Raw genomic sequence first — 135,291 nt, forward strand, 5'->3', positions numbered from 1 at the left:
TTTCGTTACCTATTGTCAATTTTCCATTTTTAGATGGTGATGTTCCTTTGGCACCATCTTACCGTGTTTATATTTCACAACTTGTTCGCTATGCCCGTGTCTGTTGTGACGTTTTTGATTTTAAAGAACGCAACCTATGTATTACTGGTAAATTATTAAACCAGGGATATCGTTACCATAAATTACTTAAAACCTTAACTAAATTTTTCAATAGATATAAAGATTTGGTTTTGAAGTTTGGTTGTACCTGTAGAAAACTTATTTCAAACGGGATAGCACATCCTCATTTTTACGGAAATGTTGTTTACCGTGCCCGGAAATTTAGAAATGATCCATGTAAACTTGTCGCTCCTTTAAATAAACTTATTCTAAAAGGTTACCTATTCAACACTGTAATTAGATCATTGAATATTGTTTTTATTGGTATAAATATTGATTGTGTTATCAGTAAATTAAAAGCTAACTAAATATTACTAGTATGTTATATGCATATACATATTCATGGATCTACAATCTGTCGATACCTGTAACTTGGCATTGCACAAGGTCATGCATTTCTCTGGCTATCGATGACTTCTTTACACTAAATCCATGGGATGTTGGATGTGTACGGATTGATAGTTTAGTCTTAGTTCCATGATTTTTTTATTAGTTGTTAGTGGCTTTGAACTAGCTGTCAGATATGGGCTTTGCTCATTGTTGAAGGCCGTACGGTGACCTATAGTTGATAATGTCTGTGTCATTTTGGTCTTTTGTGGATAGTTGTCTCATTGGCAATAATATCACATCTTCTTTTTTATATCGTCTCTAGATCTGCAAGTGTCGGGATTAAACACGTGTTACATAATGATCCAATCGCACCTACCGCCCAAAATTGATGACATAAGTTGAATGATTTTCTTCCAGATTTGCTAATTATTTGGACGTGTAATACATGAACCCTTTTTGTTTATAGGATCAATTGTGCATTGGTGAGTTGATAGGGAATTTAACTTTTAATAAGATTTGATTTTTATTTACTTATTTCCTGTCTTATTTTTATTGAAATATACACGTCAGTATCATCATTTCTTTACTCTCAGTATTGTCCAAAATACTATTCATATCCATATATTGAAGAAAAAATTTATTGACCGAATATTTTGCTTCATAAAGGGGCGGTATGTTTTTTTGAGTATATTATAACCTATATACTTCTTAACGCCTTCACCCAAATGTTTTTGTTTAAATTAGCACTATTTACGGTATTCGGAAAATCAGGAATCATGCAAAACATTAATTAGTCCCCTGCTTGACCATAGTAATTTTTTTCTCGTAAAATTTAGGATCATATCTTTTTTAGGAAAAAACCATACCCCCCCCCTTTTTGAAGTTTTTTACTGGAAATGTTTGAAAAAAGATATTGATGCTAACGTAAATAATTTGTTCAATAAAAAGACAGGAAATAAGTCGGTGAACAAAAAAGTTCAAATCTAATTGAAAGTTAAAGTGCCCATGAACTCACTGATCATGCACGAGTGATTCTATTCATAAAAAAAAATCCGTGTAACAACTAAAATTAGAACATACTCATCCCTCCTCGTCCAATGAAAAGTCAGTTTTTTGCCCTCTAATTTTCATAGTACAGGGTTTTCCATGCACTATGAAATGCTATACATGAATGACTTTTCATCGTCAGTTAATTATGAAAGTGAACTCTTAATAGCTGCACTTACGAAGTTCACAATCCCCTAAGGCATTTTCCTTGGGAAAATAGCCTACTGATTAGGGACGAAAGAGAAAAGATTAAAATAAAAACATTTTGAATTTGCCAAATTTCATGCATTTTCTAATGGTACACATATATAGAATACACAAAAAATGGTAAGGATAAATAAAATGATATTTATTTAATTTATTACCATGGTGATACGGTCTGATTAGTCAGAGGCTAAACGTCAGGTTCGGGTAAATCTGTTAACGGTATTTCTGTTATTTCATTGGTTATAAATACTATCTAATGGCTGCTTCGTGGCTGTTTCCGGAATGATTATGGGGGAAATGAAGGTCATTTTAACGTCTGATTGGCTATTAATGAGTGGCATGCATTATATGTTCAACGCGTCCGTAAGTGGGGTCGGATTGAAATCATGATACTAGGTTATAGGTACATATTATGATAAAGTGTTCATTTGCTATAGTGATTAGTTATGATGATAACTCACCACAAACTGTCAATTTGGTACAGATTATATAATCATGTGACAATGTGATGATTTAATCTTGAAATTATGTTGCTATTTTGGTAAGAAACTGTACATTTATGTCTTATTGCTAGTCTCTAAAAATAGAACAGTAATGTGTATAATTTACACTTTAAACTGCGTATTAAAACGGTTAAATGATTGAGATACTTTTGTGTTAGATTTGTTCGTATAAAGCTTAGATTTTAAATACTTAATACACAAAACGTATGCTCTATGTATAAAAATAATAACCATTTATTTTTCATTGCTTGGACATATTGATTAGAAAATATTAAAATCACGGAATTTGCCGAAGATGTAATTTCGTTTCCAGCACTTTCATCGCTTCATTGATTTCTGGTGTATTAAATAAACAAACCCGACGATACTGAGTAGAAGAATACAAAAATTACAAGGTGAGCAATATGGTTTCTTATGTGCAAAGAAGCCTACACCAAGCATCACGGTATTGCTATTGGCAAGGGTTTCAGTGCACTATAGGATACTATAGTGTCAGCTGTTGCAAATTATATAATTTAGCTTTTTACAATGCACAGCTCTATATTTGACAATGACCCCCAAGGAAATTATTTTATACGATCCTTCGAACCCAAAAAAACTTGCAACACAGTGAACTCCCAAAAAGATGTTTGCATGTGGGGTAGACAGTTTGATGATCTTTGATGTTCTCGTACATGATGATTTATTCTTTGGAGTTGTCAGGAGGCTGATTTAGAAGGGGCCCAGGGGGCTTGCCATCCTTTTCTGTGAAATTTTGTGGATTCGCCACTGGTTGTTGGACCATAATAGTCCCAGTATGGACACAGTGGTGATCAGCAGTCATTATAAAAAAGAAGATGTGGTATGATTGCCAATGAGACAACTGTCTACAAGAGACCAAAATGACTCAGACATTAACAACTATAGGTCACCGTACAGCCTTCAACAATGATCAAAGCCTATACAACACAGTCAGCTATAAAAGGCCCTGATATGACATACATGTATAACAATTCAAACCAGAAAACCAAGGCCTTATTTATATACAAAAATGAAGGAAAAACAAATATGTAACACATAAACAAACGACAACCACTGAATTACAGGCTCCTGACTTGGGACAGAAACATACATAAATAATGTGGCGGGGTAAAACATGTTAGCGGGATTCCGATCCCCCCCTAACCTTGGATAGTGGTACATGTATAACAGTACAACATAAGAACAAACTATAAAAATCAGTCAAAAAAGTTTTAACTCATCAGATTGCCCATTGATATATCAAAAGCACTGAAAACTTCATTTGATATGTCTGATTTCAATTTATTCACATCATCAGGTCTTACACTTAATATATTTTTTTTTGTGATGAACATTACTATTTGGTTGATTATGTAGGAAATCACTGAAGCATGACTGGAGAAGTCGCCCCCTCCCCGAGCCCCCCCCCCCCCCTTTATTGTCCCAGCTGACCTGATAATCTGTCCCATTTTAACCATTAACGTCATACAACAATTACTTTTCCATTGTGGCATCATATATTTTGTATTAAAACATCAAAATTTTACATGGAATATATGAGATGTACATGCATGTACAGTTTGTAATGGCAGACATATACATATTGTAGCAATAAGGTGTATCCAAAGCAAAATGATTAATAATAAATCAACTCAATGGATAGAAGCATACTGGTAAGTCAATTTTTTTTTTTTCACACAGCATCTGCATAGAGTGATGAGATATAAATCAGGAGATCAATCACTGGTTTTAGAAGTCAAGAATTTTTATATTTTACTTATTTGGGTAGATACATGTACATGTAACACAACATTTATCTTGTCATAATACCTGTACGCTCAGTGTTCTTCATAAAAACTATCACACTGATTTTAAATCATTATAGGAAAGCACAGTGTATAAGCAAAAATTTCAGGAGGCAAAGAGTCTATTATAGGCTGACTGCAATGGTCTGTATATTATCTGAAAAAGCTTAGTTCTTGTCAACTTTCTTATTATTTCAAACATTTAAATAGATGTCTCCCAAATTTGGTGTATTTCTATTAGCTTTTTTTAAAGTCATTTTCATTTACTTTTCAACCTGGCCCAGAAATATGTTTAATATAGCTGATTTAGAGAAAGGCGACCTGGGTCACCTCTAACAAAGGCTATATTTATTGTCACTGCAAACATTTTACCTGTTCAACACCAAATGCTGTCAAGTTTGGGGCCCCTGGCCATGGCTCTTTTTTTCATAATTCATCTTACATGTACATCTCCTTTGAATTTGTTTGCTTATTTGTTCTATGGTCTATCTATGCATATCTATCTATATACCACATTTTCATGGTCCCACAAAAATGTTTAAAATGTATACATTTGACTTTTTTCTAGCTTCTCTCATGTGATAGCCATACCTTTTTGGTCACCATTTATGTGTTGCGTTTAAATATGAATTGTAACACTTTACAGTGACTGAACAGGTAAAACAAATACTTCTCAAGAAACAGAAAAAAGAAGACTACTTGGAACAGCACCAGACTACATGTATGTACATGTATGAATAAAAACTCAGATCGGAATATCATGGAGTATATGATATGTCCTTGTGAATAAGCAAGGAAAGCTTTTAATAATAGTGCCTATTTTTTAATTTACTAGATTTTTCATTCATTATCTGTGCAAATTTCAACATAATTTGTCATAAATCCTTATCTAACTTTACTCAAACTTTCAGTGGTGGATCCAGAAATTTTCATAAGCGGGAGCCCACTGACTGCCTAAGAAGGGGCCAACTCCAGTCATGCTTCAGTGATTCCCTATAAAAACAACAAAATTTTTCCTAAAAAAGGGGTGGCCTAGGCTCCCCGAAAAACCCTCTAACTCCACCTCTGACTTTAATTTAATATGACAAGTGTTTCATTCACCAAAATACTGGTGCGTTTCTGTGATAAATATCATGCACAATTTTATAAATGAGAGGGGAAAGAAGATCCACATGTGGTGTACCTGCACATGACAATTGCAAACTGCCCCATTTTTCTTATCACAACCAATCAACTGATCATGCTGATACTGACATTACCAGAGAGTACACATCAAATGAAAAATCACAAATAACTGATACATATTATCAGATATTACAGAATTGAATATGTTTTAAATTTATTACAAAAAAATGTGTTCTCAATCTTGTAGATAGATATTACTGGATCTCATATACATGTATTAAGTACCAAAGACAACTGTCTATCCAAGTCACAATTTATAAAAGTAAACTATTAAAGGTTGTAGTTTGGTCTTCAACGCAAAGCTTGGTTCACACCAAACAGCAATTTTATATAGTCCATATCAATCATGACAATGGCGTTTGGGGTTAAACATGAGGGCCCTCATGGGGTTTTTGATTATGTGATTACTTGGCCGTTTTTTTAATGATTATTTGATTATTAAGCCAAATATTTCATGATTATTTGATTACCTAGGACTGTATTTTTAGTTTATGATTATTTGATTACTAAAGATAAGCAAATATTTAATGATTATGTGATTATATTGGCAAAAAAATGGTGATTATGTGATTACTAGGACCCCCCCATGAGGGGCCCCAAACATGTTTTCGTAGGTACATAATATTGCCATGGAACTTTTTTCATGAGAGTGTTATTGTCTATAGAGTATTACTTCCTGTTTGGTGGAATAGTGAAATAGAAGTCAATACGTTCTTGCTCAATCCTATGTCACTTTGAAGGTGTCATGATTGTAATCCTCAGCTTAAGCAATGTGTTACTGTAATTTGAATTTCAAAATGACTGAACGACGTTTTTCGAAGCACTGGTCAACTCCACCATAGCGAATCACATGACTTTGACAATCAGTAAATTCCAGCGAAAAATATCTCTATAAGTTAAGAATTGTCGGATAAAAATTAAATAATAGAGTACACAGGAAATGGCAAAGTTCACATAGTCGCGTATGATTAATCATTTAAAAAAAAAAACGAGCAAAAACACACTTTACGTCCCCCTCTGGATCCGCCACTGCCTTCTGTTGTTGTCCATTTTGTCAAGTAGTAATCCTCAAAAGTATGTGTAGGTTATATGCTATTTTTATCAAGTTGATTATAGACACAGAATACATTTTATTATAATATCATTCCCCATTTCCATTCTCAATTTTATTAAGTCTCCTTCCATTATAACACGGGTCCACCAATAATACAACAAAAATGACAAATTAGTAGAAAAAAAAGCGCTATGTTTTCATATTGCTTGAAGTGCAATATTCCAATAAAAATAAACTACTCACAAATCACTGATCTCAATATAATCAGCTAAAATACGGCAAGCTTTTTAGAAAAGCTATTACTTGTATATCTTACATTTGAGGGAATTATTATCTTTTTCTTTCAAAAAACACAATGCCAGACTGCTGATATATAGCAAAGGATTGTTTTCTGTGAAACACAATACATTTAAATTTATTAATAAAAAGTAAGCATAAAACATTATAATGTTGAATGGTCTGAATTCAAATATTCATACAGAGAGTTTCATATTTATAAAAAAATCAAATTTCAAAAAGGGGATTTATATAACATTGTGTTGCCTTTTAAAATAAAAAAAATCTAAAGATATATAATGATATAAGTATTAAATTTTACCTGAAGCAGAAGAAAAACAATGTATCCTTCACAAACTATGTCAGTGCTATTTCATTATGATCATTACCTATGTGTTATATTTAGTTAATTATAAAAAGTGAACTCTTATTTAGGTTTGAATATTACAATGGGAAAGGATGGTTTTGTAAGGTCACTTTAAAGTGTGAATATGTTCTAAATTGGTCAGACAATACTTGGTCATGTTTTATGAAGATTTAAAATAATTACAAAGAGAGACAACTATAGAACAGGAAGAGAAAATTATTAGCCAAAATATTCAGAAAAACGAGGAAAAAGCTATAGAAAAAAATAGGTCAACAACATAGAGAATAGAAAATAATACGGTGTTATAAAACAAAGAATAGATTCAAAGAAAACAGAAATCAATGACCTTTTGGTATCACTAAAAAAATACAAAAAAGTTGTTAAAGACTTAAATCTTCAAAAAACATGACCAAGTATTGTCTAACCTATAAAGAGTCTGTGTATCATTTAAAAAGGGTCCGTGTAACAGTCGTTAATGTACTGTTTTTCTATAGCTCTGCGGGGGGCAAATTCGTACAAAAACCAATAACCACGACCTGAATATCAGATTAACATTACTCATGCATAAGCAGGTGATAGCGGAAAGTTGATTTTAAAAGGATTTTGTAAGACTTTGCCCCCCGCAGAGCTATAGAAAAACAGTACATTAACGGGTGTTACACGGACTCTTTTTAGACGATACACGGACTCTTTTTAGTTGTTACACGGACTCTTTTTATGAATAGAATCACTCGTGCATGATCAGTGAGTTCATGGGCACTTTAACTTTCAATTAGATTTGAACTTTTTGGTTCACCGACTTATTTCCTGTCTTTTTATTGAACAAAATATTTACTTTTAGCATCAATATCTTTTTTTCAAACATTTCTAGTTAAATACTATTCATATCAGTACACTTAGGGATTAGACATTAAACTTCAATAGTGGGGAAGGGGGGGGGGGGGGTTATGGTTTTCTCCTAAAATAGATATTTTGATCCCAAATTTTAGTGCTCATTGGCGGATCCGGGGGTTGGTACCCCCCTCCCCCCCCTGGTGCTAATTTAAACAAAAACATTTGGGTGATGGCGTTGAAAAGTAAATAGTTAAGGTTCATCATAAGGAATTGAAAAATATGGCCGTGTTTACACCTCCAAAATTACTATGAGTACAGACAAACTGGTACATCCAGGAAAGTTTTAAGGCATGGCAGGAACTAGATATATAAAAGTTATATGAAGTCTACGTTTCAGAAAATTAAAAACTTACCTGGATTTTGATGTTCATTTTTTTCCAGTCTGCAGAAGATAGCAAAATGAACAAACACCTGAGTTTCATTTGATACGGTCCACTCAGTTACACAGTTTAAACCTGTTAAATCACCTATTGTTTACAGGTGTCTATTGTCCATCTATTGTCCATTTAAATCAATACTACTCACAACATTGATTATATGAGGGGAGCTTCTCAATCGTTTTCACTACTTAGTTAATTTTTGCACCTTCTGCAGGAACGAAAAAAAATGGATAGCAAAATCTAGAAAAGTTTATAATTTTCTGAAACATAAAATGCATTTAAAATTTATATATCTAGTTCCTGCCATCCCTTAAAACTGTTGCAGGTGTATAGGTTAGTCTGTACTCAGAGTAAAATTTGGGGTGTAAATACGGCCATTTTAGCCAAAAGGTTATGATGAAATATAAAATAAAATATACTGAAAAAAGAACATACTTCCCCCTTTATGAAGCAAAATATTCGGTCAATAAATGTTTTCTTCAATATATGGACATGAATAGTATTTTGGACAATGCTTAGGCAGCAACCATTTGATTTTCTGGGGGGGGCTATGGTTTTTTTTTCTGTGCAAACTTTTTTTTTCGCCTGTGGCGAAAAACAATCTATTTTTTTCGCGACAAGTCGAAAACAATTTTTTTCTTTCAATTTTAGCATTACATATAGTGGCAGCTGAGGGTGAAACAAACAATTTTTTTTTCTCAGAATCAAAAACAAATTATTTTTTTCTCCAAAAACTGGAAACAAACTTTTTTTTCCAAAAAAAACCATAGCCCCCCCCAGGAAATCAAATGGTTGCTGCCTTAAAGTAAAGAAAGGATGATACTGACGTGCATATTTCAATAAAAATAAGACAGGAAATAAGTAAATAAAAATCAAATCTAATATCAAAAGATAAAATTCCTATCAACTCACCAATGCACGATTGATCCTATAAACAAAAAGTGTTCATGTAATACACGTCCAAATAAGCAGCAAATCTAGAAGAAAATCATTCAACTTATGTCATCAATTTTGGGCGGTAAGCTGCGATTGGATCATATAGTAACACGTGTTTAATCCCGATCAACACTTGCAGATCTAGAGACGAGCATGAATTTATAAAAAAATCAAAGTATATGGCTGAATATAGACAAAATCCATTTTTTCATAAACATTTAATTCACTTTTATCGAATTTATATCAGTGGTGGATCCAGGTCTAAATCCATGACAAAACAGGGGGGGGGGGGGGGGCAACTTTATGTCCCCATTTAAATGCATTGATCGTCAAAAAAGGGTTGTTCCTACCCCCGGGACTCCCACCACTGCATATTAAATTCATGTATTTGGCAACAAACGCGCGATTTCCACGATTTTTTTTTAAGGGGGAATGGGGGGATGGAATGGCACATCCTGCATTTTTTCATCAAAAAAAAAAAGATCACAGCCTGTTTATTTTAAAATGAATTAGCCCCTCTCCCCCCCCCCCCTTTCCGTTTTATTCATAAAAATCAAACGTTATCTTACTTACCACTAAAATATTTCTTTAATATATTACTTTTTTACGAAGTTGCATTTTAAAAGTCTTAAATATGTAAAACATTTATCTTTTACTTGAAATGGTTCTTTTTTTTTTTATCAAATTATTAAATTCCTGGTTTTTTTTAATGAAAAAAAATCTCGGTTGACGGGAAATGAAAAAAAAAATGTGTTTATGTTATAACTTACATTTACTGCTTTATGGCTGTCTACGTTTCTCAAATGTTTAGTCTTGCTAAAAGTATTATTACTTTCTTGAAACGTCGTACAAGTCAGATAAAAAACAAAAGTAACAAAAGAAACAGGCCGGTTACAACCAGCCGAATAGTTTTTCTGCACTTGTAGTCAGGTCAAGGTCCTCGGCTATCGCCTCGGACCTTGACCTGACTACTCGTGCAGAAAAACTATCCGGCAACGGTTGTTACCGGCCTGTTTCTTTGTTACCTTTGTATTTTATCTAATACATGTACTAACAGTTGATACATTTGTTGTGTAGTACATGTACATGTATGTACATGTATGTAAAATTACATACATGTACATGTATGTAAAATTTTCAAATTATTTATTTATCATTGTTATCCTCCGGACTATGTATCAATATGTGAAATTGTGGTAAGTGAATATTCATTGAATATTATAATATATATTGATATAAAACTTAAGAACTGAATTTTGATGATGAAGTTTTCCTTAGAAAGGGTCAATAGAACTTTTGGCAAGCTCGTCAGAAAAACTATCTAAATATCTGATTGAACTTGGAAGTTAATAAACTATTAACAACTTTTTTGCATTTTTTAAGTGATACCAAAAGGTCATTGATTTCTGTTTTCTTTGAATCTATTCTTTGTTTTTATAACACCGTATTATTTTCTATTCTCTATGTTGTTGACCTATTTTTTTCTATTGCTTTTTCCTCGTTTTTCTGTATATTTTGGCTAATAATTTTCTCTTCTTGTTCTATAGTTGTCTCTCTTTGTAGTTATTTTAATTCATAGATACCAAGATTTAAATAATACGGACTTTCTGTTTACCGCTTATACAAAAACATTCATTCAAATTAAACATATATTTTATTACACCAACTGGTATTACATTTTTCATGATAGAAGATACGCTATTGCTTTGAGGTTAAAATATCCAAGATTGGATATCGAGTTCATAGCATGAAAGCTAAAAGTAATAGCTCTCTCATCTTGCAATGAAAAGTAAAATTTCAAAAATACCGAACTCAGAGGAAAATTGATAACGGAAGTCCTTAAGTAAATTTCAAAATCAAACGCTCAAACACATCAAACGAAAGTATAACATTTGTCATACTCCTGATTTGGTACTGGCATTTTCTTATGTAGAAAATGTTGGATTGAACCTGGTTTTAAATCTAGCTTAACTTCTCACTTATATGAAAAGTGCATCAAATTCCATTATATTGACAACGATATGTGAACAAAACAAACAGACACAATAGCTAAACATGATCTTTGGGGTGGTCTCAGGTACTCCGTAAGGGTAAGCAGATCATGCTCCACATGATCATCCGTCGTGTTGGTAATGTTATTACAAAGTCGGTAAATAGTCTAATTCGGTAGATCACATTCGTGAAAAGAGAACGGGATTGTATTTACGACATAAGGTGTCACAACTCGTGCAGGATCTAGGTCAATATGTTTAATGCGCGTCATATAGAGGAATTCAAAAGTTGTGGGTAAACAAAAAATCTCTGTGTAGTGATATTTGACATGTTTCAGTTTTTGACAAGTGACTGTGCTTAACCATTTGTTATTTTGTTTTTAGCCATGGCGTTGTCAGTTTGTTTTAGATTTATGAGTTTGACTGTCACTTTGGTATCTTTCGTCCCTCTTTTGTGTTGATTTGGAAAATTGAAGACTGTAGACTAAATATGTAAAAAAGGTATTTAAAGTATTAAACTTTCGAAGAACTTATTTTGTGAAAAAAGGATATTTACCACGAGGAGCCGCATAACGAAATTATTTTGGGGTATGTTCAATTACGGGAAAACGAATTTGACTTTGTACCCAGAAAATTTAACAACGTATGTGAAAATGTCTCAGCTTCGAAACGACTCATCATACATATCCGAGTTTATTATATGGACTACAAAATAAATTATTACAGTCACCGCCTATGGGAAATCGATTAGGTTTTGTATGCTGTTGTTCATCTTTTTGTCCTTTCGACTTGTAAGCTTGAATATTCCTTATGTATCTTTCGCCTCTCCTGTTCCTTTGATCAACCTTCTTCGTTTCAAATTCCAAATGTCACTGCTGTTAAAGTAGATGCTAATCACCACATTTTTACATGTGAAGAGAGTTTGTGGCTTTAGCTTTTTCTACACGAACAAACCTATAATTGTTCTGTCATAAACCTATCCTCATGAGCTTTTGAGTCAGCCATTTGATAAGGGATTTTCCGTTTTGAATTTTCCTGGGATTTTAATATTTTTGTGATTTTATTTTTGACCTCATCATTAATCTAAAGACCTATTGCCACATTTTAGTATCACCCCAGTAAATTGTTCCTTATATATCGTAAATATGCGTCTTTTGATGAAAGAAAGTCTTGTTTTAATGCAAATAACAAATATGGACTCAAATATCATATTATGCAAAATAAACAGCTAAGTAACACCACACAGACTAGGTTTTATTAAATATGATAAATAAACTGAAAGCACTGAGGCATTCAAAATATTAAGTGACTTACAAATATTAATATATAATTTCCATATGTTCAAGAATCCCTAAAGTAAATAAGAACGTGATGGCGTTGTAGAATCAATACAATAAGAAGTATGTGAACGACCTCTGATGTCTTCAATGACCTTTATGTGTGTTTATTACTTTTTGGTTTTGTATCACCCATGGAGCGAGTTAAACTACTGATGTCGAATGAAAGCTTTACTTCGCCATGAAGAAATAATTGGTTGACTTCAACGACAGTACCACCACGGCTATAATTGTATATGTGGTCCTAGATCTTAGGACACAAGACATGTAGTCTGATCAGTTTCCTTGTCATAACAATTTCTATGAGTCTTTATTCACCAGTTAGGTGATGCATACATGAAATAAATAATATGAAATAATCATCCCATCCAGTCTCGTTTTGTCTGAAGTTCATGTGGTTCAAACAGGGATTTCCTTTGCTTGTTACAGAATGGTAGGGATGCTAAGCAGAAGTTCTGTAAGCTGTTTGATTTGATATAACAGACGAGAGAAGATCTAGTCGGCCCTACGGAGTTTTTGCATTCAAATGTATGGTTGTTTTCACGTTGTTTAAGTAATAAGATTACTATGTTTGGGATATTCTTTAGGTTTCTAGTCATTTACCCAATTCCATGGAGCAATGTTAATATTGCGTGAAGAAGTCTGTTTAGCAGATGTTATATGTAGTTGATGAACAATACTGAATGTCAAGAATGATTGTAATACTAACATGTCCATGTGACTGACATGATCTGAACTTGACCTTAGCGCGTAGATGAATTTCAGTCAATATCGAAGAAAATCATTTATGATTAGATATTTTATATCCATATATATCCGTGTACTCTCAGATCTGTAATTTGTGTCGGGATGAATGATGGATATATCTGTCACGTCCAGACTATTTGATGTTTGTTTTCTGCTTTTTAGCTCACCTGGCCTAAAAGGCCAAGTGAGCTTTTCTCATCACTTAGCGTCCGTCGTCCGTCGTCCGTCGTCGTCGTCGTCGTCAGCGTCGTTAACTTTTACAAAAATCTTCTCCTCTGAAACTACTGGGCCAAATTAAACCAAACTTGGCCACAATCATTATTGGGGTATCTAGTTTAAAAAATGTGTCCGATGACCCGACTTACCAACCAAGATGGCCGCCATGGCTAAAAATAGAACAAAGGGGTAAAATGTAGTTTTTGGCGTATAACTCTGAAACCAAAAGATTTAGAGCAAATGCTGCCCTGGAATTGGCAATTTTAAGGAAATTATACCGTTTTGGGCTATTATCTTGATTATTATAATAGATAGATATAAACTGTAAATAGCAATAATGTTCAGCAAAGAAAGATTTACAAATAAGTCAACATGACCGAAATGGTCAGTTGACCCCTTTAGGAGTTATTGCCCTTTATAGTCAAATTTTAACCATTTTTAATCTTAGTAATCTATTACAAAAATCTTCTCTGAAACTACTGGGTCAAATTAATCCAAACTTGGCCACAATCATACTTGGGGTATCTAGTTTAAAAAATATGTGGCGTGACCCGGCCATCCAACCAAGATGGCTGCCATGGCTAAAAATAGAACATAGGGGTGAAATCTAGATTTTAGCTTATATCTCTGAAACCAAAGCATTTAGAGCAAATCTGACATGGGTTTAAATTGTTTATCAGGTCAAGATCTATCTGCCCTGAAATTTTCAGACAAATCAGACAACCTGTTGTTGGGTGGCTGCCCCTGAATTAGTAATTTTAAGGAAAATTGGCAGATTTTGGTTATTATCTTTAATATTATTATAGATAGAGATAAACTGTAAACAGCAATAATGTTCAGCAAAATAAGATCTACAAATAAGTCAACATGACCAAAATTGTCAATTGATCCCTTAAGGAGTTATTGCCCTTTATAGTCAATTGTTAACAATTTTCATAAATTTTTGTTAATTTTTGTAAATTTTTTGGCAATATTTTCCACTGTAATTACTGGGCCAAGGTCATTATAGATAAAGATAATTGTAGCAACAAGAACGTTCAGTAAAGAAAGATCTACAAACACATTACCACCACCAAAACACCATTTTGTCATGAATTTATCTGTGTCTATTGTTAATATGCACATAGACCAAGGTGAGCGACACAGGCTCTTGAGAGCCTAGTTATCATTCTCATGAGTTAGGCCTGTTTAAACATATTTTATATTTTGTTTTTTATGTTGTGCTACCACATTTCCTTATTTTAAATAGATGTTATTTTTATTCGCATTCGTCAATTCCAATTCGAATTGCAATGCGTGTCAAATCCGCTTTACTGTCATTACTACGGGGTGCCGAATGGGACTCTTGTGGTTTTGTACAAAATTCAATTCTGTCATAACAAAATAATTTTTGTCTTACAAAACTATGTGATACAGACTTGTTTTATGAGAACTTCAATTTTGTGATGACATAATTCATTTTTGTAGATAAAATTCATTTTTGTCATGACACAATTCTTTTTTGTAAACAAAATTCATTTTTGTCGTGAATTCAATTTTGTGACGACAAAATTGACTTTTGTGAGACAAAATTCACTTTTGTGAGACAAAATTCAATGTTGTCAATTTTTATCAATATTGTCTCACAAAAGTCAATTTTGTCTCACAAAAGTCAATTTTGTCAATTTTGTCTCATAAAAGTCAATTTTGTCTCACAAAAGTCGATTTTGTATGCAAATTAGTTCACAGAATAAAAACTAAACTAATTTGCATATAGAATTGACTTTTGTCGCCCAACTTTCAAATTAGGTAACAGAAGTAAAGTCTGTGTTACAAAAATTAATTTTGTCATGACAAAAGTAACTTGTCCACTGAAAGATGATTTTGTATGACAAAATTTTAAATTGTAGTATGCTAAAAATCTTGTTAAACTGAACTCATTTTTGTTGAATTGAATTTCGAGTACAAAATCACAAGAGTTCCATTCGGCGCCCCGTATTTACGACGATTAACTTTTAATTTGTATTAACGAAAACGTATTTCTAATGCGAATTGGATAATTCGAATGAGCGATTCGAATCAATTCGAATTAAAAAAAAGAAGAAGAACGCGATTAGCAAATTCGATTCGCATTCTATTCGAATTCAATTCGAATTAAATGTACGTATGAACAAGGCATTACTCGAAGTGCGTCCAAAGCACTATTTAAGATTTTTTTCATGAAGAATTCTCAAGCTGAAACATGTGTAAACTAAGAATGAAAAAAAAAACACATTGAAACGTTAACGGAGAATTGAATCGAAAAGCACATTTATATGGAAATAATAAACGTATTAATTTTACTTTGCGAAATAGCGATTAAGATGAAACACTATTTTATTCATCTTATTTAGAATGTAATCTTTTAAAGCATTATATTACTGCTTACATATGCGATGAAGTGTGATCATTTTAAGCATATTACAAAATAGTATAACATAATAAAAATTCTAAATCATTAAATACATTTTGATATAATTAAGATTGACACTAAATATAGGTTTTGAATCAGCTATGACTTGATACTGCGTCAATGAGAAGAGTAAAATCTGGTCGCCTCTAATAGTGACCGGGTAAGGTAAAATGTAATCTTAAGAACTGTTGCGTTTGAACAAGCATGTTAAAATCCGGCGTTGGTGTCTATTACAAAGCAATATTCATTTCCATATTACAGTAACACGTTCTTATCCTGGATATGCATTTCATTTGCCACTGAATATGACACAGCCATTCATCGTCGTCATCATCATCCCCAGTAACCATTTCACAAAACTCCTTTCGAGAAAACAAAATAATTCCAAGTCATCAACCTTTCAGTAGAGGAGCTAAACTACAACGTTTAGTTCTTAAAGGTTTTTGGAAGAGGAGGATAGGTGAACAAACGTTTATGATGACTATAATATGTATATTCTAAGTGAACATGGAGAACGCCATATGCTTCGTATTGTAACTGATTACATTATGGATACTATAATCGAATCATTTCAGTCAATTTCACATAGCAGAAAAAAATCCCTTATTTAATAAGTACTAAATATTAAGATGTAACATATTAACTTCCTTGAAATAATTTGTAAGGTTTATATACAACAGTATTTAAATGATTGTGAATTCTCACGGATGCAATATCGTGTTAAATTTATTACAAATAAATGATAATCCAATTAGTATAAATGCCGAGGGACCTTAAATTTCCCAATAATCATGTAACCAAAGTGTTTATACAAATTAATTTGTGTTAAATTCGGTAACAACATGAGAAGCAAACTATTTTCGATTTATACTAATAACTTCTTGAATTTTCGACATTTTACCTACTGTCTTATATACTTTTAATTTAAAACAAGGTGTATTCGGTCAATTCAAATGAGACAAAAATTCAATGTTTATACCATCGTTCAAAGGGATTTCACATTGTTTTATAGCTCCACAGTCTTGGCGGCTTTTTTATTTTACAATCTGTTTATCATGTATACACACATGGAAAAACGTATTGCAAGACCGAATTGAGATGCAATAAAAGCCTGTGTGACATAACCCCATTTCCATTCTTAATTTTATCTATATTGTTTTATAATATGATTTAATAAAATAGAACTAATCAAACATTATCTAAATCTCGCCAGAGTATATTAAATAGTGTCGATAAGTTTGAATCTGCTGGCTAACATCATAAAAAGTAAAATATGCTTTTATCGTCATTGTTTTCAACACTTTACAGTTTATAAAGTTATGTGATGGACACAATGTAACAGGTCCTAATAACTCTCAACTGCGACAAGATTGCTTAATTATTGCATGAGAGAAGCAGGTATGTCACTCCGAATAATTGCACGTTTTGTTGTTCATCACCATTCAACTATAATATGAATGAGAATTAAGCAAGAAATGATGTTAATGAATTTGACTGTAAGTTAGACCTTAAATAGTTGGAGGAAACCTGAAGGGACAAAAATATATAACAGACATTCTCGGGGCAAGTGTAGTGCCTCATTTTGAAAATAAAAAATTGAATCAGATCGAGCAAATATGGAACATTATTAGATTTAAAGTGCGCGAAAGGAAACCCCAGTTTAGGCACCTGACGAATTAAACAATGACCTTCATCAGGAGTTGGTGCGTACCTCAGCTAAACATCGTGTGAATAGAGGCTTTTTAAGTATTGATACTTAAGCATATAAAGTCAACCATGATGTGAACAATCATCTTGATTTGAAATTTCTGACATTCACATATTCTATTACAGTAAAAGTTCTAAAATGCATTTTTTGTGGACAATTACTTCATTTCGTGATTAAAACGTTGGTTTCCAATACATTTTTTAAGCATTTTTTAATTGGTTTTGATGCCATTGTTATCATTAACAATATATATATATATTATTTTACAAATATGTTATCATATTCCATCAGAAAAAGGAGGCTAATTTTCCAAGGCGAAAACCAATAAAGATGTTGCAATACTGTTTCGTTGTGTATATTTATAGAGGTGGTAACGCAATGGCGTACAAAGATTATGTTTTCATTGCATTGGAAACGCTAGTCTAATAATCAAATAGAAAGTAAAATAACAAAAATATTGAACTCCAAGAAAATTTAAAACGTCAAATTCCTTAACAAATAGCGAGATCAAAAGCTCAAACACATCAAACAAATTGATACCACTTAACCTATTCATGAATTTGGTTTTCTGGTTTTCTAGCTACTTAAATATCTTACTTGTATGACTGTCGCATACAACTCCGTTACATGAATCACAATATTTGAGCAGACCAAACAGACGTAATTAGTAAAAATGTCAAAAATTGGGGTACAGCAATCAACATTGAGTTATTACCTTGATCACTTTAGTGACAAACAACTATTACAACAAAAAGAAAAACATAACTATAGACATAGCACATAGACAACAAAATCACTATAGCACAATGACACAAAAGTCAGATGTATAAAAATGAATTCTACCACTGCATCGAGTGTGAAACTATATTTATCAACTCGAGACAGTTAAATTTTCAAATTTAAAACACAATGCTCATCGAGCGTTTTAAATATTTTAAATATTTAAATTTAGTTGTCGAGAGTGGATAGATATTGTATTATCCGAGATTTGGTGGTGGAATCTGTTTCTCGAACGATTTGCAAACAATACGTAAAGTTATTCCTTCTTTTCGAATGATCTGCAAAATGATGTGTTCTTTCTTTGAGCCGCCTTTCTCCATGCCGTCACAATAGGAAATTCAGAGGAAAGCAAGAAAATGTGACGTCATAATCGGATTTTAACCAATGAAGAACCGTGATCAAACGAACCACACGTTGATTTTTTTTATACATTGGGTGCAGAAAGGGATAAATTGACGAAGAATTAGAGAAACAAATAAAACGAACACTTAATCACGTTATTAAGATGATAAAAAGCTTTGGTATCTGGAATTTAGAATTTCTTTGAACTGACTATTACTGTACGTATTGCTATGGGTTTGTTTTTTATACATTGTCTAGAGGTATAGGGGAATATTTGAGATCTCAACTAAACATGTTTAACCACGACGCATATATTGCGCCTGTTCCAAGTCAGGAACAATGGGCTTAGTTAGTCTTGTATTTTATTTTAGTTCATTTATATATTTTGGAGTTTAGTATGACGTTCATTTTTACTACACTAGTACATTTGCATGTTTGTTTAAGGGCAGCTGAAGTCTGTCCCTTGATGCGGGAACTTCTCGCTGTCTTAAAACCCCAATGGTTGTCTTTTGGATGTTTAATGTCTCTTTGACAAATTCCGAATTTCAATTCTCTCATTTTGTTCAAAACAATCATTAATAATATCTGTAGTTGTTACGTTATATCTAACAACAAAGTATTGGTATCTTCTGATAAACTTTTAAAGAAAAAGAACATTCCTTAACACGAATAGTAGCTGAAAATTCTTGAATACCAAACGAGTTGGAGAAATGTATACCCATAAAGATTAAATTTTGAAATCGTCTAATGAAAACTACCCATAGGAAGGAAGACGAGAACGTCGACACAATTGGCCCATATAAACTATAGTGTATCGAACAAAGCGTGAATTTATTTTTGTACTTCACCATGCCAATTATCTTATGATTAGAAAATTACAAAGCGATTCAAACCTTACATCGGTACCACAGTTTTTAAAATCAAAAGTATAATTGATGGTAATATTACTAAACCAAATGTAAATGAACATTTTGTTTCTATATAAGACTTGAATGCTTCTTTTTGTAAATATATTGGGCTGTATAAGCGTTTACCGAAGTACATTCTAAAAGATCGTTCAATATTTATAATTATATTTTTTCGCTATGATCATAAAACACGATTACAATTAAATTTTTCGTTTATTTACCTGTGTACTTTATTGTGGAAGCTCGTGTCATCATAAATGTTAAAATTCATTTCAAAAAGAGGGACGAAAGATACCAGAGGAACAGTCAAACTCATAAATCGTAAAATAAACTGACAATGCCTGGCTAAAAATGAAAGAAGACAAACAGACAAACAATAGAACACATGGCACGACATAGAAAACTAAAGAATAAGCAACACGAACCCCACCAAAAACTAGGTTTAAAAAATTATTCCGATGGCTTTTAGTATCAATTGCATCATTAAAGGGAAATCACACTATTGTTTATAAATACGCATCGCTCTCGGCGCCGCCATAGTGTAGTAACTGTATTATGACGTCGCCGTTTTCGATTCCGCCGTAAAGGTTGCTAATTTATGAAAAAGCGAACGCTCGAAGGGATGTTCCACTAAAGCAGGAGAAATGATAATGGACATGTCATATTTTTTACAACTGATATGTTGTACTAGCGAGTTTCTAGATTGTATTGGGGTTTACCTGCGGAATACAAAATAATGGGCAAATACTGCAGAATAAAAGGCAAAAAAAAGATTGAATGATGAGGTGCTAAAATAAAAAGAATAAAAAATATTGGAAACACAAAATAAACATTAATAAATGAATGACCCACTATCCAGACCATTATGATAAAAAGTGTCTACCAATACAAAACACATAATCATCATGCATAATCAACACTAAGAACGTTGGAATTTCATAGCATATTCAATGTAACTTAGTACCCTCTCCGACCATTTTCTCGATACCGAAGTCGGTGACATATAATTTTTTTTTAATTTTCTGATGTATATGTTCAATATCTAATTGAATTCTAAATTTCCAAAAATATTATGGACTCATCTTGACCTTAAGTGCAAAAATGAAAATGCTACTCGAAATGGACAAAATGTATGGCAAAAAAATAGTCGAAAGTGGTCATGAAATGGCACAACTTTGGCAGCGTATCGCCGCGATGCGGTATGTAGGGTTCAGCGTATTTTTTCGGGGGGGGGGGGGGGTACATATAGACCAAGAGTACCAGCATGTTAGCGTATAGCTATCGGAATCTGTAGTTTTCTGTTCAAAAGAGGGTTGTAAATAAGAACAATGAGTTTCAACTTACAGTTTTCTCATATCACATGCATGCAACGTCATAACTATTATAGTCTTCTTTATTACATGTATAAATAATTCATCAAACATCTCATTTCATATAAGTATTTATCCGGCTCAGCCTGTCGGGTTTTTACAAAGCAGAGTAAAATTCATATGTTCTAGTTCTGAATATGCATTAAACTTGCCACTGGACGTAAATGTGGGAAGTCCTATTTGAAATCGTTATTTATTTCACATGTGACGACAGAAAATGATCTAAGTGTGACTGTCGTCCATCTTTCCCAAATGTTCCTTTGATATCTAACGCCTCTGAACCCTGAACAGTTGGGGCAAGTTTGGATACAATATTAAAGCTTGATACGGTCTAAATTTGGATTGTGATAAAATTTTTGACATAATATAGGTTTCTGACACAAAATAAATGTGGTCAAAGGTAGTAAAAATCTATTGTGCAATACTGTTCAATTGGAAATTTCGTTTTGAGATATTTCGAAAAATTTGCAAAAAAAAAAAAATGAAAGCCACCCCCTCCACTCTTGGAGTAATTACCACAAAACTCAATCCCAGCATTCCCTGTGTGGTATGGAACCTTGTAGTACAATTTTAGATAGATCCATAACACAAGTTATTGTAAAATAGTAATTTTAGTAAAATGCTTGGTTGTGGCCCCTAATTCCTGAACGTTTTGAGCAATTACATGTACCCCTTAAATCAATTTCAGCCTTTCATTTGTGATATGGAACCTTGTGGTACAATTTCAGAAAGATTCATTACTTCTCAATGTCATATTAGAAATTTATGAAAATCAAAAGGGTATTTACATCAACAGATATAAACAATTTATCAAAGTTGTATGAAAATTGATGAAAGCGATATTGAGTTATAATTGTCCCCCTTTTTTAATGGATAACTCGGAAACGTAAAATCAGAATTTATAAAAAAAGAAAGGGAGCTCACGTCAAAAGATATAAACAATTTCTTTAAAGTTTTATGCCAATTGGTTAAAGCGTTAATGTCCGACATGTTGACGACGGACGGACGGACAGATGTATACCATAATATGTCCCGTAACCGGGCGTATAATAATTCAACACGTACTATACATTTGGCTTTACCAGTCTCCAACAAGAGAAATATTTAACACACACACACACACACACATATTTATGTAGAGATATACACATGTCTCACAGAGTACTGCTAAACTGTAACAAACACATTAATGGTCCGTCTGGTGAAAGAATATTCCACTCATATAGACAAATGTTTTGTGCTAATGTTAATGTAATATTTGCCACTGAAAGTTTTGCAAAAATCAAGAAAACAATGGTAAAAAAAATAATAAATAGTAATAAAAGTTCAGATGTAGGTTCGAGTTTAGATCACTCAATGTGATCACTGTCGACAGTGATAAAGGGATATCGTCGGAGACCGTGACTGAAAAAGACATCCAGTTTGTTTACTCTTTATTCTTTGGTTCTTTAAACAAAAATAGCCAACATGATATATCAGAGAGTGCTTAAATATTGGCACACCAATTCAATTATTTATTTTCAAATTAACTATCATTAATGAGGGGGGGGGGGGGGTCAGAGGGTCCTGATCCCGAAATCCCGGTCTTAAAAACTTGAAATCCCGAGGTCCAGAATTTAAAAAAAAAATCCTGACATCCCGAACATCGGAAAAAGAAATCCCGGATCCCGAAAGGGTCAATCCCGAAATCCCGAGCTTAAAAACACTTGATCCCGACGTCCCGAAAAAGGTCCTGCCCCCCTCATTAATCAGTATTGGCAAAAATAGGTGCATTTACCACAATGAAAGATAAATGTGATAAAAGAATATACATTCAAACAAAAAGAGGTGCACCAACAGAAAAAAGAAACCACATTCTTACTCTTAATTTCATCGGATCTCAAAATTTAAACTCTTACCAGAATTTTTACTCTGTCTAACAGTATAACTCAAGAAGTTTCTAAGTGTAACTCGAGCTTAAACTAGAAATCTTACTTGAAAAAATATTCGAAATCAAAATAAAACTGGAACTCGAACTTAATTTGTGTCGATTATGGAGCGTTGTGTAATAACAGAAATGTTAGCCAATTTTAAATTTCTTCTGAAAACGGTGTCATTGAGGGCTTTTTTTTTTAAAGTGCCGAGTTTGTGGCTTTTTAAACACGGCATTTCGGGTTTAATCTTCCCGGTGCAATGGACAAGTTAGTGAATTTATTCTGTTTCTAGTCTAAATGGAACGTGGTCCTTTTCAGCCCAGATACCCTCAATCTTCCGAAGTAGAAGATTCTAAATCCGCAAGCCGTAAATTAATTCTTTTTAATACGGCATGAGGCACACATTAGTTTTTCCTATACAACAAATGCAATTAAAAAATTTAGATGACTCCAACTTTGACAATTACTTTTTAATAAACTGTTACTGTATGTTTAATAATGAATAATCAAAATACCTTAAAAAAATATTATTATATAAAAAAAATATATGTATATAATTTTAACCCAATAGTTCCAAGCATTGCAAGAAATGATGCTATGCTAGCAACGTCGTTCTATAACGTTAAGAGAAAAAGTTAGAATTCCCGCCATAAATTGATAATAAGATTATTTCCACTGTAGCGGATTTAAAACATCGGTGACCCCCTTTTTTATTAATGCTTTTAAAATCTCCCCTGAAGCTGCAACTAATGCAGAAGTTTGAAGGAAAAAACATTAGTAGATTTTTTTTATTTCGAGAAAAATCTATAATAAACGGCAATTAAAAATGGCGGGAAATGTAAAAAGGCCTTAAAAAAATAAGGAAACTGAGAAAAATAAATGTGTATAAGATAAAAGTTTCAATTGACTGTTTTAGTTAAACCAGTTAAACATCGTTTTTCAATAATTTTGCCTTCTTTTAGCATTTTTGAGCGCTATTTCTATATTACGGTATAACGCAATTCTTAACTTTTTGATGACGTCATATCTCGAAAACAACATCGGTGACCCCAATTTTTTTTTCGCCTAAAATATTGAAATAAGTATGATCTGTCTAAATGCAAAATTTCAATGAATTGTTATTAGTAGTTTAAATAGTGTGATTTCCCTTTAAACTGTATCATATCCTTAAGGTAAATTTCAGGTATATCTAAACTTTCAAGAGGCTTTTTTTATTTAGTGATCACCTTATTTGATATTAAAATGGTTAGATCTTTGTAAAAGAATATAGAATCAATAATTTGTTTGTTATTGACAGTTTCAGTAGTCATATGACGCTGAGGTAAAATAGCATGTAGCTAAAACCTTCGAAATTTTGATAAAAATTGTTAACACTAAGGCGCCATTTATTTTTAGGGTCCTATGGCTTTTTTACCTCAGGCATAGATTAACTCAGCTGTATTTGGCAAAACTTTTAGGAATTTTGGTCCTCAATGCTCTTCAACTTCGTACTTTATTTGGCCTTTTTAACTTTTTTGGATTCGAGCGTCACTGATGAGTCTTTTGTAGACGAAACGCGCGTCTGGCGTAATGTATATATAAAATTTAGTCCTGGTATCTATGATGAGTTTAATTATGATATAGTTGCTGGAGAGCTTATGACGTTGCTAACGCGAAAGACGTCATTTGAACTGTGACATAATGGGAAAGATAGGACAATTATCGATGATTTTTTTTAAAATTCGATTTATAAATAGTAAACTGACGTTTTTCTTTCTTTCTAAAATCAGGAAAAAAACGAATTGTTTCCAAAACAGCGTTTTAAACATTTATATTTAAAAACAAAAAGACATTATGTATGATTATACAAAACGTTAGGTATCCAAAGGCCAGAAATGTGCAAGTAACCGATATTTATGGAAATATTTAAAAATAACCACATGTAGGTTTATTTTTATTACATATTCGAATTGACTAGATGAAAGACAGGAATATGCCAGTAGTTACCCATTCGTTTGATGTGTTTGTGCAATTGATTTTGCTATCTGACTACGGACTTTCTGTTTTGAATATTCTTCGGTACTTTTGTTATTTTACTTTTTATAGCTTTTGGCAGAGAACATGAATGGTGATGCAAAGAATAGTATAATACTAGTATAAGATAGTACAGCATAAACAAATAGGATCAAGAAACAATCAGGGGGTATATTCATAAATAATTTGATGAAGAGGAAGTTACATATTAAATTACAACATGCAATTAAGTATCCAACGGTTCAATGATAGTATCAGCTTAATAAATACACGTGCAAGTGCGTAAATGTTATATGCAAAACATAAGTACAAGCAACAAAATGATATAGCTTTAGGATTGTGAAGGTTAAATTCTTTCATTACCTCTAGTAGTTACATTTAGATTATCCCCAAACATAAATGTTGAACACGACTGATTTGATTTTGCTTATATGTTCGTTGTGAGATTATTTACACAATGTGAGTAAACCTTAACCTTTGATGTAAAATACTACATGATAGATGCAAATATTGGTTGCAGCTTTTTATTTGATTATTTACATTTATGTGTCAGCTGGGCGTTCCATAATGCTGTGTATTGTTTTGAAATAATTGGTTACTAAAAGAGTAAATAAGGCATGATATGGAAATAAAGGCTCTAAAGGGATATGTCTGCATGCAGAAACTGTTGGGCGGGAAAACTGCACGTATCTAAGTATATTAGACATTACCTGAATACCTCTCAAATGAGTTTTAATATGTAATAGCCGTATGTGTATGTGCATCAAATGGAATATTTTATCTGTTTGGACTTAAGTATGATTATCATGTCGGTATTATTATTGTGTTGTATCGCAATCCCAAAAGTGCCTCATTTTGACTTCTGGTATAAAAGAAAATGTTCTGTATAATTTCTGTGCACCTCATCATGGATCTTTTACTAATAAGTTTGCTGCTGCAATTTAGTTTAGCAAGTGCAGGTAGGCATACTTTAGTGTCCATGTAGGATTTTTAGTGTCCATGTATGATGTTTAGCTGTTAAGTTGTCTAAGAAATATAAACAATGGGTTATCTTGGAATCTTCCTTCTAGGACAGTGATAATTTTTTTTCTATTCATCTTGTATTTTTTTCTTATTGGTCTCTTCGTATTTCATTTTGAATCATATGACTTCATTTTTTCCCTCAAATCAAAATAGTTTCAGAGTTCGATAATCTACTTTGCTTTGAACAGCACACACGTCTTATGTTAGTTTTTTGTTAGTCTTGATGGTCCTTTTCTTTGTGTCATATTGTCATGTTGTTGTTTTTTTTTCTTTTTGACAATGTATACGTCTTTGTTTAAAACTGATGTCTGCCTTCACTTTTGTAAAAGTTATGTACACATAATCTAAATAAGAGTTTTGCTTTATATAATGCCATGAAACAAGTGTTGATATGATATATATTTATAAATTTGTTTAAAAATTTGAGAAAAAAAGTATTTGTTAAAATCAGTGCATTGTATGTAATGTTCATGCATACATTTTAACGTGAAACATTTGTGAGAGGATTTACCGTATTAATTCACAAGTTTATAATTCACTTGTATGAAACATAAAATATCAACTATGTTTTACATTATTTCCTACTTAGGCTTAGATTTTTTATAATGGAAATTTAATTGTGTTCACAATAAATGAAAGTCTGTGAAAATGTAGACGTTTTCTTAAACCGTTTTTTACTGACGAAGCAGGCAGCAGATGGACATAGTCAAAATAAATGCATACATGGTCTGTCGATAATCATTTTAGTTCACAAACATTACTTAAAAACATTATTTTCGTAACTTAGTTGAATGGAATGTTCTTTGTTGAACCTATTTAATTTGAAACCATGTAGATACAGTCTAGATAGATACATTGGTTTATCGCTAATTTACGAAATTTTCCGTTCATCTTGCTGACTTTCTTTTCCCAGCTGATTCGAGTGATATGAAAAATTATCGCTAGAAACTAAGGAAGCACATGCCGGTTGTCAATGAAATTAACTCGATTGCTTTTCTTGCTGTCGCCGTTCCAGCTCAAGCGAGAAAACCAATCTCGTTGAGATGATCAACGATAATCTATAAATGCAATGGAACACGTGAGATACAGGGATGTTTGTAGATCAAGGCTTCATCTTATTGAGAGAAACAAAAGTTAAAAGATCCATAAACATGAAACGTCATGGTTTAACGATTAAAATATTTATTAAATTCTTTTTTTAAGACTAGCTTCTTGACAAGCCAAATATATAAGTATGTATTATGTCCGAATATAATACTCAACTAACGTCAGCAATATGCTGCAGTATTCACGTGACATCACCAATATGCTATAGTACTCAAATAGCGTCACCAATATGCTACAGTACTCTGGTAATGTCACCAATGTACTATAGTACTCATATAACGTCACCAATATGCTACAGTACTTAAGTAACGTCACCAACATGATATAGTACTCAAATAACGTCACCAACAAGATCGAAGCGACCTTTCGAAGACTGCCAACGGTTTTATAACTCGACATAAACATAAACATGGATATGAATAGATAGTAAACTCGTGCAATTGGGTTTTTTTTAAATGTCTGTTCGATTACATATTTTAAGTTGAATAAAAGTTTTAAAAAATGTTAATAATCAGACATAACTTTTTGGAATGTTTGGTCCTCAATGCTCTTCAACTTCGTACTTGTTTGGCTTTTATCTATTTCGATATGAGGGTCACTGATGATTCTTGTGTAGACGCGCGTCTGACGTATTAAATTATAATCCTGGTTTCTTCGATAAAGAGTTTTGTAAATTGAATCAGGTTTACCCTAATTTCACTTTCAATGTTGACATTCTTTTCTTTTGACAAGATTAACACATGTTGTTCATGCGGAACCCATCTGTAGCGAAGATTTTCAACTGAAGTTCACATGAATACGGGTTAAATGAGGTCGAAGTATTCTCTAGCAAATAAATAATTCATCTGAGATGTTTATTTGCTTATTTTGACAAAACTTAACCAAACTGGCTGCTAAAAGGGAAATTTTATTTCAAAATTTCCTTTTCATTAATGATCGGACACAAGCAAACTATTATTTTTTTTATATATCTCGTAGCTAAGGCTCCTTTAAAAATATACTTATGTGGTCCAGAAACTTTTGCAAGATAATATGACCCGTCAGTACATGGTAAATGAAATATTTTACTCCATCAGTCATCACACCCATTTTTCATTTCATTTAAAGGCTTAGGCATTAAAGCATATTTTCTTTTAATGAAGGTCTGAGATTTAATTGAATTTTGTATATAATTAATGTTAAAGTCTATTACTTAAATGCATATTGAAAGAAGAAGTGAAATTCGTCCTCGTAGACATAACTATTTATACAGAGTTTTAAACATTTAACATGCGCCTGCATACGGAGTATATATCTTCCAGTGATACAAAATTCCAGGGCTTGAATTCATATCATGATTTCTGAGATAGAGGGTTGTTGCTAACCAAGACTTCCAAATGGTAAAGTTGAAATCATGCCTTCGTTAGTTTTATGGACGCTATCAAGAGTGTGTTGACTGTTATGCAATATGCGTTTCACAGATGATAATGTAAATGTTCCAAAAGTCGTAACTACAATCCTCTTCCCTTTCATGAATGTGACCTACCGAATTAGACTATTTACTGGATTTGTTATCACATAAGCAACACGACGGGTGCCACATGTGCTTTCCCCTTTTTTGACCTATAGAATTGGACTTATTACCGGATTTATACTTACATGAGCAACACGACGTTTGTCACATTTGGAGCAGTATTTGCTTACACTTCCGGAACACATGACGAAATCACCCTCAGTTTTGTGGGGTTCGTGTTGCTTATTCTTTTGTTTTTTATGTTGCGTTTTGTGTACTACTGTTTTAGCCATGTCGTTGTCAGTTTGTTTTCGACTTGTGAGTTTGAATGTCCCTTTGTTGTCTTTCGTCTCAGTTTAAATGTCCCTTTGTTGTCTTTCGTCTCAGTCTGAATGTCCCTTTGTTGTCTTTCGTCTCAGTTTGAATGTCCCTTTGTTGTCTTTCGTCTCAGTTTGAATGTCCCTTTGTTGTCTTTCGTCTCAGTTTGAATGTCCCTTTCGTTATCTTTCGTCTCTGATGTTTTGTATGGATCATATTAAGGTATTAAGCATTGATGAGCGCTAAATAAAGGTATCTTTGTAGGCAAGTTACCTTTCAATTGTTCTGAGAATATATGCGGCAGATTTCTTGTTTAATTCTTGGTGACACTAAACAGGAACCTTGTGTCCCTGTTTGGTAGAGATGTTGTCAGATACTTGATCGTTTTATCAAGGCATTGGAGCACTGTCTAAAGTATTCTCTAAAACTAGTTGATGGTTGTCAGATTAGTTTTTCTGTTTCTTTAACAAAAAATAGTTCCGTTTACAAAAGGTATCTCACAATTTGAAGGTTTAATCTGCATTTCATGAGCTATCATGGAAACCAAAATCTGTATATCAGGCAATTCGGGGTGGAACAGAAATTATATACTTTATATTTTAACATAGTCATTTATTGGTCATTTTTCACCGTAGTATACATAACGATTTCAAAAGTTTTGTCAAGTTCTACAGAACAGTATAGACAAATATTTATAGATTATCGTTGGTCATCTCAACGAGATTCGTTTTGTCGCTTGAGCTGGTACGGCCAATGATAACCTGTGCTGAGAAAGGGAATTATCAGTCAGTAAGATCAAGAAAATTTCGTAAAATAGCGATATGAATACACACATTATGAATTTAAAGATGACTTACACAATTGTTTCACGTTACAATTGTAAAAAAAAAAACGCTTTTCTGGACTTAAGTCCAGAAAAGCGTTTTTTTTTTTCGGACGCATGCAATTATTAGCGTGATGTTTTTTCACTTTTTGGAAAGGTTTCAACAGGGTTCACCTTTGGATAAGGTTTTGAATTTTCAAATATTCCGTCTTTGATTATCACTAATGAGACATCAATTGTACAAATGTGAGAGGATCAAACTAAATTAGCCTATCATTTTTGTCAATTAAATTAATGATTGAAGATTTGACTATGAAAAATATACAAAAATATATATAGTTGTATATTCAGCTATTTTTTATTGTTTGGATCTACATTGATAAAATATATAATGGTAATAAAATTAATTCTAAATTGCTTACCTTATTATTTCGTCATAGGCTATTTTTATCCACCACGAGTTCCTCAGCAACCATCCTACAATTCACAACAGAAATGGGCCCACAGTCATGCACAGGCCTCATCAAGGTCGTATGCAAAGAATAAAGGGCATGCTGCAGTAGTGTCTGGATACGGAGGTAAATATGCACCAATACTGCCTACACGTACTTAGTGATTGAGTTCAGTACAGATGTGTGAAAATTCTAAATATCATTGCATTTCAGAGCTATGAATAGGTGCAAGCTGGACTCATTTCGAATACCTATGAAAATACTGTGTTCATCCCCGTATCACGATAAAATTAAATCCCAAAATTCTGAATTTTTCACGATTAAACTTACTATTTAAGAATCCCTCCAAATTAAACGGTTCAATCTCGACTTCGCAAGAAATATCTTGCTGCACCTCTTGTCTCGTGTACAATAACAACACTAATCCATAAGAAAAACAAACCACATTTTTCAAGAAAAACAAAAGAAAATACGCTTTGTGTAATTAGGAACCTTAAGTCGGCGAACAAAGTACAAAAGCAAAACACCGAAAGTACAAAATTAACAAAAAAAAAAACAAAAAAACAGGTTACCACACACCAAACCAATCCAAACTCAATTAAAAGCAACAGAGGGATTCAAACTCGTTCATCCGTTTCTCCTCTTCCAGCCTTTCTGTTCACCAAAATTTATCTCGTATTTCTGACTTTTAAAATAGTAAAGATGATTAGGTTGAAAAACAACACACATAGTTTTGTTTGATTTTTTTGAAAATTTTTAATGAAAGTCGCGTTTCTTTAGTAAGAGAAAACAAATCTGACACAAATAAAAAAAAAAACAACAACAACAAAATTGAAAACATTGCCATAATGGCTCATAGGTTAAAAAAAAACCCAAAAAAACGCAAAAATCAGTTTTTAAAACACTAGGGAAAGATGAAAATTATCAATTTACAGTTACATTTTTGATGTGAAAGAAAGAAAAATTGAAAGAAGGGGCCAAGACCATACATCGAGGAAAGACATTAAAGAACACACAAAAACTGAACAAACAACTGACGATTGAACAACACTTGGCTCAAAAGAAAAGGGGTAAACCCAGGTGATCTGGAATGTTTTTGTTAAGCGATATCTATTCCGATGTGTATTGTTTGCTTTTCATTCTAGGTTCACGTCGTTGTACCAAGAAAGTAGACTTCGTGTTTCTCTATGATAATTCAGCGAGTATAGTGATAAACCATCCTTCAAACTTTGAACGAATAAAGGAATTTATGAAAGATATCGTGATGTCCTTCTCAAACATTGGATCATCAGGTATGTTTAACTGATATCGTGATATCTTTCTCAAACATTTGAATCCACTAAGAGCATCATAGTTTCCAGCTACAATATTTTCATATATACCATTGAATAAAATATATAAAAAGAATTTAATTTAAGCAGTTTGCAAGTTAATTTCAAGAAATATACACCTTATCGAATTTCAGATAAACTTGAACTTTCTGGTCAGATTTTAGACCCATGTTATACGATATAATACCCCAAATTACTGAAGTGAAGAAAGTAAATTATCTACTTTTAGAAATATAATTGAAATGAAACAAGTTTAAAGAATGTCAAATTTATTTGCATTTTATCAGATCTTCGAACCTTTGATTATTTTAGGTGCACAGTTTTCAGCGGTTGGGTTTTGTGGACAAGTCACTAACAGTTTTTCCTTGAATGATCATGGAAATAAAGCTGGTGTAATATCTGCAATAAACTCTTTGCAGTCAGCCCATGGTAAATACACCGGGATAGGAGTTGGATTACAGGTAATTAACATGTGGCCTACAGGAAGGTGGCTTTGAAGAAATAAATGAAAATATATTTCCCCAATAAGCAATACTATACCAGAAAAATATGTCCATGAGTTTTAACATTCAAACATTTAAATTTTACCTGGCGGGAAACATAAGTTCCATTGTCGTATAGGTTTTGTTATGGAAGTCCAAATTGAAAATGATAGAATGTGTTCATACTTTGCCAAAAACGCAGTATATATTGATATATTTGCTCTGTGGTCGGGTTGTTGTCTCTTTGATACGTTCCCCATTTCCATTCTCAATTTTATCAAAAATATAATGAAAATTACACGTACCGCGCATTTTCTCAAGCTACAGGTTGTGACAAATGACACATTTTGTATGGATTATACAGGAAAATCCATCATTATGTGATTAGAATCTAAACTAAATGATAGAATTGTAAAAAATAATACGAGAAGATAGCTTTGATGATATTAAGAGAGAAAAGATAGGTATACCATACCGTACGTTTTTCCCGAAAAAAAAAATACAAAATTCCATGTAAATTCCTTTACAAAATGCACTCACCTTAAAATCCAAAAACATAAAAAAATCAAGCAAAAATAATCTACACTTATAAACATATTAATATTTTAAAGTTATTATCCTATAAATTGGTTCTTTTAAATGATAATTCACATTAGTTATCTGCATTACTGCATCAAAGTTTGTAATTGTTTGAAAATCAGACTTTTACAATCTTAGATGTTGAAAGACACTAACACCACCTTAATATATGTGACTACTACCATAATTCTTGAAAGATATTACAAAACTTTACACTTTAGCAGCAGTATAGTTTTATCTATACTAATTCATCTAAAAAGTAGAATCAAAAACAAAAAATAAAAACTCCGAGGAAAATTCAAAACGGAGTCTCTAATCAAAATTGGCAAAATCAAATGATAATATACATCAAACGACCGGACAGCAAGTGTCATATTCCTGACTTGGTACAGGCATTTTCAAATGTAGAAAATTGTGGATTGAACCTGGTTTTATAGCTTTCTCTTGCATGACAGTCGCATCAAATTCCATTATATTTACAATAATGTGTGAAAAAAACAGACATAGTAGGAAAATTGTCAAAATAGGGGTTCAACAGTCATCACTGTGTCACAATCTCAATTAGAATGAAATTCAAAACAGTGTGGCTGTGGCCATTGATTGACACATTAAATTCATCAATTGACTGGGACAATTTACGTGAACGTTTGTCTGTAACGACCACTATTCACGACGTACCTACGATAGACATTTAAACTGTGGGGTCACCAAAGGTTTCTTAACGCCTTTGATTATAAAATAATTCGAAAAATTAATCAGGAATAACCTTTATGTTTTGATTTATATAATTGATATAAATCAAAACATCGTGTTATTTCTGATTAATTTTTCGAATTACTTTATTAAGGGGTTGAGAACCTTTGGTGACCCCATAGTTTAAGTGTCTTTAAAAAGTACATAGTGAGCAGTGGTCGTTACATACAAACGTTCACCTAAATTGTCCCAGTCAATGGATGAATTTAAAGTGTCAATCAATGGCCGCAGCCACACTGTTTTGAATTTCATTCTAGAACAAAAATAAACACAAATATTTAACAAAGACGCACAAAAAGCATCTATCAAATTTAATAACCACATTCACTGCTTCCTTATATATGTGTAGGACTCTTAAGTGCGATGGGGATGCTAAAGTGCGATGGTAAACGCTAAAGTGGAATGCCTTCATACGCCAAAGTCCGACGGTCCGCGAAAGTATAGACGTAAGAAACGTAGTTGGATTATTACGTAAATTTACATTCGTTTATACAAACTAAAAATGAACGCTCGAAGATGTATTACAAATATTGATTAAAAACTTTTAGATAAACCAGTATTCAATGACGTAATAAATCAAAACCTAACCGTGATGTGTCGTCTGAAGCAGAACTTGTATCCTGTAGTCGACCATTTTACTATTTAGATACAAAATAGTATTCGTATAAATATCATGAATCTTGCTTTTATTGGAAGCGAACGAATACATTAAAATTATTTTTTGTGTTGCAGTTTACTTTGCGCTCCTCGTTAAAATATTGCCGCTTTTATTGAAATGTAACGTCGGTTAGATAAAGGTACGATTTTCCAAGCGTAAATTATAAATTGTGGACGAAAACATCAGTTTATTCATTGTAGGAAATGTTCTCGCTACGAAAAAAGGTAAAGCTTGGCGAACACCAACGTCAGTCTAAACCAGTTTGTGAAAAAATGGTTGTAAAATGGGCCCTTATTTCTAATGCTGTAAAATCAGAAAAGCCAATGTGGCTAAACTTACTGACAACTTGATAGCAGACATGACATTGACCATCAGTCATCTGCAATAACTTCCTTCTATTCGACCACTAAAAATAAACCTATGTTGACTTCAATGTAATACATGTCTACATGTCGGGGATTAAATGCAACAAAGTAAGCATTGGGTAGTATACTAAGTATATATATATATATATAAAAGTCTATAAAAAAGACCAACCAGCAAATTTACTACGTACCGGATCGTCTAGAATAGGCGATACTATGCAGATAAGGAAAAAATTATATCAGTCTAAAGATTTGCACAACGGTACTGATATAAGATGTTATAATACGAAAATGTTGTTATTAAATCGTGTTGACAAATATTTCGGCTCAACAAATGGCTTTCTTCAAGTGTCACAAGTTATAACTATACACAGTATATATATATATATATATATACGTGTCTAAGAATGTAACTTTAACACACTAATGAGTGTTATAAAATTAGTTGTTATATTTTATATATTATTCACGCAATATTTCGCTAAACAAATTAGCTTCATCGGGCGTGTGCATCTATCTTGGTGAAATCAAATGCATGACAAAAAATATCTTTGTAGCTTGAGCTACACAAAATTCGTGTAAAAGTTTAACATATTGATTGATGGTCTATATAAAACATATATTTGCCGTTTATTGTACATAACAATTTTTAAATCTAAACAAATAGTTGTTTTAGTTAAATAGAATGAAATTCATGATTTATTCCTTTGGTTTTGGGTAGAACTGTTTTTCATCCCTCCCATTAAGTCCATCAGGTTCAAGAGTACGTAGCTGATGCATCCAGAACCCTTCTCTCTGTTTTCTTTTTTTGGTGTCCCAATTTTGGTTTACCTCAATTATTTGAAAGGTGATATTATCAAAAGTATGTCCTGTTCTTAAGAGGTGTCTCGTAATTGGACAGTTTCTTCCTTTTGTACAGAACGACCGGTGATTGTTAAGTCTGATGTTGATTTTAGTTTCTGTTTCACCAACATACTGCAGCTTGCAAGTTCCGCAAGTAAGAATATAAATACTATTTTCCGTTTTGCAATTAGATGTAACATAGATGTTGTATCGCTGCTTTGTTACTGTGCTGCTGAAAAAGTGGTCAGTGTTGGCGGCTTTACAGCACTTACAATTGCTTCTACCGCATTGTTAGTAACACCCAAATTTAGAAGTTTCTTGTTTCTTTACTTTTGATGTCACAAGTATGTCTTTGAGATTTTTGGGTCTGCGATAGGCAATAACAGGAGGTGATGGAAAAATTTCTTTTAAGGAAGAGTCATTTTCGATAAGACGCCAGTGCTTTCGGATAGTAGATGAAATATTTGTCAAATCGGGATGGAAGGTTACAACAAACGGAATTCTATCTGCACGGGTCGTCTTATCTTTGTATTCCATGAGGCTAGCTCGATCTTTTTCTTGGGCGTTATCAGAAGCGTCTGTGATGTTTTTGGTTTTGTATCCTCTTGATTTCAGCTGTGTTTTTAGTTGTCCCAAACGATAGTTAAGTTTGGATTCCGAGGAGCAAATTCGCTTTAGTCTGATGGCTTGACTGTAAGGTATACTCCTGGAGCAGTGTTTCGGTTGACAACTTTTTGGAGAAAGGAACTGGTGTTTATCAGTTTTCTTTGTGTGAAGATCAGTTGTCATGACCCCGTTTTTCACAAATGTGGTGGTGTCGAGAAAAGCAATTTTCTCGCTTGAAAATTCAGATGTAAATCTAATTGAGTGATGGAACTGATTACAATGATCTAAGAAATCTTTCAAATGTTCTGCAGTATCGTTCCATTTCATGTCAATGTCATCAATAAAACGGAGCCATGACAAGGGTTAGTATGGCACAGACAGAAACCAAATTCAACATCAGACTTAACAATCACCGGTCGTTCTATACAAAAGGAAGAAACTGTGCAATTACGAGACACCTCTTAAGAACAGTCCTCAACAGAAACTTTAAGTCATTAGTCAGAAGTTACGTTTTAAATACCAAGACACCAAATTCAAACATAAAAAAAGTAAACACAAAAAAGAAATGGAAATGGAAATGAAAAACTCTGCTGGCAAAAAACTTGTACACAAACGAAAAAGAAGTTCTAACTCAGGTGCTAAGGTTAGGTAAAGACATTGGTAATGGGTACGGCTATTTTGACTATTCTTTGGTTTAGGTTGTCATTAATGTCCACAATGGGAAACCGAATACCGCTATCTAAATGTAAGCTACTAGTAATTAGATTTAAAACAAAATATGCATTTTAAATGACTGCATGTAAAATTCTCTTCAAATTTGTGTATTTTCAGTATGTTTACAAGAACAGTTTTAATACAGTGAACGGTGGTGGGAGAGCAGGAGTAAGAGAGATAGTTGTCGTGCTGACTGACGGCGAAAACAATGTACCGCCACCACCAATCTCACAAGCACAACTTCTAAAAAATTATGGAGTCATAATCGTGGCAGTCGGTGTTGGGTCCAAAACTGACGTCAACCAACTTAATCGCATAGCTTCAAGACCTGATCTTGTCTTCCATGTTGACTCGTTTAACGCTTTGCCCGCCATTAGCTCAGGAATAGTACAGGTCACGTGTCAAGGTAAGGTGTAGCGTCAAGACCTGATTTGGTGTTCCATGTTGACTCGTTTAACGCTTTGCCCGCCATTAGCTCAGGAATAGTACAGGTCACGTGTCAAGGTAAGGTGTAGCGTCAAGACCTGCTCTTGTCTTCCATGTTGACTGGTTTAACGCTTTGTCCGCCATTAGCTCAGGAATAGTTCAGGTTATGTGTCAAGGTAAGTTGTAGCATCAAGACCTGATCTGGTGTTCCATGTTGACTTGTTTAATGCTTTGCCCGCCATTAGCTCAGGAATAGTACAGGTCACGTGTCAGGGTAAGTTGTACCATCAAGACTTGATCTTGTCTTCTATGTTGACTCGTTTAACGCTTTGCCCGCCATTAGCTAAGGAATAGTGCAGGTCACGTGTCAAGGTAAGGTAGCAATACACAGTTAGGAAAAAAACTTAAAATTGACACTCATAATTTTTAAACACCCTCTTTCCCCTCCTGTCTAACAAAGAAGGCTTTATATGTGTGTTTTGCATGTATATACTTTTAGAAAGAGAATCTTCCATAGATTTGATTTCTAATGGTCATAAGGGTGAAATATAATCCCTTTTGGGTGTAACCATGGCAACAATCTGCATTTCTTAGATACAAAATATAGCAAAAAAGGGGGGTGAACATGTCACAAAAGTCTCCAAAATTTAGTCTAAAGGAAAATTTCAATGAATTACAGTGATACCTTTCCTGAATCCATAGGTTTATATCTATCAAGTGGTCCAAAAAAAAATCATATGTCTTCCTGCTCGTTTTTCAATAAAATTGAATTGAAAAGATCGAGCGCAAAATCTTTGTTGATAAACACTACAATAATTTATGGACCTATGCAGAGGCGGATTTAGAGGGGGGGCCCAGGGGGCCCGGGCCCCCCCTTTTTGAGAAAAAATTTGGTTGCTTATATAGGGAATCATTGAAGCGTGACTGGAGCGGGCCCCCTCTTAGGTCAGTCAGTGGGCCCCCACTTATAAAAAATTCTGGATCCGCCACTGCTATGTACGGTACGGATAGGAAAATACGGACTGTCAATCATTGAAATGGCCTATAAAACATGTTCAAATCAATCTAAATGTTCATATAAACCCACTAAGAAGGCTATATTATTCTTCAATTATCTAAAAATCAATTTTATTGTACAAAAACTTTCATATTTAAAAAATTCACAGGGGCCATAATGCGAAACTAAACTTCTAACTGTGTATTGCTACCTTAAGGATTAACATTTTTTTTCCCAATTCCACTTTAAATGGATTTCTGTTTTCTACTAGTTAAAACGAGCATTTTCGCCTGCTAGTTTTGAAAATCGGTTCAGAAATAAATATTTTATGAAGGTTAGCAGTTGACACTGAAATGCAACAAAAAAGTGATTTTATGAAACATGCCATGTCAAAGTGCATTTTCTCCTTTTTTAGTCAATTTTCTAAAACTATACCTTCTAAGCCTGTCTTTCCTTGTTTAAAAACCTAAATTAACCTTAACAGTAGACAGCTTTTACAAGTTAAAGCTATTTTAAAGCTCTAGAATGTCAATTTTGTTGTGTATTACCATACCAAGGCCTTGGTTAAAATTTAGTCAATACTGAATTTATTTATAACAGCGGGGAAAAAATTGGGCTTAATTCATGCTAAATTGTGACTTTATACTTGCTAAAATAATAAATTTGATTTAGTCGCATGAAAAAATATAAAGCGTTCCCTTCTAAGGTTTCTACATAACGCGCAATCTTCTTTTCCAAGGGGTAGCCAATAAAGTATCAATTAATAACGGAACCAAGTCTTTGTGTCAAAATGTCTATATTGGTTGCTAAGGACAATAAACAACAAAACTAACATATATTGTCATACTAAAGGTTGTTTCTCCCTTAGAATTGTATCTATAACCTAAATATCAATAGTTTTGTGGTATGTTTGTCTAAAAAAAAAGGCAATTATTTGCTTTGTCAAATGCCATAAGGTAGCAATACACAGTTAGGAAAAAAACTTAAAATTGACACTCATAATTTTTAAACACCCTCTTTCCCCTCCTGTCTAACAAAGAAGGCTTTATATGTGTGTTTTGCATGTATATACTTGTAGAAAGAGAATCTTCCATAGATTTGATTTCTAATGGTCATAAGGGTGAAATATAATCCCTTTTGGGTGTAACCATGGCAACAATCTGCATTTCTTAGATACAAAATATAGCAAAAAAGGGGGGTGAACATGTCACAAAAGTCTCCAAAATTTAGTCTAAAGGAAAATTTCAATGAATTACAGTGATACCTTTCCTGAATCCATAGGTTTATATCTATCAAGTGGTCCAAAAAAAAATCATATGTCTTCCTGCTCGTTTTTCAATAAAATTGAATTGAAAAGATCGAGCGCAAAATCTTTGTTGATAAACACTACAATAATTTATGGACCTATGTACGGTACGGATAGGAAAATACGGACTGTCAATCATTGAAATGGCCTATAAAACATGTTCAAATCAATCTAAATGTTCATATAAACCCACTAAGAAGGCTATATTATTCTTCAATTATCTAAAAATCAATTTTATTGTACAAAAACTTTCATATTTAAAAAATTCACAGGGGCCATAATGCGAAACTAAACTTCTAACTGTGTATTGCTACCTAAGGTGTAGCATCAAGACCTGATCTGGTGTTCCATTTTGACTCGTTTAATGCTTTGCCAGCCATTAGCTCAGGTCACGTGTCAAGGTAAGTTGTAGCATCAAGACCTGATCTTGTCTTCCATGTTTACTCGTTTAACGCTTTGCCTGCCATTAGCTGAGAAAAAGTGCAGGTCACGTGTCAAGGTAAGGGGTAGCTTCTATCTTGTTTTAATGCAGACTTATCTCACCCTGGCAATCATTATTTGACGAAGTGTACAGAAAAGGCATAATAAGACGACAGCTTATGACCCGTGTTGATTTGTCAATTAGTTAATATGATCACATGTCAAAGTATTGGACAGATTCACGACTTAATCTTGTTTTACGCCTAATACATATTAGAATTTTTTATGAGTAATTTGTTTTAAGTTAAAGCATGATAAGACAGCATGGATACACAAATTACATCAGGATAAAATGTCTAAAACAGATACAATACATGAACAACATTCTTCCAGGGATTCTTTTATACGTATTATATGAATTTAGAAAACTCATGAAGATCCATTATTTGTGTGGCAGTAAAGAAGAGGTGGTATCCATTCTTTATAAATATGTTTGTATTATAATTAACATCTTACAACAGGAAACAGGGAAAAAACCTATTCCTTTACACAATTACAAATTAAAACATGGTACCCATCCTTTGTACTATTTTGTTTATTTACAGAGACCAGCAGAAGGCCAGTCACCCCTACTTGTGCAAGACGAGAAGACATCGTATTCATGTTCGATGATTCATACAGTATTTTCCATAACAATCCTCAAAATTTTAACATAATGAAAGATTTTATGAAGGACATAGTTGGTTCTTTCACAGAAATTGGACGTCAAGGTAAACATTATTCTTGTTTGTTTCTCATAGAATTAAAATCCCTAGTTTATCTAAGCAATTTCGTCATAGATACCAGACTTACAATCACCAGACTTTTGTACGCAATCTCGTCATAGAAACCAGAATAAAATAATCGGCACGTGTGTCGTGTATAAAAGATTAACGCTTGAATAAAAAAAAAAAGCTTTAAAAAATGTTAATTAAAATAACAAGAGTGCACACACTGAAATGTCTCGCCTTCTTTACTAATCATTGATATAATGTTGATAATCCTAAATATAAAGCTTTATTTCAACTGTCACATAAACTTAACATTAACCAAGAAAACTAAACACTGACCAAAGAACCATGATAATGAGGTCAAGGTCAGATGAACCATGGCAGGGGGCATGTGCAGCTTACAATTCTTCCATACAACAAATATAATTGACCTATTGCAGGTATTGCTTAAAGTTTAAAACAGATCAAAACACAAAACAACCTTGAAAATGAGATCAAGGTCAAATAAAACTTGCGCTACTGACATAAAGATCATAAAATATTTCCATACACCATATATATTTGACCTATTGTATATATTATTTGAAAAAAAGACCAAAACACAAAAACTGAACTATAACCACTGAACCATGAAAATAAGGTCAAGGTCAGATGACACCTGCCAGTTGGACATGTACACCTTACAGTTCTTCCATACACCGAATATACTAGACCTATTGCTTATAGTATCTGAGATATTGACTTGACCACCAAAACTTAACCTTGTTTACTAATCCATGAAATGAGGTCGAAGTGAAAACTGTCTGACGGGCATGAGGACCTTGCAAGGTACGCACATACCAAATATAGTTATCCTATTACTTATAATAAGAGAGAATTTAACATTACAAAAAATCTTAACTTTTTTTCAAGTAGTCACTGAACCATGAAAATGAGGTCAAGGACATTGGACATGTGACTGACGGAAACTTCGTAATATGAGGCATCCATATACAAGATATAAAGCATCCAGGTCTTCCACCTTCTAAAATATAAAGCTTTTAAGAAGTTAGCTAACACCGTAGCCGCCGCCGCCGGATCACTATCCCTATGTCGAGCTTTCTGCAACTAAAGTTGCAGGCTCGAAAAAAAATGAAGTACCAAATTGGAGAGTATGATGGACCCAAAATACCAAAAGGTTCTGCTTAATACAACTTAGGTTAGATTTTGTCTTTCCAGTGATAGAAGATCCTTAATATTGTGAAAAATTCATAGTTTTGTTGACAGTTAATTTATAGTTATGACCATATCAATGATTATTCATGTCAACACATAATTTCGGATTTACGGGTCTGGTGATACCCTCGAGGAGCACACCTCGACTAGCAGTGGCATCGACCCAATACACTCATTATATATACCGGGAGTAGAATTTTGTACTCCAGACATGTGTATCATTTTCATTTAAGATTCATTAGTGATGCTCAAATGAATTTTTTTTTAATGGCTAAATAAGGTATAAAGTTAAAGAGCAATCAGAACTCAGGTTTCATATATAATCTATTCATGGTGTAAAGAAATCCTTTGAAAAGAAGTTATCTTTTCACGTTTGAACTTTTTGTATATTTTTTGTAAGCCATCTGTTGTTACTTTCCCTGGCTATACATTATTCTGTTTCGTCCATAATCCGTCTAGTTGTCAATGGTATATGAGTGTATATTTACGTACCATTTAATGCCATTTGTGATAATATTTTTTAATAATTTTTATTACAAAATTACAACCATAAATGTCCAGCAATGCACACACATAATGATACAAATAAATATAATACAATGCAAAACAATACAAGATTATTAATATACGTTTTTTGATTGAGTTAAGTCTTCCAATTGATATTTTATCTTGTGTTTTTCTATGCTGTAATGTTATATCGGAAAAAAGGGAGAAGGTTTGGATCTATTAAAACGTTTATACATTTTTTTTTTCTAAAACCTATAGTTGTTAATGTCTGTGTCATTTTGGTCTCTTGTGGACAGTTGTCTCATTGGTAATTATACCTCATCTTCGTTTTTATAATCCCGCTGCAAATGTTTGCACCTGTCCTAAGTCAGGAATCTGATGTACAGTAGTTGTCGTTTGTTTATGTAATCAATACGTGTTTCTCGTTTCTTGTTTTTTTTATTTTATATAAATTAGACCGTTGGTTTTCCCGTTTGAATGGTTTTACACTAGTAATTTTGAGGCCCTTTATAGCGTGTTGTTCGGTGTGAGCCAAGGCTCCGTGTTGAAGGCCGTACATTGACCTATAATGTTTTACTTTTTTAAAATTGTTATTTGGATCGAGAGTTGTCTCATTGGCACTCACACCACATCTTCCTATATCTAAGACAATACAATAGAGCATGTTTTAAGAGTTCAATTATAAAATTCATGGAAAAAAACAATCATAAGCTTGTCTGACCACTCTGTTCTAAAGACCGCTTACTTAAGCTTTTTTGACATGGGTCTGATCCATCTGTTCTAAAGACCGCTCAATAAAAACTCCAATATTACAAATTATTACATCAGACAATATGAACCAATAGAGATATTTGTCAATTGTTGTTGTTTTTTAATGCAGGAACCCAATTTTCCTCTGTGTGTTTTGCAAGCAAAGTGACAAATCACTTTTACCTCAAAGATTACTCATCTCGAGCTGGTATTGTGAGTGCTATAGATCGGATCGTACCATCAAATGGAGCCGCCACAGCAATTGGCTTAGGGTTACAGGTAGGAATATGCAAAATAACTTTAGAAAATATAAATATTTATCATAGTTTTTTTTTTAGTTTTTTTCAAAATTTGGGGTACATTCTTTAATCAATCTGATTATTGAATCGTTTCTATGAAAGGTTGCATTATCAAGAAAAAATTATATACCACAAGAATACAATCTTCACCTTGCAACGCTTCTCCGTAGACAAACAGAGGACTACTAACTGAATGGCAACATTTGGAGTACTTTGCTAATTTGCACAATAGTCATATTGCTTTATCGTGACGACAGCCATTTCAACAATATAGGATTATCCAAGCACCTTAAACAAAATTGCAAATCTGACAATTCCTTAGTTGTATCAACGATATGTCCGCATATTGGGGTCTTGTACATGTGTTTGGCCTTGTTCGGATCACAGCATTTTTTTCGACGCTTTTTTCAATCATTTTTTTTATTTAATTTAACACTGTATGGGGAAAATCTTGCTTCAAAATGGTTTTTTTTTTGTCTGCTTGACCTCAATATTTTTATTTATTGAATTGGATATCAAACTAATTATTTAGAAGAAAAAAATACCCCCCTTCTTTTGAAGTTAAATGCTCAATTGATCATTTTTAAACTGATCTTGATAAAAATTCTGTTCATGCTTAAACAAAAACCTTCGTCCCGAATCCTAAAGATTGACTCAAGAACCAGGAATACATCGAAAAAGCACCATCATTTTTATTATATCCAACACTTAAAAAATTACGTGATTGATTAAAGATACTGTATTATAGTTTGTATACTAAACCTCCAGTTATCATGGTGAGATTAAACAATTCGCAATTCATTGATCGAATCGTAACATTGAATTTTGAAAAGTACAACCATACGAGTCGATCCTTAGTGAAATCATAATACTAAGAAAAAATTAGTATTCACAAAAATAATAAACACCTATACATTTCAGTTTGTTCGGCTGAACAGTTTTCTGGTGATAAATGGCGGACAAAGACATGGTGTCAGAGAACTAGTTATCGTTCTTACTGATGGTAAAAATAATCGTCAACCAGATCCGGTGCAACAGGCTAATATATTGAAAGCTCAAGGTGTTACCATAATGGTCATAGGCGTTGGGTCCGATGTTGACATAACACAGCTTGTTAATATAGCGTCAGCGCCAAGTTTGGTCTTCCATGTTGCATCAGTATCATCACTGTTTACAATACGAGAGGCCATCGTGGCTACCGCATGTTTAGGTAATATTGAAAACATGTCATTACTTCGGTATCGACAAAGTCCGCTTTAGTTTGTCACTCGGATTTGTTTTGTCTCAATCGACTTTTGAATAATGGTTTACTACCGTTTCCTTATTTATTCAGTACGCAAAAGGAAGCATCTTAACTAAAACCCGAAAAATAACAAAAAAAAAAAAAAAAACAATTGGTAACGTACGAATAACATTGTTATCGCTTGATACAGTCTGCTCTACTACTATCCGAATAAGATTGTAATCGCTTGATACAATTCGCTCAACTACTATCCGAATAAGATTGTAATCGCTTGATACAGTCCGCTCTACTACCATCCAAATAAGATCGTTATCGATTGACAAAGAAGAACTTTGAGCATTGACATAAGGTATGCACCGGTAAATAACAGATTTTCAAGTCCGCATTTATTCTTTTGCTGTTAGTATATTTCATGTTAAAATGAAAGATTTTGTTTGGGTAATATGAGGAAGAAATTTACTCTACCCCATTTCTGAGCGAGTAAATTTTCTAAATGGAACTCTCGTACAGACCATAAAAAATCGATAATTTAAAGGACAATGAATCGAATTTACAGTGATGAATTTCTATGTTTTGACCTCATAACATGTCATAATAAAAAAAATGCTTCTTTTTTGTAGTTTTTTTCTAATAATTGTAACGTTTTTATTTACATGATGTTACAGTACAGTAGTTTCCATTTAGATTTAACAATACTAGACAATAATGATTGAACATTTAGTAAAATAAATTAGATAACACATCGCAGAGAGGATGTTACATCAGATTGGAAACCCTCGAAAGAGAATTGTCAACTTCGGCTTCGAATCAGTTGACGTTTTATCGGGATAACAATCTGCTCTATCACTATTTCATTTATGTTTATTAATATAATACTGTTCTTACTGCGTGTTAGTCATTCAATTAGCAGAACTAGGTCTAAACTTACAAGGGTAAGAACAGCTTAGTCAAAGTAAATGTAGAAGTAGTACGTTAAATTTAAAGTTGAGGGTCATGTCTGTTTATGATTTCAGAACAAATGATTGGCACAACGATAAAGGTAAAGTCTATAATTGACATATCTGTACATTGTTTATGATTTCAGAACAAATGATTGACACAACGATACAAGTAATTGACATATCTGTACATTGTTTATAATTTCAGAACAAATGATTGAAACAACGATACAAGTAATTGACATATCTGTACATTGTTTATAATTTCAGAACAAATGATTGAAACAACGATACAAGTAATTGACATATCTGCACATTGTTTATAATTTCAGAACAAATGATTGACACAACGATACAAGTAATTGACATATCTGTACATTGTTTATAATTTCAGAACAAATGATTGAAACAACGATACAAGTAATTGACATATCTGTACATTGTTTATAATTTCAGAACAAATGATTGAAACAACGGTACAAGTAATTGACATATCTGTACATTGTTTATAATTTCAGAACAAATGATTGAAACAACGATACAAGTAATTGACATATCTGTACATTGTTTATAATTTCAGAACAAATGATTGAAACAACGATACAAGTAATTGACATATCTGCACATTGTATATAATTTCAGAACAAATGATTGAAACAACGATACAAGTAATTGACATATCTGTACATTGTTTATAATTTCAGAACAAATGATTGAAACAACGATACAAGTAATTGACATATCTGTACATTGTTTATAATTTCAGAACAAATGATTGAAACAACGATACAGGTGATTGACATATATGTACATTGTTTATGATTTCAGAACAAATGATTGACACAACGATACAGGTGATTGACATATATGTACATTGTTTATGATTTCAGAACAAATGATTGACACAACGATACAGGTGATTGACATATATGTACATTGTTTATGATTTCAGAACAAATGATTGGCACAACGATACAGGTAAAGTCTGTAATTGACATACCTGAACATAGACAATAACTGTTTAGTGTCTTTAAATATCAGCTGTATTTGTACGAGGCTAGGAAACAAGGTGTATGCGAGCTTTTAGCGAGCTATTACACCTGTTTCCAGCCGAGTACAAATACAGCTGATATTTAAAGACACTAAACAGTTATTGTCTTTATCCTGCAATTAATTCTGTATATTATTTGTGTTTTGAAAGACACAAAAACACATGTTTTGCATTTATTTTCGATTTGAAATCCCTTGAGGCCCGTGTAGTAATACGATTTAATAATCACACATTCAGCTGAAGACGGGTTCGCAAAAAAAGAATCTCGAATGGTCAACAATAATACATCGCTCAAAGTGATTAATTATCTATTTCAACATAACAACTAATTTAACAGTAAAAAAAAAATAACAAAACATTGTCCAATTTGAAACAGGAGTGTACGAGTTGTCCTACGCTTCAGACTCGACATTCATTAAACATGCATGCTGAAATTGACATGGTTGTTTTTGTTACACAATTATACACATTCAAGTTTTGAAATCGATAGTTGTTATCGTAGAAAAGACTGTTGTTCATGTGTGTATATAATCAGAAAATTGATGTGATTCTTATTGCTCTAAAGAAATGTTTGAAAACATACAGATCGTATAAAAGCAATCGTTAATTCATAATTGATACGTCATTGGAATGCGATTGCAATACACATTCTGAGGTCACGCAGGTTCATACAATACTCAGTCCGGCAGTGGGCGGAGCTTTTAAGCGATATCTGTATAGTATACAGATACAGCATAGCGATATCTGTTGGGCTGTATCTGTATAGTAGAACACCCAATTGCAGGATAAATTGTTTATAATTTCAGAACAAATGATTGAAACAACGATACAGGTAATTGAAATATCTGCACATTGTTTATAATGTCAAAACAAATGATTGACACAACGATACAGGTGATTGACATATATGTACATTTTTATGATTTCAGAACAAATGAGTGACACAACGATACAGGTGATTGACATATATGTACACTGTTTATGATTTCAGAACAAATGATTGAAACAACGATACAGGTGATTGACATATATGTACATTTTTTATAATTTCACAACAAATAATTGACACAACGATACAGGTGATTGACATATATGTACATTGTTTATGATTTCAGAACAAATGATTGACACAAAGATACAGGTTATTGACATATATGTACATTTTTATGATTTCAGAACAAATGATTGACACAACGATACAGGTTATTGACATATATGTACATTTTTTATGATTTCAGAACAAATGATTGACACAAAGATACAGGTTATTGACATATATGTACATTTCCATGATTTCAGAACAAATGATTGACACAACGAACCAGATGATTGACATATATGTTGTTTAAGACTTCAGAACAAATGATTGACACAACGATACAAGTAGTTGACATATCTGTACATTGTTTATGATTTCAGAACAAATGATTGAAACAACGATACAGTTAATTAACATATCTGAACATTGTTCATAATTTCAGAACAAATGATTGACACAAAGATACAGGTAATTGACATATATGTACATTGTTTATAATTTCAGAACAAATGATTGACACAACGATTCAGATTATTGACATATCTGTACATTGTTTATAATTTCAGAACAAATGATTGACACAACGATTCGGATTATTGACATATCTGTACATTGTTTATAATTTCAGAACAAATGATTGACACAACGATTCAAATTATTGACATATCTGGTGCTGTTGGTCAACCAGGCGAGAGGGGAGCTACAGGAAGCACAGGGGCAGCAGGTCAACCGGGCAGTCAAGGTACAAATCTGTTGATGCTAAACTTAATTATTTGTAATTTTAGTTATAGTCACAGTGAGAATATTCGTGCTATATTAAAAGATAAGTGGGTTTGCGACAACCACCCAAATACAAAACAAACAAAAAAATGACAGACCCAACTTAGTTCACACATCAGTTAGGTTGGTATGTGCTTTATGTGATATAGTTGGTATTCATTGCCTTCTTTGCAATAAACTTTCATTGAATACGTATTCCTTCAATGGTTCTTCAAAACAAAGTTCCTTTTTTTAAAGTTTTTTATCTCTAGATTTTTTTTATTTTTCTTTATTTCTTGACGCATAATGCAACGCCTTTCAACAGGTCCAATGGGACCCAGAGGTCCAAGAGGTCCAGGAGGAATGAATGGTCAACCGGGTTCAAAAGGTGAACCTGGCGATAAAGGAGAAATGGGTGACAAAGGACCTACTGGGGATCCAGGACCCATGGGTCAACCAGGAAGGAACGGTAGAAGAGGAAACCCTGGCGAACAGGGCACAAAGGGAGAACCAGGTGACAATGGAATGAACGGAGGACCAGGTGAACGGGGTATGAAAGGAGAAACGGGTGACAAAGGTTCCTCGGGAGATCCAGGAATGCCAGGACCTAATGGAATGGATGGAATGCCAGGCAAACCTGGAAAAGACGGAAGAAGAGGACCTAAAGGATTTAGAGGTATGAAAGGGGAATCAGGTGACAAAGGAGAGATGGGAGGCCAGGGACCTATGGGAATACCGGGAATGAATGGTAACGACGGGAAAAATGGTATGCCTGGTAATCGAGGGGAACCAGGAGAAAAGGGAGTTCCTGGTGACCGTGGTATGCCAGGACAGAAAGGAAGGAGAGGTAGTAAAGGAGGAACAGGAGATAAGGGAGCTGATGGCGCTCCAGGACTTCAGGGTCCTGATGGTTTGATTGGACCAGCGGGTAATCCAGGACCTAATGGCATGCCAGGAACTGACGGCAAGAAAGGTAATTTCAAAAAGGATAAATATTAACCTTCATCTTAGTTTGTAATTTACTAATTATGTATCCTCCTCATTTTACAATTAAGTAACCTCGACGTTTTCAACTTTTTCCAGAGAACACAGTTCATGCAAATGCGTATTTTAGTTTAGAACTGTATCTTCTGAGTACAGACAGACAATATCCCCATTTACTTTTATTATGAATGATTTTTGTAATTTGAATGGTTTTTTTTTCGGTATACAGATGATACAAGTTCCTTATTTGATATAATAATTGAAGGGAGAACACTTCTTATATACAATGTGATAGGACTTGTCGCTTAAATATGATACATTTTCTAGCTGTATAATGAAATCCCTGTATGTTTTATAACCGGAAGACTTACTGTAGATGTAAGTAAATCAGTAAACATTAGGTATTTGTTTCATATTTTGTCATACCGAGGCCCTTTATATGACTAGACGATAGGGGGATTTGCTAATTTATGAAGACCGAAACATTGCCCATTAAGTTGTCTACACTCTCGTCCGTTGGTGTTTTAAGGATAGTTGTGTCATAGACCTTTATCGCTATTTCGAAATCTGCGCCTCTCGAACTATCTGTTGGCTATCATATCACATTTTCTTTTTTTTATAGTAATCCTCTACACAGGCAATGTTTGCTCACATGAATTTCACACAAATCTCGCATCAAATTCACATGACACATTTCACGTGAGATTCACTTCAAACGAGCCTATACATGAAACTCACGTGAATTGTATTTTTAATGATTTAAATTGAATTTGAAAATTAGATGTTATTTGAATTACTTTATTTTAAAAATTCATGCGAATTTCACGTGAACAAAATTCATATGATTTTCAGATGAAATTCACGTAAGTTTCACGTGAATCTCACATAAACTGATTTCATGTGAGTTTCACGTATAATCTTGTTGAAATTGATGTAGGTGAACATTGCCTCTGTAATGCCGAAATTACTAAGAAATACTTCAGAGTGTTTTAATTCTTCTTGAAAGGTCCACGAGGTGGCATGGGTGCAAAAGGAGAAAATGGAGACCCGGGTATGCCTGGGCCTGAAGGTCCTAGAGGTAGAAAAGGACCAAAAGGCTCTTCGGGTAAAGATGGAACACCAGGAAATCCCGGCGCCGATGGAATGCCTGGTTCAAAAGGTGAACCAGGCGATAAAGGTCCAATGGGTGATATGGGACTACCAGGCCCAAGAGGTAACAACGGCGAGAAAGGGTTGCCTGGTGATTCAGGCATGCCCGGTAACAACGGAGAGGATGGGAAACCTGGACCCCAAGGTATGCGTGGCGAGCCAGGAAATAAAGGTGAAGATGGTGGGAAGGGTCCAGATGGTATGCCTGGAATGAATGGTTGGCCTGGTAAGAAAGGTAAAGACGGAGTTCCCGGAAGTAGAGGTTAGTATTATACAACGATTTCATAGCATACCAAATGTTTGTTTTAAGCATAAAAATGAAATTAAGATAATAATCGGACAAAGTCGCCAAGACTAAGCTATGTCGAACAATTCGATTACAGTATTATACCCGATTTGTTCTTATATGAGCAAACAACGGTCTTTAAGGGTTGGTCTGGGTTCGAGTTGTATTTTTTTTCTGTGTAAAGTTGGCCATGGTTTAGTCAATTAGACTTTTGATTTTATGATTTTATATCGCCCCCTTGTAACCTTCTCCTCTTAAAAATGTCAACGTTTTAGAAACCATGGCAGTGGTCGTATGTTTAGGCTTTTGTCATTTTATAGTTTAGTTTTGGTGACTGGTCTTTGATTTTTACTGTTAAATCCATTCGGAACTTCCTAGGTTCAGGGTGATATATTATTAAGAGCTTGGTATTTCTCACACTTGTATATTATTGTAGCCATCATGTTGACCCTGTTAACACTGTTTATAGAAAAGAAAGGATATGGAGATTCCAGCCAGGACACAATATGTACAATAAATCAAAGTTTGAAATTCTTTTACGAACTCCTTAGCGGTCCGGACAAAACCTGCATCGTCCTAGCCATCATCCATTTTCTTTCATGAATTGCTAATACATCAAATTCCTAGTGAATTAGTAATGCTCAATTCTCCCAGTCTAAAGTATTCTTCATACACCAATGCATCAAAAAGTTCTGAAGATTACACTATTTATGGCTGTATATATGTGGTATTGTAAAGTATGATTCTAGATCATATGACATCGAAAAGTGGTGTGGTTTAGACAGGATTGCAATACAGTAAATTCTCGCCGAATAAGTGTTTTAGGCTGGCATACAGCACATTTGCTTGAATCGTGCAATGCGATTATTGTTACACATCATGGATGGTAAGGAACTCGTATACTATAGTATATCAGATCACACTGGTCGACACTGTCTATATTAAAATGCCCAAATGGACACAAGTGCACAAACTTTTTTCAATTGTTAGCTGTAATGCGTACATACATGTATACTAGACATAAAAAAAACACGAGCTAACAGTTACTGTAAATTTATCAATAATTGATAGGTGGGTTTGTTTTTTTGTTTTTTGTTTTTTTTTATTAAAACGAAGAATGCAATTGAGCAGGTGATATGCAATGCAAAATAAGAAAGGAAAAGGTGCTGAAATATAAAAAAAAAGTACATTATATTTGAAAAAAAAAATAAAATGTGAAAATAGTATGAGCATTTAAAAAGATACAAGAAGACTTTCAATTGTAATATCCAATACAGGCGAACCTGGCTTCCCTGGCCCAAATGGTTTACCAGGAAAAAGCGGGGAAATGGGAGCACCAGGTATTCCAGGGGTAAATGGCAAAGATGGTATGGATGGTAAAAACGGTAAACCCGGTTACAAAGGTCCCGTTGGAGACAAAGGACCACAAGGTAAGTACGTTAACTAACCTTTACATGTCACAAAACACTGCTTAAACTTAATGGCGTCTTACATTTACGACATGTCACAGGGTTGGTGCTTTAACTTAATGGCGTCTTAACATTTACGATATGTCACAGAGTTAACATGTCACTGGGTTCGTGCTTTAACTTAATGGCGTCTTAAATTTACGATATGTTACAGGTTTAACATGTCACAGGTTTGGTGCTTTAATTTAATGGCGTCTTATATTACGATATGTCACAGAGTTAACATGTCACATGGTTGGTGCTTTAATTTAATGGCGTCTTACATTTACGACATGTCACAGGGTTGGTGTTTTAACTTAATGGCGTCTTACATTAACGATATGTCACAGGGTTAACATGTCATAGGGTTCGTGCTTTAACTTCATGGCGTTTTACATTTACGACATGTCAAAGGGTTGGTGCTTTAACTTAATGGCGTCTTACATTAACGATATGTTACAGGGTTAACATGTCAGCGGGTTCGTGCTTTCACTTAATGGCGTCTTACATTTACGACATATCACAGGGTTAACATGTCACAGGGTTGGTGCTTTCACTAAATGGCGTCTTAATATTTACGATATGTCACAGAGTTAACATGTCACAGGGTTGGTGCTTTAACTTAATGAAGTCTTACATTTACGACATGTCACAGGGTTGGTGCTTTCACTTAATGGCGTCTTACATTAACGATATATTATAGGGTTGGTGCTTTCCCTATATGGCGTCTTACACCTACGACATGTCATAGGGTTGGTGCTTTAACTTAATGGCGTCTTACATTTACGACATGTCACAGGGTTGGTGCTTTCACTTAATGGCGTCTTATATTAACGATATGTTATAGGGTTGGTGCTTCCCCTATATGGCGTCTTACACCTACGACATGTCACAGGGTTGGTGCTTTAACTTAATGGCGTCTTACATTTACGACATGTCATAGGGTTAACATGTCCCAAGGTTGGTGCTTTAACTTCATGGAGTCTTACACCTACGACATGTCACAGGGTTGGTGCTTTAACTTCATGGAGTCTTACACCTACGACATGTCACAGGGTTGGTGCTTTAACTTAATGGCGTCTTACATTAACGATATGTTACAGGGTTAACATGTCAGCGGGTTCGTGCTTTCACTTAATGGCGTCTTACATTTACGACATATCACAGGGTTAACATGTCACAGGGTTGGTGCTTTCACTAAATGGCGTCTTAATATTTACGATATGTCACAGAGTTAACATGTCACAGGGTTGGTGCTTTAACTTAATGAAGTCTTACATTTACGACATGTCACAGGGTTGGTGCTTTCACTTAATGGCGTCTTACATTAACGATATATTATAGGGTTGGTGCTTTCCCTATATGGCGTCTTACACCTACGACATGTCATAGGGTTGGTGCTTTAACTTAATGGCGTCTTACATTTACGACATGTCACAGGGTTGGTGCTTTCACTTCATGGAGTCTTACACCTACGACATGTCACAGGGTTGATGCTTTAACTTAATGGCGTCTTATATTTACGATATGTCACACGATTAACATGTCACAGGGTTGGTGCTTCAACTTGATTGCCTCTTACATTTACGACATGTCACAGGGTTAACATGTCACAAGGTTTATATGCCACAGGGTTGTTGTAACTTAAGGAGGTTTGCTACACAGTTTAAAAAAATAAGGATTTTAAATAACTGTTTTGAATTGGTGGAACCTAAATCGAGAAACTAAAACAGCTGGGAAAATATGGGTCAGTGTCCTTGTTTTTGAGATAAAGGCAATTAAAAATTTGGATGGAAACAGTTTTCTTTAGACTTTTCTTTCATTTAACATTAGCCACTATTTAAAAAAACAATGAAAAATTAAAATAAAATCCTTAAGATTTTCAAAAAATGCTTATTAAAGTATATGGAATGAAAACATGAAGATAAAAAAGCGGGTTAATGGACAAAAAAATTATGATGAATAAAAACAGAGGATTCCGAAAATCTGACAAAATGTCAAAATAATGAACTAGCAAACCTCCTTAACGGCGTCTTACATTTACGAAGTACCACAGGAATGGTGTGATAAACGACAAGTTCATATCGCGAGTTATAATTCTCACAAAAAATCAAACTCATAACTCGGTTACAGTCGAACAAAACCCAACGTGCACTACAGTTCAAAAAGGTCATTGTCATGACATCTGATACACTATAACCATAGAAAAAAGATTAATGAACAGAAACAGCAGAATAAAGTGCAAAAAAAATAATACAGAAAATGTCAAAACAATTTAAACAATTTAAAGAATGCAGAAATAATGGATCCCGAACCAGATCCTTATCTATACCGGTATATCTACAATGCTACTTTACATATCTTGGGACTAAAGATCCAATAAAACCAATGCAGAAATACAGAAAAATAAACAACACTAGAAAAAAATGCAAACAAAAATTATATTCGTAAATTAAACTGCTTCCGGAGTAAGAATTAATTGTTTGATACGTAAATGTATTTAGGTCCATGGGGAGACAAAGGTCCAAAGGGAGACAAAGGGGACAAAGGTGAGAGAGGAGACAATGGACGGAACGGAAAAGATGGAAAGGATGGTCGAGATGGTAAAACAGGCAAAAAAGGTCCATGTGGCGACAAAGGACCAGATGGAAGGAGCGGTACGTTACCTCTTCTTATAATGTTATCTCCTGTCTTATAAGGTTATCTCTGGTCTTATAAGAGTTATTGTTCTTGTTATGATTTTTATACCGGTATCATGTTAGAATGTACACATATGTTCTATTGTATTGTCAAATCTGACAGTCTTGATGGAGAAATAAGATTTAAGAAAATACAAAAGGAATCAAAGTCCATAAGCTGAAGAAAGAAATACAACACAGTTACCAACTAAAATAGTCAAAACAGACCAGCAACAATATACAAAACACTAAAAGAGAAAACTAAAGATCGAGTAACACGAACGCTACAAAAAAAAAAAAAAAAAACAAGGATACACTCCTTTCCGTCAGATGATCCAGCAGTTTCAAGATCTTTCAAGTATGTAAACAAATAAAGTCGTCCTTAGCTTAGTCAACCACTGATACTTGTACGCTGGATTATCCTCCTCTTTTTATGTTTAATTGTTTTCTTCTGTCACTTTTGCAACATTTTCGGTTGATTATAAACGTCAAATAATGTTTCTTCACAATACACACAAGGAGATTATCGCTCATTAAACAGTGGAAATACCTGTCCTGACATAAACAGTGGAAATACAAATACATGTTCTGACATAAACAGTGGAAATACATGTTCTGGCATAAACAGTGGAAATACATGTTCTGGCATAAACAGTGGAAATACATGTTCTGACATAAACAGTGGAAATACATGTCCTGGCATAAACAGTGGAAATACATGTCCTGGCATAAACAGTGGAAATACATGTCCCGTCATAAACAGTGGAAATACATGTTCTGACAAACAGTGGAAATACATGTTCTGACATAAGAGTCGTACTGGTTCTAGAAAGACTAGATGTGCAACCTCGGAACTTTTTGTTATTTTTCGTTTGTCATTACGTAGGTTACTTCGAAACTTTTTGTTGATATTTGTAAGACCGCATCAAAGTATATTCTTTGGACACCAGTAATTGCTTCGCAACACGGTGCGAAGCTATTAGTTTCAGTCGACATACACGCCATCTTGAATTAATTACTTATCACAAGATAACTTCTGATTGGTTGTATTATGATGCGGCTGAGATACAGTAACAGTTTGTGGCTTAAATGAGATAAAGAAATACCGACTTTTCTTGTGCAGGATAAGACATCAAATGCCGAAAAACTAACTATAGGTATATAAAGATGTGTTATGAGAGCCAATCAGACAACTCTCCATCCAAATAACAATTTACAAAAGTAAACAATTATAGGTCAAGGTACGGCCTTCAACACGGAGCCTTGGCTCACACCGAACAACAAGCTATAAAGGGCCCCAAAATGACAAGTGAAAAACCATTCAAACGAGAAGCCAACGGTCCAATCTATAAAAAAAAAAGAAAAACGAGAAACATATACAAATTACATAAACAAACAACAACTACTGTACATTAGATTCCTGATTTAGGATGTCTATTTCAGTTCCGATCAACTGTAATTAATTCATGTTCGTTTTATTATACATATATTTCACAGATACATTCAATATCAAAATATCAATTATTAATACGCGTTTATTTGCAATTTGCACGATTTGCTTTGCTAAACAATGTTCCTATACAATGTTTACAAAAATGCATTATCCGTATTTCATAACTTCTTACAATTTAAGTACACCTCTAGAGAGACACACCTCTGGCAAGAGACTTGAACATTCGTGTCTTTTTATAATTGTTATAATTTTAAAAGTAATGAAAAATTTAAAACCATGGGCGTATAAAGCACATCCAATTTATACCAAGCAATATCTAAAAATACCACATTTCCAATACTAAGTTCAACACCCACATGCATGCACACATATTACCTTAAATACCGATAGAGCGAAACAGTCCATCTATAATACTAAAATTACGAGGTCCAATTTGTCAGCCGTCATCACGTAAAAACGACGAATCAAAAATTCACCTTTATATATAACTAATATAGTACAAAGGTGTAGATTGAAAATTACACCACTCCAGGCCCTTTTGTTTTCCACGTAATTAATATTGCCAATAATTAAGAAGTTCCGGGTCGAGTCCGATACCGATACCAATAGTATATTCACCTGTTACCGATTACCTTATCTGTACGTTCCGCATCTGACAGGCGCACCACCAAACGGTGTATTCAGGATTAATATGCTATATAGTATTACACGGGTCATAATCACAGGGTTGACACTACTTAATTGTCAAATTGTTACCTATTGTAGTATTTTAATCAGTTAGACCTTCTAAGATAACAATACGAATACTAAATCTGGACTAAAATAAGGCGTATAGGAACAGTTTTCAATTTGTTAGCGGGCATGACGTAAAACAGCGAATCAAAGAATTCAACTTTATTTATAACTAATTTAGGACAATGCTATTGGTTAAAAAGTACTCCATTCCAGGACCTTTTGTTTTCCAAATAATTAATATTATCAATAATTGATAAGTTCCAGTTCGACGGGTTCAAACAGAAAGATTTGAAAGCAGAGAAAACTGTGTATCTTATAATCGGCATGACTTTATCAGATGACAATACTAATACTAAAATAAGGCTTGCGCATAGTTATATACTTTAATTCAGTCACGGACCCGCGATATCACGGGTGTGTTCTAGTAGCTTTTAAGAAAGCTCAAACTTGTGTTTAGAACTTTCATAATAGATGTAGATTTTGTTCGAACATGTCATTTGTGTTCCACTTTCTAGGTGATATATTAAAATATTCCATTACCATTGACACCATGGTAACATGACATTATATTAGTTTATCATATCGATTTACACTAATTTATTTTTAGGTACTATTCACATAGTATTTGACAACCTCAAGAACGTAGGTACGTAAATTTCGTATATAAGTACAATGTTTGCAATGTAATTACACCGCATTTAAAATAACCGTTGAAGGAAGCATGACTGATCAATATAACATCTAGCACTCGTGAATTTACGTTTAGCTATTTATTCAGAAATCTGTCTTTCTACTAGATAAATACTGCGGGACAGATACTACGCACCGATACGTATATAGTCACATTGTATCCTGATCCTGTCAAGAGAGAAATTTAGAATTCAAATTATTATTTGCGTCACAGTTCAACTTGGTTCCTTTAAAACGCGAGTCTAAAAAAGTCATTTGGTTTTAACATACAACATGTCAATTAATCTTTTTAATGAGAACGAAAAGGAAAGTTAACTTTAATGGCATTTTAGATGATACCGTGATGGGTTTAGTTTGTAAACATTTATTTCTATCAAGTTCATTGACATTAATGCTGAGTTTATATGATATTTTTTTTTGTCGTTTGTTCTCATGTTAAAATAACTCTCTAGTTATAAAACAAGTACAATAACTCACATAGGCAGCAACCATTTGATTTTCTGGGGGGGGGGGGAGGGGGGGGCTATGGTTTTTGTTTCTGGACAAATTTTTTTTTCGCGACAAGTCGAAAACAATTTTTTTCTTTCAATTTTAGAATTACATGTAGTGGCAGCTGAGGGTGAAACAAACAATTTTTTTTTCTCAGAACCAAAAACAAATTATTTTTTTCTCCAAAAACTGGAAACAAACTTTTTTTGTCATGTCGACACAATGCACGTTTTCAGAATGTCTTCACAAGTTCTACGCAAGTAAAGGTTTGATTCCTGAAAACTATCGAATGTTTCAACCTTTGGTACCTATCTTTTACTTCTTGTTTGTTTTCAGTAGTCCTGAAGATTATTTACTGTCAGTGAGAAAACTTTTCCTCTATTAATTGAAGCGTAAACCATTTAGAAATCTTTGGTCTCTATAAATTATTTAAATTTTCTTTTAATTACGATGATGATGCACGCCATTTACCAATTGGTATCGTTTATTGATCTGCTGTTGTGTTGTCCTCCCTAGGTTATACACGTGATGGTATTACACATGCAGGAGCTGCTGCCGCTTCCTCAGTAAGTATACGAAATCCGCAAAATATCGACACACATATCTGCATTTTGATATAAAATAAGTTTGTATCGCTCGTATCAATGCTGAGATATTGGAGGATATAATATTTCGACTTGAGTCCCTAAGATCCTTTTATTAGATGCTAGGACCCGAGTTATCCCAAAGTCCCTGACACTTGAGAATGTTCTTATATCTTGAAAATGGTTGAATTTTCACCCATTAATCATTATACATGTATTCCTATTTCACATACCAAGATTTATAGAATGGTGTCCGCTGGGTTATACATGCACGCAGTGTAAAGAGTATTCGTTCCGGGAAACTTCCAACACCAACAAGTTAATATCATTACTTGTGTTGACATCAATTATGTAACTAACAGTAATATATTGAGCAAAATAACAAAGAAAGATCAGCAAAATACTTTATTCTTATCCCATAACATATACGCATGTAAGTACCATCTTGTGCTGTAGTCAACTCCAATCATAAGATTTTTTTTTTAATTTGGTGAATAAACAAATACGGTTACGTATTGTTGCCATGTCTATTGACTGTAATGGATAGTTGTCATATGTGGTGTGGGTGCCAATTTATTCAGAGAAAAAAAATTGAAGTTCTTAAATTGAATAAACGGTTTTTTAAAGTTTTAAGAATGCCTAGTAATATTTCACAAATCTATCTCAATGTTATACGAAAACTGACATAGTTTCGTCAATTGAGGTCGTAAAAGGGGGATATGTGTACGAACGAAAGCGAAATTAATCTGCCATTTCACAATGAACGAAAATAAAAAAAATAAAACATTCAAATTGAATTTTTACCGACGATTTGTGCAAAACCCAGTTACTACTGAGCCTCAAGCACAAAACCCCAATAACTTAATTGTAAATACTATGCAAGAAAACAACACTTTACTACCAGCATCAGTATGAAGGTGATTTGATTGGTCGAAAGTTTACAATGTAATCAATGTTTTCTTAGTTTTGAATCCTGGTTGCATGGACTGATCAAACTAAGCGATTGCATTTCTCCAAAATTGAACTGTCTATTTCTATTTGCAACATCACAATGGCGCCGTTATAAGGTAATAGTATAAATATCTCCCCGATGATAATGTATCGTAGTCATATGGTTGCTGCTCACAAGAAATATATTGAACCAACCATTTCTAGTGGTAAAGTAATCTTTTCTACGGTTTCTACGGTTTTATGGACGCTATCATAATTCTTTCCAAAATTGAATGAAACATTAGTCTTTGCATTTAAATCATGGCTCCTGTACGAAATAGAGGACTTTCTTAGAGACAATTTTAGTAACCATGAGGTGTCAAAACAAACAAATTATATCACTCCCAATAAGTAGGTTTCTTTTAACACCAACATTGTCAGATACTGTTGAGACAGAATGTTTGGGTAAAAAACTTAAAGAGTACAGAACGGAAAAGCTGCTAGTTATGTGATTTCCCCCTCTCACCAAAAGACGACTTTCCAATGTCATTTTTATAAATGAACAGCCCAGCCGGCATGAGGTCATTTGGAAAGGGGGACTGAATAACATTGTGACGTGAAGATATTTGTTCTGTGGAGTCAAGAATAATGCATTTACTGGCAGATCATGTTAAAAAAAAGAGTGAAATAGCAAAAATAACTAACTGCAAGGTAAATGCAAAGAGAAAAGTCCCTAATCAAATGTCAAAAATCAAAAGCTAAAACACATCAAACGAAATGCAAACAAATGTCCTATTCCTGACTTGGTACATATATTTCCAGTCCAGTTTTTAACAAGTAATGTTTATCTCAGATGTATATTAAACTATTTTATACTTTATACAAATAAAGCTTTACTCATTTGTCTATCTAAAGGTCAATACTTTAAAAACAAATGTAGGACAAGAGAAAATAGAATACCGAATATATAAGTTGGGTATTGGTGACTATGTAAAAGTGCTTCATTGTTTGTCTCACTTCAATCGTGGAAATACAAAAATCTAAATATGCAGTAAATCATTCAATAACTGTTATGTTCTACTTCAGACTCTCAGTTCATTCAGCAACACGGGATTGAACTCCGCTATTCTTGGTGCTTTACAAAATGCCGGCGTATCTAATTCTCATTTCCATATTGGAGGTAGCTCTGTTTCCGGAGTTCATAGAACATCAGCACATCACGCCAGCACATCTTCACATCACGCAAGCTCATCGTCACACGCCAGCACATCGTCACATCACGTCTCTGGTGTGTCACATTCAAGCCAAAGTCATTCATCTTCTCATCATTCAGTCCACCACTCACATTCCAGTTCGTCATCTCATTCTGGAATCAGTTTTATTGGTTCAGGAGGAGGAGCAGCCTCCCATGCGAGTAGTGGAGCGGGAAGTGGATCTAGAGCATGGTCCCATGGAAGTTCAAGCAGTCATCATTCAGTCCACCACTCACATTCCAGTGCGTCATCTCATTCCGGAATCAGTTTTATTGGTTCAGGAGGAGGAGCAGCCTCCCATGTGAGTAGTGGAGCCGGAAGTGGATCTAGAGCATGGTCGCATGGAAGTTCAGGCAGAGCATACCCGCGAACCAAGTATGTGGCAGTACCAAAAGTAAATTATGGTGTAGCGTATTCAGGAAGAAAACATAGTGGATCGTCAAACAGTGGTTCAACCTATGGTTCAGGATATAATTACAGAGGACGCTGATTAGATTAAAATTTGTTTGTAACAATCTGTTTAATAAACGACGTTTAACAGTTTTACTAAAATTTATTAAAAAAAAAGATGAGATACGTGTCAATCGCCAGTGTATAAGTCACGTGGTACAAATAAACACATCATTCTCCCTCTTTTGATATGAGACAACTTGATCGAGTTTTATCTTTATACAGAAATGCTAAGCATTGCAAAAATTTTCAAGAAAATAAAAGAACTCGGATGGTACCCACTCCTGACAAACTCTTCTTGTCGTCTAAACATTAGTGCAAATCAAAAATTAAAAAATAAATAAATAAAGATAATACTTTAGAACATCAGACGCACGTATCGTCTGCTGAAAACTCCTAGGTGGCGCTCAGTCCAAATAGTAAATGCAAATTAAGGTATAGATCATTGAATAGCACATTTTGCTATAAGTTATGCCAAATCGGGTTAATTTTATGTAGCCAAGCTTGTACAAGAGGTAAGTATTGTAAATTAAATCATGATCGTTGGTATACAGAGAAACCATAAAATACACTACTACCGAGTATTATTTACATCTTCATGAAAAAATACAAAAATATACAAAACGTTTATAAGATCCATTAAAAATAATCAATATATGTAACATTATCAGCAAATTAAAAATAATAAGAATATATATGTCCATATGACACAATGCTCAAATCGCGCTATCTTATTTCATTTTTCATCAACGTTATAAATGTTTCATCAATCCAAATAAACGTACTAAGTTTCAATCTGATGTGACCACAGCTTCATAGTTTACTGCGTTGATAATCTTTTATAGCTTACTATTCGTTATATATGGGTTTTGCTCATTGGTGAAGGCCGCGATGACCTATCGTTACAGTTATAGGTCATTTTAGTCTCGGGTAGAGAGTTGTATCATAGGCTATCAAAGCACATTTTCTAAAAAAATTTCAAACAAAACATTAGGAAGGCGGATATCAACTGTGCACCTGAAATCACCTCCGTTGTTTTAGTTGGGTTCGTGTTGTTCAGGAACAAAATATATTTACGTACATATCAGATTAAAATTCACACAAATATTTTGTTTCACTCAATAAAATGATTGATCCCTCGAAAAAGATGTTTTGCCGTGGGTGATGTTCATGGTTGTAATGTTACAAGGAACTAAGATAAAACTTTATGAGAGTGTACAAACAAAATGAAGTGTCTATACTGATTAACGACGTGATAACTGTCACATTGCTATCACAGTTGTAAATTTTTTTTTCCAATCTTCATGACCATCTGCCACGTTTTGTCGCTATGCCCGATTTAAATGGCGTCCCTCTATGACGATTCGTAAGCCTGTTTGATGGGTTTTCTTTTATGACGAGGCATATCGTTCATTTCGAAATATTCTCCTAGTCTTGAATTAGCATTTAAAACCATGGCTAAAAATGAGAATCTTTCGACGTAGTTATAAAGTCGACGTGGCGTCCAAATGTAGGCGAAACCTGGATCTGGTACATAGGCAGTGGCGCCACCTATCCTTAGTGCTCTAAATATCATGTCTGCGCAGTTATTTGTTCCAAGGATGTACGGCTGATGAACTTCTTTGGTTTTCTTCCAGAAATGATATACCCGATCCTCGTCGAGCAGGTTCTTTCTCAACATGACCACGTGATCAGCTTTATCACCCATTCTTTCTACGTCATCAATGTAGGAATCTGCAAGAATTGGTCGTACTTTGATAAACTGAAATAAATTTATAAATGAACGAACAGAATAAAACGAAACAACGGATATAAAAAAATTGACAAACAAAATGCAAAATTGCAATACGTACGTCGAAGTTATACAGGTTTTCCTTTTTGCATATATTTTAAAATACAGAGCATAATAAAATTGTCCACATTTTTAAATATCATGAATTACATAAAACAGATTATAATACTACAGACTCATTGTAGAACTGACATTTTTATAGTATTTGAAACTTTTACGTTTCCTAAAAAAACGTATATAGACTCGCTAGGCATCTGTATAGTTGGAGAATCTAAACAGGGATAAAAACTACAAAAAAGCATCCGATTGTAAGCGAAAGTTAAACTTTCTTAATTAATACATTGGTTAGATTTACTTATCGCGAATGGGTTGAATACAATTTTATTTTAAGAAAATCCATTGAATTAATGTGTTACCCTTTATCATCTCCTGATCAACAGAGTAACATGAGTAAAACCCCTTGGTTTTATAAAGATAAAATCTGAATACAAACAATAGTTAATTTATTTGACAATCCCTAATATTGATATTGTGAAAAAAATAAATAATTTAATACATGTATATTTGAATGTTTTATTAACCAAATACAAAGATTTTTCTGATTATAAAATGAAATATATTTTAAATCCAACTGACCTAGCCAGCAAGAGAACAGGTTGAGGTCATTTGTTATTTTGTGGATTCAATATCTATCTTATTCTCTTTTGATGTAAATGTCATGATTATTCTGTTATTAGTTATAGTTGTAATAGTAAGCATGCCTTTAACATTCATATGCATTTTTTGCGTGCTTATTAAAGTATCATAATCATAATCTTACGCATACTGCCGGAAGTGTGTCCATGCGCATGTTCTTGCAAGGGTTCACGACAACTGTTTTTGTTACTGGAGGTCGTCCTTTGTCGGTTAATTTTACTTCAGTATACAGACTGTGTGCCTCTGGTCTTGGCCACCAGCTGATATACGTTCCATCGCTAAGCTCCATAGAAGCATGACCAAACTTTTTTTTGGAGGAATCCCAAATATGAATTACAGTACCCATAGTAATAACCTAAAATTAGAAAAAAAAGTGTGTTCGTCGATTTAAGATACCTTTCGACCTAACGATTCCTGTGACTTTTATGAAGAGGATTCGTCAAATGTGTTTGGGCAGTTGCAGTTTATTATGTTTCTTGATCGATAGTATCCATTCAATATCAGTGACTAGCTCTACGCGTAGACTAGTAGCGAGCGCCTTCACTGGCTTTCTGTAGTAACATGCGCCTTAACTGGCTTTCTGTAGTAGCGAGATCCTCTTGACCCTTCATTTCTATTAGCGAGCGCATTTTGTACATTCATTTCCAAACTATTATATACCGATTTTGTATTTCTTTGTTCAAGTAAGTTGTCATTCTAATATAATTTTGTCCTGACGGACAAATATTACTGGTATAAAAGTCCATGGTCCTAGAAAAATTAGTCTGAGGACAAAGATCACTAACATCGGACTAGAAATACTAGTAAATCTGTAACCCTGGACTTTTTATACTAGTAATATTTGTCCGCCAGGACACGTTTTACAAGGACAAATTTATTACTTTATTTTTTCTCTCTCTCTATTTCTTATGTTTTTATCCAGTATTTTCTATTCTTTATATATTAATAGCACTTCAACACTATCTTTTCCTTAATTTCCTTCATTTTTATAGTTTTTTAGCTCATTTCTTCTCTAAGCTTGACCCATAATTCTCGAATCTGTTATAAACCTTTTATAAACGCTCATGTGTTTCAAGGGGTAGTTAAACATGACTGTACAACGCTTTTGATATGAATGTGTCCAATTTAAAGGATGCCTGCATGGGATACCATAGAGAAGTTTTGTCCTTAATTATTAAAAAATAACTAGGTGTCGTATGATTGCCAATGAGACTAAATGATGTGAAAGTTAACAACTAAGGGTCTTTGTACGCACTCCAACAATGAGCAAAACCGATCCAACAAGTACCGTATAAACTCTCCTCTAGGCCCTCTTCTACCAGGAACGAGTGGGAATGATAACAATAATGTGTCCATAGTTCATGGATGCCCCATCCGCACTATCATTTTGTAATGTTAAATGAACCGTGAAAATGGGAAATAATCTCTAATTTGGCATTCAAATTAGAAAGATCATATCATAGGAAGCAAGTGTATTAAGTTTCATGTTGATTGGACTTTAACTTCTTAAAAAAAACTACCTTGACCAAAAACTTTAACCTGAAGCGGGACAGACGGTACGACGAACGGACGCACAGAACAGAAAACATAATGCCCATAAGTCATAATAAAAATTCACATAAGCTGTATTGTCGTTGCTTTGATGATATTATTAATATTATTTTTTTTCATGTTTACTCCTTTTATAACGTTCTAAACCATGGCCATTGCTATCCTTACCAGTTCAAGTTGATAACATCTTTAACGGTTCCACGGTACATTTAGTCCATATCTCTTTTTAAGTAAGGTAATTCACAAAATGTCAGTCATATTCAAAACAGCATTGCAAACTTCATAAGAAATTAAAACTAATATATATTATCAATAGGGATTAAATGGGTCAGTCAGTAAATTATTATAGACGGATTAAAAGGTTCAAGTATACGATTATACGATACCAAGATTAGAAGTTAAATCTTGCTTAATGGGTGCGGATAACGACAATGTGTTACGCAAAATGACTTCACTTTACTTTAATCAATATAAATCTTAGCTCTACTCGATTAATGTTTTAGGGGATGCGTCAATTTCACTTCTCTTTTCATATCGACGGCTACGCCTTGTGCATTTTGTTTGCTCTCAAAGTTATCGGTAAAAATAGAAATACAGCGCTGCAACCTTGCCCCCTCTCCGACCCAAAGCATTTCTTAAAGTGATATAATTTATGTTGATGTTCCAGACCATATGAGTATTTGGACCGTACGCGTACGGTCTGGACCGTATACGTCCTTTTTCAAAATACGCATTACTGTCCGTAAGAAAAATATTTAAGAAAAAAAATATTCCTAAAGATGAACATTTGTACTAAATTGAAAAGGACAAAGTGACTGAACAGTTACATTAAAAGACATGTAGAAACAAAAGACACACTCTTTTAAAACTGTGCCATGTCCGAAGTACATTGATGACCAGAACGCAGGGCCATTACAGTTAACAGGAAACAAGGAGGAAACCATATAAAACATAAATACAAATTATGATACATTACCATCGCTTTTATTTCTAATCTTCATCCTAGAGTTACAGTCATGCCTACAATTTTAAATGTACCCCATGCAAGCACAATACATTGAATACAACATCCGACTTGCATTATAATCTAAGTGTAAAAAAAGTTTCCCTGTTCAATATGTTTCAAGTGTTCTTATATTCGGTAAACAAGGTTTGATTGGAACTTATTCAATGATTTCTATGAAATATGTTCATTTAAAACTAATGCTAAACCCCGCCACATTCTTTATATATGTGCCTGTCCCAAGTAAGGAGCCTGCAATTCAGTGATTGTCGTTTGTTGATGTGCTACTTATTTGTTTTTCGCTTATTTTTTTGTACATAAATAAGGCCGTTAGTTTTTCTCGTTTAAATTGTTTTACATTTGTCATTTAGGGACCTTTTATGGCCGACCATGCGGTATGTACTTTTCTCATTGATGAAGGCCGTACGGTGATCTATAGATGTTAATTCCTTATTTCGGTCTATTGTGGAGAGTTGTCTAATTGGCAATCATACCAAATCTTCTTTTTTTATATTTATCTTTTTGGAACAGTTAACGTTAAAAAAAATCTCTATTTAAATCCATCGTAATCCCGAAACAGATTTTCATCCCGAGTAAGATGGTAGTCCCGAAAAACTGATTGACTCGTATTCTCGGGACGCTAACTTGTGCTTCCTGCAGCTATTTGTTACATCGATTAGGACTAAAAGCATACAGATTAGGTGTATCAGACACTGAGAAGGTAACGCAAACCCAATATTTGTTAAAATCAGTATTTTGAAAGCCTTACTTATCTCTGAAAGGATAAGGATAAGTAGTCTTGGGGGTAACCGATTGTAATTTCTGATAAAGAATTTTCACGAACGTTTTAAAAGTCATAGTTTCTGATGGGTCGGGGTCAGGTTATGGTTTTCGGTACTTTTCATGTCTTTATCGTTAGTAGTTTAGGAGTTAACGTCGTGGTTAGGCTTAACTCTCTTACAAACGTTTCTTCAGGGAGGTCGTGAAGTGCGGTCGTATACCTCAGTGTTAATAATAAATTTAAGTCCTCTAGATCACATTTTTCTGTTTTTAGAACAGTTAATTCTAAGAAAATATCTATGCAAACGAATTCAACGCATGTTTGAATAGTGAAGTCACTTTTTAAACACTGTACTTTTGGGGAAATGTCACGCATGTGCAGAATTGACAAAAGGGCACTTCAATTGTCAAATATTCGTTCAAGTCCACTTCCTCTTAAGTACCGTGACCCTGGCTTGGTACAGGCGATTCCTCATGTTTAATTTAAATTCACGATTCAGAGATGCTTTGAATGCCAATTATAGCTATTTTGATTAAGAAAATAAATATATACAGATTTTTTTCTATTTGCCAATGTTATCACAAATCTGTACAAACGATATATATATGTATGTACACCCTGTAATCGTTATAAAAAATATATAAAATTACTACACAAGAAACAACACAGAGAGACAAAGAATACCATGAACTAGATCTTGATGTTTGTTTTCATGATCTGTTTCTCTGGAAACCAGATGAATTGTTTATGGAAAAATAAGAATAAAACAGTAATGGATCTTTTATTTGCGGTGTGATATTCACAACAAAATATACATGTATGTATGCAGATTACTAATACAACAAAAATAAACCCTAGTGTTACGGCCAGAAATCACCTTTAAAGTGTAGCCAACAAAAGACACAAATCAATAGTAAAATTTAGCAATATTTATTATACAAAAGTTTACAAAAAGTATTACACAAATATTACTGTCAACTTAACTGTCAAAATATGAGTCCAATCTTTTCTCTTTATCTGTATCCGGAAATCTTTCGGAATCCAATCTGAATATTACGTTCACTACTGAGGTCACAATCCAGTATGATGTTGTTTGTAGAATAAAGGTGGCAGAAACCAGTTATTTTATAATAAATCTTTAGAATTTCATTGATTTATGATTTTATTTTCTTGAAAATTCATTCAAGCTTGTATACAAATAAAATGTATGGTTTCAAGGAACTAAGACGTGTGCGTGCTTATGTAAATATATAGAAAACCTTTAAATTTGGGTGTCTGTCCAGCATGGAGATTTAAAAATTTATAAATGCATTGCAAATAAGGCAAAAAATGTGATGCTCAGTCTGATACCAATCTAATCCTCACCTGCAGAATCCTGCTAAAAGCCGACAAGAATTTTAGCCAAAATTCAAGAGAGAAAGGATATTCAGTGAATTAGAGCCTTGTCCGAACCTATCCTTAATACCATCAAAATCTCAAGATATTTTTGTTTACATAAAACTGAATTTTTTCCCCACTTTGATTGGATGCCGTCAAGTGAGGTGACCACAATTTTGACATCTGATTGGACCTATATGTGAAGGAAAGACCCAACCTGTGTATGCAACTACTTACTTGTGTAGTACAGTAGCCTAGAATTTACATTCATTTATTTTTTCAGTCCACATGACGCAATTATATACCTCAATACTTAACTATAACAAAATTTCTGGTACACCAAAACTGGTACCTGCCACCAAAAGTGTCAATCCAAATGCTATGAATATTAATGTCTATCGAATCGATGTCTAAGTCCAAGTGTGAGTGTTTAATTTTAGTGTCTGTATATATATATTATAGTTGTCATGGAAGATTCTAGAACAGACTATAATGGAACATCCTAGAAAGTTACAACAGAAGTTTCTAGTAAAATGTAGAAGTTTATATAACGCATCTTTTATTAGGATCATTCTGGAAAGTTCCAATCATTCTGTAATTGTTCCAGTGATTTCTAAACTGCACAGTTCTAAGATTATTCTGTAAACACAACACAAATTAGGCCAACATAAATAAATACAATAATTACAATATCCAGTGGCGGATGCAGGAATTTTCGAAAGGGGGGGTGCAAAACATATGTCCCGATTCAAATGCATTGATCGGCCAAAATAAAGGGGGGGTGCGCACCCCGGAACCCCCCCTCTGGATCCGCCACTGATATCATAACACTAGATAGTACACTCTCATACACTTTCATATAACAACATAAAAAATATACTTTTTTTAAACATTATTATCAGTTAGCACTAAATACCTTGCATTTCATTTCACAACAAACACACATGCTTTATAAATAACACATACAAACTACTACACACTCATATTGACCTAAAAAGCAAGATTAAAAAATATATATATTTCCATTTTTACATCAAAAATTCTAACAACTATACACTGACAAAAACAAAGATTGTAGATTTTTCAAAGAGAAAGTTTAATACGAATGTTACTTTTAAACTATGTAATGAAACTATTGAAATTAAAGATTCCTATGTTTATCTTGGTCTGCTGTGTAATTACAACATAAACTTCTTTTAAGTTCAAACACAAAATTTGGTAGAATAAAATTACGCCTTGATAGTCATTGTACCAATTGCGAAGTTACGGGTTTAAGGGGGAAGTTTATACCTCCATACTATCTAAAACTAGTGTGAAACTAGCCGTCAATAGCAGCCGGCGTTAATATTCATGAGGCCAGCCTTCAATAATATTCATGAGATGACTTGAGATCGAAGAAGTGTTGTTTGAAACAATGAATGATCATTTTGATTAAATAACGTTCCTATTTATATTTGATATTGCTTCAAACAGGCATGTCAATGGGTGTCTTCTTCGAGGTCCGCGTTTATTATTGGGTCTTCTGCAAGGTCTGCGTCTTTAAACAACATTGTAAATGTAATAAAAACAATGTTAATGCTTCCATAAATATAAAACCAAGTTATGGTCTATTAGAATTCTGTGATAAGAGAAATAATGTAAACTGAAGAAATAACAAATAAAAAAGAATATGATTAAATATAGAAATTTAACGGGGCATTACACCGAACAAATAAAGAAAAGAACAGTTCTTATAAATATTTCTGTCTTCTCAAAGTATTAACATAATTAAAAACCAATTCTTCAGAGAACAATTGAAGGTCTTTCCACCTCGATAATAAGAATGAAATTTAAAAAACGATGATAGAAAATGTCACTCCTTGTTGATGTAATTTGGTTCTTCAAATTGATATAAAAAATAAGATTAATAGGTATATGCAGAAGACTTATATGTTTTATTATGAACAGAAAATATTTTTTAGCAAAGGTCAAAATCTAGAACGTCATATTGACCTTGACCTTGACCTCAATTTCAAAGTCATAGGTCAGTGATCTCAAATCGAAAGACCCCAGGTCAGTCATTTGTATGGTTGTGGAGAAATACTGATTTCAAATACATAAGGAGAGAAAATTCCTATAAGGGTTAATCAAAACACTTCGACTGAAATAGGTTGACGTTGCGTCTTTTTGTAAACAGTAATTTGGCAAACAAATCATATCGTTAACTGTAACTGTTTCTTTTGAATAACGATAACAAGCAAAATTCAAATTTATAACATGACCTTGACCTTCTACCTTTATCTCAATTTCAAGGTCATATGTCAGAGAACTCAAAACGGAAGACCGGAGGTCAATCACTTGTATGGTTGTGGAGAAATACTGATTTGAAATACATAAGGGGAAAAAACTCCTATAAGGGTTAACCAAAACACTGTAGGCCTCTACGACTTATAACGTATGAATTTATCCAACAACTCGCCTATCTTAAATATTCAAAGGGAAATAACTCCCATAAGATGTCTTCCGATCACTCAAGTCAAAATAAACCAATTTGGTGAAAACAGTTTGCTAAAATCTTTTACGGTTTTAGAGATATAGCGATAACAAAAAAGGGGACGCGGGGAGATAACTCCTATAAGAATAAGTGTTCGGTCACACAGGAATAGGCCCAAGACCACTATATAGTTCCTTTTAATTAGAGTGTATTTTTCCTTAATTTTTTTTCTTTCCCTTCCTCACTCATTTCTTAGATTTTTTTGGGTGGAAATGAAAGAAGAGAGGTGAAATAAATTTTTGGATGTTGTACATTTAAACTGATTTTGATATGGAAGGAGTGATTAGGCCAAGTGCAAAAGGGTCATATTTACAGTTTTCGGAACATCTCTTGACTTGTCAAGAGGGGTATGGATGTGTATTGGCTAAATTTGTAAAAGTGATTGCTTCAATCTTTCTGAATTTTGAATATATATTTGGACTAGGACTATACATTACACACAAAAAAAAATAACAAAAGTGCATGATGCAATTTTTTTAATGATACAAAACGTTATAAAGAACTGATAGAGGAATTAATTGTGGTCTGTGGCCAGGGTGAGTTTTGAAACCCCCATTACTGTACAACATCATTGGCCAAAAAATCCATTCGATATGTTATAAGACAAAAAAGCATTTCAGACGGCAGAAGAAAAAAAAATAATCAGAAGAAAAACAAAAGGCCTTTCCACCAAAAGTGGAAAGACCTAAATAGCAACTTTACATTGCAAACTTTAAATTACAAACTGAAATAAATAAAAGTGAATTAATTGCCATATGGGCATTCGATAATTTGTACAAATATAGTCCCATCTCAAAAATATTCATATCGTAAATGCTATCGATTATCATCCATATCAAACAGACAAGACAAAAAAAAATAATGACCTTTCTTTATTTAAAACTACGACGACTAATTGGAGTCTTAGGCCTTGTTCACACCAAACGCCATGTACAGTAAACATGTTTACAATTAGTTTACCGTAATGTACACTGTAATCAAAAGCTGCGCGCAAATGTAATGGTAATGCGCGCAAACGTAATGCACCGACATCTATACACCTTGTTTAATTACCTGTACATAAGATTTGTTCACACTTGTAAACTATATGTCATTTAAATGTTCATTACGTAAAACCAGAGACATATAATACAGTATTATATGTCTCTGGTAAAACCGAATACAAATTTCTCGGACAACTTTTCTAGCAGTTAAGGAACGAGCATTTGACTTAAAAAAGGGGGGATGGAGTGTTTCCTGAAATTTTTTTTATCCCCAATTTCACATAAAATATTCTGGTCATACAGATGATAAAAGATAGATCTGAATTCAGAGTTTCTCCATACATATGGTGTTAAATATAAAAAAAAAAAAATTTAATTGTTAGCATCGAAAAACACTAAATGAAAACATTCGCGCAGAAAAAAAACATGACCCCCCCCCCCCCACCCCACCCCACCCCCCCTTTTGAGGTTATGTGGTTGCTCCTTTATGAAATCCATTTTGATGATGTGCAGTAGTTTAAAGCTACTTTTAAAGATGTCTCGATTACGCATTAGAAAATGTAGGCTGCAGTAGCGTGCCTATAAACGAAGGAAAAAAAAATGTGATGTTTTAAGGATCAATATATTTCTATTTTTTCTTTTTCTTTCAAATGTTATTTCTTCTACGAGAAGTATATTGCAACATGGATTAGGTATTTTTATTATATTTTTAAGTGTGTTTTACCGGATCTGAGATACTAGACAAAAAAAATTACCGCACACTTTTTTTTAGTAATGCATTTATAAATGAATCGTTGTTTGAGTGAAGATCAGTGTCAAATATTTCTGCTGTTGTTTGCTCTATGGTCGGGTGGTTGTCGCTTTGACATATTCACCATTTCCTTTCTCAATTTTACTGTGTACACTCAGTCGATTCGGGAAAACCTTTTCAAATGAATAATGTGTTTTGCAATGATAATGCTTTGAGTCTTGATAAGGGGTTAATAAAGCTACGTAAAGTTTTTTTTATAACAAATAAATGTATCAAGTTTAAACAAATATTTCTGTAAAGAACTTTATTAATAATTGTCATAAACATCCAATTTTATTCAAAAATGGTTTCTTCCTTAAATGTACATGATAAAATTATTTTTTTCAATGTCTAGTTTTGTGTACACTTAACCTACACAAGGCCTACATTGAGTATCGACTGCATGTAGACAAAACATGATTTAAACTACATCATGTACATGTAAACATTGAGTTTTATCAATGGGAACGTAATTGTGTTTAGTTTACGTGTGAGTTACACTAACACAACACCGAGTTTAGGTCAATGTGAACACGGCCTTAAATTTATAAGGTAAACTGCCGTTCAGATGTAGTCTCTTAAAATAACCCATATTAATTATTCCCTAGACCACTACGAGTGTGTCAGCAACGGGTAAGGAGAGAACTCTTGTATATCACAAAGTCCGAATAAATTATTGCCGGCTGGCTAAACTAAGAGATTATACTCTTGGGCCACTATACCAGAGGTAGAGGTAGTCATCCACTTTAAAATTGCTCATAGCACTTACGCCCTAGACCCGTACTAAATTTAACGGTACCAATTTTGTTGCACCAGATGCGCATTTCGACAATACATGTCTCTTCAGTGATGCTCGTGGCCAAAATATTTGAAATCCAAAGATTATATAAAAGACCCGTACTAGTTAGTTAACAAAGGGTAAAGGGAGTACTCTCTTATATTACGAAAGAGACAACGAGATTCTCCACGTTGTCTATAATACCAGAGGTAAAAGTACATATTGCTTTTGAAATGGCCAATAACACTTATACCATAGACCCGTACGAGTTTGTCAGCAGAGGGTTTAAAGGGGTATATGGTATCCTTGTTTTCAACGAAGTCGAACTGAACTATTGCTGGCTGCCAAACTACGAGATTCTCCACATCGGCCATTATACCAGAGTAGAGGTAGGTATTACCTCTAAAATGGCCCATAGCACTTATGCCCTAGACCCGTACGAGTTAGTCAGAAAAGGGTAAGGTGGGTACCCTCGTATATCACAGATTCGAAATGAACTATGGCCGGCTGGCCAAACTAACAGGTTCTCCACGTGGTCAATGATACCAGATGTAGAGGTGCGTATTGCCTTTAAAATGACCAATAGCACTTATACCCTAGACCTGTAAGAGTTTGTCAGCAGAGGGTTAAAAGTGGAATATGGTGTCCTGGTTTACAACGAAGTCGAACTGAACTATTGCCGTCTGGCCAAACTAACAGTTTCTCCACATCGACCATTATACCAGAGGTAGAGATGGGTATTGCCTCTAAAATAGCTCATAGCAGTTATGCCCTAGACCAGTACGAGTTTGTAAGAAAGGGTAAGGTGAGTCCCCTGGTATATCACAAATTCGAAATGAACTATTGCCGGCTGGCCAAACTAAGAGATTCTTCACGTAGTCAATGATACTAGAGGTAGAGGTTCTTATTGCCTTTCAAATGGCCCATAGCACTTATACCCTAGACTCATACGAGTTTGTCAGCAGAGGCTTAAAAGGGGGATATGGTATCCTGGTTTACAACGAAGTCGAACTGAACTATTGCCGGCTGGCCAAACTAAGAGATTCTCCACATCGGCCATTAAACAAGAGGTAGATGTGGGTATTGCCTCTAAAATGCCCTATGGCACTTATGCCCTAGACCCGTACGAGTTAGTCAGTAAAGGGTAAGGTGGGTACCCTAGTATATCACAAATTCGAAATGAACAATGGCCGGCTGGTCAAACTAAGAGATTCTCCACGTGGGCAATGATACCAGAGGTACAGGTACTTATTGCCTTTAAAATGGCTAAAAGCACTTATACCCTAGAACCGTACGAGTTTGTCAGCAGAGGGTTAAAAGGGGATATGGTATCTTGGTTTACAACGAAGTACTAGTTGAACTGAACTTTTGCCGGCTGGCCAAACTAAGAGTTTCTCCACATCGGCCATTATACCAGAGGTAGAGGTGGGTATTGCCTCTAAAATGGCCCATAAAAGTTATGTCCTAGCCCGTACGAGTTAGTCAATAAAGGGTTAGTTGGGTACCCTGGTATATGACAAATTCGAAATGACCTATTGTAGGCTGGCCAAACTAAGAGATTCTCAACATGGGCCATGATACTAGAGGTAGAGGTAGTAATTGTCTTTAAAATGGCCAATAGCACTTATGTCCTAGACCCATACGAGTTTGTCAGCAGAGGGTTAAAAGAGGGATATGGTTTCCTGGTTTACAATGAAGTCGAACTGAACTATTGTTGGCTAGCCAAACTTAAACATTCGCCACATCTGCCATTAAATCAGAGGTAGAGGTAGGTATTGCCTCTAAAATGGCCCATAGCACTTATGCCCTAGTCCCGTACAAGTTAGTCAGTAAAGGGCAAGGTGGGAGCCCTGGTATATCACAAATTCGAAATGAACTATTGCCGGCTGGCCAAACTAAGAGATTATCAACGTAGGCAATGATACCAGAGGTAAAGGTACCTATTGCCTTTACAATGGCTCAGAGCACTTATACCCTAGAACCGTACGAGTTTGTCAGCAAAGGTTTAAAAGGGGAATATGGTATCCTTTTCTACAACGAAGTCGAACTGAACTATTGCCGGTTGGCCAAACTAAGAGATTCTCCACATCGGCCATTATAGCAGAGGTAGAGGTGGGTATTGCCTCTAAAATGGTCCATAGCACTTATGCCCTAGACCCAGTTAGTCAGTAATAGGCAAGGTGGGTACCCTAGTATATCACAAATTCGAAAGGAACTATTGCCGGCTGGTCAAACAAAGAGATTCTCCACGTGGGCAATGATACCAGAGGTAGAGGTACTTATTGCCTTTAAAATGGCACTTATACCCTAGACCTGTACGAATTTGTCAGCAGAGGGTTAAAAGGGGGGATATAGTATCCTGGTTTACAACGAAATCGAACTGAACTATTGCCGGCTGGCCAAACTAAGAGATTCTCCACATCGGCCATTATGACAGAGGCAGAGTGGGTATTGCCTCTAAAATGGCCCATAGCACTTAAGCCCTAGATCCGTACGAGTAAGTAAGGAAAGGGTAAGGTGGGTACCCTGGTAAAGCACAAATTCGAAATGAACTATTGCCGGCTGGTCAAACTAAGAGATTCGCCACGTGGGCAATGATACCAGAGGTAGAGGTACTTATTGCCTTTAAAATAACCCAGAGCACTTATACCCTAGACCCGTACGAGTTTGTCAGCAGAGGGTTAAAGAGGGATATGGTATCCTGGTTTACAACGAAGTCGAACTGAACTATTGCCGGCTGGCCAAACTAAGAGATTCTCCAAATCGGCCATTATACCAGAGGTAGAGGTAGGTATTGCCTCTAAAATGGCTCATAGCTCTTATGCCCTAGACCAGTACGAATAAGTCAGAAAAGGGCAAGGTGGGTACCTTGGTATATCACAAATTCGAAATGAAATATTGCCGGCTGGCCAAACTAAGAGATTCGCCACGTGGGCAATGATACCAGAGGTACAGGTACTTATTGCCTTTAAAATGGCTAAAAGCACTTATACCCTAGAACCGTACGAGTTTGTCAGCAGATATAGTTGAACTGAACTTTTGCCGGCTGGCCAAACTAAGAGATTCTCCACATCGGCCATTATACCAGAGGTAGAGGTGGGTATTGCCTCTAAAATAGCCCATAGCACTTATGCCCTAGACCCGTACGAGTTAGTCAGAAAAGGGTAAGGTGGGTATCCTGGTATACTAGTATCACAAATTCGAAATGAACTATTGCCGCTGGCCAAACTAAGAAATTCTCCACGTGGGAAATGATACCAGAGGTAGAAGTACTTATTGCCTTTAAAATGGTATATAGCACTTATACCTTAGACCCGTACCAGTTTTACAGTAGAGGGTTAAAAGGGGGATATGGTATCCTGGTTTACAAGGTAGTCGAACTGAACTATTACCAGCTGGCCAAGCTAAGATTCTCCACATTGGCCATTATACAAGAGGTAGAGGTGGGTATTGCCTCTAAAATACCCCATAGCACTTATGCCCTAGACCCGTACGAGTTAGGCAGGAAAGGGTAAGATGGGTACCCTGGTATATCACAAATTCGAAATGACCTATTGCCAGCTGGCCAAACTAAGAGATTCTCCACGTGGGCCATAATACCAGAGGTAGAGGTACTAATTGCATTTAAAATGGCCCATAGCACTTATACCATAGACCCGTATGAGTTTGTCAGCAGAGTGTTAAAAGGGTGATATGGTATCCTACTTTACAGCGTAGTCGAACTGAACTTTTGCCGGTTCGCCAAATAAGAGATTCTCCACATTGGCCATTATACAAGAGGTAGAGGTGGGTATTGCCTCTAAAATACCCCATAGCACTTATGCCCTAGACCCGTACGAGTTAGTCAGGAAAGGGTAAGATGGGTACCCTGGTATATCACAAATTCGAAATGACCTATTGCCGGCTGGCCAAACTAAGAGATTCTCCACGTGGGCCATAATACCAGAGGTAGAGGTACTAATTGCATTTAAAATGGCCCATAGCACTTATACCATAGACCCGTATGAGTTTGTCAGCAGAGTGTTAAAAGGGTGATATGGTATCCTACTTTACAGCGTAGTCGAACTGAACTTTTGCCGGTTCGCCAAACTAAGAGATTCTCCACATTGGCCATTATACCAGAGGTAGAGGTGGGTATTGCCTCTAAAACGGCCCATAGGACTTATTCCCTAGACCCATACGAGTTAGTCAGTAAAGGGTAAGGTGGGTACCTTGGTATATCACAAATTCGAAATGAACTACATGTATTGCCGGCTGGCCAAACTAAATGACTCTCCACTTGAGCTATAATACCAGAGGCAGAGGAAGTTATTGCCTGTAAAGTGACCTGAAGCACGAACGCCCTAGACCAGTACGAACTTGTCTGCAAATGGTTAGAATGGGGAGGTAGAAGGTCTGTTTATAACAATGTCGAGATAAACTATTGCCGGCTGGCCAAACTAAGAGATTCTCAACATGGGCCATGATACTAGAGGTAGAGGTAGTAATTGTCTTTAAAATGGCCAATAGCACTTATGTCCTAGACCCATACGAGTTTGTCAGCAGAGGGTTAAAAGAGGGATATTCTAACCCGTATAAGTGGACATGAACTATAGTTTGCTGGCCATACAAAGAGATTCTCCACATTGGTCATTATTGTTTAGATTATCGCGGAAACATAACGTTCGAACTATTGGACTTGTTCTTTGTCGACATCGTACTGCCTTGGGCGGAAATACGTTTTTGTATATTAAATGTTCTGGCTGAACAGTTGTTGTAGTATATATTGCCGGAACTAAAATCTATATTTACGGTGCCGTTACTAGGATCTCGAAAAATTAAAATCAGTCAGATCGGGGAACAGAAGCGCTATTACCAGACTATTCCGAAGTAGAATTACCGGAGAGATACTATCTCGGAAATACGATTTGTATCGCTTTCTCTAAACCGCTTGCTACATTAATCAAATTAGCCTTAAAGTTTTCCGGAACTTGTTCATCCCAATCTAATCAATTTTTCCATAGATCCTGTGTGAGCTTCTTTGCTCGTAATGTTACCGGGCTAAGTATTCCAAGTGGATCGTATATTTTCGAAGAATAATTTATCGTCTTGGAATATTACATTTCTGAGATATCAGATTATCGGATCTGCTATTCCATAACATACCAAGTACTTTTGTGTTTTTGTCCATATACAATACATTTTCCGTCTTAGCTAGCATACGTATATTCTCACTGTTTGACGTCCAGGATCGTAGTTTGAATCCGGCTTCCTTCATCATTGGCCTCGCTTTTTCATAATCAGCCTTACGCTTGTTCTATAAATTGTCAGAATGTTGTCTACGTACAAATTTCTTTCGGTCAATGTAGCTTTTTTGCTGTTATAACGTTGTAAATATTCCAGTATCGTAGCGTTTAGTATAAACGATGAACAAGACGCTCCAATCAGGACGGATTTGAACTTGTAAGTATATTGATAACTTGTTGTGTCGGATGGGTCACCAGAAACGTGTAGCGTCTCGTTCACCCTGGTTTAATCTTACATGTAAAAATACTTTTTCAATATCCGTTGTTATGGCAATATGATTGGCTTTAAATCTCATCAGAATTTTTGTCAGGTTGTTTAGCTTTGGTGGTGTATCCAAAAGGCAGTCATTGAAACTTGGCGAATTAGGCGACTGGCGACAACTGCAGTCGTAAACAATTCTGATAGGCGTAGTGCTTGATTCCTTCTGTACTGGATGATGAGGAATGTAGTGATTTTTTCTTGAGTTTCGGCTGTTATACTACTTTCTCTATGACTCCCCTTCGTTCCTGTGCTTGTATAATGTTTCCGTCCTTTTTAACATATCTGAGTTTTGAGTAATCTTTTAAGGACGTTTACGTCTACTCCATTCCCTGGCTTTATGTTGTTTGTTGGACGTGCAATACACAAGCTTGTCTGGTGTTTCTTATTACAATGTGTACATGTGTGTTTAGATGTACAGTCGTTTAGTCTCTGTATACCAAGCTACGGCAGTTAAAGAATAACTTATCAGGTTTTACTATGTCCATACGGGATTCTTTATCAGCTATCTTACTGCAATGGGTTGGTGCGTGTATTTCGTATAAGAAAACGCAAGGTCTAGTTTCAATATTCTTGTAAGATTTGAACTTTGCCGATTTCGTGTGTCATCCCTATATCTATATTTACTGCCATAGCGCAAGTAAGTTCAGACATTCAATGTACTAACGGAAACACATTATTTGACGATGGCGCACAGAGGTCCTTTCTCATAGAAAAATCCCTGCAAATCCAAATCACACAGGTCGTCAATGATGAACATATTAGCAGGTCACAACTTTGAAAATTTTAACTTGGAGATATCTTTTGAAGTTGAAGCTGCTGGTTAAACAGTACTGATAATAAATCTGAAAACGGACAATTCCAAGATTTATCGTCCTTCCCTACGCCTATATCACCCTGCTCTGTCGCTCAGTAATTTTCGTATCCAGATTTCAAAACGAGACCAGGCATTATCAACGACGTCATAATGTGAGAGGAGAAGTTATCAACGACATCACAATGCGAGAGGAGACGTTATCAAGCTTGCTTTCGACAAGCGTAAAACTGTCTTAGGGAAAGGGGAAAAGACCAGTAAAAGACCGATCAACAGATAATCGGGGTTTTCTTCGTATATATACCGTGAAACATCAGCCGCTCGACATAATATGAAACTTGTTAGCTCGTTCGCTACGCTCACTCGCCAAAAAGGTTCACATTGTGGCTCGCGGCTGATATTTACGATACCAATGTGTAGAAAACCCGATAATTTAAACGTATATGAAGCAAGTTGTATAAGTTACCATATGGAAACCGATATGTTGCCAAGTTACCATGTAAGGAGGAACACTATAAAGGTTCATTCCAGACCTCAACATCATGTACGTAAAGAGTCACAATCCACGCCTATCAGAATTGTATTTGATTGCAGCTGCAAACTTCGCCTGTTAGTTCGAGTTTAAATGATTGCTTGATAGATCTTTCGCCAAACTTTAATAATTTAACCCGATTTTTTCATAGATTTGAAATGCACAAATACGCCGTGTCGACTGATATAGAAAAAGCCTTACTCAATATTGGTCTTGATGAAGAGGATTGTGATGTTACCAGATTCTTTTGGCTTAGTAACCCGGATGCAGATTCAAGTCAGTATAATTTGAAGCAACTTTCTCTCCGTTTATCCTAAATACTGTTATGCGTAAACATTGGACTGGATAACAATGATAAGAAAGACTGATATAACCTTGCCCACCTTAAAAACGAATAGCTTGCAGATCAATATTTTTACCGATGCAACCTGAAAGGCCTACAGATAATGTGCTATAACTTATGTTATAGTTATTGACCAAACAAGTCGGCATATGAGATTTAATTTGCACGTCGTTCGGGTTAATTAGGGTCACACGAGCCGTGCAAATTAAATCCAATATACCGATTTGATTGGCACATAACTGTTTTAACACATGACGCAATCAATTTATGTGATCGTTTCAGAAATATGTCCATATTCCGCAATCCACGGATCCTGGGAAAGTTTCGTGTAGGGTAAAGAAAGGGGGAAAATACGAGTTTGGTAAGTTTTAAATTAATAACTTTTTTTTTATATTTAGACTTATTCTAAAATTGCGATTTAATGGTAGATTATTTTTCATATCGTTTCTGTTAAATTTATTCAAAATTTGTATTCAATTAATGACGATTAAGACTTTGACAAAATTAAAGGGAACCGCTCCTAATGATAAAAATAGATTTGAACTGTGCAGTATAACTGAAGTAGGTAATACACACCTTTGCTGTGCATTATCCAGATTATAGCACAGTAAGAACAATGATATTTTACTCTTGTCATGTGTTAATGTAAACGTAGTGCAAATCAAAGCACACTAGTAATGGCAAAGAACAAAGTTGCAACAGTGACAAAAATGATAATTCCAAACTTGAATTAATGGCGTCTGTTATAGGAGATGGACTGATAGTATTACATTATTTCATGCAACATATTAATATTGAACAAGCTTTTTGGACTGATAGTCAGATACTACTAAACTGACAAACAACAACATTGAACACGTCATGGTTGAAAATTAAGTCTCGGGAATCAAACAACGTACAAGAACGTTTAATGGAGGTATTGCCCGACAGACTCAAACCCAGCCGACTTATTATCTAAAGGGATATCAGCCGATAAATGTAGAAAAAGTCAATTATGGATGCATGGTCTATATTCGATTACTGACAAGTCTAAATGGCCGTCATTTACACCTAATGATCAACATCAAAATCTCTCCGTTTCCACAGACGACGTAGAAACAGTGAAAAGAGACGAGGTTAGTATGATAAGCGATACAATAGGACTTCATCTAATTATCAACGTTGATTAATTTTCTAATGCATTTTAACTACTAAGTGTAAGTGCTTACGTATTAAGATTCATACAAAACTGCAGAAAAGACAAACATAGAGGAATGTTAACCGTATTCTGAATATGTGTATAATTTTAAGTAGAAATTCCCAACATAGAACATGTAGAAACTATGCTGAAATAATGAAAGAATTAGCGAAAAACAAACGAAAAACACCCTTGTTAAACAACTCAAACTGTATTTTGATCACAAAAATATAATACGATGCGGTGTAGGAAAAATTAATAATGCAAATACACTATTATCAGCTAAGTTTCCAGTTTTTTTTTTTTTTTGTCATCTTCAGACAATTTAACCGATCTCACAATTTTCAATGTGGACTAGAAAGTACAGTTACGGTTTTGCGCAATCACTCCTGGATTCCAGCGATCAGACAAAACGTATATACAATATTGCGTCGCTGTGTTACTTGTCATAAAGTAACAGGAAGACACCATTCAGTTCTAGATCCACCACCCCTACTGGGACACAGACTTCGTGAAGACTATCAATTCCCAGTTACAGGAATGGATTTGCAAAACTATTACACATAAAAATTAAAGAAGGCCAACACCAAAAAGTATACATATGTCTTTTAATTTGTGCTAGTACAAGAGCAGTTCATTTAGAAATTGTGCATGACTTCCACAAAAATGATATTATTTTAGCTTTTCGTCACTTTACAAGAAGAAAGTCACTCCAAAAAGTGACGATTTCAGACAACGCGTCTACGTAAGATGCAGGAGTATAAAAAATTGCACATTTAACAAAATCATCATATGTAACCGAGAAGCTCAATACGCATTGAACAATTTGGTTCGACAGTGGTGGGAGAGATTGATAGGAATAACGAAAAACTGCATTAAAAAAAAGTAGTAGGACGAGCACTAGTGGACAACGATACACTCAACACGATATTTACTGAAGTAGAAATTAAACTTAATGATCGCCCACCAACATTTCATCGGATCAAATGGACGAGGAACCCCTTACTCCGTCCCATTTATTATAATGAAGAAGGACCAGGACGCTACCATATAATAGACTTGAAGACTAGTTTACAACCAGGAACCAAAAACACTATCGGTAACTAGACAATTGAATTTTCTTTATTAATTCTTAAAAACTACATAAAAAGGTGGAAACAGGAATACTTAAATTTGCGGCCCCAATATGTTGGAAGTAACGAACAAACGTAACGTTCTCGTTGTCGCTATTCATTGTAAGTCACACGTCATCTAAGTCTGACGTGCTAAAATTAGAGCTTGAATAGAGATACATACATGCTAGCCGCCTTTGTTATTGTTAGCTATATAGTTGCCAGATTTTTCCACTTAACGATAACCGATACCCGTATGACTTTTTCAGCAGAGGGTTAAAGGGTAGTAACCCGGTTTACTACGTAGTCGAAATTAACTATTGCTGGCTGGTTAAATTAAGATATTCTTTCCTTGAAGCATGATACCAGATATAGAGATAGTAGTTGTCTAGTGGCTAATAGCACTTATGTCCTAGACCCGTACGAGTTTGTCAGCAGAGATAAAAAGGGTGATGTAGTAATCCGATTCACTACAAAGACAAAATAAACTATAGCCGGATGGCCAAACTAAGAGATTCTCCACATGGGCCATGAGGAAGAAGTTGGCAAATTGCCTCTAAAATGGCTTATAGCACGTATGCCCTAGACCAGTACCCGTACCAGAAGAAAAGGTAAGGGGGATACTCTTATATATCCCAAAATCGAAATGAACTATAGCCGACTTGCCAAACTACGAGCTTCGCCACATAGACCATGATACAGTGGTATGGGTAATGATTGGACTTAAAATGGCTAGCTGGTAAAAGTATATTTGAACATGTTGATAAAAAAGAGTACTCCCCTTACCCAATTCCAACCAATACGAACGGATCTAGGTTATAAGTACCATGGGCCTTTTTAGAGGAGACACCTACGTCAATCTCTGATAAAATGGCTTATCAGGAGATTCTCTTAGTTTGGCCCACCGACAATAGTTTTTTTTTACTTTGTGATATACAAGAGTACTCTCCTTTTCCTTTCCTGACCAAAAGGTACGGGTCTAGGACATAAGTGCCTTGAACCTTTTTAGAGACACAGTCTGTCTTTATCTCTCATATAATGCCCCACGTGGAGAATCTCTTAATTTTGCCAGCCAACAATAGTTCATTTCGACTTTGTGATATACCAGGATGCTCCCTTACGCTCAAGTGACTAACTCGTACGGGTCTATTGGATAAGTGCTATGGGCCATTTTAGAGGCAATATCCACCTCTACCTCTAGTATAATGGCCGTTGTGGAGAATTGCGTAGTTTGGCCAGCCTGAAATAGTTCAGTTCGACTACGTTATAAACCAGGATAACATATCCCCTTTTAACCCTCTGCTGACAATCGCGTACGGGTCTAGGGTATAAGTGCTACGAACTATTTTAAAGGCAATAAGTACTTCTACCTCTGGTACCATTGCTTACGTGGAGAATCTCTTAGTTTGGCCAGCCGGCAATAGTTCATTTCGAATTTGTGATATACCAGGGTACCCACCTTACCCTTTCCTGACTAACTCGTTCGGGTCTAGGGCATAAGTGCTATGAGCCATTTTAGAGGCATTACCCACCTCTACCTCTAGTATAATGGCCGATGTGGAAAATTTCGTAGTTTGGCCAGCCGGCAATAGTTCAGTTCGGCTTCGTTGTAAACCAGGATACCATATTCCACTTTTAACCCTCTGCTGACAAACTCGTACGGGTCTAGGGTATAAGTGCTATGGACCATTTTAAAGGCAATAAGTACCTCTACCTCTGGTATCATTGCCCACGTGAAGAATCTCTTAGTTTGGCCAGCCGGCAATAGTTCATTTCGAATTTGTGATATACCAGGGTACCCACCTTACCCTTTCCTGACTAACTCGTACGGGTCTAGGGCATAAGTGCATTGGGCCACTTTAGAGGTAATAATATGGATTGTTAATGTTGAGATTAATGACTCTGATGGATCTCCGTAATTTTGAAGAATTATATGTCATTGAAATAGTAATAGACAGTTTTTATTTTTCTGTTGTTTTTATTTCTTCAATTAACTATTTTTCTTGTTTTTCTGATCTGTTTAAATGGAAAATACTATCGTATGTATTGTATATTTTAGTTTCATGATTGGACTATATAAACGAACATATTATGGAATGCCCATATGACAATTAATTCCCTCTAATTCCTAAATTTCTATATTTAATCATCTTTTTATTTATTGTAATTTACATTGATTCAATAATCACAAAATTTTAATGAATCATTATTGTTTTGTTTTGTGTGTATCGAGGCGATTAAACTTTTCATTTACTTTCATTTTAAATGACGCGGACCTTACAGAAGACACCTATTGGCTTAATATTTTTAAATTATTTTATACTGCTATAAATAGCATAACCATATTGGATATTAACGGCAAAACGTTATTTTATTGTCACAATCTACCCACAACACTTCATCGAATCGCAGTTTCATCTCATGAATCATGTGAATATTATTGACGGCTAGCCTCATGAATATTAACGACGGCTAGCTTCACACTAGTAATTTTATTCAAAAGGTAGAAAAGATGCTCGTCTAATTTAAAACTGTAATAAAGAAAGACTTATTTCTGAAGATGTATAATTTAAAAATGTATGCTGTTTGTAATATCAACTACATGTATGTTGTAATTAAACTTATGTATAATATTCTCCTGTTATGCATTCTGCGGCTGAGTTTTCTTTAATAAACTATAAACTTAACAACAAAAAAGCACTGGAAAACAGTCCTATCCCATATGTGTTCAATATTTCACACATATCTACCTCTACCTCCTTACTCTGGGTTTTAATGAAATCTGTAAAATAAAGAACCGGAATTACTAATAATTACTACCTTCTCTCCTAATACTCATAGTATGTCCGTATATTTGGTTTTCTTTCTTTTTAAGAGAGGTGGGATGTGTTCATTGAAAAAAAAAATGAATGCATAGTGTGTTCTTGTTTTACATCTTGATCATTAGGGATTCAATAAAGAAGGAATAAAAAGTAACTTTTTATCAGTGAGCACTAAGTTCCGTGCTAGTAATATGTATTTAATGTATAATTGTATTCGTGAAAACGATCTTTGTAAATATAAAACCAAAAGTTATCTAATTTGTTCAACACTATCATAAATCGAGCAAAAATCTCACCTAAAAACGGGTTGGCTTCATTTCTATCAGGTTTAAATTGTTGCCAATGACCATCATGTCTTGAAAATCTATCATGTGAACTGCACCTGCTGTTGGTGACAGAGCTGATGCTGTGTTAACTGGAGTTGGTGACAGAGCTGATGCTGTGTTAACTGGAGTTGGTGACAGAGCTGATGCTGTGTTAACTAGAGTTGGTGACAGAGCTGATACATGTTAACTGGAGTTGGTGACAGTGCTGATGCTATGTTAACTGGAGTTGGTGACAGTGCTGATGCTGTGTTAACTGGAGTTGGTGACAGAGCTGATGCTGTGTTAACTGGAGTTGGTGACAGTGCTGATGCTGTGTTAACTGGAGTTGGTGACAGAGCTGATACTGTATTAACTGGAGTTGGTGACAGTGCTGATGCTATGCTAACTGGAGTTGGTGACAGTGTTGATGCTGTGTTAATTGGAGTTGGTGACAGAGCTGATGCTGTGTTAACTGGAGTTGGTGACAGTGTGCTGATGCTATGTTAACTGGAGTTGGTGACAGAGCTGATGCTGTGTTAACTGGAGTTGGTGACAGAGCTGATACTGTGTTAACTGGAGTTGGTGACAGTGTGCTGATGCTATTTTAACTGGAGTTGGTGACAGAGCTGATGCTGTGTTAACTGGAGTTGGTGACAGAGCTGATACTGTGTTAACTGGAGTTGGTGACAGAGCTGATGCTGCGTTAACTGGAATTGGTGACAGTGCTGATGCTGTGTTAACTGGAGTTGGTGACAGAGCTGATACTGTGTTAACTGGAGTTGGTGACAGTGCTGATGCTATGCTAACTGGAGTTGGTGACAGAGCTGATACTGTGTTAACTGGAGTTGGTGACAGTGCTGATGCTATGTTAACTGGAGTTGGTGACAGTGCTGATGCTGTGTCAATTGGAGTTGGTGACAGAGATGATGCTGTGTTAACTGGAGTTGGTGACAGTGCTGATGCTGTGTTAACTGGAGTTGGTGACAGCTGATACTGTGTTAACTGGAGTTGGTGACAGTGCTGATGCTATGCTAACTGGAGTTGGTGACAGTGTTGATGCTGTGTTAATTGGAGTTGGTGACAGAGCTGATGCTGTGTTAACTGGATTTGGTGACAGTGTGCTGATGCTATGTTAACTGGAGTTGGTGACAGTGCTGATGCTATGTTAACTGTAGTTGGTGACAGAACTGATGCTGTGTTAACTGGAGTAGGTGACAGTGCTGATGCTGTGTTAACTGGAGTTGGTGACAGAGCTGATACTGTGTTAACTGGAGTTGGTGACAGAGCTGATACTGTGTTAACTGGAGTTGGTGACAGTGCTGATGCTATGCTAACTGGAGTTGGTGACAGTGTTGATGCTGTGTTAATTTGAGTTGGTGACAGAGCTGATGCTGTGTTAACTGGAATTGGTGACAGTGTGCTGATGCTATGTTAACTGGAATTGGTGACAGTGCTGATGCTGTGTTAACTGGAGTTGGTGACAGTGCTGATGCTGTGTTAACTGGAGTTGGTGACAGAGCTGATACTGTGTTAACTGGAGTTGGTGACAGTGCTGATGCTGTGTTAACTGGAGTTGGTGACAGTGCTGATGCTGTGTTAACTGGAGTTGGTGACAGAGCTGATGCTGTGTTAACTGGAGTTGGTGACAGAGCTGATGCTATGCTAACTGGAGTTGGTGACAGTGTTGATGCTGTGTTAATTGGAGTTGGTGACAGAGCTGATGCTGTGTTAACTGGAATTAGTGACAGTGTGCTGATGCTATGTTAACTGGAATTGGTGACAGTGCTGATGCTATGTTAACTGGAGTTGGTGACAGAGCTGATGCTGTGTTAACTGGAGTTGGTGACAGTGTGCTGATGCTATGTTAACTGGAGTTGGTGACAGGGCTGATGCTATGTTAACTGGAGTTGGTGACAGAGCTGATGCTGTGTTAACTGGAGCAGGTGACAGTGCTGATGCTGTGTTAACTGGAGTTGGTGACAGAGCTGATACTGTGTTAACTGGAGTTGGTGACAGTGCTGATGCTGTGTTAACTGGAGTTGGTGACAGAGCTGATGCTGTGTTAACTGGAGTTGGTGACAGAGCTGGAGCGGTGTAAACTGCAGTAGGGGTGACAGTACGGGAGCGGTGTCAATTGGAGTTGATGACAGTGCTAGATCTGTGTCAATTTGAGTGGGTGACAGTTCTGGAGCGGTGTCAACTCGAGTGCGTGACAGTACTGGAGCGGTGTCAACTGAAGTTGGTGACAGTTCTGGAGTGGTGTTAACTGGAGTTGGTGACAGTGCTGGAGCTGTGTCAATTGGAGTTGGTGACAGTGCTGGAGCTGTGTCAACTGTGTTGGTGAAAGTGGTCCAGCCTGTATAAATAAGCAAATGAAATAAACGTTATCTAAAAATTTCTTGTATTGGTTATGAAATAATATTTCTTAGAGAATCTTTCAAAAACAAATGTTCAACAACACGCCAGTACTTGTACATACGATTTTGAAATGTTGAAAAGTATTGCCATATTCTGTGTTACCTAAAGTAACGGGTTTTTGTTGGCTACTATATAAGCTGTTTGTCATCGTGTGATGTAAGGTACATAGTATTACCTGATGGTTTCTGGAATGATGGATTTGCAGGTCATTTCTTCTGTACACTTTTCTTTTGTACACTTTCTGGCAGGAATCACATGCAAATGTGTTTGCTCCCTGGTGTGCCTTCTCTCTGACTTTCTATAACAAAAACCATGGAATTGTCTACAGATTCCTCCTTTTTTAAAACTTATGACATAGTATATCGCGTATTTTCGATTCTGTACGATAAGGTATAATCCATAGTAGAAGAACTGAATAAAATTTAAACCATCATTTGTTGTGTTTAATGTTTTTGGTCTATTTTTATTTTTTTATGTAAATTTTACTGTCGTCATTATATTGTTGTTATTACATGTAATTGTCATGCCTTTGGCCCTTTTACGGGTGTAATTTGCGCTTTAATAAAGTATTAATAGAGTTGTACAAAAAAATTAATGAATAAAAGAAATATTGTCACTTTTAATCATTATCGACATGAATAATGCTATACTTTTTGGACCTTTTGGATTATAGCTCTTCGTCTTTTATATAAGCTTTGGATTTCAAATATTTTGTACACGAGCATCACTGAAGAGACATATATTGTCTAAATGCGCATCTGGTGCAGGAAAATTGGTACAGTTACTGTTATTATATGTATATATATAATATTTATATTGATCACAATAAAAAGTGACAATACTTTTCTATTTTATTAATGTTCATGAAATTTCTTCATATTTGGTTATTTTTTTTTCTCCTCACAGAAATGATTTTTAGACACATAGGTAAAAAAAAATAGGTTTACAATTGCATAATTTTTAGTCTCTTGCCAAAAAAAAGGACAAAAGTTTTCAATCTTGCAAGTAATATTATACAACAACATCTAAATTATGTTCTTTTTGTCCTCAACGATGAATAGTTTTACAAAAAAAAAGAGAGCTGTATAAGTTTAGGGTTAGCACTATTCATATAATGTTTGTACTTTCTTGTTATTTGAGTAATTTTTTTACCTCATATTGGAAAATTACACATAAAAGTGAAGAATATTTACTTTTGAATTGCAAAACATGTTGTTTCATTATAAAAAAAAAAATATCGATATTTTTAATTTTGTTAGAATATTTTACAAGAACATTAATTCTTAATAAGAATTCATTTTTTTGGGGGTCGTATAAAAATAATCTTTCCTTTGTCATGTCAATAGTTTGGATTGTATTCGCTTTATTTTGAAAGTCCAATATCAAACTATAGAACTAATAAGAGGATCTAATTAAAATTAAAGCAAATAAAATAATTATAAAATAAATGCTTATATATAAAAAAAAAGAAAAAAAAAAGAAGATGTGGTATGATTGCCAATAAGATAACATGTTTTGTGAAAATATTACTAACAAGGCATGCAGTGCAAAACAGAAAATATGTATCTGGTGTACCTATCAACCAATTCTGTATAAATATTATAAAATACATGTAAAAGTTTGTACATTTATACAGGATAAAGATGTACATTAGTCTCTTAATAAACTTTAATCCTTACCTTAGATTTAAGTAAAAAATATTGAATTATTCTTAAAAGCTTTTGAAAACGTGATCTGACCAACGCGGACAATGCCAGGACCAGCATCGATGGTTTCGGGTCCGTTCTCTCTAATAACATGTTCGCCCTGAGTTCGTTCGCCCATAGAGTCCGTTCGCCCTACTAAAAAACTATTAATATTCAGGGCATTAAAGTTGAATAATCTTATTCAGATATTTCTATGGGATATATTGAAATTTATGGAAACATATGGAAATATTTAAAAGACTTTTAGTTTATGACTTATTTAGGATCATTATATGACATAATAATTCTCACTGATTGTTGTGATACTTGTCTTTTGATGGATTAATAATAAAAACAAACGTATTGTTTTGATAAATTATTCAGATTGAAATTAATAAAATCAATGATGTACGAACTGTAAACGGTTTTACAAATTCATTTATTATTTTACTCCGAGACTCTCAGCTGAGACTAGTCTCAGTTATACTGCATACATTCATGATTGACTGAATACAAATATTTTGTTAACAAATATTTAATAAAGATAAATACATTGTATTCCAGTTTTCTACTCTTCAAATCAGAAAATAATATTAATAAGTTGCGGCAATATAAATGTTCTGTCAATTTTTAAACAAACTTTAACATATTTTGTTCAAATACTTAACATTATGCGACTAGACAACAACTAGAAAAAAATAAAAATCAGGGCGAATTTTTAAACAAACTTTAACATATTTGGTTCAAATACTTAACATTATGCAACTAGACAACAACTAGAAAAAAATAAAATCAGGGCGAACAGGTATCAGAGCGAACAAGTACTATTTCGAACGTGAATCAGGGCGAACGAATTCAGCATCGACATGACAGAATTAAATGAAAATGCGAATAACTTTTTCATTTCTCAAAGGATTTATATCAAATTTGAAATATAATAAGATCTCATCTTTTAAACATAAATATAACAAAACATAATATTGATTTATTGTATCTTCCGAAAACGTGAGACAACAAACGCTGTCAATATATATCTATAGAGTATTTATTTTCAAAAGCTTATGAAAATGTGACAGGACCATATTAAAATACAAATTACTATTTATTTCTCAAAATGTTGCTCTCAAGTTTGAAATATAATGAGATTAGACCATTTCATAAATAATGAGAAACATATAGAAAAATATTAAAACTTAAGGGTAATGTGACACCAATATCAACAATGACAGGACAACATTGAACTTCGATTAATATCAGATTATTACATGGTATTTTTCATATGGCATGTATTATCAGCCCTAGGTTCAATATCAGCCCAAGAGCCGCACAGTTCGAGGGCTGATATTGACCGAGGGCTGATAATACATGCGATATGAAAAATGACATGTTATGATCTTTTTATCATATGCTTCAACAGTAGAGAAAAATAACAGATTCATATATTGATCCTTTTACGTGGTTCCCGAAGTTTAAAGAGTAAAAAAGTCCACGGCCGTCGGGCCTAAAATTTGATACATTCAATATGAAATCTTTCTATCATATGCCTCAACAGAGAGAGAGAGAAAAAAAACATTTTAATATGGACGAATCAGCAAAAAAATAATTCAACAATATACCTAATGATCATTGTTTGGAAAAGTCAACTTTTTAAAGAAACTTTCTAAATTATGTTTCAGAAAAACTTAAAAAATGCATTTATTAAATAATTTGTTTGTTTTTTTTTTTTTTTTTTTTTTTAATTTTAATTTTTTTATTATTTTAAACAATATACTTTCCAGTATTGAAATAATTGTTTTGTACACTACTTTGTAATGTTTTTCACTGAAAACGTAGCATTGAGGTGTATTTTCCGGAATTGACCGAGTATTACCGGAATGCCATGTGATAACGTTACGGAAAGGCATGTGATAACAATTGAAGCATGTGATAAACTTTTCATATCAGCCCGCTAAGCACCGATTCGAAAAATATGGAATTTACGTCAATTTAATGCTATTATCATACGGTAAAATTTATATGTTATTTAGTCTAAGTATATGATAATTATTTTTATTACATGGAACAGAAAGCCCCTACTGTCATATCTTGTTAAAATGTTATGCAACTTGACGTACATGTAAATTTAATCCATATTTTTTCTCGACTCAATAATATTTTTTTTTAATATATAGCTAGAATATAAATATATTGTTCGTCAATTTGTCTCAGTTCTACTATCAGGAACATTGTTGAAAACTCAATGTTGATTTACTCCAACCCCACGGTCCCATTTTTGTATTGAAACACATTATCAATACACTTCCCTTCTGAAACATATTTTGTTCCTTTTGACAAATTGGTCAAAACGATGAATGAGCCGTGAATGGGTAGCAAAATTTATTGGCAGTGCTTTAAATCAACGACCTTTATCAAACAGCGGTTAGATAAACCGAAGCAATAACCCACAGTGCGTCACTTCCTGTAGATTTGGTTTTATTGCTGTTTCCGAAAGTAGCGAACATGCTATTAACTCTGTAACTAGTGAACCAAATCGCATCGCAATAATGATACAAATCATAAACATGAATTTAACTATAATTTCTTAGATGTTAATCTTCAACCAGATCAGAGCCATATACATACAAATTCGTAAGGGTTCCACGGAACCCAGTGTCTCGCCTACTTTTGCTGTTAATCGCAGACTCAACAAAAATGAGGAAAAACATCAATAATTTCCCTCTCGATACTGTCTTTTGATTGAAAGAAGCTTCCAAGTTTGGTAAAAAAAATCCAGGATAGTTTATGAATCTAATAAATGTTTTATAAACTTTAACTGCAGACTGTATGTAATGTTAACTGGAAGAAAAACTATAAGTCCATTTATAAGTAAAATACGGAAAAAGTGAATTTTTTTTTTTTACAAAATTTACTTCTGAATAATTTCTTATGATCAGAAACAAGCTTTTGTCTAAGTTTGGTAGAAATCCAGGATAGTTTAAGAACATTATAAAAATTTTAAAAACTTAAACCACAGAGTGAATGTTTTGTTTCTGGCAAAAAAACTAAGTCCATTTATAAGTAAAATACGGAAAAGTGGAAATTTATTTTTACAAAATTTTCTTCTTGATACTATCGTATGATCATAAACAAGCTTCTGTCCAAGTTTGGTACAAATCAAGGATAGTTTATAAAAGTTATTAAAATTTTAAAAACTTTAACCACAGAGTGAATGTAATGTTTCCTCGCAGAAAAACTAAGTCCATTTATAAGTAAAATACGGAAAAGTGGAAACTTATTTTCACAAAATTTTCTTCTTGATACTATCTTATGATCATAAACAAGCTTCTGTCCAAGTTTGGTACAAATCAAGGATAGTTTATGAAAGTTATAAAAATTTTAAAAACTTTAACCACAGAGTGAATGTAATGTTTCCTCGCAGAAAAACTAAGTCCATTTATAAGTAAAATGCGGAAAAAATGGAATTTTATTTTTACAAAATTTACTTCTGGATACTTTCTTATGATCATAAACAAGCTTCTGTCCAAGTTTGGTAGAAATTCAGTACAGTTTAAGAAAGTTATTAAAATTTCAAAAACTTTAACCACAGAGTGAATATTTGTGGACGCCGCCGACGACGACGCCGACGACGACGGAATGTAGGATCGCTTAGTCTCGTTTTTTCGACTAAAGTCGAAGGCTCGACAAAAAGGCATAACAATATATTTATGATTAACAGGCAAATATTCTCAACATCTTTAATAAAACAATATCTATACTATATTGATAGTTTTCTCAGTTCAAAACATTTATTAATATAAATAGCAATATTTTTCAATATCTCTAGGTTTTCTTGAATAAAAAGCCAATGAAATTTGGCACTTGTGCTTAACTTTTCAAAATTTTTACAACCTACTGAAATATTATCATAAAATTCTTTTCTTAAAGAGTTATAAAGAGGACACTGACATATAAAATGTTCTTCGTCTTAAACTTTATCTAAGGTAATCTTTGTGATTTATCTATATAGGTTATTGCATATCTATCTGTCTCTACTTTTAGGGGATGTGCACAGTACTTATTCTGATCTTGCACAGTGCCTGTCTGTCTTTAAATTCTTTTAATTGCAGATATTTTTCTGTACCAAAAAAATGTTTAATTGAAAAACAGGTCAAGAGTTTACCTCTACTTGATTTAACAGTATTTTCTCTAAATTCTTTCCAATGAATGAATGAATCTTTATTGCAAAGCATAGACATGCTATGGCAAAATTAACAACATATATTACATAATATAAAACATGAATAGACAACAGAGAACAATAGTAAAATACAATGACATATAAATTAAGTTATGAGACTATATGAGATCGAATATTCCATGCAGCTTTTACATAATTACATAATTTGATCGTGAGAGACTTACTAGAAGCTTGTAATAAATTTAATAGTTTGATATTATTAGGCCAATGACAATAGTACTTTGGTAAAAATTGTGTTCGTACAGATCTATAAGATGGACAAACAAGAACAAAATGGTATTCATCTTCAATAACACACATTTTACAACATTCACATAAACGATTTTCTCTAGGAATATTATTATAACGGCCAACTTCAATATTTAACTTTAATGTTCCACTACGTAACTTTGTTAACAGATTAACATTATTGCTATAAGACAGATATTTTTCGATATAAAAAGTTGATTTAAATGAACTATAAAAAGACAGTTTCCTACATTCCTGAATAGTAGTTGACCAATTCTGCAAGTATTGATCTTTAATACGAGTTTTAATGTTATTTATACAAATTGTGCTAGCATCTTGGTTTAGCCACAAATAATTTAAACCAAGATCATATAACATATCACGAATATTTGAGGCCCAGTTTACATAACCATTGATAGCATCGTCATACAAGAGTTTATACACATCGTATACAACTTTTGGTTTATTTGTAATAATATGTAACCAATTTTTCAATATATTTTGTTTTCTAACAATAAAAAGAGGTAAATGGCCAAGTTCGCCATATAAAAAGCATGTTGGTACATTTCGACCCAATTTTAACACAAATCTACAAAAACGATTATGGATAAGTTCGATATCTTTAGCACGATGGAAACCCCATATTTCTGATGCATAGCCTAAAATGGATCCGACCATACTGTCGAAAAGAAACATCTGTTCTTCTGGAGTGATGAAGAATTGTTTGAGATAGTTCATTAAAGATGACATCATGGCTCTAGATCCTTGTTGTGCTAAACGTTTCTGAGTATGTAAAAACTTTCCGTTGTAATGTAATAATACACCAAGGTACACATATGAATTAACAACTTGCAGTTCCTTATTATCATAGAAAAAATGAGTGTCTACTGGTCTAAATCCATTTCTAAATACCACTACTTTGGTTTTATCAGCGTTTACTTCGATATTCCATTTATTGCAGTAAAGTAAAAGTTTATCAAATAAGTGTTGCAGAACAGTCGGTGTTTTTCCAAATAAAACGGTGTCGTCAGCAAAAAGTATTAGATATATAAGGATTCCATTCAAAGATATGACTTCTTCGTTTACATCAGTAGAGATATCTTGAATAATGTCATTTATAAAAAATAAGAAAAGTAACGGAGATAAGGGCTCGCCTTGTTTTACACCAATATGATTGTCAAAAGCCTCTGATAGTACTCCACCAGACCGCACACGTAAACGCACAGATGAATAAATAGAATTAACCATTGATACGAATTTACAGCTAACTCCAGATTTGAGTAGTTTGTATATCAAAATTCTTCTGTCCACCTTATCAAACGCCCTTCGGAAGTCTACGAAACCACAATATAATTTTAATTTATGTTGAAGAGTATGTGAAATAATTCCATGCAGAGTAAATATAGCGTCAACAGTCGAACGTCCTGGTTGGAATCCAAATTGGTTGTCTATAATATTATTTTCGTCCTGGGACCACGATAACAAACGGTCAGTTAGAATACTAGTAAACAACTTCGAAAGGATGCTCACTAATATTATAGGTCCAGGGATGATTCCAGGTGTTTTCAAATGGGTCCCTTGAATATCAAATTGGGAATTTTTATCCCAATTGGGAATTTTTTATGCATAGATCTAAGACGAAATAATATCATTTTCCTGTAAAAACGGAAAATGAATATTAAGTTAATTTCACCTGTACACTGATTGAAGAAATTATTGGATTCAGACCAGGGAAGTTGTAATACATGAATATCATTGCATATGATGCACTATCATCTTAACTTTGGTAAACGAGGCCTATAATTACAAAAACATATCATTATGTACCACACGTACCAGCTAACATAAACCTATGGCTAGCTGTTTAGCTATTTATTCGAATTTCAAATTATCTCATAATATATAAGATATCTTATGTAATATATAAGATATCTCATATAATATATAAGATTTATTTAAGATATCTTAAAGTATATGAAATATCTTATAAATATGTATGTTATGTATAAGATATCTTATCTATACTATTAAACGAGAAGACCTCATTTTGTGTGTCGCTTCTCTTCCTTCCACACTAAATTAATCATCATGCCTCTGTGTCCTATAGGTACCATATATTGTCGCATTTGTCATCCATTCTTATGACTATTCAGTTTGGGTTATTTTTGGAGAAAATCGAAAAAAACTGCGTCCGGATATTTTTCCGCCATTGGACGAAATTTTAAGTCAGACTAGACATCCGGTTTGCGTTTTTTCTGTACTATGTACATACCAAAGACAATGAATAAGGTGTATTTGCTATATCTGCTTTGGAACCTTTTCTGAAATTCTTCAGTCATGAAATCTTTTTAAAAAATTCATCGGGTCGCTGAGTATATTAAATAGAGAGAGTCTATATAATATATCAATGACCGCCGTGGATTGATTAGGTAACTGAGAATTGAAAGTAAAAAGCAAACACTGTATTTATAGTAATGTATGTTCATAACATACTAAACGTATGCTCATATTGAAATAAATAGAAAACAAAATTTGACTTTTTGAGAAATATAAGACTTCCGCTGCCTTTGGCCTGTCACAGTTTTGAAATTAAATATAATTTGCATAAGTACGTGGGACAGAACAATTATTTTTTGCGTTTTTCTGTATCCTATGATCATACATATACTATATATAAAGTGTATTTGCTATTATTATATATTATCAATTCCAATAGTTTTCCAGTGGCGGATCCAGGGGGGGGGGGTTCCAGGGGTTGGAACCCCCCTTTTTTTTTGGACGATCAATGCATTTGAATAGAAACATATAGTTGGAACCCCCCCTTTTTAAAATGGCTGGATCCGCCAGTGTTTTCTATCCACGGCGGTCACTGAAATATTTCTGTATACTACATACATATATACTATGAATAAAGTGTATAAATTTGCTATAATTTACTATAAATTCCAATAGTTTACTGGGGTGACTTTTAATATATCAGTGACCGTTTTATATAGTAATTATAGTATATATATATATAATGTATGTTCATAGTATACAGAAAAACAGAAAGAATAAAAATCGGTATTTGGATAAAAGGGGGAGGGCAAAAGAAAAATGTGCGCAGTCCCCAAGTACCTTTGACTTTTGATACCTCTCCTGGCATTCTCCAGTTATAATTAATTTTACAGTTTACATACGCTCTATTTCCCCGTGATTTCGCGGGTGTGTTCTAGTATAATTTATTGTATATCATACAAGTGTGGACACAGATGAGTGTGGATAGTATGTATGGATGTTTGACAGTGTCTTATGACAAAATGAGTTCTATGTTTTTTCTATATGGTGTTATTAACTATGTTGCACGATGACAACCAATCTGAGCATTATGAGTGTTATTTAGTAAATTTTTTATGCCCCCACCTACAATAGTAGATAGGCATTATGTTTTCTGGTCTGTGGGTCCGTTCGTTCGTTTGTCCCGCTTTAGGTTAAAGTTTTTGGTCAAGGTAGTTTTTGATGAAGCTGAAGTCCAATCAACTCGAAACTTAGTACACATGTTCATTATGATATGATCTTTCTAATTTTAAAGCCAAATTAGACTTTTGACCCCAATTTCACGGTTCATTGAACATAGAAAATGGAAGTGGGAGTTTCAGGTTAAAGTTTTTGGTCAAAGTAGTTTTTGATGAAGCTGAATTCCAATCAACTTGAAACTTACTACACTTGTTGCATATGATATGATCTTTCTAATTTCAAAACTCATAACTGCTCCAAAAGTAATCTGATAGAATTTCAAGCATTTTAAGCCAATATTATCAACATCTACTAATGAGTCTTAATATGTCTACATATCTAAAAAGTCATAGTATTCAAAAGGTAATGCAAAGTTATTCCTTTTCATTTTTTTTGTTATATGGATACACATTTGAGTGATACATGTACCAATACAATATTTGTTGTGGTATGAAAGTGCAGTAATTAGCATTTACTGTAACTATGTTAATTCACACAAATTGAAAAATAAACAAATGAATGGACCAGATGCTCCGCAGAGCCCAGCTTTATACGACTGCAGAGGTCGAAGCCTGAACAGTTGGGGCTAGTATTGACACAACATTCAAGCTGGAAACAGCTCTGAGTTTGAATTGTGATTAAATAGATGACACAGCTTAGGTTTCTGACACAGAATGAATGTGGTCTAATGAACTTAAATATTTGTTTTGCTTTTGTGTTAGGAGCAATTCACTATGCTGCTGAATATTAATCCTTTCAAACAAAAATATCTAAAGAAATTTTCTTTTTAATTTCTGAAATGAGAAACATTTAGAGGAGACAAACTTCAGTTAAGAGATCAGAAACTAAAAAAATGTATAATTTTTCCATTTGTAAAAGGGCATACCCTAGAAAGTGCTTGCAATCACTGAATGGTTATTAATGACTGCTTTAATTTATCAGTTGGTAATAAAGTGAATATTGCATTGTATATTGTATAATTGATTTAAGTTGACTGAACAAAGAAAGATAACTCCAATTTTCAAAGAAGATTTCATAAAGCATTGGTATTAGGTAATTCAAGAACCATTCTGGACAAACTCCAATTAAGGGTCTTGAATTTACAAAAATGTTTGTTTTTGGTCCGTAATTATTAGACTGTTTGTCCCATAACCCACACAATATATCCGAACCTTCTACTTATGGTATTAAACATTGTGGTACAATTTCAGAACAATTGAAATACTGATACACAACTTTTTAAACCAACACTAGATTAAAGCTTGTTTTGGGCACCTTTGTACCCCTTATTCCTAAACCTTAGGGACCATAACCCCCAAAATCAATCCCAAGCTTCCTTTTGTGGTTATAAACGTTGTGTTATAATTTTGTTGATTTCTGTTGACTTATAATAAAGTTATTATCCAGAAACCATCTTTCGGACAGGATACCAATTTACGACCCCAAATTTTTTGTGGTTGTATAAAAATGTTGAACATGTGCAATGAAGTATAGTTTTAGAAATCGATTAGGGAGCTACCATTTGATTTTTATGGGGGGGGGGGCTAGGATGAAAAATTTTGTCCTGCCTTTTTTTTTAGTTGTAATCTCTGTCCTGCCTTTTTATTTTTCAGTCTATTCGGTCCTGCCTCTTTTTTTCTTAGCTTATCCTGACTTTTTTACAACAATTGTCATCCTGCCTTTTTTTTTTTTGCCAAGTTACTCATCCTGCCTTTTTTTTTTACTCAAAATCCTGTCCTGCCTTTTTTTTCAAATTTCATCCTAGCTCCCCCCATAAAAATCAAATGGTAGCTCCCTTAGACTGGATAGGCCTTATAATTTTTTTCCCTCCTAATTGAAGGACCGTTTACACTCAGGGCCGAGTCATCAGCAGGCAATACAGATGTATTAAAACAACCTAGCATCATATTGCTAGTAGTGGGAGTAGCATTGTCCGGTAAATTTGTTCCCACTTTTTTTTATAAAATGTATGGTTCAAATCAAAATAGAATGCTTTTATCTCCTGAATACTTACATTGTACATAGAGATGATACTACTTTGACAAATCCTTGTCCATTAGAGTTGTCTGTCAAATCTTAATTTCACAAAGAATGAATTGCATAACAATGAACTGAGCTCAAAGCAAAGTACTTTAATAATACACTTAGACAAAGAGCTAAATCCAGTGATATACTTTGTACTACAGGTCCTTCATGACCATCCATCCACCCAAACCATATCTCAATAACATTCCATACTACATGATTGGATTCAGAAGTCCTGAAAAAGACATGACTTTTTTTATCTTGTTTTAAGTATATATGCACAGGTTAAACCTTTATTGTGGATATAATCATTCAGTATCTAGCAACTATCAATTTGCTTCATGCACATATTGATATAGGTTGATTGCTCCTCTGTTGGAAATTAGAACACACCTCCATCTAATTTTAGTCAACTGACGAAGAAAAATTCAAAACTATATAAAATGTTATCTAAGACTTGTCAGTGTCAATTTCCTTTGCCACTGAATAAGATTCCATATTTACAACCAATGAAAATCAAATATCCCTCTAATAGACTTAGCATTGAAATCGTTTTCTAAAATGGTAGTTATGTGGAACCTAGAACTAAAAAAATTGAAACAATATATCTTAAATATTTCAAATGCATGTACATTTAATAATTCTCCAAAATTCACTTTATTTTTCCTTTTTTGGTTTTCTGTTGGAGACTGTATATTGACCTCTATGTAGCCTTTTCAACTTATAAAAGGGGGGATACATTTCCATAGAATTAAACTTTTCTGAAAGAATTGATTCCATTTATTTTCAATAAACAATAAATATTGAAGTCTATAACAGGCATCTAGGAACAGGCTCAACATTATTTCTAAACATGTATTAATATATACCAAAATGTGGACAAACCTACATTAAATATTCTACTTCAACGACTTTAATTAGTGGAGTAGATCAAATTAAAAAGTCACAATGGTTAAAAACTCCAATGGCAGTCTTTCCTGCTAAAATCTTGATGTGTAGAATGTGATATACCATTTTTGGGTCTATATACTGTCCTTTAAATTTAGGTCATTTTGACACGGCAAAATATGAAAAAAAATGTAAACTATGGTCTGGAAAGCACACAGTTTGTGATATTTTAAGGTATCTTTACTAAGAAAACCTGCAAATCTCAGTGGCAGATCCAGAACTTTTCAAAAAGGTGTGGGGGCTCTGATGGACCAGAGGGTTGCCCACTCCCATCAAGCTTCAATGATTTCTTACATATATGTCATAAGCTAAATTTCCCCCACCCCCTTGGTCTGTCTATGCATCTGTTTATCGTTCTGCGAAATAGTACTAATACTAATTTTTCCCCTCCCTTACCTGGCCCTAGACAGTTGCTTACCTTTGTAAACATTTTATAATTATAGTCAGGTATATATTGATTGAGAGTAACTTACATAGTAGTTAATGGGACTCTTTTTCACACGGTTCTGTGAAATATAATACGGCAAATATATACCCGTACATACTATCCGCATAACACAGAAATCTGATAGATTTTCACTCCTCTGGGAAAAATCAACCTGTGAAATGAAATACCATGCCTGGAAAAAAATTACCGGGACAAATTATCCTCAGGATAAAATATCACAGAGGACGAAATAAACCGTTACATTACATGAGAAGCCGGTTTGGTTACAAATAATTATGTCACGTGAAGGCGCACTGACGTCACAATTTGCATTAATTTTGCAATACACTACAGTTCACTCATACAGAACCCATTATCATGCAAACATGCAACGTGAATGTGATTGGTTATCAAATAATACAGAATTTATGCACGTTCAGTTAATATAGAAGAAATTAGTTCATCAAATGTGAGTTCGTGATCTTGTGGTTAAGACCGATGGCTACAGTGCTGAAAGTCCTGAGTTAGATTCTCACTTGGGGTGCTAAAAATATCAGTACATCAGAAGGGTAATTTTCACCCTCTCACACACATCTTTGTTAATGTTCCGGGATTGTTGAAAACTTGCATATTCATCAATATTTGATTTTGTGGTTTTAACAATCCAGACAGACAAATAGCAATAAGGTGTTTAGGAAAACATGACCTAAAACCTCCTTCATATATGACAAAAATACATGGGAACTCATATTGAATGGTCAAATGTGTTCAATATGAAAATTGAAATTAAGATGGTAAAATCAAATATTAGCTGTTACTGTAAATGGACTTAAAGTATGACTTTTCAGTAAATTTAAAGGGAAATGACACGGAAGGGGCCAAATAGTGTTCAAGGGGAGCAAATGCTATTTAAATTAGTATGCAGGTTTTAAATATAGAGGGAAGTTGAGTCATCTTTTTGGGTGAAGTTAAATACTGACTAGTGTGTGGTTCTCATTGGGTCTAAGCGTGACCAATATTGACAATTTTTCGCAAGCGTGAAACGTGAAAGTCAAATTATTGTGTCATGAAAACGGGAAATGAGGTCTGTCGTGAAAACGGGAAATGGGGTTCTGCAGGACCCCGGAAATGACAAAAAAATGAAAATTGCTCATGTACATAGTGTAAGCGGGATATGGGAATCTGACAAAACAGTAAGTGGGATCTGGGATCAGAACACCACCCCCCCCCTCCAATGAGACCCCCTTATGTAGATTTACCTTCTAATTCTATATAAAAAAAACACAACTAAGAACTACGTTTAATTCACTTTGACTACTGATATGCAAACCTAGAAATATTTCATAAAATAGTGATTGAAAGATTCATAACACTTTGAAAGGATAATTCAGACACGTGTTACGCGGGGAGCATGTATTAAATTTGTTTACAAATAATAATGTCACGTGATCGAGCACTGACCTCAAGTTGCATCGCCCTTACAATTCACTAATACATGACCATTTTCATGCAAACATGCAACGTGAATGTGATTGGTTATCATATAATACAGAAATAATGCATGCACAGTTTAAGAAGAAATTAGTTCAATAAATCGATGCGATTTTCACTTTTGACACGAATAGGTCGGGTTGACATTACTGTCATCGGAGATAATATTGAGATAAATGGGATAAAACGGACCGTCAAAAAGGTCTAGAGGAGCACATCAGTAGAACCTTAACATTAATAAGTAATACTTACCAAAATTTCTCTAATTAAAGAACTATATAACTGAAATTTCACAAAGATAACGGTAAACATTTTGTTGATGGTGATGATGCTATTATCGATCCGTTGAATTCAGGGTCAACGGAATTTTTTGCGTTGCGTTTAAATCATTGAGGCCATCTATTTTTATTGCGGGTTCCACATATATAAATCGGAATTAAAGAAAAAATGGAATGTTGTTAGCAGAATCAAAACAGAAATGATGAACATTGCAACATTTTCAGCAAAATATAAATAGGATGGAGGATCTGTGTATTCACATTATTTGTAAAACTCTCCTTATTCATGTGAAGCGTGTGCTTTACATCGAGGCTTGCTATGCTTATCATTGACGCCACAGTACTTCAACCAATCAGACAATGTTTATTTTGGGCATTTGACTTTTTTTAACTCAGATTTTGGAATATTTTAATCGAAATTATAGAAAAATGGAATGTTGTTAGTACATATAAAATAGAAAATGATGAATACTTTTAGCTAAAGATAATTTGGATGGGGGTTCTGTGTATTCACATTATTTGCACAACTCTCCTTACTGATGCCATATTTTGGAATTTCCGTGACCTAAATGGTTCGCGAAAATTAATATTTTTATATATAGTATAGTAATTAAGAAAATTAAATGAAATATCTTATAATTCATATACGATATCTCTAATAATATGTCTTATAGTATATAAGATATCATAAATAATATCTTGTATAAGATATCTTATATAAAATAGATATCTTATATAATATAGAAGATATCTAATATCGATTCTAAAATATATATCTTACATATACTTTATATAAGATATCTTACAAATATACTTTATATAAGATATCTTGTATAGTTTATAAGATATCTTATATAGTTTATAAGATATCTGATAAAGAAAATTATATGAGATATCTTATAAACTATAAGATATGTCTCATATATTATTTGAGATATCTCGTGAACTATTTAAGATATCTTATAAACTTTATACAACTTCAAACTATATCAAATATCTAATGAACTATTATGTAAGATATCTTATAAAGTTTATGAGATATCTTGAAGTTAGATTAAATAGCAAAACAGCTTACAACATGTACAATATTAACCAGTGAAAAAAATCATCCATTGGGTATTTTTTCAACAGATCATCTTTATAAACTTACATGATTTTAAATGTATTTCAAATAGAACTGGCCAATTGTCGAATTCAGAAAAGCAATTACAAAAGTATATATAGATACTTAATTGATTAGATATTTAAAGCAATTGAACCAGTAAATTTAAAATTATTTGGATCATTTTCATATCTTTTGCTTTTGAAACAGTTCGATAATGATGACATCGTATTTCAGGGGGGGGGGGGGGGGGTCTCATTTCATGAATGGCCTATCATCAACATTATTTTCAAAAATGCTCAAACTTTTGTCTTTTGCAGAAAAAAAGAGCAAAATATAAAATAATTTCTTTGACAAAACAAGTTTTAATCAAATTACATAACCGGCTCTGCTGGGTGATCTGCTTTTACCATTAAAATTCATTCATCAATGTTATATCGAAATTTGCATTTGCTCTTTGCCGAGGTCTGTTTTGACACCCATTTTGATAAAAAGCATATTTTTGATCAACCTGCTGAGCGATCTACTTTTACGAGACCAAATACTCCCATAACATTTTAACTTCAATTGAATCCTAAAATTGTTTACCTCATGTTGACATAATAAAATCGTTGTTAATAAAATGCGATCTTATTCAGCATTCTTATCCGGATTTTACTACGTTTTGACGACCATCTATGAAAAATTATAGTTGCCGTAATCAGTGAAGGAAACTTTTCCGGAAATGCCGATTTTTGTTTTATTTTCCTGAATTGGGAATTTATATTTACAAACATTTTTTTTGGGGCCGCTGGTCGATTAAAGGGCCGTTAAGCGGCCCTAAACTATATAATGGAATCATCCCTGAGGTCTATAGTTTATCGGATTTGTAAGATCACCACTTTTAGGAACAGGAATAACAAGGCATTCAGTCCAATTTTCTGGATATATTCCGATAGCATAGATCGAGTTGAACAAACTTTTTAAAATAGGTGCGAAAAAAGAAGGACATGACGAAAACATCTCACCTACAATTTCATCGTTACCAGCACTTTTACCAGATTTGAGTCTCTTTAGTGCTTTAATAATTTCGTCTTCCGAAATGTCTGTATCTAGTAATTCTATATTTACACCATCAAAATAACTGTTATTTAAAAGATCTAACACTGCATCAGATAGCTCGGGTGGGTTCATACCAAGAACATTTTCAAAATAATTTAACATTTCATCGTTGTCCACTACACACTTTGATTTGTTTTTTGGCTTTAAGGTTGACCAAAATTTCTTCGGATTGGTTTTTGCAATACTGCAAAGTTCCAGACCTTTTTTCCTCTTATAGTTGTATTGGGCTTTTCGCTTCACTTTATTAAAATCATTTCTAGCAATCACGAATTCACTCCTGTTCGAATCCGTTTGGTGACGTTGAAAAAAGTTTCTCGTGACATGAAATCTTTTTAGGGCGTTTTTGCAATTGTCATCGAACCATTCATTATTAGGACGATTTTTACGATCTATGTTTTTATGGGTAGAAACTGAGTGTCCAAACACTTTGAAAGCGCTGTCGTAAATAATTTGAGTTATCTCTCTTACGGCGTTATGTATATCGACATCTGAAATAATATTATTCACAACTGACAATAGTTTTTCTCTATGAGGTTGTAACATTTGTGCATATTCATCATTTTTATTTGTTTCCCATTTAATGTAATTGCGTGTTGTAGTATTTGTTCTCTTTTGACATATAGTGGAAAAGTTAAGTTCAAATAATAAAGGCATATGATCTGAGAACTCATTCATTTCTAGAACTTCAAAGTCACTAATAATACCAAAATCGTTCGGAGACACTAGAAGATAATCGTTGACACTCGTCCCTTTACTGTTACAAAACGTGAATTTACCATTCGTATCGCTTCCGAGTCTACCGTTAGCTACAGTTAATCCCGTGTTATAGCACACCTGTAATAATTTACGTCCAAAGGTGTTTACAACTTTATCCATTGAGCATCGATCAGAAATAATGGGGTTTTCAAAATGATTTACACTCGTTACAAATTTATCTAATTGATCATTATACAAAACGTCACTCACTTCACCAATGCGACTATTAAAATCTCCGCATATTAATACAATGCCCTTTTCACTATAATCTAAAACAATACTTTCAATAATCTCATGAAAATCAATATCACAAATATTATAATATTTCGATTTCTCGTGTGGAATGTAAGAAAAACAAACAAAGACATCTTTAGTTGTATTGAAAAATGTGTTCTCAAATTTTAAAAGCAAAATACCATGGTTGATTTCTTTTTCAACAGAAATACCTTTACATAAGTGTTGTTTACAATATACAGCTAAACCACCTTCATTTCTGGTACCAATATTTTTATTTCTACAAAGACAAGTAATTTTTTCAAACCCTTCAATGTTTATAAAGTTATTTTCTTGTAACCATGTTTCACTAAATAATAAGATGTTATACTTGTCTATTAGATTTAAAAAGTTATTATCATTATAAACTAATGTAAGGCCATTGATATTCCAACATAAACATTTTAATGTCTCAGAAAGTTCCCTGGAAATGTCCTATGGTTTATATTCTTTACCACCAACAAATATGCGGTCTTTAACAAAATACGCCTTTATCTCTTGTTCGCGCAACTCCTTAAGTAAGGGTAGTTTTTCCTTCCTCCGTATCTGGATTTCTTTAGGCAATTGTTCCGAGACGCCAAATTTCGAATTTTTCAGATTTTTTGCGTTTTTCTTAACCAAATCTCTACTTTCAAATGTTGAGAATTTTACTAAAATTGGACGTGTTTTTTCACCCTTTTTGCCTAATCGGTGGGCATCTGAAATAACCACTTTCGTAGCAGCACCGTCTATTTTCATGTTAACTTCACAGAACCTGTCAATAATTTCAGAACAAATTTCCTCCTCAGTTTCTTTAATATTATAAAAGACTAAGTTATTTTGCATCGACTTCATTTGGATATCAATCAATTCGTCTTTAAGTTTGCTATTTACCTTCTTCATGTTGTCGACGGACGCACTTATTTCGTCTACAGAACAATGATTATGATAACTTGTACATAATTCATTCTTAACTATAGTACATAAACGGCCAACACTTAAGTTTGATAAGTCTAGTTCTTTCATTAAATAGTCAATACTAGAAAACCATGTAGTGATATTGTTTACATGTAATTTTTTATTACAAATATATGCATCATATAATAAACCATCCTGTGTCTTCTCTAACCTATGAGCATACTTTAACATTGCCAATAAAATCGAAAAATATACAGGAAATTTTCCTAATTCAGACATAACAGCAAAATTTCTTGCTTTTCTGTTAACCCCAAGAATATATTTCATGAATTTTGTGTGCGACTTTTCAGATATGTCTTTTGAATAAACCTTTTCTAAAATACATGTATGATCATTATTCTTCTTACATGCCACTGAAGTGGTTGAAAACATTCCCAATATTTCACTGTCATACATTAAAATAGGTTTAATTGTATGGTAATAAAGATGCATTAAAGTTGAGACACTAGGATTTGATGATGCTAGGCATTGTTGTAATCCAAAACAAGCTTTCATAGATTTCTTGTATAGCTCATTTTTACACTGTGTAAATTTACCACTAGATACAAAAGTAATTCCTAGGTACTTATAACATTTTACACTTTCAAGCTGTTGCCCATTAAAATACACTGGGCAATCAACATGTTTTCCGGGTTTGTTAAAAATTAAAACTTTTGTTTTATTAAGGTTTACATTTAAACACCATTTTGAGCAATATAATTGTAACTTATCCATTCTCTCTTGTAAACCATGTTGTGTTTCAGAAAAAATAACAATGTCATCTGCATACATAAGACAATCAATTCTGTTGTCATTTAGATCAACAGGGTCAGTACATGATGAAAAAGTTTCTGGCATATCATTTATGAACAATTTGAAAATATTTGGGCTTAATACATCGACCTGTCGAACTCCTATAAAAGATCTAAAGATAGGGGTTAATTCATTTTTAATTTTTACACATTTTTTTTACTATACATATTTTTGATAATAGAATAAAATTTGCCTGTTATATTTAGTTTTAAAAGTTTATATTTTATGCCTGCATGTATAACAGTATCAAATGTTTTATTCAGGTCGACAAAGCAAGCGAATAGTTTTCCACCCTTCTTTTTGTTAATGTATTTGTCGATTAGGGCTTTTATATAAGAACTACTTGTTATGTGCGTTTTAGTACCTTTTTAAATTTTCAAATGACTTTAACTTGAAAACAGTCAGTGATAGTCACACACGGTCTTCAGTAATGATAACAGGACGATAAAAAAATCATATGAAATATAGGGCAAGTCCCTGGGGTCACCCAAAGCTCCTCAATTTGAGAATGTTCTTTTATCTTGTAAATAATCGCGATCCCCACCAGGACACCACATATTTTATTGTATGAGACAAAAATTCGTAAGGGTTCCGCTTGCTTTAGCAACCATACCCGATTGAACCTTTCGATTTTAAGTGATTTCTTTTTCCATGACGAATCTGTACCTGATTTACTAGAAGTATCATCATCAGTACTAGACTCAGATGAATCATAATCCGAACTATCAGATGACTCTGATATTACTCTTGACTTGTGTTTTGTCACCCTAGAGCTACCTGACTTTTAAAACTTGTTTGCCTTAACCGATTTAACATTCGGGACATGCATACTGTCGTCCGAATCGGAATCAGAATATTGCAACTGAACTTTTGAACTCTTCTTTTTTTTTAAATTTGTTTGAACGTTTGCGTAACTGCGAAGAAAAATCAAGCTCACTATCAGAACTATCTTGAGCAATTTCACTAGAATCAACTAAATTTATTGAATTATTCTTTTTTAAATTTCTGATAATTGTTTTTCTACTAATTTAATCAACACTTTCTTTTTTCTTAATTTTTCTAAATTGATCTCACCTCTCTTTTTAAAACTTTTGGAGTCCCTGGTGTCTTTCCTTTTAGCTGATTTTGTCTTCTTGTCGGCTGTTTCAGTGGACTTTACGTTAGGTGCACTCGATTGTAGCTTGTGCAAATTGCTTGACTTCTCGCCTACACCTTTCTCCTTGACTAAATCAGTTAGTTTACTCGACTCCACATTTTTATTTTTCAAGCGCCTTTTTGGAATTAGCTGTATGTAAAGAACCGAAATAATTCGAACAGTATAAAGTCTATTTCTTTAATTTCCAGTCGCCAACTATTTATTTTTAATTAATTAAACATAGCACTTTTGTTTGGCTATCTGAGACGCCAAATGTCCATCAGTTCATCTTTATACAAAGTATGAAGCATCCAGGTCTTCCACCCTCTAAAATATAAAGCTTTTAAGATGTAAGCTAACGCCGCCGGCGGATCACTATCCCTATGTCCAGCTTACTGTGAAAAAAAAGTCGCTAGCTCGACAAAAAACATATCTATTTTACATAGTTGTAATGTTGTAACTAGTAATTGGTTCATGATTGTCTACATCTTCAAGCTTTGTCATATGTTTTCTATCTAATTTCCGATTTTGACAACATGTCCCCATTCAAATGCATTGATCGTCTCAAAAAAAGGGGGGTTCCACCCCCCCACCCCCACCCCCCCGGATCCGCCCACTGCATTCTATGCCATTATTAGGGGCGTAGACATTAAAAATTCGAACAATTTTGAATTCAACTATTAATTTCCTTCCCTCTGCATCTTTATATTTTTCAGTAATTTTAATATCTAAATTTGATTTCACTAAAAAATTCCTACCCCTAAAAATGGAACAAATTTATAGAAAATGGAACAACCTCTTCCCAAGAACTATATTCTTATAAAAATAGATCTTTATTAGATAAACATTATTTTTATTTTGGTCCCCAACCATCTTCAACAATAGAAGTAAACTTAATATAGCAGCTGAAAATCTTGCTGATAAAGCACCACTGTGTCTAAACCACACCGGCAACATTTGTTCGGACTCGATGGTATCTAACATCCGGCACAATGACGGAACATTAATAGACAGAAGAAAGCTATGTTTCTCCTTATTTTCTTATTTTTTTTATGATATCGAAGAATATATATACATATACAACTATTTTCTATCGTGATATTCAATATTTGCTACAACCGTTCTATATTAACGGAGAAATAAGTAAAAATGCAGGTCAAAATGACGAATTGAGTGAACCTTGCCTCGAAATTGTTTAATTTCTCGTTAAATTCTTCACATTGTACGAAAAGAAAGGTACGGGAAGATAGATACTGACACGGAGATTGCAAAACTTGTTTTTATGAACATTTCAATACTTGTATTTCTGAGTATGGAACGAAAGAAATGGGTCATGTCAAAATGGAACTGGCCGGTTTCGTCAATGTTTACCACCCGGTTTGGTCATAAATTTCATAATGCATAACCCGGTTTGGTCAAATAAAAAAAATCATAATCACTTTGCATTAAAATTGATAATTTAACTTCAGTGTTAAAAAAGGAGTTTTGTGACCGGGTCGTTGAAAAACAAGTTCTTTCACAGGACAACGGCTTATTATTTATATGATTAGTCTCAGATTCAAATAAATAATAAGCAAACACTAGAATTCCTACTCTTATAGAACACAAATAATTTTAATTTTACTTTGCATTCAAAATTTTTTAACAACAGAATAGATAGAAATGAAGGTTATAACGCAAATTGAGGCCAAAGCTCTCAAATATTCGTTTTCTAAATGAATTATGGAAAATATGTTTAAACTAGAAATTAAAGTTAAACTTTACGGTCTGAAAAAATCGAAACACACAATTGATATGTGATTTTCTCGTACAACAGGATGGACACCTTTATAAGTAATCTATTCATTCTATGTATGCAATCTTTCTATGATCGTTAAAAATAAATCTTCTTAAGGATAAACGTTGATGATAAGACAAATCGACATCGAAAATGAATGTTTATAGGAAGAAAAGGATTACAACTACCATGCATCAAAGGTGGGGTCGGGGGGGGGGGTGCAATCTATTCGTCTTCTAGATTCGCTACTTATCTTAAAAAGTGTATACCGAATTAAAATAATTGTAAGAAATAAGAAAACAGGGACACCCGCAAAATCGAATTATGTGAGTTTGATTATGTTTATTATAAACATTCTCATTGATATTTTTAAACAAGCGACACTAAGTGATTCGAATTCATAGCGTTTAGAACTATGTGTATAAAGCTGAATATGTCAAAAGTTAGAAGGTTTGACTGTAACATATACAAGTATGGAACACAGATCTAACGTTTTTTTCCCTATTTGCCATATGTCCATTGCCCTTGCCCTTGACCTCATTTCTGTATTATTTTTCCTTCGGCCACAGACCTCATCATAAATTGAATTGCGACCATTTAAGCATTTGTGACATGTTAGTGCGTACTCTTAAATATAAATAATATGTCTTATTTTGTTTTATTAAGAAAAAACCGCCAGTGAAGTTGTTTGCTATGTCCGATCCGGTTCGTGACATTTGAAATTTTCTGTTGTTACACATTTTTTTTTAAATTCAAGAACGGTTTAATTTTGTTTGGAATTCTTTATTGTTTTTAGCTCACTTGACCAAACAGGAAAAGTTTTTTATTCGTCACTTGGCACCGGTCGACCATCGTTTTTTATCTTTCAATACAATTTTTTACATAAATGTTCACATCTAAAATTACTAGGCTGCATTTCACAAACCTTATTTAAAATCATATGTCTTTTTTAATTGTAATTAGGGTATCTAGTTTTAAAAAGTTTACTGTGACCCCGCTTGTCAACCAAGATGGCCTTCATGGCTAAGAAATAAACAAAGGGGGGCATGCAAGTGCATAATGTCAATTAATTAAAAACAGCCTTAGACATAGACAATTCAAAAGGGCCAGATGATTATCTTCAAAATGTTGAGCTCTACCATTTGTCCATTTACTATAAAATTCTCACATAAGTTCTTAAAGGAGTTATTGCATTGCCCTTAAATGACGAATTTGAAGTTCTTTTTATCAATTTCTATCTATCATTTTCAAACATATATATAAAAGTCATGTAGCAAAAATGACTTAGGAAGTCAAGAAGATATACAAATAAATCGACTTGGCCGATATTCTAATAAAACATATTGACCTTTAATTAAGAGGTTTTTTTTTCATTTCATTGCGTTTTTAAACGCCCGTCACAATTTTCACAGGACGTATTGTTGTATCCATCCGTCCGTCCGTCTGTCCTTCCTTCCATCTGTCCGTTCCTCCATTATCAGCCATTCTGTCCGTCCGTCTATCTATCCGTCTATCCTTATGTCCAGCGTAAACATGTCGCACCGTAACTTGAGAACAGCTCATTTAGTTTTCATGAAACTTAACAAAGCTATTTCTTGAAATGGTCAATCGATCTGTAAACCTTTTAGTGAAAATCAAATTAAATCTTTTTGAGTTACAGAACTTTGTAAGTAAAACAGGAGTGTGGTTTTTTTTTAACATGTCGCGCCATATCTCAAAACGATTTATCATTATTGCATCAAAATTTACACACTTTTTAATAATATAAATCTTAACTTCTGTATACTTTTTGGTGATGTTTTAATTTTTTTTTATTAAGCGTTATTTAGGGTTTTTTTTGTTAAAAAAAGGGGTGTCACATATTGCGATGCATCTCAAAACCTGTATAAAAAATATCATAATGTTAATGTTAAAAAGATAATAAGATATCAGTGTTTGCTATTGATTATTTATATTCCATTTAAAATTAGTTTGAAGATCAGTGAAAAACGGATACGCCTTTCATTAGGAAAATGTGTAGTACTACAATTTTCTATGTAAATAAATGTAAACACGCCACGTTTACTTTATAATAAATATATTTTAAATTCTTTCGAAAGACAATGTTCAGGTCCATGTAAACGTTGCTTTTCATAAATTGTTGGTTTTAAAAAAATATAAAAAACCGGGTGATATATGTAGACGAAACCGGGTGATTGTGTAGAAACAACAATGACGAAACCGGTGTATTTTAATTTGACATGACCCATTTCTTTCGTTCCATACACAGAAATACAAGTATTGGGATGCTTATAATGACTAGTTTTGCAATCTCCGTGTCAATATCTATCTTCCCGTACCTTTCTTTCCGTACAATGTGAACAATTTAACGAGAAATTAAACAATTTCAAGGCAAGGTTCACTCAATTCGTCATTTTGACATGCAGTTTTACTTATTTCTTCGTTAATATAGAACGGTTGTAGAAAATATTGCATATCACAATAGAAAATAGTTGTATATGTATATATATTCTTCGATATCATAAACAACTATTAGAAAATAAGGAGAAATCTATCTTTCTTTTGTCTATTGATGTTCCGTCATTGTGCCGGATGTTAGATACCATCGAGTCCGATCACATTTTGCCGGTGTGGTTTAGACACAGTGAGCACGTAAGGCATATTTCGCCTTGAAATCAAAATTACCATATTCTAATTGTATTGCAGTGGAAAAATGGGTAAGACTTTTCAACTCATTAATTTCACCAATTATGACTTATGGATCTGAAATTTGGATCTCAGATTTTAATATAAATCTTGACACTGCTGATAAACTGCCATTTGAAAAGGTTCAGAATATGATTATGAAAAATGTTCTTGGCGTTCATGGTAAGGCTTCCAATTTAGCTTTACGTACAGAACTTGAGCTATATCCAGTGTGTTTTATATCATATAAACTAATGTTTAAATACTATGCTAGATTACACTGTGTCTAAACCACACCGGCAAAATTTCATCGGACTCGATGGTATCTAACATCCGGCACAATGACGGAACATTAATAGACAGAAGAAAGAAAGGTTTCTCCTTATTTTCTTATTTGTTTTATGATATCGAAGAATATATTTAGATATACAACTATTTTCTATTGTGATATGCAATATTTTCTACAACCGTTCTATATTAACGGATAAATAAGTAAAAATGCATGTCAAAATGACGAATTGAGTGAACCTTGCCTCGAAATTGTTTAATTTCTCGTTAAATTGTTCACATTGTACGGAAAGAAAGGTCCGGGAAGATAGATACTGACATGGAGATTGCAAAACTAGTCATTATGAGCATCTCAATACTTGTATTTCTGTGTATGGAACGAAAGAAATGGGTCATGTCAAATTAAAATACACCGGTTTCGTCATTGTTGTTTCTACACAATCACCCGGTTTCGTCTATATATATCACCCGGTTTTTTATATTTTTTTACAACCAACATTTTATGAAAAGCAACGTTAACACGGATCTGAACATTGTCTTTCGAAAGAATTTAAATATATATTTATTATAAAGTTAACTTGGCGTTGTTAAATTTATTTACATAGGTAATTATAGTATTACACATTTTCCTAATGAAAGGCGTATCCGTTATTTCACTGATCTTCAAACTAATTTTAAATGGAATATAAATACTCAATAGCAAATGCTGATATCTAATTATTTTTTTAACATTAACATTATGATATTTTTTTATATAGGTTTTGCGATACATAGCAATATGTGACCCCCTCCTTTTTTTTTTACAAAAAAAACCTAAATAACGCTTAATAAACAAAATTCAAAACATCACCAAAAAGTATGGAGAAATTAAGATTTATATTAATAAGAAGTGTGTAAAGTTTGATGCAATTATGATAAATCGTTTTGAGATATGGCGCGACATGTTAAAAAACACACTCCTATTTTACTTACAAAGTCCTGTAACTCAAAAAGATTTAATTTGATTTTCACTAAAAGGTTTACAGATCGTTTGACCATTTCAAGAAATAAGTTTCATGAAAACTTGATTTATATAGCTGTTCTCAAGTTACGGTGCGACATGATCTTGATAACTTGATCGGACATAGCAAACAACTTCACTGGCGTTTTTTTTTTCAATAAAAAAAAAATTAAGACATATTAATTATTTAAGTGTACGCACTGATATGTCACAAATGCTTAAATTATCGCAATTCAATTTATGATGAAGGTCTGTAAGATAAAAAAAAAATGGTCACAGAAACTTAACCAATTGTTTATGGAACCATTTAAGTCGAGGTCTAATGAATCATGCCAGGCGGACATGAACACATTATAATTATTAAAACATAATTCATATAGAAAAAGCATATATGAGAGCTTTAATCTCAATTTACGTTATAACCTTTATTCCTATCTATTCTGCTGTTTGCTTATTATTTATTTTAATCTGAGACTAATCATATCAAAAGCCGTATGTGAAATAACTTGTTTTCCAACGACCCGGTCACAAAACTCCTTTTTAACACTGAAGTTAAATTATCAATTATAATGTAATGCGATTATGATTTTTTTTTAAATTGACCAAACCGGGTTATGCATTGTGAAATCTATGACCAAACCGGGTGGTAAACATTGACGAAACCGGCCATTTCCATTTTGACATGACCCATTTCTTTCGTTCCATACTCAGAAATACAAGTATTGAGGTGTTTATAATGACAAGTTTTGCAATCTCCGTGTCAGTATCTATCATCCCGTATCTTTTTTTTCCGTACAATGTGAACATTTAACGAGAAATTAAACAATTTCGAGGCAAGGTTCACTCAATTCGTCATTTTGACGTGCATTTTTACTTATTTATCCGTTAATATAGAACGGTTGTAGAAAATATTGCATATCACAATAGAAAATAGTTGTATATGTATATATCTTCTTCGATATCTTAAAAAAAATAAGAAAATAAGGAGAAACCTATCTTTCTTCTGTCTATTAATGCTACGTCATTGTTCCGGATGTTAGATACCATCGAGTCCGATGAAATTTTGCCGGTGTGGTTTAGACACAGTGGATTAACTGACATTGAAGTTGGAAACAACCCAAAATTTGATTTATGAAAATCTGCATTCATTGAAGATAAAAAAAAAATGTATACACAGAAGAGCTCTTGCTGGGTACAATCATTACATAAACTAAAAAAGTTAATCAATTTTGATTCACTTCAAATATTACATAATGTGTTTGAGGACTCACTAAAAAACTTTTATAAATGCAAGATTTTAGGTCAACTCGAGCATATCAAATCTAATAACACAGGTAAACTAAGATTTTATAGTAAAGTGTGCTCATCATTTGACTTAAAAGCGTACTTAAGATTTGATATTAAGAAATATGATAGATCACTGCTTACAAAAATTAGAATAAGTGCACATTCACTTGCAATTGAAACTGGGAGGTATAGCAAACCAAAAATGTTAGCAAGTGAAAGAAACTGCAAACTTTGTAAAGATAAAGTGGACGATGAAGTTCATTTTCTTTTATATTGTCCTCTATATAAAGACCTTCGAGAGAAGTTTGATATTTTCAAAAACCTTAATAATGATGACGATATTAAATCAATGATTTATTTACTTTACCCAGTAAATCTGGTTGACACCAGACAAATATGTAATTATTTAAGTCAAGCTTTTGAACTTCGTAATAAAAATCTAATGTCAGTTGGTCTACCATAAGTATAATACTGGGTATACTGTGATATTATGTATATAATTAGTACTTGAAATGTTTTCTTTATGTTGTATTTGCATAAATTGTCATGTTTAATGTGTTTGTATCTTGGAATACGCATTGTATCATATGTGCTTTGTCCAATAAAATATTTGAATTTGAATTATGAGTTCTTAAAAAGTTACAAGCCTTGAAAATTGTCAATTTTTTCAGTTTTCATAGGCTTGTAACTTCTCAGTAAATCAAGATAGGACTATTCACCTTTTAGAAAATTTGCTTGAATATATGCCATTAAGGATAAAAAAATAGCACTACAAAATGATTATTCAAATGAGGGATTGTTACCAATTTGAGGAATAGTTCCCCGTTTGGTGGGTTGTGCCCAACCAGGAATAGTAATAGCCTTAATTTTTTTGGGGTAATTTTTCAATAAGCAATGTTTATGTCAGAATTTTTCTCTTATAGTCCCAATGTAAAAAAATAATGTAAAATAAAAAAAAATCCCTTCCTACCTACCCTATATTTTTCCATGAAGTAATAGGAAACTCATCTATTATTTTATTTCGACTGACAAGTATTGCATGACAATGACGTATATCTATACATTACCCAAAGGACGATTGGGACTCCTGTCATTTTCAGCACAATTGGCCTAACAATCCAGTTTGACTGAATATGTAGGAAATAACTTATAAGAAATATCACGTGACATAAAATGATTAAATGTTCACTATTCGAACTGATTTGTTTTCCTTCATGGATGGATTATTTCATAGCTGACAAAATCTGTTCACAAATTAATTTTATAAAATTGAGAATGGAAATAGGGAATGTGTCAAAGAGACAACAACCTCAAAAACGTATACTAGTTCAATGATAATAAATTAAAAAAAAAACCTCCTCCTCTCGACATTTTAATGTCCCTATACTATATACACAAGTGCCTTATTTAATTAACCCAGGGTCGTAACTTACCTTTTTAAAAGTGAGACAAATTATATTAGCCGAGCGGAGCGAGTCGTTTTTTTTTAAGGCGAGCTTTGGAAATAATGACGCCAAATCGTGCATTTTGAGCGCTTCCCGGACCCTTCCTTTATCTGAAACGAAAGTTTTGTTTTTAGTATTTTTCGACAATAATCTGTTCTCAAAGCAAAATATATAACTTACTAATTTTAAGATTCATTGTTCAACATTTAGGTTTTTTAAGGACAACATCAAAAGACCAATATGTAGGATAAAGCAAAGAAACGTAATTCACATAGTTAAGTTTGTTGTTGCTGCTGTTGTTTTTATTTTGTTTTGTTTTCTTTTGTTTTGTATTTTTGGCGGGGGGAGGGGGGTATTGAGTTTCGGCTTGCAATTTATTTTCCGTGTTTCATGTCGGGACTCTCGTGCTTGTCCTGGAATTGATTTAAATGTAAACCGGGAATAAATTCAAAGTCAATCCAGAGATTGATTTAAACTGTGTGCTCCCAAAATATTAATTTCTATCTTATTACTATGTTGATATTATTTTTTTTTTCAAATCAGATGCTATAAGGTGACTGCACGCATGGTCTTCGTTAATAATCACGGGTAGTAAGGTCGTCATATCGAGGAGCGTTTAGTACAGTGATTTTGTCATAGTTTGGATAAGTTTGACATGACGGTGTTGAGTGTTTTTGATGACAATCAATGCAAAAATGTAAACATTCGGATATTTTGTAAAAGGAAATTCTGATCAATAATTCAAGCTGGTAAGTACCTTTGTATAAAGTAAATATGTTAGTACATCACAAGTTGTATCATATAGTTATGATTTAACACAGAACAAAGCTTGCGTATGTCAAAATTTAAAAGTTGCTAATTGGTTTAACGTGCATAAAAAAGTTATTATCTTTCTGTCTGTTACATCACATATTTCTTCGTGATATAATACTGCCGTCAATTATTCTGAAAAATACCTACTTTTGCACTCAATTCAAAATTACTGAAATATCTGTGTCATGGTTTGGTTCATTCGTGTCATGGTTTTGTTCATGTTGGACATGGTTCGGTTATTTTATTCTTGTCGTGTATAATGAAGAGTTACTATCAAAATTAACAACAATTGTTTCATTTGAAACACTAAAGGGCATAAGAACGCACATACAAAGAAGTAATATGTTATAAGTAGATGCAATATGATTGCCAATGAGACAACTATCCACCTAAGATCAAATGACATAGATATTAGCAACTATATGTCGTCAAGAGACCTTCAAAATTCAACAATGAGCAAAACCATACTTCTTAGCAAGTTATAAAAGGCTGCGACAAAATTCAATGTATAGGAATTCCAATAAGAAGACCACCAGCATAATTTCTGTTCAAAATAAATAGCAAAATATGATATACAGTTACAAACGATATTCACGGCTTTACAGAAACTTAACTTGAGACAGTATATACAAAATATTGCGGAGTTAAACATGATTTCGGGCTCCCCAACATCTTCTTCGCCTTACCCATGGCAGACATGTAAGATTTACCAGATCGGTTTTAAACAATAAAATCAAGTTGATTTAGTGGGACCTAGTTTCAAACTACTAACAAATTATAAAAAATCATGATTCCGAGATAGCTTCCTTTTAAATTTCAGGATGGAATTCTGCTGCCAATATTGTGAGCTGTACAAATTAGACATATTTTCAATGCTAGGACACACCATACTAAATCATTACATAAAAAGTAAAATATTTGAAAGAATTAAGTGATACTATACACGATGCATTTTATATACATTATTACTGCCACAAAGTGTGAATTCAGTTTGTTCATTTTCACTGTTATATATGCGAGTATGTCTATTGTAGAATAAAGGATGACGGGAAAAACTGCGTTTGTTTACTTTTTACGAAATAATTGATCTAAATGTATGTTTTAACACAATTAAATAAGAAAACTAGTAGAACTTTCTAATGTATAATCACAAGATTAAAGTCCAAAAAAGTGTAATTAAAGCAGCTGAATCAATAATATCGTTGATTGAATGCTATTCATTTTAACTATAGTTGCGATGAATTATCACTGAAAATGCAATCATTACTGATGTGGAATTTTAGCAGGTGCGATGAATTTTCATTATTATTTCATATGATAATTCGACATGCATCAACTGAAAATAGTCTTCAAAATGACTTTAATACTGATGATATTTAAAAAAGCAAGCTGGTCGTAGATGATCACTTGAATATACACAGCCGGTATAACCAACTTTGGTGGATTTCGGACATTGTGTACTATTCATCGATATTTTTTCTGTACTTAATTTTATGTTTTTTTTTGCCGTCATAGTTCTGTACCGTTCGGAAGTAAAACATCGAGAACATAGTTTTGAGAAAATCAAACATATATAACTTCCGAACGGTACAGAACTATGACGGCAAAAAAACATAAAATTATGTATATCAAGGTGACCCGATAGTTGCTCGAACTGTCTTTACTGTATAAGATGTATATGAAATGGTATTACAAAAAATAATTATGAAGCCATCCAGACGTCAAATGTATTTAGCAATTGTTTATGCGAGACGAAAACGTTACCACTCATCAATCGTGAAATGATGATCTTTATGTGACTTCTCTTTGATTTTCATAGATGCATTCATTAGAGCTATTTTCACAATGCTTGTAGTTAAACGGTTTGGATGGCTTGTTTGCTTTTTTAGTATAAATGTGTGTTCTGTCTCAATTGCAATGCCTAGGCAAACATGAATACAAACCAAGCAAGTAATTCTTAAGTATGTGCTGTATATTCAGACCTAAATCGTAAACTGCTTTGAGTTACTTGAAATGGCACATTAGTTTATTTCTTTTTGGAAAAAGAACTATATTAAAGTGTAATTGAAAAAAATGAGTATAGGCTAATTTTCAAAATTTTCCTAGGGGCGGGGGAGGACCCAAACCCTCCGAGCAGGTTCGGATCACTAAGTGAAAAAAAAAAAATTTTTGATTGACCCTGGTAAAAATTACAAGTTACTTTGCCTGGAAAAAAATTACAGGTTATTTTGCATGGAAAAAAATAACAAGTTACTTTGGCTCAATGTTAATAATCCACCCACCAACAGAAAATCAAATGGTTGCTACTTTAGCTGTCCAAGATATATGAAAACAATGATGGCGTGTCATAGAAAAGGATATATTTAATCTTACATATAGATCTGGGTCTGAACAAATTATCGGAGAATATAGAATTGACAATATAAAAAAGAATATGTGGTATGATTGCCAATGAGACAACTCTCCACAAGAGACCGAAATTACACAGAAATTAACAACTATAGGTAACCGTATGGTCTTCAACAATGAGCAATAAATGCCAGTTTTACGGCATTATTGATATATTACCTCAGACTTTCACTCACAAAGTATGGATACATAATTAATCCTTCTGACTTCATAAATTATGTTAGAGAGTCGGCTAAATTACGACTTTATATGATGAAAATTAATTAAAATCCTTCTGTGAAAATGCATCGCATATACAACAGTAATGAATCGATCTACAGTGAAAATGAAATTTTGATATCATTATTCAACAGTACATTTTTCTACAAATGAAACCTGACTGCTACTTTTAAAACTCTTGTACGCTCTGGTCGTGAACTATTTTATATTTATTTATCTGTGTATCAATTTTACACCTGGATGACTGTAGGGTCCGCATCAAATACATTTATCATGAATTTATAAGAACAGTACATATTGTATATTATTTCTTATTTTTTCTTATTTTTTTTTTTTTTTTAATCATGAATTTGTCGTCTGTTTATTTGTCATTCTCTATAAAAAAAAAAATCATCACGGATACAATGAAAATGGCATTTCAGGATTCGAACATTACATACACTGGTTACAAAGATTTTTTATTGATTCGTAATAATTATTGATAAACTTGAACGTTATGTCGGCTTAAATCCAAATCGAAATTATGATCTTTCATATTTTAAATTCGAACTTTGAAAGTGTTTTTATTGTAATTTCATATATAGTTTTTATCCATCATAAAAGAGGAACGAAAGATACCAAAGGGACAGTCAACCTCATAAATCTAAAACAAACTAACAACGCCATGGCTAAAAATGAAAAAGACAAACAAACACAGCACACATGACACAACATAGAAAACTAAAGAATAAACAACACGAACCCCACCAACCTGGTTCAAAATTTAAAATAAAGAAAAACAAACAAATGTATGGTTTTCTAAGAAAAAATGTAAAAACAAGAATTACTTTTTGACTGGCTGCCACTTTTTTGCAACTTTTAAGTAGAACTCTTTAGCAATATGATGACAAAGTGATGCCGCTCAGAATATCCTTGGCAGAGTTAAGCATGGACATATAGGGAAAAGATTCTATGTGAAACAGAAGCAACGCTTCGTATTGATTTGTATGATTATATCGAAAGCTAGTTTGAAAGAGCAGTGACTTTTAAAATTATATTGTAGAAAACTTACGATAAGTAACATGACATGTTTAATTTACGCTTTGACAATTACACCCACTAAATTTAGTTAATCAGGCTGTTTTTCTTCTTAGGCAGTTAATATATAGTGTAACTTCGTTCAATAACAATCGCTATCAAGCAATTTTTCAGTATTAAAGTGAAACACATATATATTTATTTCGATCTAAACCATGACAAACTTGACCAAAACCATGACGAATTTCTAGACTCTTAACCGAACCATGTCAATCACTTAACCAAACCATAGCAATTCCGATATCTTGCTTATTCTGCATTAATTTCGTGAAACAACAATTTCAATGTAGATCGTTTGACCTCCAATACAGATTCAAACATCTTATTTGCTTTTCATCTGCTCGTGTGAATAGAACTGAGGCAATAGTTTAGGAAAATAACATAAATTAACCATGTCAAACTTATCCAAACTATGACAAAATCACTGTACTAAACGCTCCTCGATATGACGACCTTACTACCCGTTATAATGACTGCATGATCTCTAAGAATTCTAGGACTTTTTTCCATAGCATAATATTAACGATTTTATTTTTCTTCATTCGTTTTTACGATTTTTATTTTCTGTGCAACGTTTTTTGAGATTTTTATTTCACGTGTTTCTGTGTTCAGACACCCTCCCTTTACCACCCAATTATGACATTAGCTTTTGTCATTTTTCTCCGAAGACATTTTGGTTCCCACACAATAACTCGAGAATAAGTGTTTGAATGTCTATGAAATTGTACCACAAGGTTCCATACCTTAAACGGAAGGTTGGGATTGATTTCGGGGTTATTGTCCTGACTGCTTAGGAGAAAGGAAAAAAAACCGATTATTTTTCTTGTTTCAGGATAATAACTTTCAAGACTTGTGTATAAGTGTATGGATCCCTATGAAAATAATTAAAAAAAAAACACGTTTAAACCCGCTTCATTTTTATCCACTTATCCTAAGTCAGAAGCCTATTGTTCAGTGGTTGTGGTTTGTTGGTGTGGTTCAAAGATGTTCCTTGTTCTCGTTTAAAAAAAATATTGCACTGTTGGTTTTCATGTTCGAATGGTTTTACACTAGTCATGTTTCGGGTCCTTTATAGCTTGCTGTTCGGTGAGAACATTGGCTCCGTGTTGAAGACTTCACTTTGACCTATAACAGTTTTTACTTGTTATACATTGTGACTTGGATTGAGAATTGTAGCCTTGGCACTCATACCACATCTTCTTGTTTATAAGACGTCTACGCTGTTTGACAGGGCATGCTTTGAGCATGATTGTCTTGCCCGAAGAAGAATTTTCAGCATTTACAGATAAAAAAAAAGACGATTTTGTTTTTATATTTCATTTAACTTTAAGTGGCAAAGATGTCATACATATTCAGTACAAGAGCAAATCAATGATAAATAGAGAAGAAGAAACATGTATATGTTCTTAAATAAATGATGAACTGTAAATTCAAGGTCCTACAGTCTGTTGATACTTATATTTTGACATTGCACAAGATTGTTTTGCTGACGTCTTTACACTAAATTCATTAGAAGTTCGATTTGTACTGGTTGATATTTGAATCTTAGATACAATGATTTTCTTATTAGTAGCGTTTGATCTGGTTATCAGTAACTGTGGGTACTCTCAGGTCGCAACTTTGTGTCTTTATATCAATCTGTTGAATTTAGTCCTTTGTAACTGAGTTTTATAGAATGCTATTCTGTTGTCCGGTTACATCATTGTCCAAGGCAAACGAGAGGTTTGGTACGCCCGCAAACATGTTTAGCCCTATCTAAATAACATACAGATATCTGATTTCATCATGCTCATTTCAGTCTGACGAGCACGCGAGTTCTGTTTATCCCAAGTCAGGATCCTGTAACTCGTTGGTTGTCGTTTGATGCTAAATATCTTCTTTTGGTTTTGGTTTATGTTTTTCTATAGCTTGCTATACCGGATGTGTTGTACTCATTGTTGGTGGCCGTATGGTTGATAACCTTGTTAATTGGTTTCTTGTTGAAAAAAAGTATCGTTGCAATCACAACATTTATATTGAGCTATAGGTTGGGAAAATGTGATCAGCCACTGAAAAGAGGATATGCCGGATAGTAGTAGGAATACTGCCCCGAACCACACCACCTTTGCACTCTCTAATGAGTTTTCGTAAGAGTTCTTTTAAAAACATTGAAATAGCATAGAACATCCACCATGCGGGTCATAGGTTTTAATGTCCCTTTTTGACAAAATATATGCCATACCATGGAGACGCCATACTCGGCATGGGTATGGACCGGACGGGAGAAGGTTACCCTACTTTACCCTTTATTCATACTGGATACAAGTAGATTATCATTACAGATTTCGTGTTTTGTAGGCGAACGAAAAAGATAATGCTAGCGTATTATTTTCCATTCTTGTCGAGAAGCCTCATCATGAATTCATGCAAATCATACGAATAAAAAAATAAGTCGGTGAAAAGGAGTATATGTATTATTAGGAATGCTAACTTTCTGTTGAATAATATATTAGAATATATGACTAAAAGTATACTAGTGAAATAGTAATTTCACATTTCTTCTTCATAAATTTTTACTTGGAAAATTGTAATTTATTAATGCAGTTAATTGGACATGCTTTGATACTATTTATGCACTTGAATTTTTACTTGATAACATTTTTGTTCGCTTTGGAGATGCTTTGATACTATTTATGCACTTGAATTTTTACTTGATAACATTTTTGTTCGCTTTGGAGATTCCGTATATCGTCAAGTTATTGGAATTCCAATGGGGACTAACTGTGCACCACTTATTGCGGACCTGTTTTTGTATTGTTATGAGTTACAATTTATGACTAAAATTAGCAAAGACCCATCAAAACAACATTTGATACAAAAATTTAACAATACTTTTAGATATTTGGATGATATATTGGCTCTAAATAATGACGACTTCAGTATGTATACTAAAGAAATTTATCCTGTAGAACTTACTTTAAATAAAGCTAATGATAACAATGACCACTGCCCTTTCCTCGATCTTGATATCTATATCATAAACGGGAAGCTTAATACAAAAATTTATGATAAAAGAGATGATTTTTCATTTCCTATTGTTAATTATCCATTTTTAGATGGTGACGTTCCCTTGTCACCATCTTATGGTGTTTATATATCTCAACTTGTACGATTCGCTCGTGTATGTAACAATGTATTAGATTTTAGCGAGAGAAATTTATGTATTACTGAAAAATTATTACACCAGGGTTTTCGATATCACAAACTGGTCAAAACATTTACTAAATTTTATCACCGGTATAAGGAAATAATTCGTAAATATAACTCAACATGCAGACATCTTATACGTTCAGGTATTTCACATCCAAAATTTTATGGAAATATTCTTTATAAAGCACAAAAATGTCAGTATTCTCCTCAGAAACTAACAAAACCTTTAAATAGACTTATTAAAAGGGGATATAGTTACGATACTGTTGTCAGGTCATTAAAGATTGCATATTTTGGCTATAACATTGATTCACTGATAGGGTCTTTGCATCGGAACTAAACACATTTACTTCTAAAAAAAACAGTTGTTGGCATGACACGGGTTATGTTCTTCTCATATATTTTATGATAGTATGATACTAAACCCCTAACGGGAGGGATTGTACCTGATATTCATATGATGAAGACATAATCTTTAAATCAGTTTAATTGAGGTCTGGAGCTGGCATGTCAGTTAACTGCTAGTAGTCTGTTGTTATTTATGTATTATTGTCATTTTATTTATTTTCTTTTGTTACATCTTTTGACATCAGACTCGGACTTCTCTTGAACTGAATTTTAATGTGCGTATTGTTATTCTTTTACTTTTCTACATTGGCTAGAGGTATAGGGGGAGGGTTGAGATCTCATAAACATGTTTAACCCCGCCGCAATTTTGCGCCTGTCCCAAGTCAGGAGCCTCTGGCCTTTGTTAGTCTTGTATGATTTTAAATTTTAGTTTCTTGTGTATAATTCGGAGTTTAGTATGACGTCCATTATCACTGTACTATTATGCATATTTTAGGGGCCAGCTGAAGGACACCTACGGGTGCGGGAATTCTCGCTACATTGAAGACCCATTGGTTGCCTTCGGCTGTTGTTTGCTCTATGGTCGGGTGGTTGTCGCTTTGACATATTCACCATTTCCTTTCTCAATTTTAGTTGCATCATTGCTTTAATGGACAGTTACTGTCCGGACTGAAAGCGAAATCTTCCAAGGATTATATAATCTCTGGCCTTTTGAATAACAGAATACATACCGTTACAGCATATATTATTTGACAAGTTAATGCAGTTACAATCAATCAGATTGAAAAACAGTTCTTGTGGCCACGATTTATTTACAATGATACTCTCCGTGTGGCCACGCTTTGCTTACAATGATACTACATCGTGTGGCACACTTTGCTCATAATGATACTTCCTCGTGTGGCATATTTTGCTTACAGTGATACTTCATCGTGTGGCCACGCTTTGTTTACAATGATACTCTCCATGTGGCCACGCTTTGCTTACAATGATACTACATCGTGTGGCACACTTTGCTTACAATGATACTTCATCGTGTAGCACAATTTGCTTACAGTAATACTTCATCGTGTGGCCACGCTTTGCTTACAATGATACTTCATCGTTTTTTGTCCCTTGCTTGATGTACTTATGTGAACATGATGATTATGTAGCTGTATTGCGTTGCAGTGACTCATTTTTCTTCGATTATTGGAATTACTTTATAATTAACTAGGAATTGATACATAATCATTGATCGATCTATACAAACCCGTGTATTTAAAACATAAACTCTCCGTCGGTTATCAAGTGGGCGACATTTCATGGTTTTCTCGACTTTAACATGATCAATTGAAACTAGAGTCCCGCTAATCTATATTGTTGACGTGGTACTGATGGATGAAGGAGGAATACAGTGTTTATTGAACCCATGACTCATTCAGTGGGTGACCTGGTACTGATGGATGAAGGAGGAATACAGTGTTTATTGAACCCATGACTCATTGAGTGGGTCGTTGACCTGGTACTGATGGATGAAGGAGGAATACAGTGTTTATTGAACCCATGACTCATTGAGTGGGTCGTTGACCTGGTTCTGATGGATGAAGGAGGAATACAGTGTTTATTGAACCCATGACTCATTGAGTGGGTCGTTGACCTGGTACTGATGAATGAAGGAGGAATACAGTGTTTATTGAACCCATGACTCATTGAGTGGGTCGTTGACCTGGTACTGATGGATGGAGGAGGAATACAGTGTTTATTGAACCCATGACACATTGAGTGGGTGACCTGGTACTGATGGATGAAGGAGGAAATACAGTGTTATTGAACCCATGACTCATTGAGGAGATCGTTGACCTGGTACTGATGGATGAAGGAGGAATACAGTGTTTATTGAACCCATGACACATTGAGTGGATCGTTGACCTGGTACTGATGGATGAAGGAGGAAATACAGTGTTATTGAACCCATGACTCATTGAGTGGATCGTTGACCTGGTACTGATGGATGAAGGAGGAATACAGTGTTTATTGAACCCATGACTCATTGAGTGGGTGACCTGGTACTGATGGATGAAGGAGGAATACAGTGTTTATTGAACCCATGACTCACTGAGTGGATCGTTGACCTGGTACTGATGGATGGAGGAAGAATAGTGTTTATTGAACCCATGACACATTGAGTGGGTGACCTGGTACTGATGGATGAAGGAGAAATACAGTGTTTATTGAACCCATGACTCATTGAGTGGATCGTTGACCTTTTACTGATGGATGAAGGAGGAATACAGTGTTTATTGAACCCATGACACATTGAGTGGGTGACGTGGTACTGATGGATGAAGGAGGAATACAGTGTTTATTGAACCCATGACTCATTGAGTGGATCTTTGACCTGGTACTGATGGATGGAGGAGGAATAGTGTTTATTGAACCCATGACTTATTGAGTTGGTGACCTGGTACTGATGGATGAAGGAGGAATACAGTGTTTATTGAACCCATGACTCATTGAGTGGGTCGTTGACCTGGTACTGATGGATGAAGGAGGAAATACAGTGTTATTGAACCCATGACTCATTGAGTGGATCGTTGACCTGGTACTGATGGATGGAGGAGGAATACAGTGTTTATTGAACCCATGACTCATTGATCATGAATGGATCGTTGACCTGGTACTGATGGATGAAGGAGGAATACAGTGTTTATTGAACCCATGACTCATTCATCATGAGTGGATCGTTGACCTGGTACTGACGGATGAAGGAGGAATTACAGTGGTTATTGAACCCATGACTCATTGAGTGGGTGACCTGTTACTGATGGATGAAGGAGGAATAGTGTTTATTGAACCCATGACTCATTGATCATGAGTGGATCGTTGCCCTGGTAGTGATGGATGGAGGAGGAATACAGTGTTTATTAAACCCATGACTCATTGATCATGAGTGGATCGTTGACCTGGTACTCATGGATGGAGGAGGAATACAGTGTTTATTGAACCCATGACTCATTCATCATGCGTGGATCGTTGACCTGGTACTGATGGATGGAGGAGGAATACAGTGTTTATTGAACCCATGACTCATTCATCATGAGTGGATCGTTGACTTGGTACTGATGGATGGAGGAGAAATACAGTGTTTATTGAACCCATGACTCATTCATCATGAGGGGATCGTTGACCTGGTACTGATGGATGAAGGAGGAAATACAGTGTTATTGAACCCATGACACATTAATTGGGTGACCTGGTACTGATGGATGAAGGAGGAATACAGTGTTTATTGAACCCATGACTCATTGAGTGGATCGTTGACCTGGTACTGGTGGATGAAGGAGGAAATACAGTGTTATTGAACCCATGACTCATTGAGTGGATCGTTGACCTGGTACTGATGGATGAAGGAGGAAATACAGTGTTATTGAACCCATGACACATTGAGTGGATCGTTGACCTGGTACTGATGGATGGAGGAGGAATACGGTGTTTATTGAACCCAAGACTCATTGATCATGAGTGGATCGTTGACCTGGTACTGATGGATGAAGGAGGAATACAGTGTTTATTGAACCCATGACTCATTGAGTGGGTCGTTGACCTGGTTCTGATGGATGAAGGAGGAAATACAGTGTTATTGAACCCATGACTCATTGAGTGGATCGTTGACCTGGTACTGATGGATGAAGGAGGAATACAGTGTTTATTGAACCCATGACTCATTGAGTGGGTCTGACCTGGTACTGATGGATGAAGGAGGAAATACAGTGTTCATTGAACCCATGACTCGTTGAGTGGGTGACCTGGTACTGATGGATGGAGGAAGAAATACAGTGTTATTGAACCCATGACTCATTGAGTGGGTCGTTGACCTGGTACTGATGGATGAAGGAGGAATACAGTGTTTATTGAACCCATGACTCATTGAGTGGATCGTTGACCTGGTACTGATGGATGAAGGAGGAATACAGTGTTTATTGAACCCATGACTCATTGAGTGGGTGGATACAGCACTAATAATTATCAAGCCAATACGTATATACAGTAGATATGATTCACGGTAAAAATTGTGCAGAGAGATGGAGAGAGAAAGACAGAAAGATATGATTAAAAAATATTGCAATTCGATTTTCATTACAATTCTTAAACTTTGGTTATCTTTCTTTGCATAACAAATACTTTATTTCCCTATCCAGCTAGTAATACTATATATATAGACCTCATGAATGTTCCTTTACCAGCAAGATACAAGCTTGCTAGTTTTGCCACAGCGGAACCAGAACCTTATATGATTTCCAATGTGCAGTTTCAATTTTGCGTGTCAAATTTCTATATCACCCATATCATAATAACAGTTCTATATGCCAAAGTCTTCTGATGAATGTGGTTTGTACAAACATGCATTTTTACCAATTATATCATCAACCTTAAATAATATATATATACAGGGATGATTCCAGGTGTTTTCAAATGGGTCCCTTGAATATCAAATTGGGAATTTTTATCCCAATTGGGAATTTTTTATGCATAGATCTAAGACGAAATAATATCATTTTCCTGTAAAAACGGAAAATGAATATTAAGTTAATTTCACCTGTACACTGATTGAAGAAATTATTGGATTCAGACCAGGGAAGTTGTAATACATGAATATCATTGCATATGATGCACTATCATCTTAACTTTGGTAAACGAGGCCTATAATTACAAAAACATATCATTATGTACCACACGTACCAGCTAACATAAACCTATGGCTAGCTGTTTAGCTATTTATTCGAATTTCAAATTATCTCATAATATATAAGATATCTTATGTAATATATAAGATATCTCATATAATATATAAGATTTATTTAAGATATCTTAAAGTATATGAAATATCTTATAAATATGTATGTTATGTATAAGATATCTTATCTATACTATTAAACGAGAAGACCTCATTTTGTGTGTCGCTTCTCTTCCTTCCACACTAAATTAATCATCATGCCTCTGTGTCCTATAGGTACCATATATTGTCGCATTTGTCATCCATTCTTATGACTATTCAGTTTGGGTTATTTTTGGAGAAAATCGAAAAAAACTGCGTCCGGATATTTTTCCGCCATTAGACGAAATTTTAAGTCAGACTAGACATCCGGTTTGCGTTTTTTCTGTACTATGTACATACCAAAGACAATGAATAAGGTGTATTTGCTATATCTGCTTTGGAACCTTTTCTGAAATTCTTCAGTCATGAAATCTTTTTAAAAAATTCATCGGGTCGCTGAGTATATTAAATAGAGAGAGTCTATATAATATATCAATGACCGCCGTGGATTGATTAGGTAACTGAGAATTGAAAGTAAAAAGCAAACACTGTATTTATAGTAATGTATGTTCATAACATACTAAACGTATGCTCATATTGAAATAAATAGAAAACAAAATTTGACTTTTTGAGAAATATAAGACTTCCGCTGCCTTTGGCCTGTCACAGTTTTGAAATTAAATATAATTTGCATAAGTACGTGGGACAGAACAATTATTTTTTGCGTTTTTCTGTATCCTATGATCATACATATACTATATATAAAGTGTATTTGCTATTATTATATATTATCAATTCCAATAGTTTTCCAGTGGCGGATCCAGGGGGGGGGGGGGGGGTTCCAGGGGTTGGAACCCCCCTTTTTTTTGGACGATCAATGCATTTGAATAGAAACATATAGTTGGAACCCCCCCTTTTTAAAATGGCTGGATCCGCCAGTGTTTTCTATCCACGGCGGTCACTGAAATATTTCTGTATACTACATACATATATACTATGAATAAAGTGTATAAATTTGCTATAATTTACTATAAATTCCAATAGTTTACTGGGGTGACTTTTAATATATCAGTGACCGTTTTATATAGTAATTATAGTATATATATATATAATGTATGTTCATAGTATACAGAAAAACAGAAAGAATAAAAATCGGTATTTGGATAAAAGGGGGAGGGCAAAAGAAAAATGTGCGCAGTCCCCAAGTACCTTTGACTTTTGATACCTCTCCTGGCATTCTCCAGTTATAATTAATTTTACAGTTTACATACGCTCTATTTCCCCGTGATTTCGCGGGTGTGTTCTAGTATAATTTATTGTATATCATATTAAGAAAATTAAATGAAATATCTTATAATTCATATACGATATCTCTAATAATATGTCTTATAGTATATAAGATATCATAAATAATATCTTGTATAAGATATCTTATATAAAATAGATATCTTATATAATATAGAAGATATCTAATATCGATTCTAAAATATATATCTTACATATACTTTATATAAGATATCTTACAAATATACTTTATATAAGATATCTTGTATAGTTTATAAGATATCTTATATAGTTTATAAGATATCTGATAAAGAAAATTATATGAGATATCTTATAAACTATAAGATATGTCTCATATATTATTTGAGATATCTCGTGAACTATTTAAGATATCTTATAAACTTTATACAACTTCAAACTATATCAAATATCTAATGAACTATTATGTAAGATATCTTATAAAGTTTATGAGATATCTTGAAGTTAGATTAAATAGCAAAACAGCTTACAACATGTACAATATTAACCAGTGAAAAAAATCATCCATTGGGTATTTTTTCAACAGATCATCTTTATAAACTTACATGATTTTAAATGTATTTCAAATAGAACTGGCCAATTGTCGAATTCAGAAAAGCAATTACAAAAGTATATATAGATACTTAATTGATTAGATATTTAAAGCAATTGAACCAGTAAATTTAAAATTATTTGGATCATTTTCATATCTTTTGCTTTTGAAACAGTTCGATAATGATGACATCGTATTTCAGGGGGGGGGGGGGGTCTCATTTCATGAATGGCCTATCATCAACATTATTTTCAAAAATGCTCAAACTTTTGTCTTTTGCAGAAAAAAGAGCAAAATATAAAATAATTTCTTTGACAAAACAAGTTTTAATCAAATTACATAACCGGCTCTGCTGGGTGATCTGCTTTTACCATTAAAATTCATTCATCAATGTTATATCGAAATTTGCATTTGCTCTTTGCCGAGGTCTGTTTTGACACCCATTTTGATAAAAAGCATATTTTTGATCAACCTGCTGAGCGATCTACTTTTACGAGACCAAATACTCCCATAACATTTTAACTTCAATTGAATCCTAAAATTGTTTACCTCATGTTGACATAATAAAATCGTTGTTAATAAAATGCGATCTTATTCAGCATTCTTATCCGGATTTTACTACGTTTTGACGACCATCTATGAAAAATTATAGTTGCCGTAATCAGTGAAGGAAACTTTTCCGGAAATGCCGATTTTTGTTTTATTTTCCTGAATTGGGAATTTATATTTACAAACATTTTTTTTGGGGCCGCTGGTCGATTAAAGGGCCGTTAAGCGGCCCTAAACTATATAATGGAATCATCCCTGAATATAATAGGGAAATATTCTATCAACAACCGGTATTCTTAGCGTAACAAAAACTACCATTTTCATTCGTTGCTGGTATTCTTAGTGTAACAAAGCTACCTTTTTCATTCTTTGCTGGTATTCTTAGTGTAATGAAGCCAACTTTTTCATTCTTTGCTAGTATTCTTAGGGTAACAAAGCTACCTGTTTCGTTCTTTGCTGGTAAAATAGTGCAACAAGGCTACCCTTTTCATTCTTTGCATTAGTGTTCGCCACGTTTTTTAATACTTTCTCATTGTATTTTCCGATAAGATTTTTTTTAATAATTTCTGTCCAATATCTTAGACGGGTTTGTGGTTAAGTTTTAAAATATTCTAAAACCCCAGTGTCATATATGTCTCTGATGTAAAGACTGAATTCAATCTAACATGTTAGAACTTTTGCAATGGCAAATATTGATTAAAGTATCAGTGTGTTTTGTTTGGCTGCAGTCAGATTGGTATGTATATTCTCTCTTTGTTTCTGATCACATTTGAAGCAATTGTTTTACCATTCTTCGAAAATCTACATTTTATGTTTATCTGTTGAACATCTTAGACTGTCGGTTTCATTTGCCACGCATGGATCTGCCTACCCTTCTTTAACAACTAGCGTTTTTTTGTGGGGTGTGTCACGGCGTTGCTCAGTCTTTAGTTTTCCATGTTATGGTTTGTAGTTACATTTTATTCAGGTTCCGTTTTATTGTGTTGTTGTGTCACGGAATAGAAGTTCCTACATAATATAAGTTCCAAATGGAAAGAATATTCTGGAATATTATTTCCACTGGAATAGATATTACAGAAAATGTTCCTAACGGAATAAATGGCATAGAATATTTGTTCCAACAGGAACAGATATTATGACATTGTTTATAACAAAGTTTCCATTTGAACTTTTGTTACGTGGATCAAATATACGTTGACAGTTGTCAGTTTATTTTCTACTCTGAGTGTGAATGTTCCTTTGGCATCAGTTTTTGTCTACTTAGTAGCTAGCATTTGAAAGCAAGGTATTATTCATAAAGTTTAAATAATGTGGCAGTCTTAGATGTGAGACCAATGATACATTATTTATTAGAATAAGAATAAGAATAGTTTTATTTGTCAATCAAGACGCCCATAAAGAGCAGCATAATTAATACAAATTACAATTACAAATAAAATACATATGATTAGCATTGATTTTGTTGATTACAGTTGTGAAAAAAAACAAAACATTTGTTATGATCTGTAAAGACTATCATATATATCCTATATAATGAAATATGGAATTGAATTATTATAATATTATTATCATAGATTGATGATATTAAAGTCGTTTTAAACTATATTATTTAATTATAAATCAGCAAAAAATACTCAGACATATATCATGACGGCAGCAGTCCTTTTGCGCCAATTACTGTTTTTCAAGGTTATCATTTTCGCCAAATTTTGTTTTTCAAATGTATCAATTGCGCCAATATTCGGAACTCGTTTGCGACAATTTACCTGCACAGATATCTATGATTAATATATATTTATTCTTATTTTTGACTTACAAAGTATCATATGTTCGGAGTATTTCACTATGAAGATGAGCATCTGTAGAGTAATGACTTAAAATGTATTAGACAGTCAATGTACAGAGAGAGAATAAAATTTATTGTATTGCTGAATATTTGATAAAGATGTGGCAATAGAGAAGAAAATAGAAGCTTTT

General features: G+C 33.8%; 1 protein-coding gene and 1 long non-coding RNA gene across 4 annotated transcripts; one reads left to right on the top strand and one right to left on the bottom strand.

Annotated features, from left to right (window-relative positions):
- The first annotated feature begins 25,724 nt into the window (after positions 1 to 25,724).
- LOC143051827 (uncharacterized) lies at positions 25,725 to 61,411 on the top strand. 2 transcript variants are annotated; one of them, XM_076224800.1, is made up of 16 exons: positions 25,725 to 25,858; positions 30,103 to 30,240; positions 31,260 to 31,406; positions 31,758 to 31,906; positions 36,563 to 36,851; positions 40,200 to 40,364; positions 42,967 to 43,115; positions 44,057 to 44,345; positions 48,035 to 48,148; positions 48,491 to 49,138; positions 50,156 to 50,560; positions 51,862 to 52,014; positions 54,537 to 54,689; positions 57,506 to 57,544; positions 58,594 to 58,643; positions 60,678 to 61,411. In XM_076224800.1, exons 1-16 carry the CDS (start codon positions 25,777 to 25,779, stop codon positions 61,332 to 61,334), a joined length of 3,627 nt encoding a protein of 1,208 aa, XP_076080915.1. In that variant the 5' UTR covers positions 25,725 to 25,776; the 3' UTR covers positions 61,335 to 61,411. The 2 variants fall into 2 exon arrangements, with proteins under 2 accessions (XP_076080915.1, XP_076080916.1); XM_076224801.1 differs by lacking the exon at positions 58,594 to 58,643 and having other exon boundaries at positions 60,678 to 60,884.
- LOC143051836 (uncharacterized) lies at positions 59,055 to 117,774 on the bottom strand. 2 transcript variants are annotated; one of them, XR_012970915.1, is made up of 3 exons: positions 117,680 to 117,774; positions 63,907 to 64,137; positions 59,055 to 63,056 (listed from the first exon to the last, which is right to left on the bottom strand). It is a non-coding gene; the product is annotated as an uncharacterized LOC143051836 (long non-coding RNA). The 2 variants fall into 2 exon arrangements; XR_012970914.1 differs by lacking the exon at positions 117,680 to 117,774 and adding an exon at positions 65,502 to 65,617.
- Positions 117,775 to 135,291: the final 17,517 nt, after the last annotated feature.

This window comes from Mytilus galloprovincialis, chromosome 11 (genome assembly GCF_965363235.1).
Source record: "Mytilus galloprovincialis chromosome 11, xbMytGall1.hap1.1, whole genome shotgun sequence".
NCBI classification, from domain to species: domain Eukaryota; kingdom Metazoa; phylum Mollusca; class Bivalvia; order Mytilida; family Mytilidae; genus Mytilus; species Mytilus galloprovincialis.

Excerpts from the sequence above, each read along its gene's own strand:
- LOC143051827 (XM_076224800.1), top strand. The coding sequence starts at position 25,777 with ATGTTCTGTATAATTTCTGTGCACCTCATCATGGATCTTTTACTAATA. Across the intron at positions 25,859-30,102 it reads ATTTAGTTTAGCAAGTGCAG|GCTATTTTTATCCACCACGA; the intron begins GTAGGCATACTT and ends ATTTCGTCATAG. Across the intron at positions 48,149-48,490 it reads AGGTCAACCGGGCAGTCAAG|GTCCAATGGGACCCAGAGGT; the intron begins GTACAAATCTGT and ends GCCTTTCAACAG.